The sequence below is a fragment of the Xenopus tropicalis genome, chromosome 6 (assembly GCF_000004195.4).
Source record: "Xenopus tropicalis strain Nigerian chromosome 6, UCB_Xtro_10.0, whole genome shotgun sequence".
Taxonomy (NCBI): Eukaryota; Metazoa; Chordata; class Amphibia; order Anura; family Pipidae; genus Xenopus; species Xenopus tropicalis.
Genome location: NC_030682.2, coordinates 13,785,404 through 13,929,582, shown reverse-complemented (window position 1 = coordinate 13,929,582; position 144,179 = coordinate 13,785,404). Strand labels below are relative to the sequence as shown.

Here is a 144,179-nt window from a genome sequence, read left to right as displayed (position 1 = left end):
CATATACGGACGATATAGTCCAAAGGCTTGCAAACATAGAGCAGGAAAATACTGACCTTAAAGATGAAATGGCGCAGCTTAGAGACACCTGCGAAGATCTCGAAAATAGATCGCGCAGACAGAATCTAAGATTCCGAGGAATCCCAGAGGATGTCTCCGGACCTGACATTCCTAAATACCTAACAGAACTATTCACACATTTATGTCCTGAAATCTCAAAGGAGCTATGGAGGCTAGACAGGGCACACAGATCGCTGGCCCCAAAACCTCCATCGACAAAACCGCCACGAGATGTTATAGCACGCTTTCATTTCTATGAAAGCAAAGAAGCGGTACTAGCAAAAACACGTACAATGATCCCATTGCAATACCGCAACCATAATCTGCAAATATATACGGATCTATCCCCGGTTACTTTGGCCAAACGGAGGGAGCTAAAACCGCTAACTCAAATACTGAGGGACGCCAAGATACCTTACCGCTGGGGCTTTCCCTTTAAGTTGATAATTGCACATAAAGGCCAAACTCACACGCTGACCCATCCACGGCAAGGACGTAAACTGCTAACCATACTTGGCATAAAACCCACAGAAGCAGCTCAAGCCCATAAACCCCCGCTAGCCAAACCTACTCTGAGTCCACAATGGTCCAGAACCTCAGGCTCTCCTCAACAGGGAGGTCTTGCATTGTCCCCTTCTCCACCAAGGGACAAACTGCCACCATGACCAGATGACTCACTGTACATAACGTATGTTTATTACCTCAAAGAGAAATTCAAGGAGAGTTCACTGACAACTCAGCCTGGCTTAAACCACACATTCTGGTGATTTACCAAATATACTTCAGTTAACTATGTTACAGAAAGTTCCACGGACTTGTTACCAAAACCCCCACCTTGGGAATCTGGAGATACCCGCAGGTCCTGTCCAACAGACAAACTTTGGGACCGGTCCTAACAAAAAGTTATTTTATCCTTACAACACCCACCTGGTTATCACAGGCTTGAGGGACAAATATACCCTCAAAACATTACTAAGGATTGTCATAAAGTTTATGGTTAAGATGTTTTATACTGTTTTAAGCTTTCTTTTTAGAGCTCTATTTCTCTTTCTGACTATTTCACCCTATACCCAAGGAGACTCAGTAATTTTCTTACATGCCAATAATTCACAATGTAAGGGCCCCCGCACACCTGGTCGACCCAATAAGGGCTCAATAATGTCGCGCCTGATAATTTTAGCAAACGTAGCCAAAGATCCCAATGATCCAAAATGGTAAAATTAATATCTATCAATGCTAAGGGCCTAAACTCAATCACTAAACGATATTTAGTACTGAAAGAGATTCGCCACCTACACGCGGATATTGCCTTTATACAGGAAACTCACTTTCAGCAAAACAGCTTATGCAAACTTCAATCAAAATATTACCCAACCACATATTATGCCTCAGGCCCAAAAAAAACAGCTGGAGTGGCGATTTTAATACATAAAGACTGCCCAGTAGTGGTGGACCAGGTGTGCTGCGACCCAAATGGACGATATATTATGTTGTTCTGCAAATATATGAACATTCCGTTAAATCTGATCAATATTTATGCCCCTAACAATCACCAACTTAGGTTTTTGAAAACTATACTTAACAAAGCCCGATCTCAGGACATAGCCTATCAAGTAATAGGGGGTGACTTCAACTTAACATTCTCACAACTCAAAGACAGAACTAGCCCCTCCCTAGGCAACTCAGCACATCACATGTCCAGAGAATTTAGAAAGCTGACCAGGCAGTACTCTTTCTTTGATAGTTGGAGGATCAACCATCCAAACGAAAGGCAATACACTTTCTACTCACCAGTACATAAAATACATTCCCGTCTAGACTACTTCTTAATCTCACAACCTTGCCTTCACCTGCAATACTCCACAGAGATACACCCTATAACATGGTCTGACCACTCACCTATACAGCTAACATTAGATCTAACAAAACTACCACCAAGGGAGCCGCACTGGCGCCTTAACGAATCAATATTACACGACCCAGATACATTCAACCAGATTGAAACAACTATCAAAGAATATTTTAGAATTAATGAAGGCACGGTTAACTCCACATCCACTCTATGGGAAGCACACAAGGCCACAATTAGGGGACATATCATAGCATTAACCACAAACAAGAAAAGGGAAGCACAGGCCTCACATACAGCCCTCTTAACCCACCTTCAAACCCTAGAAACCCAATATAACAGACCACATACTGACCAGCTCTTAAATCAGATACTAGAGACTAGACACCAACTTTCAGCACTAAAGCACAAAGCAACTGAGAAAGCTATCCTATGGACAAGACAAAAATTCTATGAACAGGGCGACAAACAACACACTCTCTTAGCAAGAAAGCTCAAAGACAATAAAGCCCAGTCCAGAATTAACTCAATCAAAACCCCCTCCGGACAACTGACATACAATCAAAACTCAATAGGAGACATATTCAATAAGTATTACACTCACCTATACAATCTGAAAGCCCCTACCCCTGGAAGCTCATCCCCAACCCAAAACAATATGCTCTCAGACTTCTTAGCAATAGCCAACCTTCCTAAACTAACCGAGGAAGACAAACAGGCGCTAAATGACAATGTCACACCAGAGGAATTAACCTATGTGCTAAAAAATATGCCTAACGGTAAATCCCCAGGACCGGACGGCTTTCCATATAAATACTATAAACTATATGCCCATATCTTAAACCCTTACCTAGTAAAGTTGTTTAATGAATTTCTGGAGGGCCACCTTATCCCCCCCACTACATTAAGCTCGTATCTTACACTCATTCCGAAAGAAGGGAAAGATCCAAACATATGCTCCAATTACAGACCCATAGCGCTATTAAACTCAGACCTCAAGTTATTCACAAAAATCTTAGCAAATAGATTAGCACCTATCCTGCCCAAACTTATTCACAATGATCAGGTAGGCTTCATCTATGGGAGACAAGCAGGAGATAACACAAGGCGCACCATTGACCTAATAGACATACTAAACAGAAACTCTACTCCGGCAGTCTTATTAAGTTTAGACGCTGAAAAAGCATTCGACCGCCTGAGCTGGCCCTACTTGTTCTCACTGCTAACACACCTCAACTTCTCAGGACCTTTCTTAGAAGCTCTCAAGAACCTATATAGCAACCCTACAACGCAGTTGAAACTGCCTGGTCAGGCCTCCAAATCGATAGCCATAACCAACGGCACTAGACAGGGCTGCCCTCTATCCCCTCTCTTGTACGCGCTTAGCATAGAGCCATTAGCGGCTGTAATTAGAAACTCGCCTGACATCTCAGGAATTAAAATACAATCAACGACTTACAAAATAGCCCTCTTTGCGGATGATGTGCTACTTACTTTAACAAATCCAATAATCACGCTCCCAAACTTGCATAAGGTTTTAGATACATATAGCCTACTATCAGACTACAAAGTCAACCTAACTAAAACTGTAGCTCTTCCACTACACCTTTCACCAAACTCCTTGCAGGGCCTTCAAAGTGCCTTCCACTATAATTGGCAAACAAACGCAATCCCATACCTAGGCACATACATAACCTCAACATACTCGGATTTATCCAGAAATAGGGGTTGGTAGCACTAGGTAGGTACCTAATATATAGGGGCAGAGACAGGGGAAAGTGTTGGAAGGGTTACTGCCTGCCCTGCTCTCATTTCCCTACAGAAATAGGGGTTGGTAGCACTAGGTAGGTACCTAATATATAGGGGCAGAGACAGGGGAAAGTGTTGGAAGGGTTACTGCCTGCTCTGCTCTCATTTACCTACAGAAATAGGGGTTGGTAGCACTAGGTAGGTACCTAATATATAGGGGCAGAGACAAGGGCAAATGTTGAAAGGGTTACTGCCTGCCCTGCTCTCATTTCCCTACAGAAATAGGGGCTGGTAGCACTAGGTAGGTACCTAATATATAGGGGCAGAGACAGGGGAAAGTGTTGGAAGGGTTACTGCCTGCCCTGCTCTCATTTCCCTACAGAAATAGGGGTTGGTAGCACTAGGTAGGTACCTAATATATAGGGGTAGAGACAGGGGAAAGTGTTGGAAGGGTTACTGCCTGCCCTGCTCTCATTTCCCTACAGAAATAGGGGTTGGTAGCACTAGGTAGGTACCTAATATATAGGGCAGAGACAGGGGAAAGTGTTGGAAGGGTTACTGCCTGCTCTGCTCTCATTTCCCTACAGAAATAGGGGTTGGTAGCACTAGGTAGGTACCTAATATATAGGGGCAGAGACAGGGGAAAGTGTTGGAAGGGTTACTGCCTGCCCTGCTCTCATTTCCCTACAGAAATAGGGGTTGGTAGCACTAGGTAGGTACCTAATATATAGGGGCAGAGACAGGGGAAAGTGTTGGAAGGGTTACTGCCTGCTCTGCTCTCATTTCCCTACAGAAATAGGGGTTGGTAGCACTAGGTAGGTACCTAATATATAGGGGCAGAGACAGGGGAAAGTGTTGGAAGGGTTACTGCCTGCTCTGCTCTCATTTCCCTACAGAAATAGGGGTTGGTAGCACTAGGTAGGTACCTAATATATAGGGGCAGAGACAGGGGAAAGTGTAGGAAGGGTTACTGCCTGCTCTGCTCTCATTTCCCTACAGAAATAGGGGTTGGTAGCACTAGGTAGGTACCTAATATATAGGGGCAGAGACAGGGGAAAGTGTTGGAAGGGTTACTGCCTGCTCTGCTCTCATTTCCCTACAGAAATAGGGGTTGGTAGCACTAGGTAGGTACCTAATATATAGGGACAGAGACAGGGGAAAGTGTTGGAAGGGTTACTGCCTGCCCTGCTCTCATTTCCCTACAGAAATAGGGGTTGGTAGCACTAGGTAGGTACCTAATATATAGGGGCAGAGACAGGGGAAAGTGTTGGAAGGGTTACTGCCTGCTCTGCTCTCATTTCCCTACACAAATAGGGGTTGGTAGCACTAGGTAGGTACCTAATATATAGGGACAGAGACAGGGGAAAGTGTTGGAAGGGTTACTGCCTGCTCTGCTCTCATTTCCCTACAGAAATAGGGGTTGGTAGCACTAGGTAGGTACCTAATATATAGGGACATGTCATGCCCCAGGGCCTATTTTGAATCCCAGTCCAGACCTGGGACCAGTGCTGTCCACATCCTCCCATTATTACAGTGATGCCTAAATGGAGCACAGAGACCTGGGGCATTTCTACATTAAGAAAGGCAGTGTTGCTATTGGCTCAGCCTGCGTTTCCAGCCTTGCGTAAGCTGCCATTGTCCCAGATGGAAAAGTTGCGCTGATAAATGAATGTTGTGTCTCTGACTCTCTCTGTGTGTCTCTGACTCTCCATTTCATTTTAATATTCCACATGATTTGCTATGTAATACACCCTACTCGTGTGTAAGCCCCCTCGCCTTAGTAGGGAACATCAAGCAATAATTCACGTGAGAAGAGCAAGGTGCGTTCCAAACAAGCGGCTGATAGATGCAAGGCAGCGCGGATCAGAGGATGGATATAAATAATGTTCAAAGCCAATGACTATACCCCTGAGCAGGGTGGCTCTGATCATTAGACGGAAAGGGAACATCATATGACACCCGTGTAACAGCCCCTGCCTGATGCTGGGTTATGTGTAATTATAAGGAAGGAAACCAGTTCTGAAAAAGTGTAGGGACCCCTAAGATTTAAGTCCCTTTCTAAAAAACAAAAGTATTTATGAGAAAATATGCCTTTTTAAAGTGTATAATCACTACCCATGCCCTGCGCCCCCTCTCCAGTAACTGGGATGGCTATTGTTTCCCTCAGTGCCCAGTCCATGCAGGTTACTGTAGTTTTGCTGCTTCAGGTTCAGCAAAGAGGAATAGAAAAGGGAGTTTCTGTCTATGATTGCATGCTGGGTATTGTAGTTTTCTATTAATGTTAGCTGTAGGCTAATTCTAAGATACACACTACATTACCCAGCATGCACTAGGAAAAAACTTGGTTGGCTAGTTTCCAAACTACAAACCCGCCAAGAATCCAAAAAATAGCCTAAATTTGTACCTAGTTGGGTTTGTACTTTGGAAACCCGTCTAGGCTTTAAATTAGGATCCCAATTTGGCGGATAACCCACCAACCTGCCAACCCTGGTCCTAATAATGTGCTTACTATAACTATTTTTTCCAGGTTGAAAGAGAGTTTCCCTTGCAGTTCAGGAGTGACCACTAGGTGGAGGTGTTCTAGACTATAAAAGGGGATGACTCACGTGTCCATGAGGTCTTCTTCCTGGGACTTCACCTCATTAAGAGGAGCCAGTTTAGCTCAGGTCACAGCATATACCCAAAGCGGGGAGATTATTTGGAGTAAGAGAAGCTCTGGGTTTGGATATCGGGGAGAGATGCCTGTGTTCGCATATAATACTACTGAATGCTGTTTGGAATAAATAAAGAAGTTTCGTTTGGTTTATCAGCAATCTCAAGTCTCTTGGTTATTCCTCCCCAGGCAGATCTCCAGTTACCTGGTAAGCACTCACTAAGGGTGAAGACACACTGAGCTACTAGTAGCAGCTACTTTTTCATGGCTATTAACTCCAGAAAATCCCCTGCCATAGACAATACTGAGAATTGTCTCTGCTAAAACACACGTAGAGACAGTTATCAGTAAATGATCAGCAGTGTCTGTTTTAGTAGCCATGACAAGTAGCTGCTACTAGTAGCTCTGTGTGTCTTCACCCTAAGGGGCAGCAAGGTCCTGGGAGTTGCCATTCAGGAGGCCTACATAATCATGCATAGCTCAAATAACACACACACTCAAATACTTCTAGCCAACACTCACGGGTATGCTACATAAGGAAGGGCTTTTTGTCAGATAATAATTAAAAAATTAATATTTGAGCAAAAGAGTGACCCTTAGAAGTGTGTAGGGGGTTGTAGATGCATTAGTTACATCCGTGCAGGGAAAGCCCTTTTTTAGTTTAGTAGTATCACTGATTGGGCAGATTTTGCAGGAAAGGTCACAAAGGCTCCTCTGGGGTGGGGGCCGGAGTGGTCACCTGACCAACAGCAGGGTTGGACTGGGGTGTGGGTGCCCAACCACCGTCATCCCCCCCCACCCCAGCATACATAACTCATACTTAGGCACAATCAGAGTAGGGAGGTCAGCCAGAAAGAGCTGATGCTTTGGGCGGGGGGAGCAGTTTTAGGTTTTTTTCCCAGTGTCCTACCGGCCCAGTGGTGGTGGTCTAGTGGGACGGCGGGGACGCCCGCCACCTCCTCCATTGCGGGGACGCCCGCCATCTTCTATTAGGCGCACGTGCATCCATCTTCCTTTTGACGCATGCGTTCTTTCGCTCGGCACACGTGTGACGTCATTTTGGCACCAAATTCAAATATTTAATGCGCTTACTGCCCTGTGTTCATTGCCCAACGTAGGTCTACCTGAGTTCCTGGGTGTGTTCTTTGTACTATTTTGATCTGTTCTGACCCTTGCCTGTTCTTTACCATTCTCATATTGCTGCCTGAACCGACCTTTGCCTGTTTTTGACTACTTTTCTGGATTCTGTTTTGGTACCGCGCTGTCTGATCGTTGATGACCCCGGCCTGTCCCTGACTACGCTGACTCATTCCCTTTCTTCCTGCCACCCGGTCCTGGTTCCCTTGCCTGCTCAGGACTCTCTCCCTGGGTCTCTCAATATAAGGTTGTTATATAGCGGCTAGATAGCGGCTGTTAAAGTGTGAGCCGTGACCGGACCCTTGGCGCCTGTTCTGAGTTTTGGGATACTGACCGTGACAAGCGGGCAGGCAGATGGTGGGAGGGCAGGGTAGGAGGTTCTGTGTGAGGCCCCTCTGAAGATTTGAGCCGAGGGCAGTGCTGGGTGGAAGACTCTGAAAGAGCCTTGGGTGCAGGAAGCCCCAGTAGATGGCTCAGCTGAGAAGACAACTGGTGAATAAGGTAATGTTGAGATTTAGGAAGGAATTAGGTGCAGGCATTCTAACCTTACACAAGGATCACAAGACTAGTGAGTTGGGCAACTTTGACCCTCAACAAGGAGAGGGCTAGAAGCAAAGAGTGGCTCCTAGAGGCCAGTTGATGTATCTGTTAGGTACATTATGTTAATAAAAGAGAAAATGCAAGACCCATGTCTGTGCTGAGCCTCAGGGTTTGTGTGGAATCATGGTGCCCCCCCCAGGTAACATTACAGATTAACTAGTTGGTTAGCTCCCCAGGACTTCATAGTTAACACGGATAGAAATAACTGCTGCACCAGTACAAAAGAATACTGTAATATATCTAGGGTCCCTAGTCACATTTAATGGGCAGAGTTCTGCCTTTTGCTTCCACACTACTTCCTGTTACAATTAGAGTTGCATCACTTCCTGTCAGCTGATCTCTGAGGGAGCACACAGCCCATCACTAAATGGCGGCTCAAGGGAACGGATGTAAAAGAGCAATATTTACTGATATATAAATTCCAGTTTGTTAGAAGTCTTTAATAGGCCACTATATATAATATAAAGTAACTATTGGTTGAGTATTTATTGTGGGATTATAGTTTAAAAAAAAAAGGGTTTAATCTATCAGCCACACAAGGGTTAAACCTTCAGAAATAAAACCCCTGCTATTTTGATGTACTTGCTTTGACTCCTGAGCACATTCACAACTGCTTTATTGCATTTCCCCCCAATATTGTACAGGAGTCAGTCAAACGGGCCGGAGACGGGGGCCGAAGCGAAGGTTCCTATTGGTGCCCATTCAGCGCATTATTTTTAGAATTGGATATTGCCATTGAAAACAAAAGAGTGACAGGATCCTAATCTGCCGCTGCCCGTTATCATAGATCATGCACGCAGAGCAAAGCCCCACTGATCCTTTAAAATACCCACCTCGGCTTACAAGGAAATTAAATCCCACGGCTCATATTTTCATCAAATTTCCTTGTGTTTTTGGAGCTCGGGTTATAATGATCTATGGGCGCGGCGGCTGGTGAGAAAGTGTGCGATAACCTTTCATTTCCAGGCGCCATAATATCAGGTTGTGCTGCTCATAGCGGGAGAATAATGATGGTTTAGGGAGGCTTAGCCTGCAGAAACACAGACCAACTGCTGTATATTCATTTATATATATTTATAAGTTCCCCACTGGATGTGGATCCCCATTCATGCTGTGTGGCATCCATAACACACGCCCACTGATGGGAGGAGCTAAACTGTAATTCATCAGGGTGGTAGTTTAATCCCCAACCCATAGGGGGTCCTGGGACAGTGTTACCCTATCCTTTTCTTTCAGCCAATATTTCTGCAAAAAGTCAGATTTTTTTCCATGCCATTTATTAGGCATCACAAAATGAGACAAAATTGAAAGAAACTAAAGAAAGAAGTCAGTTCTGTACCAAACGGGATCTCGTAGATTTCCAAATGTATGGGATCCCTTATCCAGAAACCCATTATCCAAAAGGCTCCCAATTATGGAAAGCCTGTCTCCCATAGACTCCATTTTAATCAAATAATTCAGAATTTTAAAACTGATTTTCTCTGTAATAATAAAACAGTACCTGTACTTGATCCCAACTAAGATATAATTACCCCTTATTGGGGGCAGAACAGCCCTATTGGGTTTATTTAATGGTTAAATGATTCCCTTTTCTCTGTAATAATAAAACAGTACCTGTACTTGATCCCAACTAAGATATAATTACCCCTTATTGGGGCAGAACAGCCCTATTGGGTTTATTTAATGGTTAAATGATTCCCTTTTCTCTGTAATAATAAAACAGTACCTGTACTTGATCCCAACTAAGATATAATTACCCCTTATTGGGGCAGAACAGCCCTATTGGGTTTATTTCATGGTTAAATGATTCCCTTTTCTCTGTAATAATAAAACAGTACCTGTACTTGATCCCAACTAAGATATAATTACCCCTTATTGGGGCAGAACAGCCCTATTGGGTTTATTTAACGGTTAAATGATTCCCTTTTCTCTGTAATAATAAAACAGTACCTGTACTTGATCCCAACTAAGATATAATTACCCCTTATTGGGGGCAGAACAGCCCTATTGGGTTTATTTAATGGTTAAATGATTCCCTTTTCTCTGTAATAATAAAACAGTACCTGTACTTGATCCCAACTAAGATATAATTACCCCTTATTGGGGGCAGAACAGTCCTATTGGGTTTATTTAATGGTTAAATGATTCCCTTTTCTCTGTAATAATAAAACAGTACCTGTACTTGATCCCAACTAAGATATAATTACCCCTTATTGGGGCAGAACAGCCCTATTGGGTTTATTTAATGGTTAAATGATTCCCTTTTCTCTGTAATAATAAAACAGTACCTGTACTTGATCCCAACTAAGATATAATTACCCCTTATTGGATGTAAAACAATCCTATTGGGTTTAATTAATGTTTAATTGATTTTTTAAGTAGACTTAAGGTATGGAGATCCAAATTACGGAAAGATCCCTTATCTGGAATACCCTTGGTCCCGAGCATTCTGGATAACGGGTCCCATACCTGTAAATGGCTATTTGAAATTTCTAAGCAAATTCTGAGACAATTTGCAATTGGGCTTATTTTTTTTAGTTTCTTTTTTGCAGTTTTTGAACGATTTAGCATTTTATTCAGAAGCTCTCCATTTTGGAAATTCAGCGGCTATTTGGTTGCTAGGGTCTAATATACCCTAGTAACTGGACAGTGGTTTGAATGAGAGACTGGAAAATGGGTAGTAGGGTGACTGAATAGAAAGATAAGCAATGTAAAGTATCAATAACAATAAAATTGTAGTTTTACAGAACAATAGGTTTTTGGCAGCCGGGGTCAGTGACCCCCCCCTTCATTTCAGCACAAAAGTGTCAGATGAAGAAGTCAAATAATTCAGAAAATATAAAAAATAAAGAGAAATTATTGCCAGCTATTTTTTCCACTATGGACCTTGTTCAATCTCCAACCATGAATATTTTTTCTTGGTTACTGTCAGGTTGGAAAGCCATTGGCCCTACCTTTCCCAGAGGGGTAACACTGTGCCCAACAACTGGCCGCAGGTAATTCTGCAATGGTGCCACCTAGAGTCTCACATGGGTCCAATAAGTTCCACTTGTGAGCAAACAAAAGGGCATTTATTGTAAAAATAACAGCAATGCAACCAGTTTATCCATAAGGAGTATTTAGCCATGGATTCAGCGAGTCCCACTATATCTGCCTCCTTGTTTCCATGGCCCATTGCCCTCCTGTTGCTCATAAACTATAATCAGTAGATTAGACCCAGTAACAGGATTTGCCCAGCGGTGGCACAGGGGAACACTAAGGCATTTTTATGGTATTTGCAGCTTTGCAGTAAGCAGCCTAGAGACGTGCTGAGCGGCTCGGCACTTATCCACCCATTCACAGCCTGAGCAGGAAAATCCCTGTTTTCCCGAGACACCGCCATCCGACAACATCCAAAGGGAAGGGAATGCCTGCCGCCTCCTGTATACACATTATGTATAGGGAATCCTGCTGATATGTGCAATGCAAAGGGGGAAGCAAATGCCCTGGGTAGTGCGTATGGTCTTAAGGGCAACAACAAGAGGAGTGATATCCCCCCCCCCCCAGCAGCCGATCAGCAGAACAATGGGAAGGGAGCAAGATAGCAGCTCCCAGTAGGTATCAGAATAGCACTCAATAGTAAGAAATCCAAGTCCGGCTTGGGACTCCTCCAGTTACATGGGAGTAGGAGAAACAATAGGTTAGCTGAAAGCAGTTCTAATGTGTAGCGCCGGCTCCTCCTGAAAGCTCAGACTCAGGCACACTTTACTGCTGCACTGCAAGTTGGAGTGATATCCCCCCCCCTCCCCAGCAGCCGATCAGCAGAACAATGGGAAGGGAGCAAGATAGCAGCTCCCAGTAGGTATCAGAATAGCACTCAATAGTAAGAAATCCAAGTCCGGCCTGGGACTCCTCCAGTTACATGGGAGTAGGAGAAACAATAGGTTAGCTGAAAGCAGTTCTAATGTGTAGCGCTGGCTCCTTCTGAAAGCTCAGACTCAGGAACACTTTACTGCTGTGCTGCAAGTTGGAGTGATATCCCCCCCCCCCCAGCAGCCGATCAGCAGAACAATGGGAAGGGAGCAAGATAGCAGCTCCCAGTAGGTATCAGAATAGCACTCAATAGTAAGAAATCCAAGTCCGGCTTGGGACTCCTCCAGTTACATGGGAGTAGGAGAAACAATAGGTTAGCTGAAAGCAGTTCTAATGTGTAGCGCTGGCTGAAAGCTCAGACTCAGGCACAATGCATGGGAGTAGATACAATGTTAAATAGTGAATTGTTTGCTATGTAACAGTGTAATTTAGAAATAAAATGTACCCCATAAAAATCATGACATTATCTCTCTCTCTGTAAACCTATTTGTCCTAATTTTGGGAGGGGCCCTCAGAAGAGGCGGGGCTTTCCAGGAGGCTGGTATCAGAGTTTTCTGTCCCAGGGTGCTATGTGGGTCCCTGGACAGATATTTGGGCGACCCCGGCCTGTCCTGTTACAGAGATGGACGACACATCCCCATGGGAAAGCAATTTTGCTTCTACTTTTGATCTGATCCCATTAAGTCGGAGACTCAACAAGAGGTGCAGACTAAACCATTCTCATAGCAGCATTAACTGTAACCAGCTGTGTATATAGACTGGGTTTTATTCGTGGAATTGTCTATCTGGTCCCTATAATAGACACACTATATACTGCATTGAATATATAAGAACAGCCTGGGTATGACTGACGCCTATATCCCTATATCATCCATATCCCTATAAGTCACCTCTGTTCTTCTGCACTGAGCATTGTATTACAGGTTTTCTAATGGGTCTTAGGAAATCCAGCCAAACACTGGGAATAACCTCCTAAGTTTGCTCATAGCCTGTACAGAGAGATACCATAAAACTATGGCACATAGGGATTCCCCTGTACTAAGCACAATTCAGCAGGAACAGCCCCCTAAGTTTGCTCATAGCCTGTACAGAGAGATACCATAAAACTATGGCACATAGGGATTCCCCTGTACTAAGCACAATTCAGCAGGAACAGCCCCCTAAGTTTGCTCATAGCCTGTACAGAGAGATACCATAAAACTATGGCACATAGGGATTCCCCTGTACTAAGCACAATTGAGCAGGAACAGCCCCCTAAGTTTGCTCATAGCCTGTACAAACGCACATCACATGATTACGGCAGATTAGAATGCCCATGCAGGCAGATTAACAAAGCATAACAATTCAAGAAAATTGTTAGGAGACACACTGTTACTGCACATGGGATTAAGAAGCACACGCAGCACATCCCTGTAAGGCAGATAGAGAATTACACAGGGCAGTGAAGGGACCAGGAATAATGCAGACACACTTGACAGCCCATATGGGCGTGTGGGAATCTGGAGCAAATTCAACTGATTTAAACCATAATAGAGAATGTAAGAGGATTGGATGTGTAGTGCAGAAAATCCGCTGCCAGGATGAGGCAGATCAAAAGTATATAGCATAAATAATATTTCCATCTGTACATACAGTTCCATGGCCATAGAGCACAGACTCATCCAGCTTAGACTCACAACTACATAAGTATATATACAGATTCATTCTTCCACTTTAACCCTATAATAGCCTCTGGGAAGGGACTGGGGCTGTGGGATAGCAGGTATAGTAGGGAGAGATGGTGCCTATAGTAGCAGTGGGGGGATAATAGCCTCTGGGAAGGGACTGGGGCTGTGGGATAGCAGGTATAGTAGGGAGAGATGGTGCCTATAGTAGCAGTGGGGGGATAATAGCCTCTGGGAAGGGACTGGGGCTGTGGGATAGCAGGTATAGTAGGGAGAGATGGTGCCTATAGTAGCAGTGGGGGGATAATAGCCTCTGGGAAGGGACTGGGGCTGTGGGATAGCAGGTATAGTAGGGAGAGATGGTGCCTATAGTAGCAGTGGGATAATAGCCTCTGGGAAGGGACTGGGGCTGTGGGATAGCAGGTATAGTAGGGAGAGATGGTGCCTATAGTAGCAGTGGGATAATAGCCTCTGGGAAGGGACTGGGGCTGTGGGATAGCAGGTATAGTAGGGAGAGATGGTGCCTATAGTAGCAGTGGGGGGATAATAGCCTCTGGGAAGGGACTGGGGCTGTGGGATAGCAGGTATAGTAGGGAGAGATGGTGCCTATAGTAGCAGTGGGATAATAGCCTCTGGGAAGGGACTGGGGCTGTGGGATAGCAGGTATAGTAGGGAGAGATGGTGCCTATAGTAGCAGTGGGGGGATAATAGCCTCTGGGAAGGGACTGGGGCTGTGGGATAGCAGGTATAGTAGGGAGAGATGGTGCCTATAGTAGCAGTGGGGGGATAATAGCCTCTGGGAAGGGACTGGGGCTGTGGGATAGCAGGTATAGTAGGGAGAGATGGTGCCTATAGTAGCAGTGGGGGGATAATAGCCTCTGGGAAGGGACTGGGGCTGTGGGATAGCAGGTATAGTAGGGAGAGATGGTGCCTATAGTAGCAGTGGGGGGATAATAGCCTGTGGGAAGGGACTGGGGCTGTGGGATAGCAGGTATAGTAGGGAGAGATGGTGCCTATAGTAGCAGTGGGGGGATAATAGCCTCTGGGAAGGGACTGGGGCTGTGGGATAGCAGGTATAGTAGGGAGAGATGGTGCCTATAGTAGCAGAAATTAAATGTGTTTGTAATGCATTGCTAACCTTTAGGTTGATACTGATTAAGGGGCAGGTACAATTTTTTTGTCATGGAATAAATAAATGAACCACAAAACATTTTGTACATTGGAGTGATACAAATAAATGAGGTCCATATTCACTGTGAATATGCCTGTGTCTATGATTAAGTGCAGGTACGCACGAAACGCGTCGGGCGTTCTGGGTTTTTAAGGATGTAAATAAAGTTCGAGTTTTATCCATTTTTTGGCTGACCATGGTGCTTTGCGAGCCGCTTTCTTCAGAGACATATTCACTGTGACGTATAATGGAAGTTAATGGCAGCATTTCTGATACAGGTACATTATATAAAGGAGCTCAGACACAGAAGGGGCGAGGGTGCTGCACCCTGTATATTCCATAATGTTAATACCAGGAGCTTTAGTGGAACTATTCCCCTGCCTCCTATCCCTGCTGTGTCCATTAATCAATGTTTAGGCAGCACTATATACAGGTAACATCAGTCTATAGCCGATCCCAGTACTCGCAGTCTCCGTGCCGCATTCGCTGCCTCATCATTTCTTCAGGATGCAGATCCCCCTCGAACAGACTCGGCTCCTGTTAAGCAACTGAAAATTTATCTTTGAACATTTAAAATGTGCCTAAATGAGATTGGAGCGGTTCCACAGACACAGCAACTGAACCCGAGCCAACAGGACTCACGTTGCGCTCTAATGAGCAGCTAATCCTCTCTGACATTGAGACCGCTTGTGGGTTGCCAGGGTTTATGTTTAGGGTCCTAGGAACATGGGTCAGGAAGGTCACATATTCAGTTCCCTCCATCGCAGAGTCCGGGAAATGACCCCTGCAAATCCCATGATGGATGAGTTCAGTGTGACAGAGGCTATCACCAACCCATATACTGTACATACCTAGCTCCATGCCACTACATACCATAATGCCCAGAGATCCATAGGAAGGAGAGCTACAAGAGGACAAGAGGAGATCTCGAGAATGTTGGGAGCATAATTATGTCTTGGACAGCCACCTCAGGCCCATGGGCCTCCTGATGGACAACCATTCTTTAGCTCATATAGAGCCTCTGAATTAGTAAAGGCAAACCTCATCATGACTTACCTTAATGTGCCACCTGGTATAACTGAATCTCTAAGGACAAATCACTGCTACTCAAGAGAGTCAAGAGACCAATGCAAAGGGAAACTAATGATAAGTCATCGATAGGCCTAAGTAATAGGAAGGGGCTCATTTCTGGTCAATGAGTGGCTCTGACTGGTAGTAAATACCACTTGAGGCACCAGTCGCCCATGGGGACCACCCTGGGCACAAACAATTATATGATAGGGAAACCTGGTTGGATAGAAAAGTTGTGTTCAAGCCCCTTTCCTGCTGGTGGTGCCCTAACACCTCCTAAGATTTGAGCTTCCTTGCCCACCCCGGTCTGAACTTTTGTAACCTTTTCAAAAACTTGTATAAGTAAAAGCCTTGCTATAAAAGTAAAAGTCGAGGATGTGAATGTTTGGTGGTGCCTGGGGGTTGGCGTAGACCCTAAGTGTGTAGCAGGGCCCATTGTACATGCATGACATATGCCACATGGTTTCCCATAGACACAGTACCCAGATATGGAAGGAACCATAATGATTGGCACATTACTTTGTTTACAGGCAATTATGACCCTCGTTATCCATTTTCCTAATATAATGGAATGGTAGAACAGAGATCCTTATGAAGAGTAAGTGAGGTCAGGCATCCCAGGAAGGGTGCCCATTGGTACTAATCTGTGATTTGGCCGCTGGATGCTTAGCAGTTGGCCACGTGCCAGTCGTGATCTCATTGGTACCTTGGCCCATTACCAACATGAACTCATCTAGTAAATCCAGCCGTACTGTATCCCTGACACAGCAGAAGCAGAGAACTTGGGATATAGAAATATTTCCAGCAAACTTCAGAGCTGAGATTAGAGAAGAAGGGGTTCATCTATCATCTATATATCTGTTATCTATCTATCTATCTATCTATCTATCTATCTATCTATCTATCATCTATCATCTATCTATCTATCTATCTATCTATCTATCTATCATCTATCTATCATCTATCTATCATCTATCTATCTATCATCTATCTATCATCTATCTATCAATCATCTATCTATCATCTATCTATCAATCATCTATCTATTATCTATCTATCTATCTATCATCTATCTATCAATCATCTATCTATCATCTATCTATCAATCATCTATCTATTATCTATCTATCTATCATCTATCTATCATCTATCTATCTATCTATCTATCTATCATCTATCTATCTATGTATCTATCTATCTATCTATCAATCTATCACTCTATCACTCTATCTATCTATCTATCTATCTATCACTCTATCTATCTATCAATCTATCTATCTTTTATCTATCTATCTATCTATCTATCTATCTTTCTAGCTATCATCATCTATCTAGAGATGCTAGCAAATGTCCCCATCAACAATCTATATATTTGTCTATCTATCTATCTATCTATCTATCTATCTATCATCTATCTATCTATCTATCTATCTATCTATCTATCTATTTATCTATCATCTATCTATCTATTTATATATCATCTATCTATTTATCTATCATCTATCTATTTATCTATCATATATCTATCTATCACTCTATCACTCTATCTATCTATCATCTATCTATCTATCTATCATCATCTATCTAGAGATGCTAGCAAATGTTCCCATTAACAATCTATATATTTGTCTATCTATCTATCTATCTATCTATCTATCTATCTATCTATCTATCTATCTATCTATCTATTTATCACTCTATCTATCTATCTATCTATCTATCTATCTATCTATCATCTATGTATTTTTTCTTATTATTTCATTTTCCCTTCTTGATTTTTGGGACTGGATTACGTTTCCCTGTGGCTATTTAGCCTTAGATGTAACACTGTTACCCACAGTAATGATTGGTGGTTGTTATTATGCAGAGTTCATTGTTATTTCTGGAGAATATAAACCCTTTTGTTGTGTTTTTGCGAGTGGGTCCCTTTAAATATCACTCCTTCCCCTGACATGTTTGATGGCACATGTGGCTGTGTGAGCGCAGGGGGAAGCTTGATGTTGTTGCTCCCCGCTGTGAGCGCTGCATCCCATCACTTGTGCCTCTCAGCTCCGCGCCGGCTGCACCGACTCTTGAGAGGTTTAGGATCCCTGCGTCAGGATTCAGCAATTACTGCTGAAGTGGAGTCATTGCTTTGTGCCGGCTGAGTGAATGAAACATCAACCAAAATAACTCCATCGAGTATCTCATCCCCAAGTGCTGTTTTGAATACTTTAAAGTGATAGTAAATTATTTATTGCCCTACGTTTTAACCCTGTCCTCTGCTTCCCAGGAAAGGTACAGTTGTGTTTTTATTTTTGCTTTAAAGCCAATGGTTTCTTTAAGAAAGACTGTGAATAACAAGACTTCAGATTATAACCCAGCATGGTGGCTGTTGGACTTTTTCAGTTCAGGCCTTCCCTTAGGGCAGTGATCCCCAACCAGTGGCTCCGGGGCAACATGTTGCTCCCCAACCCCTTGGATGTTGCTCTCAGTGCCCCCAAACCAGGGAGTTATTTTTGAATTCCTGACTTGGGGGCAAGTTTTGGTTGAATAAAAACAAGATTTCCTACCAAATAAAGCCCCTGTAAGCTGATAGTGTGCATAGAGGCCCCTAATAGCCAATCACAGCCCTTATTTGGCTCCTCCATGAACTTTTATGGTGCTTGTGTTGCTCCCCAAGTCTTTTTACATCTGACTGTGGCTCCTGAGTAAAAAAGGTCAGGGACCCCTGCCTTAGGGATTCGACTCTTTGGAGTATTAGCCATTCAGCCGTAGACCCAAGGGCAGTAATAAGTGTCCCAAATCTCACCCTACATGATTGTCAAGCTGGGCTTTCTGGCATATATTTGAGAGCCAATCTGTATCCTCCCAAAATCTTTCCTGCCACTGCTCATAGCTCCCAGCCTTAGCATATTAGTGTTGTAAAGTCTATCTAAGAAGTTGTTCAGGCTCTATTCATACAACATCCCTACAGTTGGGCAGCTAGGGGAAGAGAGAGAAGAGCATTTCTTTTAACTACCCGCCCCCACACAAGAATGTGACCAATGAATGAAGCCTCTGATGTCAAGTGATCACTTTTACTCTTAAGTTGACCTTAATCCCACAAGCAGTTGGATAGATTTATGAAAAGCTTTCTAAGGACATGTAATAGCCCCTTGCAATCTCTGCAGCAATTGCACCCATGCTGATTGGCCAAACTAGAAAATTCAGTCAATTACTTGCTGCATGTCTCAAGCCTTCAGACTACGTTGAATTGCCTTGGCCCTCTTCCCTTCATACCAGTCAGTCATAAAACCGACTGTCCCTCAGGCCAGATTGGTGGAAATTCACATCTCACTAATATTTGGCCAATCCTCTCCAATGTGTCCAACGCTGGACTCATATTAAGCTAGTCTATAAATAGTGGTTTGGGAAGGGAAAAGGACTAGTATGGAAGAGACAAGTCTCTTAAGAGCTGTTGTTGAAATCATTGGTGGGTGCATGACCAGCTCAAGAGTAGAAGTGATGCCTTTTACATCAGGAACTGCTTTCATTGGCCACTTTCTTGGCTACGGTCTAGTTGGGGCGGGCACAAATGCTCCTACTAATTTTTGCAGAGGCCAACTGCCCTTAGCAACCCCACACTAGGAAAAGAAGAGCCTGAACAGCTTGTTAGATAGACGTTCATGCCATGGATAAGTTTATGATAATATCAGAATAGTGAGTAATGAAGCTTAATGCTTTATTTTATACTATTTCTTGCAGTTTGTCTCAGCGGGATGAAAGTGCAGCTACATGCGGGTTCCAACCTCGGCTTTTATGTGTTTGTGTCTGACTGTGAGAATCATATTCTGAGCGCTTAGTATCATAATTATTATTCCAATATCAATAGTAGTTATTCTCAGGATATTCTCTAGTAAATTATCCTGGCATATAATTAACTCGCTCCAATCTTATCGGGTATTACCTGCACATTGCCTGCTAATGCTTCCTCCGGCCCCGGCCGTGATGGTAATTGCTTCCCAAATACATGATAAAGCCAGTTTGGACATCTGACTAAATAAATTAGATTATTGCAAGTTTCTTTCTTTATTATTAATAAATGACAGCCAGGGTGGGTGGGTCTCTGGGTCGGGGGAATTAAGGGCGAGAGGCAGGAGCTGACTTGCTTTTTTAAACTGAAGTATTGGGAAATATGTACAGGAACTGGCTCTGAAGCTGAAACACCCACAATTTGTCAAAATTCCAACACTTCTAAATGCTTTAGCCACATCCCCTGCTGTTCCTGTGTCTCCATATCACCCATGGACCCAGAGTCAGACTGGGGTGTCCAGGTTCCACCGGGGTTGCCACCTCAGGGTCCCCTCGGGTCCCCGACCCCTGTCGTGAAGGCACCACAAGTCCTCCAGAAAATACACAATACCGCCACAAGTGAAGGCACCACAAGTCCTCCAGAAAATACACATTACCGCCACAAGTGAAGGCACCACTAGTCCTCCAGAAAATACACAATACCGCCACAAGTGAAGGCACCACAAGTCCTCCAGAAAATACACAATACCGCCACAAGTTAAGGCACCACTAGTCCTCCAGAAAATACACAATACCGCCACAAATGAAGGCACCACAAGTCCTCCAGAAAATACACAATACTGCAATCCCCCTCCCTCCATGGTGCATACCCTGTAATCTACGAGGGGAGGTCAAAGGGGAGTCGGTCTTGGTTGGCAGGGTGGCCGGGGTCCACTGAGTTTTTTCCCAGTGTCCCACAGGCCCAGTCCGATGCTGCACGGACCTTTTCTGAATCCCATTACCATTCATTATGATGCTGAACTGACTTTTCTGAGAATAGTTATTCCATGAAACCCCCATCACTCCAAAATATTGGCAAAATATTGATAGAATTCAGGATAATCTACTGATGGGCAAGTGCCAAGTCTGAGTTAGCTTTTTAGCAGCCGCCATGGGCCAATGTGCCAATACGAAGCCTCAACATCATTTCACTTAGTTCCAGGGATTTTTTGGCTTTCTAAACAAACTGTAACCATCTGCTATTGGGAAACACGGCGAGATAGCCAGAAATGATGTCCAAATGCCCTGGATCTCAGATGTGCATGTTATTATGGGATGTGCTCATTTGATTTCTCTTTTTTTTTTACCCGAAAGGCCAAATCTCTTCAAAGTCAAGAGCATTTCCATAACTGCCGAATTGTTCAACGATAATGTCAGTCCCAATAATACCTTCGGCGCTCAGGGATACTGAATAATACAAGATTCCATGGAGAAGTTTAAAGGCTCCATTATGAATCTAAAGTAAATGGTTTGGAGCAAATGCAAATTGGGATATAAAGAAAACCCACTGGATCCTAAGTTCCAATTGGTTGGCAGTCCCTCAATCATACATGTGTATATGGAGATTAATATTGCATGGAATATAATACACAAACTGAGAGCCCCTCATTGACTTCATATCCTTATCATTTACAGTAGGGGGTACATTATCCCTTATAATACACGAGTGATACTCAGAGTTCCCTGTATAACTCAGCCTGCAGCCTTGTGCCTTTATATGGGCACAGAACCCCTCAGTGACTGCTAATATCCTTATCATTTACAGTAGGGGGTACATTATCCCTTATAATACATGAGTGATACTCAGAGTTCCCTGTATAACTCAGCCTGCAGCCTTGTGCCTTTATATGGGCACAGAACCCCTCAGTGACTGCTAATATCCTTATCATTTACAGTAGGGGGTACATTATCCCTTATAATACATGAGTGATACTCAGAGTTCCCTGTATAACTCAGCCTGCAGTCTTGTGCCTTTATATGGGCACAGAACTCCTCAGTGACTGCTAATATCCTTATCATTTACAGTAGGGGGTACATTATCCCTTATAATACATGAGTGATACTCAGAGTTCCCTGTATAACTCAGCCTGCAGCCTTGTGCCTTTATATGGGCACAGAACCCCTCAGTGACTGCTAATATCCTTATCATTTACAGTAGGGGGTACATTATCCCTTATAATACATGAGTGATACTCAGAGTTCCCTGTATAACTCAGCCTGTAGCCTTGTGCCTTTATATGGGCACAGAACCCCTCAGTGACTGCTAATATCCTTATCATTTACAGTAGGGGGTACATTATCCCTTATAATACATGAGTGATAGTCAGTTCCTCTTCTTTCTATCGATTCCAGGTTTGAGTTTAAGATTTCCTCGAACTCCAACACGTTTTGCAGGACTTGGAATTAAGGATTATTTCTCTATCCCTCCGAGGCTTCAGGCAGCGGATCCATCCAAGTTATTTTGTACTTACCCCAAGCAGGGTAGGAGGTTTGTTGCCTAATGAATTCATAAATGACATATTGGTGGAAGACCCCACTTTCAGTAGACTTTGTATCCATCATTGTTTCCTTTTGGCAACTCCCTGTACCTTGTACGTGGAAAGTGTTGGGGGGGGAGTAGCCTATTTGTTTTAAAAAGTCCAAACTGTTCCCACAATGGCCGGCGTTACTGAGAAATCAGCATTCTAGCCCAGTTACCGGCTCTGTTCCATGCACGCTAAAGGTTAGCATTCCCCCTACAAACCCTGCACGGTATGATGGGATGTATTTTCCAAGTCATTAGTTCCACTCTTAATCTCCTATCCCCTAGGGAAATCATTCCTCTCTATAGAGAGGCCTCAGGCCTCCTTGATTAATCTTCCTTCCTTTCTCTTATTTCCTAATTCTGACATGCTTTGTTTTAATAAGGTGAGCGGAACATTCTCTACATTGGAAATGTGGCCGGAGCAAATCCCCCTACCTGGCGGAGATTATATGTGCTCCTGCGCTCTCCGTCCGTCTCGTTGCTTGCATGCCAATGAATGGCCAATGCACAACTCTTATCGCAAAGAGATCACTGCCCTTTCTTATCCGCCGGAATCCTTTGCTGACTGATGTTCATCGCTACTGAAATTTTGTTTTTTTTTTACTACTGTCAATTTTAATAGTCTGGTATAGATATCTGCAGATGTCAGCTGTTGGACCAAAAGCACTTGGGGGAAGGTTGATACAGAGTCAAAGTTGGGAAAAATTCATAAATATAAATAACTTGTAATATGTTACAGAATGGCCAATTCTAAGCAACTTTCCAACTGGTCTTCATTTTTTATCTTCTATAGTTTTTGAATTATTTGCCTTCTTCTCCTTTGCTTCTCTCCAGCTTTCGGCAGCCAAAAACCTATTGCTCTGTGAGGCTACAATTTTATTGCTATTGTACTTATATTTCTATTCAGCCCCTCTACTATTCATATATCAGTCACTCTCTCAAATCCCTCCCTGGTCACTAAGGTAAACTGGACCCTAGCAACCAGATTACTGCTAATATTCCAAACTGGAGAGCTGCGGAACAACAATAATTAAAAAAAACTACCAGTAAAAAAAACGAAGACCAATTGCAAATTGTCTCAGAATAGCACACTCTACAACAAGTCCTTACTTAAAGAGAACTTTGACATCCATGTTCACAGGCTTGAATCCCATGATTTCCCATGGGAAAATGAAGAATTCCTTTTGTGCCAAATGAGAGAAGACATTCACAGGATTTGACGTCTCACCAGCAATTTGTCCTTGAAATGATATCTACATAATGGAATTACGGTCAAACTTTGACTCAATTTATATTATTGAACCCACAATGACTTCAACATGATTCCGACTTCAACACCAATTTTGTGTAGCTTCATAAACAGCCAGTTCCAACAGTTCCAGTCAATGAAATACGCATTACTAGGGAAACACACTGTATTTCATTCAGAGTGAGCAAGGCCCAACAGATACCCATTGCAGTCAAGTAGAGTTCTACTGGAGTATGAGGCTCATCCTGCACTGCATTATGGGATGAAATAATTTTAGTGCAATCAAGAGTTGTCAATATCAAAGTGCCAAGCAAGCAACTCACTCATCTGGCAGCAACAAGTTCATGACAGTGCCTTTAGCACCTATAATGCCTACACTGTTTGAGGATTCTCTACTATAAGGTCAATGTCTAGGAACATTCCATGCAGTCAACTATGTTCTCATCACAGTGATAATGTTGTCTACAAAGAATTCCATAAAGCATTTTGTGCAGGAGGTGGAGCATTTCTTGAAGGTCAGTATCAGGGCCCAACAAGTGGGGTGCTACTAACCTATATATCCATCATTTCTTCATGTCATTTCAGCAATGACGGACCAGCAAAAGGCTGTAATCCAGTGACCTTGGTACTTATGTAGAGTTCTTACTATAATACCCCTTGGGTCCCTGATGCTACTGTGATGGATTCTGGTCTTTTTTCAACCCTATGTAACTATGTAAATGAAATATAATGTACTAATGCCCTGCACTGGTAAAAGATGTGTGTTTGCTACAGTGACACTACTATAGTTCCCAGTCAAGTGGGTCTTCACCTTATGTGACCAACACTATGGTCCCAGTTGGGCTGATCCAATCATTTGGTCCAATCATATCCCAAATGTGGGCTGATTTGGGCTGATCCAATCATATCCCAAATGTGGGCTGATTTGGGCTGATCCAATCATATCCCAAATGTGGGCTGATTTGGGCTGATCCAATCATATCCCAAATATACCGAACATGAATTTTGGAAAGCAAGAGGATCTATCATGTTCCCAGTCAAGTGGAGCTTTACCTTATTTGGCCACCAACACTGTGGTCCCAGTTGGGCTGATCCAATCATTCGGTCCAATCATATCCCAAATGTGGGCTGATTTGGGCTGATCCAATCATATCCCAAATGTACTCAACATGAATTTTGAAAAAGCAAGAGGATCGATCATGTTCCCAGTCAAGTGGAGCTTTACCTTATGTGGCCACCAACACTGTGGACCCAGTTGGGCTGATCCAATCATTTGGTCCAATCATATCCCAAATGTGGGCGGATTTGGGCTGATCCAATCATATCCCAAATATACCAAACATGAATTTTGGAAAGCAAGAGGATCGATCATGTTCCCAGTCAAGTGGAGCTTTACCTTATGTGGCCACCAACACTGTGGACCCAGTTGGGCTGATCCAATCATTTGGTCCAATCATATCCCAAATGTGGGCGGATTTGGGCTGATCCAATCATATCCCAAATATACCGAACATGAATTTTGGAAAGCAAGAGGATCTATCATGTTTCCAGTCAAGTGGATCTTCACCTGATTTGGACTCCAACACTGTGGACCCAGTTGGGCTGATCCAATCATTTGGGCCCCAGGCCAACAGTAGGATGACAATAGGTGGGTGACTACAGAAGCAAGTTGTAAGAGGACTGGATCATGGGTCAATGCAATCCTCACCCAACAGGATTTTCAAATTTGCACTATATACATGTATACAGTCCATCTCCATCTGACCAAGTGTGCAACAGATTTGCAACCCAACTTACTGACCAACTGAAACAAGTCATCTCACCATAAACACCAAAGTGACTTTATATGGGGGGGCAGAGTGCATAAAGCAAGGAGAAGAAGCTGAGAGACGTAGAGCAGAATACACCCCCCTTCCCGTGGCAAATTGACACACTCTGTACCCGCCCAATACATTGACTGCCTGGGTGCCCAACGTATTCAGTGTTATTGGCTGCCGATCAATGGCTGTCACTGCTCTGAAATTAGTTTTGACTTCCCTACAACAATAACATGCGCTTTGTACAGAGCAGGCAGCATTCAGTACAGCCTATATTTAAAGTCTCCAGGGGGTGTTGTTTTTGTTTTGTTGCTCTGCTCATAGTCTGGGGGATAGTGTAATACACTTTGCTTTTTGTGTTGTGAAGTTCAAGCACTCTCTTTCTCTGGTCACCATGTCTTCAGCTGCTACAAGTGTTTTTTAATCACATTAACTGTCCATGAAATAAGCACTAATTCTATATAAATAATACAAAATGTAGAGTGGAAGGCTAAATCAGCATGCATTGGTAGCACGTGCTCTGTTAACCAGATTATCCCTTGCCTATTGCAGCAAAGCCAAGCGAGCCGCAGCCCCTCTAGGGGTTATTAACCAGCCGGTCAGCAGCCGGATCAGGGAACAATTCTGTCACCAAGTCAGAGGCTCCGAGATTCACTTCAACCCAAAGTATAAAGGTAAATTTGATTACTAAAGATAAAAGTGGTATTTATATACTGCTAACTGAGGTTTATTCAATAGTAAAATGGGTTTAGATAATACTGTAATATTTAGAGGTGGGGGAGCTACATTAGGGGTCATTTACAAAGTGCAGGGCAGGGTGCAAAGTGCAAAAATAGTGCACAATCTTTTTTTCGCTTTGGCTTTCACTTAGTAAAATTACTATAGGTCTCTGTGCTCCATGAACCAAAAAAAAAACAGCGCAAAGACTTGCTTTCACCCCTTGACTGCAGCACTCAGTCATTTGGCAGCACAGTATTCATAAAGGGGTGGGCAGGAGAGACACATGGGTGACATCCATCCAACCCCTACTGTCCCTTAAACATCCCTTACCCATTCCCTACTTGTTCCCCACCCGTCCCCTATATATCCCTTACCCATTCCCTACTTGTTCCCCACCCGTCCCCTATATGTCCCTTATCCATCCCTTACCCGTCCCCTATATGTCCCTTATCCATCCCTTACCCATTCCCTACTTGTTCCCCACCCGTCCCCTATATGTCCCTTATCCATCCCTTACCCATTCCCTACTTGTTCCCCACCCGTCCCCTATATATCCCTTACCCATTCCCTACTTGTTCCCCACCCGTCCCCTATATATCCCTTACCCATTCCCTACTTGTTCCCCACCCGTCCCCTATATATCCCTTACCCATCCCTTACCCATTCCCTACTTGTTCCCCACCCGTCCCCTATATGTCCCTTACCCATTCCCTACTTGTTCCCCACCCGTCCCCTATATGTCCCTTACCCATCCCTTACCCATTCCCTACTTGTTCCCCACCCGTCCCCTATATGTCCCTTACCCATTCCCTACTTGTTCCCCACCCGTCCCCTATATGTCCCTTATTCATCCCTTACCCATTCCCTACTTGTTCCCCACCTGTCCCCTATATGTCCCTTACCCATCCCTTACCCATTCCCTACTTGTTCCCCACCCGTCCCCTATATGTCCCTTACCCATCCCTTACCCATTCCCTACTTGTTCCCCACCCGTCCCCTATATGTCCCTTACCCATCCCTTACCCATTCCCTACTTGTTCCCCACCCGTCCCCTATATGTCCCTTACCCATCCCTTACCCATTCCCTACTTGTTCCCCACCCGTCCCCTATATGTCCCTTATTCATCCCTTACCCATTCCCTACTTGTTCCCCACCCGTCCCCTATATGTCCCTTACCCATCCCTTACCCATTCCCTACTTGTTCCCCACCCGTCCCCTATATGTCCCTTACCCATCCCTTACCCATTCCCTACTTGTTCCCCACCCGTCCCCTATATGTCCCTTATTCATCCCTTACCCATTCCCTACTTGTTCCCCACCCGTCCCCTATATGTCCCTTACCCATTCCTTACCCATTCCCTACTTGTTCCCCACCCGTCCCCTATATGTCCCTTACCCATCCCTTACCCATTCCCTACTTGTTCCCCACCCGTCCCCTATATGTCCCTTATTCATCCCTTACCCATTCCCTACTTGTTCCCCACCCGTCCCCTATATGTCCCTTACCCATCCCTTACCCATTCCCTACTTGTTCCCCATCCGTCCCCTATATGTCCCTTACCCATTCCTTACCCATTCCCTACTTGTTCCCCACCCGTCCCCTATATGTCCCTTACCCATTCCCTACTTGTTCCCCACCCGTCCCCTATATGTCCCTTACCCATCCCTTACCCATTCCCTACTTGTTCCCCACACGTCCCCTATATGTCCCTTACCCATCCCTTACCCATTCCCTACTTGTTCCCCACCCGTCCCCTATATGTCCCTTACCCATCCCTTACCCATTCCCTACTTGTTCCCCACCCGTCCCCTATATGTCCCTTATTCATCCCTTACCCATTCCCTACTTGTTCCCCACCCGTCCCCTATATGTCCCTTACCCATCCCTTACCCATTCCCTACTTGTTCCCCACCCGTCCCCTATATGTCCCTTACCCATCCCTTACCCATTCCCTACTTGTTCCCCACCCGTCCCCTATATGTCCCTTATTCATCCCTTACCCATTCCCTACTTGTTCCCCACCCGTCCCCTATATGTCCCTTACCCATTCCTTACCCATTCCCTACTTGTTCCCCACCCGTCCCCTATATGTCCCTTACCCATCCCTTACCCATTCCCTACTTGTTCCCCACCCGTCCCCTATATGTCCCTTATTCATCCCTTACCCATTCCCTACTTGTTCCCCACCCGTCCCCTATATGTCCCTTACCCATTCCTTACCCATTCCCTACTTGTTCCCCACCCGTCCCCTATATGTCCCTTACCCATCCCTTACCCATTCCCTACTTGTTCCCCACCCGTCCCCTATATGTCCCTTATTCATCCCTTACCCATTCCCTACTTGTTCCCCACCCGTCCCCTATATGTCCCTTACCCATCCCTTACCCATTCCCTACTTGTTCCCCATCCGTCCCCTATATGTCCCTTACCCATTCCTTACCCATTCCCTACTTGTTCCCCATCCGTCCCCTATATGTCCCTTACCCATTCCTTACCCATTCCCTACTTGTTCCCCACCCGTCCCCTATATGTCCCTTACCCATTCCTTACCCATTCCCTACTTGTTCCCCACCCGTCCCCTATATGTCCCTTACCCATCCCCTACTTGTTCCCCACCCGTCCCCTATATGTCCCTTACCCATTCCTTACCCATTCCCTACTTGTTCCCCACCCGTCCCCTATATGTCCCTTACCCATCCCCTACTTGTTCCCCACCCGTCCCCTATATGTCCCTTACCCATTCCTTACCCATTCCCTACTTGTTCCCCACCCATCCCCTATATGTCCCTTACCCATTCCCTACTTGTTCCCTACCTGTCTTCTACATGTCCCTTACCCATCCCTTACCCATTCCCTATTTGTTCCCCACCCGTCCCCTATATGTCCCTTACCCATCCCTTACCCATCCCTTACCCATTCCCTACTTGTTCCCTACCTGTCTTCTACATGTCCCTTACCAATCCCTTACCCATTCCCTACTTGTTCCCTACTCGTCCTCTACATGTCCCTTACCCATTCCTCTACCAGTAGTATTTTATATGTTTATTCCACCACCCCAAGAGCCTTGGAGTCGTGAGGGCCAACTCTGTAGAGTTTATGCATTGGAGCCTCCTGACTATCAATCCCCCATATATACTATATACATTTGTGAGCTTAGAGATATGTCCTTTAGCCCAATATTCCATCTATTCATTCACTGAGCTGCAACCCCTGACACCATCTTGCCTTACTGTACTCACTCCAGCCTATATTCATTGCCCTACCCATGGCACCATCTTGCCTTACTGTACTCACACCAGCCTATATTCATTGCCCTACCCATGGCACCATCTTGCCTTACTGTACTCACTCCAGCCTATATTCATTGCCCTACCCATGGCACCATCTTGCCTTACTGTACTCACTCCAGCCTATATTCATTGCCCTACCCATGGCACCATCTTGCCTTACTGTACTCACTCCAGCCTATATTCATTGCCCTACCCATGGCACCATCTTGCCTTACTGTACTCACACCAGCCTATATTCATTGCCCTACCCATGGCACCATCTTGCCTTACTGTACTCACACCAGCCTATATTCATTGCCCTACCCATGGCACCATCTTGCCTTACTGTACTCACTCCAGCCTATATTCATTGCCCTACCCATGGCACCATCTTGCCTTGCTGTACTCACACCAGCCTATATTCATTGCCCTACCCATGGCACCATCTTGCCTTACTGTACATACAATCTCACATTTACAGTCCCTTCCAGGTCCATGCCTGGCAAGATGGTGCCATGGGTGCTAGTAGGTGCAAGAAGACCAGCCCAGCAGATAAAGGGTGCCTTCCCCTTTAGCTTTAAGATAACTGTCCCTCCCATGATGCAACAGGCAGAGGAAGCCATGTCTCGCAATGTGCGTTGTTTCCATACGTTGCTCATTTAATTTCTAGCAAAATGAGCAAATCTGGAGCCAGAATGTCCCATAATCCTTTGGGACAGAGAAACCAATTACAGAGCATATGTTGTGGGGTTTGCAGCCGCCCAGCACGGGAGCCACCTAGCACATCCTTGGGGGTTCGGGGGAAAATAAAGCAATTAGACAAGCAGACAGATTGCACTGCCAGTCATTAGCGGCACTCAGGCACTGCTACTGAGCCACTCCATGGAGTACAACCCGGGGCCGGGCTTTCTGTATCGGCTCCTTTGGCTGCTGTTGGTCACACATTGGCCGCTGTAGCTGTAGAGGGGTTATACAGTATATACAGTATATATTGCACCAAAGCTTCACAAATCCTTATAAATGGTGCTTAGTGATGTCATCAGTTATAAACTGTGCTTAATGAAGTCACTTGTATCACATGACTAGGATTAGAAATACAGTACCATCTATTTAACCCTTTCAGTGCTAGGCAGACATTTCCTAGCCAGCACCCTAGATTGTATGTGAGGGGCAGGTAGGGTACCACCTTTATGTATGGTTAATACCAGCCTTCAGGTTTGGGGGCCGACAGTGATGACATTTGGAGGCGGGGAAATGGGTGGGGCAGAGGCAGGGCTCTACCTGAAAGGAGGTGATTGGCCATGGAGTGGGTCAGGGAAGGGAAGGATTTATAGGGAGGGTTACCATCTTTACAAATGTATTGGAAAATATATTACTGGTAGTGATGAGCGAATCTGTTCCGTTTTGCTTCGCCGAAAAATTCGCAAATCTTTCAAAAGATCCGCGAAACGGCGAAAATGTTGTGCCACAAAAAAAATTTGTCGCCCGCGGCTATTATTTTGTCGCCCGCGCCTATTCTTTTGTCGCCCGCGGCTATTCTTTTGTCGCCCGCGGCTATTCTTTTGTCGCCCGCGGCTATTCTTTTGTCGCCCGCGGCTATTCTTTTGTCACCTGCGGCTATTCTTTTGTCACCTGCGGCTATTGTTTCGTCGCCTGCGGCTATTATTTTTCCATCCGTTTCGCGAAACAATCCGCCAATGGTGAAACGCGGAAATTCGCCGCGAATCCATGCCTGGCGAAATATTTCCCCCATCACTAATTACTGGTAAATTTGGTATAGCGGCGCCAGCCCTAGCTGAAACTGATTCCACTTTTACTGGGCCCCCACCATAATAAAAATCTGACCTGGGGATAAAAACTGTTTTCTACCCCCCCACCAACCTTCTTACTGGGCTGGGAAACACAGCAATCCATGGAGCTGAAGCATCAAATAAATGGAAGTTCTATGCAACTTTATTGTGTAAAATGTAAAATATAGAAAATAGATCAGTCCCTTTGAGACCTACAGGACAGAACAGGTTAATTAACACTTGCCTTGCCGGGTAGTAAAAAGCATAAAACTGCGCCCGTGTAAGGCTGCCAATCCCACTGCCTTAACACATTCAGTACTGGGAGCAATCCCTGGGTGCTGCAGTTGGGCAGGGGGCATGTGTAGGGATCCTATGGTCTATAATTGGTTTTACTTCCCCTTTAACATTTAAAGTTCCGCTGATCCTTAGCCTAATCTGTGCTAATACCGCCCGCTGCATCGCTGTGTGCTCCATGTCTCCAAGCCTGTTTGCTGCTTTACTATTCCTGATTATTATACAAGTGGTTTTGCCTTCTCTTTGCAAATGAGACAGCGAGGGAAGAGCGGGGAGAAGCGGAGCTTGACTGCTCCTTGAATTAAGTAGCTGGGATGAGCGGAAGGTTCCCTTATACTCTCTTGTCGGAACACAGACTTCATAACGTCTTCTTTGCCTACAGAGCTAAAGGCGTGAAAAATAAGTCTCATATATCATATCCTCTCCCCCCCCCCCAACCTTCCCCTTTAACTCAGATATAGCCCTGTGTGTGATTATGTCATTGGCTGGGCTGCTGAACATGGAGAGTCTCTGGGTACTGCCTACTGTAGATTATTACTGGGAATGACTTCTAATATCCTTATCAGTTACAGTAGGGGGTACTTATAATACATGAATGATACTTACAGTTCCCTGTATAACTCAGCCTGCAGCCTTGTGCCTTTATATGGGCACAGAACCCCTCAGTGACTGCTAATATCCTTATCATTTACAGTAGGGGGTACATTATCCCTTATAATACATGAGTGATACTCAGAGTTCCCTGTATAACTCAGCCTGCAGCCTTGTGCCTTTATATGGGCACAGAACCCCTCAGTGACTGCTAATATCCTTATCATTTACAGTAGGGGGTACATTATCCCTTATAATACATGAGTGATACTCAGAGTTCCCTGTATAACTCAGCCTGCAGCCTTGTGCCTTTATATGGGCACAGAACCCCTCAGTGACTGCTAATATCCTTATCATTTACAGTAGGGGGTACATTATCCCTTATAATACATGAGTGATACTCAGAGTTCCCTGTATAACTCAGCCTGCAGCCTTGTGCCTTTATATGGGCACAGAACCCCTCAGTGACTGCTAATATCCTTATCATTTACAGTAGGGGGTACATTATCCCTTATAATACATGAGTGATACTCAGAGTTCCCTGTATAACTCAGCCTGCAGCCTTGTGCCTTTATATGGGCACAGAACCCCTCAGTGACTGCTAATATCCTTATCATTTACAGTAGGGGGTACATTATCCCTTATAATACATGAGTGATACTCAGTTCTTCTGCTTTCTATCGATTCCAGGTTTGAGTTTAAGATTTCCTCGAACTCCAACACTTTTTGCAGGACTTGGAAATAAGAATTATTTCTCTATCCCTCCGAGGCTTCAGGCAGCGGATCCATCCAAGTTATTTTGTACTTACCCCAAGCAGGGTAGGAGGTTTGTTGCCTAATGAATTCATAGATGACATGTAGGTGGAAGACCCCACTTTCAGTAGACTTTGAATCATTTTTTCCTTTTGGCAACTCCCTGTACCTTGTACATGGAAAGTGTTGGGGGGGGAGTAGCCTATTTGTTTTAAAAAGTCCAAACTATTCCCACAATGGCCGGCGTTACTGAGAAATCAGCATTCTAGCCCAGTTACCGGCTCTGTTCCATGCACGCTAAAGGTTAGCCTGCAGCCTTGTGCCTTTATATGGGCACAGAACCTCTCAGTGACTGCTAATATCCTTATCATTTACAGTAGGGGGTACATTATCCCTTATAATACATGAGTGACACTCAGAGTTCCCTGTATAACTCAGCCTGCAGTCTTGTGCCTTTATATGGGCACAGAACCCCTCAGTGACTGCTAATATCCTTATCATTTACAGTAGGGGGTACATTATCCCTTATAATACATGAGTGACACTCAGAGTTCCCTGTATAACTCAGCCTGCAGCCTTGTGCCTTTATATGGGCACAGAACCCCTCAGTGACTGCTAATATCCTTATCATTTACAGTAGGGGGGTACATTATCCCTTATAATACATGAGTGATACTCAGAGTTCCCTGTATAACTCAGCCTGCAGCCTTGTGCCTTTATATGGGCACAGAACCTCTCAGTGACTGCTAATATCCTTATCATTTACAGTAGGGGGTACATTATCCCTTATAATACATGAGTGACACTCAGAGTTCCCTGTATAACTCAGCCTGCAGCCTTGTGCCTTTATATGGGCACAGAACCTCTCAGTGACTGCTAATATCCTTATCATTTACAGTAGGGGGTACATTATCCCTTATAATACATGAGTGATACTCAGAGTTCCCTGTATAACTCAGCCTGCAGCCTTGTGCCTTTATATGGGGGGCACAGAACCCCTCAGTGACTGCTAATATCCTTATCATTTACAGTAGGGGGTACATTATCCCTTATAATACATGAGTGATACTCAGAGTTCCCTGTATAACTCAGCCTGCAGCCTTGTGCCTTTATATGGGGGGCACAGAACCCCTCAGTGACTGCTAATATCCTTATCATTTACAGTAGGGGGTACATTATCCCTTATAATACATGAGTGATACTCAGAGTTCCCTGTATAACTCAGCCTGCAGCCTTGTGCCTTTATATGGGGGGCACAGAACCCCTCAGTGACTGCTAATATCCTTATCATTTACAGTAGGGGGTACATTATCCCTTATAATACATGAGTGATACTCAGAGTTCCCTGTATAACTCAGCCTGCAGCCTTGTGCCTTTATATGGGCACAGAACCCCTCAGTGACTGCTAATATCCTTATCATTTACAGTAGGGGGTACATTATCCCTTATAATACATGAGTGACACTCAGAGTTCCCTGTATAACTCAGCCTGCAGCCTTGTGCCTTTATATGGGCACAGAACCCCTCAGTGACTTCTAATATCCTTATCATTTACAGCAGGGGGTACATTATTTAGTGTTATACCCCACAGTGAGACGGATACAGTGTGGATTATAAAGAGACAGTTATTGCCACATTACAGTACAATAAGGCAGGTGCTGCTGTCAGTCAATAACAGTCGCTGTTGCTACATTCCATCCTGCGCCGTCTCGTTGCTACTGAGCCTCGCCGCCACCTGCGCTAAGCACATAATAAAACGCTCCTCATTACCGGTTCCATTACGCATTCCTTTTTTTTTTTTTCTTCAATATTCCCATTAATAAATAAAATATATTCACTTAAAATAGAAATCAAAAAGCCTTACACTTGCCATCGCTATGGAAACATCAATCTAAAAAAAAAAAAAAACGCCTTTTTTTATTTATTGGCAGCTGCGCTTACGAGGAGCAACCCCGGTGCATTTGAGCCAGCGATTATTTTTCAATGGGAGGCAGATCAATGTTTCCCTATTGTGTTTTGCAGCGGAAAAAGAAATATACAAATATATGTTCCATAGGAGGTGCGACAGGCCGGAGATGTACTGATTCTGCCGTAAATCAATGATTTATATAGGGGGGTTTTGTTTAATGATGGGAAATTCTGAGATTAACCCATCTTGTAGAGTGTAAGCTCTTTTGGGCAGGGCTCTCTTCCCCTCTTGTATCGGTTATTGATTGCTTTATATGTTACTCCTTGTAGAGTGTAAGCTCTTGTGGGCAGGGCTCTCTTCACCTCTTGTATCGGTTACTGATTGCTTTATATGAAACTCTGTATGTCCAATGTATGTAACCCACTTATTGTACAGCACTGCGGGATATGTTGGCACTTTATAAATAAATGTTATTAATAATAATAATAATAATAATAATAATTAAACAGATATACAATGTGTATTCATTGGCACTGTTTATATGGGATATATTTGCCAGTTGTGCATGTGTGTGCCGTGCTTGTTGCTCAAAGAGGATCACCTCCTTCCATTAAACTCTCCCACTTGCACCCCCTGCTGACCCCTAGCAACCAAAATAAGCTTAATGTGCTACCCCAGCAGGTCCGAACTGGCAATCTGTGGGTTCTGAGGGGCTGCTGTAAGGTGCCACCATCACTATCTATTGGGCTGTTTGTTTTTGGGGGGCTGTTTGGGTCTATGAGTACTTGAATGCCAGGGCCTATTTTGAACCCCAGTCCAGACCTGTGCCCCAATTATTTGGCTCATCATGGGAATAAAGGACATGGCGATGGGAGGGCACAGACATTCAGGATTCTCAGTGGAAGATACATTGGCAGCCACTATCCAATAGCAGAACTATAGCCCCACAGGCAAGGGCCCATCGCTCTACCATCCTCCTAACCACAGAGATCATGCAGTATCCCTAGTGGGGGCCCAGGTACCGTAGTTACACCACTGACACTATCCAAGAGGGTACATGAAGTTGGGCTGCCATCAGAAATCACGGGGGCCCCTCACAACAAAATTTTCTGGGTCCCCCTTCCCCAATGGCCCCTCCCATCAGTACAAAGGACACACAGACATTGGTAGCCAGGGCCCCCCTAAAACATTGGTAGCAAGGGCCCCCCTAAAACATTGGTAGCAAGGGCCCCCTAAAACATTGGTAGCCAGGGGTTAAGGGTTGCATTGGTGCCAGGGCAGGGACCCCCTAAAACATTGGTAGCCCAGGGCCCCTACTTATAAATAAAAAAAAAATACTTATAAATAAAAAAAACATTGGTGGCCAGGGACCCCCTAAATATTGGTGGGCAGTGGAACTTACCTTTAAACTTCATCAGGGGACTTTTTTCTTTTTTGTAGTCTTCTTCCTTCTCCTCCAGCAGCTTCTTGGGCTCCTCCGGTGGCTTTGGCTCCTCCGGTGGCTTGGGCTCCTCCGGTGGCTTGGGCTCCTCCGGTGGCTTGGGCTCCTCCAGTGGCTTGGGCTCCTCCAGTGGCTTGGGCTCCTCCGGTGGCTTTGGCTCCTCCGGCGAGATCCATCCGGGACGACACCACTTCTCTTTTGTCTCCATGCATAAGGAGACAGGTCCTTTTATAAGGTTACTGATGTCACACGTACGGACTGGGTGCGACCAATCGGATTACCCGCTTACCACCAAGCTAAAAAAAACTGTAGCACGGCCGGGCCCCCCTTAAAAGCAAAAATCGTCCGGGCCTGGGACGACTGCCCCCCCTTAACGACAGCCCTGCCTGTGGGCCCCAGCCAAGGATAATTCCCATCAGCCCATCATTATTTCCAACATGGAACCTGTATAAAAACCTATATCATTTGCCACTATAGATTTCTAATTGCTGTGAGAATGGGCCCACAGAGTCAGGTTCTCTAGTGGGTCCGGCCCAGGTCCCAGGGGTTCCCTATGGCATCTCCATGCAAGTGATTGGGATAGATGGCACCACCGTATAAGAAATACATGCAATTCAGTTGCTGCTTCCAAGTTGCAGTGTGGCCAATGTAAGGGGAAATAAATAACAGAACTTTAGACTTTCAGGCAATGAAGGAGTCATTCGGTCTGTCAATCACACCTGGGTGCCTACACTGTGCCGCTCGGGCAATGCCAACATGTATTATTAATTGCCCTTTGCTTAAGTACTTGACTCCATAGATAAATAATGTACAAGTGCTTTATAGCCTTATAAATATGCAATATAAATACGCCTCTGAGGACTTCTGGGCTCTCCAGTATGAAACAGGGGCAATTGTAGGTTTGGCTTGGGAGTCCATTTGGGGCGAGCCACCAGCAACAGTGAGTTGAGGTTTCCCCTAGTGTTTGTTCCGCTTGGTTCTGCACATTGTAGCAGCCCAATGAGCTCTCAGGTTCTGGTCCATTGGCACTGCCAGCGCTCGCTCTGATTAAAGGCAGAGAAGCTGCGCGGACGGTAAATGCCACCATTCCAGCAGAATAAAAGGCACGGAGTGGAGCTGCTCCCCGGAGCCTCCTAATAAACCATTGTCCATTTTATTGGTTGTCATATAAGCCATATACATTATGGCCGCAGTAACCATGTGCTGTTTAGCCATTATGTGCTTTATGGCCCGTGCATGTGAATAGGCTATAAAATCAATCATGGCTTCATGCTATAGTGTAGTTAAGATCCATATTGAGTTCCAGTATCGGAGAGATGGAAACGCCGGAGCGAGGGGTCACGTTGCCCTGTCACTGTAGGAATCTATAGGAAGATTTGTGGCACTGGGAGAAGGCACAATGGGACTGTGGAATAAGCCTAATTGGGAGCTATTAATAAACTGCCCCACACTACTGCCCATTATAGTCCTCTATAGGGATTCCCCTGTACTAAGCACAATTCAGCAGGAACAGCCCCCTAAGTTTGCCCATAGCCTGTACAGAGAGATACCATAAAACTATGGCAGCATGGGGATTCCTCTGTACTAAGCACAATTCAGCAGGAACAGCCCCCTAAGTTTGCCCATAGCCTGTACAGAGAGATACCATAAAACTATGGCAGCATAGGGATTCCCCTGTACTAAGCACAATTCAGCAGGAACAGCCCCCTAAGTTTGCTCATAGCCTGTACAGAGAGATACCATAAAACTATGGCAGCATAGGGATTCCCCTGTACTAAGCACAATTCAGCAGGAACAGCCCCCTTAGTTTGCTCATAGCCTGTACAGAGAGATACCATAAAACTATGGCAGCATAGGGATTCCCTGTACTAAGCACAATTCAGCAGGAACAGCCCCCTAAGTTTGCCCATAGCCTGTACAGAGAGATACCATAAAACTATGGCAGCATAGGGATTCCCCTGTACTAAGCACAATTCAGCAGGAACAGCCCCCTAAGTTTGCTCATAGCCTGTACAGAGAGATACCATAAAACTATGGCAGCATAGGGATTCCCCTGTACTAAGCACAATTCAGCAGGAACAGCCCCCTAAGTTTGCTCATAGCCTGTACAGAGAGATACCATAAAACTATGGCACATAGGGATTCCCCTGTACTAAGCACAATTCAGCAGGAACAGCCCCCTAAGTTTGCTCATAGCCTGTACTAAACACAAAAATACAAGTGCATAGTGGCACAATGAAGGAACCCGGGCATAAGGGGCTTATTCCAGGGCAGGGTGCTCCTTTTTTCCTCCTACTATTACAGTAAAATGGCTCAGCAGTCCCATTTGCTTAACTCAGTAGGTAAGGTCTTTGTTAACCGTTCCTGGGCTGGCAAGAATTAACGGTTTGAGGGAGTTTCACAAAAAGGGTGTCCATCCTGCTGTCCGACAGCTGAACCGGAGGCCGTGTGTATCCTCATTTTATACCGTATCCATCCAGTCCAACCTATTTGTGATGCCAAAGACTCAATGAGAGAAAGTCCCTGGATCCCGGGAGCATCCGGCCCTTCCTTAAAGCTGCCTAATGTATCTGCCAGCACCCAGCCATGTCTGGGGAGGAATTCTGCAGCGTTACAGTTTTGCCAGAATCAGTTGATGTGGAAGTGACATCTTCCCATGACAAATCCAGCACTTGACCCCGACTGTTATCCCCGCGTCCTTTGTATAAATGCAGCTAAATGGGTCCTTTAAATCCCAAGAGAGAGAGAATTAAATGCCTCAGCAGGTCAGGAAGGGGTGGGGGGCTGAGGAATAAAGGGGGTTCCTGCTTCCTATTCCAGCAGATGGGCATGTAGGCTAAACCCCCACCCGTCACTAACGGTGAACATATAGGTGCCATATAACCCAGAGGCGGCGATGGCAGTGTGATAGGCAGCCAACCCAGGCAGGACAGGGAAAGTGCGCCCCCTACAAGCAGCTCAGTGATATTGCAGTGGCTGCTGCTCTGAGCTCCTGTCGGCTGTACTGGGAGACCCCCCCCCCCCATATTGTGCTTTGTGCCTTTCTCCTTCTTTGCTCAGCATTATAGGGGGGCTCATTCTGACCTGCAGGGGGGTTGGAAAGCTGTATGTGGTTTGTATGCTTTGTCTTGCTTACAAATGTGGCCAGCAGGGGTCAGTGTTTCATTACAGGCTTTGGATGAGGCTTCCTCTTCAGAGCAACTGTTCCCAGTGCCACTTTCATAAGTCAAAATATGATTATGAATAAGAATGTATATATATATATATATATATAATGTATAATTATATGTCAGAGCAGACAATTTCTAACAATAGTTTCACTTTAATGGGGATCTTAACCTTATGAACAATTTTTTTTTTCCATGCTGGGTACACAATAGACAATATGCGGCTATTCTTTATTTTTCGTCATTTGTCGCATTTAATAAGTCAAAATATTGTTCCGTTTAAAACTGCTTACTGGTTGCTAGGGTCCCACTTACCCTGGCAACCAGACTGTGGTTTAATGGCAAGCTAGGACAGAAAAAGGAGCGGGTTTGAATAGAAAGATGAATAAAAAAAAAAAAAAAAGAATATAAATAGATTCAAGATGAATTATTAGTTGCTCTGCCAGGCAGAATGTGGTTAATGGGATACGAACTCTTTTACTTTTTTAAACAGATTATTTTCTTGTACATTATTTACAATTATCTTTATTCACTTCCATGGGTTTAACCCAAGCCATATCTTATAAATACTCATTTTTATCCATAGCTTTGCATTCTGCCACTAGGTGGCGCCTGCATAGAAAATGAGAAGAGAAAGCTCTGCAATGAAATCTTTGCAATACAGCACTGCTGCAATGACTCCATACACCACTAAGAACAGCCTTTTTATCACTCCCATCTAGTTAAACTACAATACACTGCAGCAGACTGCAGAAAGCTGGGGCCCAGGTCAGCACTACAGATATTATCAGGGTAGGGGCCCCAAACCTTCCTGCATAGCCCCGGGCTCTACTCTTTCTCTAACTCCCTCCATCAACCTGTAGTAACAACAACTTAATTTATTGGGATAATAAGGAACAGTCTCTGGAATATATCCCCTACCCAACAGCTAGACACGACTGATGTGCTTCATTAAGGCATAAACTCCATGTAAGATCCTACAAAATCTTGCGCTGTTGCATGGAAGATCAGATTAAATCTGTCCCACAAAATCTGATTATTATTATTATTATTAACATTTATTTATAAAGCGCCAACATTTCCCACAGCACTGTACAATAAGTGGGTTTCATACATTGGACATACAGAGTAACATATAAAGCAATCAATAACCGATATAAGAGGTGAAGAGAGCCCTGCCCACAAGAGCTTACAATCTACAAGGAGAAAGGGATGAAAAACACTTGTGGAGTTTAGCCCTAAGAGTGCAAGTGGTTAGGGACTGATATAAATATATTTAACCGGAAATAAAAGCCAACATGGCATGGCTAGGTTGCAATAGAGGAAGCAGTGCATGCTGGGAGCGCCGGCTACCTGGGGGGGTTTTATGACATGGAACAATCCCAGCTTCTTTGAAGCAAAAGAATAAGCAGCGGAGACATGGGAGATGGGGAGAACATGCATGTAACTGTGCACGTGTGTAACTGTGCACGTGTATAACTGTGCACGTGTATAACTGTGCACGTGCGTAACTGTGCACGTGCGTAACTGTGCACGTGCGTAACTGTGCACGTGCGTAACTGTGCACGTGCGTAACTGTGCACGTGCGTAACTGTGCACGTGCGTAACTGTGCACGTGCGTAACTGTGCACGTGCGTAACTGTGCACGTGCGTGTGCTTGGGCTGCTGGGTAGGGAGAAATAAATAAATAAATAATGAAGTGGCCTTTGCCGGATCTCCATCTTGGCCGCCCATGAATATGCCTCGCTAAGGGAAATATAAGCATGGGAGAATATGACTCATATGAGTTGCTTCCACCTTAAAGGGATACGCGTTCTGTTATTTAGCGCCACACAAATGCACGTGATTATAATATCCCTCCTTATCCCCCCCCCCCCCAGCCTATAATACAATCATTAGAAAGTCCGGGGAAGACCCCCTGACCATGTCTATATCTTATGCTATGAGACAGATGGAATGAATGTAGGTTGAATGAAACACATTCCCCTTTGCACCTATTGTACTAACATAACCTTTCTTTTTCTAATATACTGTGCACCGGCCCTTTAAGTGCACTGACAGCGACACCTCCTCGCGGGCGCCCCATAAATGTTTCATGGCTCGGCCGAGGCTTGGAAAGGGTTTCTTCCTCCATGAGAAACACCGCACTGACTTCACTGGCAGGATATGAAATATGAATGTTCAGGAACGTATTGGCAGCTCCTTAATTGGCAAACTGCAGAGAGAAAAGCGCCAGCTGCGCCGCTCAACTGCCAGCCCCGCTAAGGCCACTGTGTACCGGGTAGGGGCTACTAATACGTGGTGTATCCCACATAGAAATTATAGGGGTTCTTCACCTTTGAGTTAACTTTTAGTATGATGTAGAGAGTAATATTCTGAGACAATTTGCAACTGGTCTTCATTTTTTATTATTTGTAGTTTTTTTCAATTATTTCACTCTTTGTTCAGCTCTCCAGTTTAGAGTTTCAGCAGCTGTTTGGTTGCTGGGGTCCAAATGATCTTAGCAACCAGGGAGTAATATGAATGAGAGACTGATATATGAATAGGAGAGGACATGAAGAGAAAAAGGAGTAATACAGTTGTAGCCATCGGGGTCAGTGACCCCCCTATGAAAGCTGGAAAGAATCAGTAGAAGGCAAATCATTAAAAAATAATGAAGAGCAACTGGCCATTCTATAACATACTAACAGTTAACTCAAAGGTGAACCATCCCTTTAAAGAGAAACAATAGTCTGAAGTCCAGAGCTCTCTCTTCAGCTGTTTAGGGTTTCTATGCTCAGTTAATCTGCACGCTTGGCCATACTGACGGGGGTAGGGGGACCTGCGGGTGGTGGGGGGGACAAGGGCCAAGACAGGGCCACCACATTGGCCAACATGAACATACAGGGCCACCACATTGGCCAACTTGAACATACAGGGCCACCACATTGACCAACATGAACATACAGGGCCACCATATTGGCCAACATGAACATACAGGGCCACCACACTGGCCAACATAAACATACAGGGCCACCACATTGGCCAACATGAACATACAGGGCCACCATATTGACCAACATGAAAAATAACTAAACAGGAAGACTGAATGGGAGGCTGGAAGTTTATTTTCTACTTCCGAGCTTCTGCATTTCTTTAAGGGCCCCTCAAAAATAACACGATCATTAAATAAAGCAGTGATAATTCTCATCATCATCAAAGTGCCTTGGTTGCTGAACCCCAAAAGGCATAAAGAGCACAGTATGGGAATCACGTCTGTTACAATGCCATGTTACACCACCAGGGGGTGTTGTGCGGATATTGCACTGGCAGATTTGGTCACCCAAACAGTAGTTCAAATCAGGGCGACCAGATCGTTCAGGAAGCCAATGGCTACATCCACAGTCTGATGGGATTTTCCACCTGGGCTAATCTGGCCAAGCTTGAGTCAGATACGCAGGTCTAGACTGGGATTCAGTATTGGTTTGAGCTGGCTGGGTTGGACCTTCCCGCCCAGGGCACACACAAACATAAGCCTACATGTGTGCTTGGCCATACTTAAGTGGGTGGGGGGACAAGGCCCAAGACTATGGGTAGGTCGAAAGACGTACATGCCTAGCGCCCCCCTTTGTTGCACCCTAGGCATGTGCCTGTTTTTTTATACCCATAATTCTGACCCTTTGGCATATTAAGTTCACAAGCAGGCAACCTGGCCGGCCACCTCGACCCCCACGTGTGCAAACAAGCGCACACTAACCAACCACTACCAATTGGAGAGGGCATAATATTGAGCCGATTTATGGGTCAGAGCGCTACTGACTGGGCTAGGAGTGGGTTAGTTGACAAACAACATATACCCCTGTCCCCCCACTAACCCAGTTAGTTAATGGTGGTTAAGACTAATGACTATAAGGAAACAGAACAGGTTAAGCTTCAAATTGCAGTTCAACAACAGTGCTGTAGGTCTTTTTCCATGTAGTGGGCCAAGTGCATGCACAAAAGGTATGTTGTGTCTATAGTATGACCTTCAGCCAAACTAAATTCCATAATAGTCATTTGCAGGGCCACGGCCAGCCCAGGGGCCACCAGTTGTGCAGGTTTGGGCTAGATGTCCCAGGTCAGAAGGTTTATGAACGGAGTCAAAATGCTACGGGGTAAAGCAAAACAAGATACCATTGAACCCGAGACCCATTCGGATAATGCATTCCCCTGAAGAACGTAGAATTATATAGGAATATACAGCACTGGGTCTTATTATTCTGCTTCTAACAATCCGTCTGATTCCAGGGAACTGCAGTTTGAAAGGGAAAGTTCTGCCACCACGAGGAGGAGAGGAGGAGAGCGTCCACGTTTGCTTGTGGGCTGCCCCCTGCCTGTCACAGCCGGAAACCTATGGGCATCGCAGCTCTGCGCTCAGGAGCATAACTTCCCCTTTAATCTGGTGCAAGCTTTTTCATTTTGGGTTTGGGGAGGGGGGTGTATTATCTAGCACTCCTCATAAATGTTGGTGCTTTTCTACATGACTGATATTCCTTCAGTAAAAAATTCAAAGGCAGCCTGCAGCGAGCTCAAGGCAGAATAAGGCTTGTTAACCCCTTATATACCATAATGCTTCTTCCACTATGTCCCAGCAGCAACCCCCCCTACAGTAGCCCCTTATTTTGGCTCTCTGCATTATCCAGTATGGGCAGGATAGGGATACTATTCATACTAATATATTATCAATAAATAAGAATTCTTTTATATAACACTTTTTATTTATACACAGCACTTACAAGTACTACAGACAGGCAATGTATAAATATGTACAGTTACGCAGATTGAGTGCTACTGTCTCCAAGAGCTTATACTCTAAGTATTATAATTAAATATTAATATAATATATATATATATTTTTTATACATAGAGAGTTCAATGTAAAATAAAGGATATTTAAGGACAAGGGTAGGACAATCACAGAGCTTTTAAAGACACCATAGACAATAGATAACTGATAGATATCGCTATGGATAGATATATATGTGTATACGGACATGTAAATACACAATATACACGGTAGAACCATGTGGAACACAATGAGCTGCTCCGGGCTCACGTTTCGCTCTCCCCAACAAACTGCCCGGGACCCTCTCCCTTTCCCTCCGTACTACTCTGCCATGGTGCTTAATGAGCGGCAGGGCAGCCGGCCAATCAGCGAGCAGGAATCGCCCTCCCCTTTCTCTTTTTCCCATGCCTGGGGGCCGTGCCCTGCTCCCCTCCCTCCTGTGCTTTTACCACCCCTCTCCCTCCCTCCCTGCCTTTGTATCAAACATCCGGGTTTCCCTCCTGCCTCTACTCCGCTTTCTCTCTCTCTCACTCCTGGGGTTTTTTTTTTAGAAGCCATTTTGGACTGAGTTCAGGATTTTGGGGGGGGAGGAAGAGCCAGTGCAGGGAATAATACCTGGTGACTTGTCCGGCCTCTCCCATTCCTGCCCCCCCGTCCCCTGCCTGCCCCCCTCCGTCCCTTGCCTGCTCCGGAGCTGTCACATTGAAGTTTGGGCTCCTGTGAGTCTGTGCCACCCCCAGCCCCCCCCCCTCGCTAATCTGCTTGCTGCAGAAGGTGGAGTCCTTGCAGGAGGGGTGGGGGGAGTCACTATAGTGCTGCTGTTTGATCTGCCTCTGCCCGGGCTCTTTCCTCATTCACACACATTTCATTCCCACGGATCCACATTACAACTCACCTTTAACCCTTGCCTGGCTGAACCCACGCGTGTTGGATCCCTGCCCCCCCCCCGCTCCCGGCGCTGAAGAAAAGCGCTTACATTGTTGCGACTCGGCGCTGCTGCTGCTGTTGGGGATTGATACATTGTTACAAATCAGCGCCGCTGAGGGAGGAATTGATACATCGTAGCGAATGCAAAGGAATTAGCTCGGCCGAATGGGACGCTGAGAGCGGCGCATCCCGGGAACATGGGGGCTGCTGCAGCGCTGACTTTTGCACTTCTTCTCGCAACTTTCCGCGCAGGTAAGTGCCATTGTGGTGGGGGCAACACCCCTCCTCCGAGAGGGCAACTTGTGGCCAACTTGCCTTGGCTTTAACCTCTGCGCTGCCAGAGGCATATTGAGCAAAGGCTATCTCCGGATAACAGAACCCTTTACCCCGAGTAACTTCTTTATAAACAGAGGGCGATTTTTGTTTTTATGCTTTTATCGAACTACAACTCCCAGCAGTCACTGGGGCCCCATTGTGTGTAGAAATACACGTGTTTTTACCCCCCCCCCCCCCCCGGCTCTCGGTGGGCCGCAGCTGCTTTATTTACAAATACAATGTAACACTGATGGGACTGGCGTTTTCTGGCTGTTAAGGGGTTAAGACCACCATGATCCCATCAATAATGTAGGGTGGGGGTGGGGGCGGCCTGCTCTCTCTCTCCCAGCGCACCCCACCCCCCCCTGTGTCAGAGCTGCCGTGCATTGTTGATAGTACTATGCCATGTGTTACTCCAGCCCGATGTGAGCGCTCAGTCGCTTGTGATTGCTCTTGATTGGACACCTTGATTTCACCTCGGGAGCGATTGGATCGCGTCTGATAACGGGAGGCTTTTGTTTCCTTCTGGTGTCCCCTTTCCCCCCATCCCTGATAATGCCCAGTGTAAGGGGGGGGCTCATCTTGTATTAATGAAGCGTTGTGATCTTCCTTCCATGGGGGGGGGGGGGGGGGGCTATTTTTGTGAGATGACTCATTTGCCTTTGATTTGTGACTGGGAGATCTGTAGTACTCGGTAGTGATATCAAACATAACATGCCCTCCCATAGTCACGTTGCTTGGGGGGGGGTTATTTTTAGATGTTTCCTAGATTTGTAAGATATTGGTATATTTTTAGCTTGCGGTTCTGTTTAATCATGGCACCCATGGCAGTTAATACCCCCATACAGTACCAGGCAGCTATTTATGTGCACAGTGCCCCCCCTTATAGTGGTCTCTCTGTATAGTGCCAACCTCCTATGGTTGCATTGCCCCCTTTCTCTTATTATAGACCGTGGACTGTTATTGTAATGTTTCAATACATTAATATGGATACAGTACCCCCTCCATATAGCGATGCCTTCCTGTAGTGTCACCCTACAGTGCCAACCCCCATACATTGATGCCCCCTATACTGCATTGTTATAGTGCCATAGTACCTCAGTACCATGCCCTACTGTAGCATGTTGGTGTAGTGCCATGTTGTCGGTATATAAAGATGCCCCCCTGTAACACCCTGATACAGTGCCACCCAATTCCCTAATACAGTGCCCCCCCCTGTAACACCCTGATACAGTGCCACCCTGATACGTGCCACCCAATTCCACAATACAGACCCCCCCGTAACACCCTGATACAGTGCCACCCTGATACGTGCCACCCAATTCCACAATACAGACCCCCCCCGTAACACCCTGATACAGTGCCACCCTGATACGTGCCACCCAATTCCACAATACAGACCCCCCTGTAACACCCTGATACAGTGCCACCCTGATACGTGCCACCCAATTCCACAATACAGTGCCCCCCATAACACCCTGATACAGTGCCACCCTGATACGTGCCACCCAATTCCACAATACAGACCCCCCCCTGTAACACCCTGATACAGTGCCACCCTGATACGTGCCACCCAATTCCACAATACAGTGCCCCCCGTAACACCCTGATACAGTGCCACCCAATTCCACAATACAGACCCCCCCCCCCTGTAACACCCTGATACGGTGCCCCCAATGCCCTGACACAGTGCCCCCCATGTATGGCCAATCTTGCTTTATTAAAAGAATACACTGTGGATATAGATAGCAGCCTGTTTAATACCTTTCCCTGAACACAATGGTGTAACTGGGGGGTCTGATAACCCTCTCTGAACTGTATATAGTGCAGTGAGGGCTGCATGATACACACGTGTAGAGACCACATGTGTGCGGGGTGGGCGCAATGTGTGCGTGCAGTCGTATGCCATGAATTAATATGGTACGTGGCTTTGTCATGCCTGGAATATATACAGTATGTAGAGCCGGGGTAGTGGGGTGGCAGCTGGAGCTCATACAGATTTATACCATGATTTGCCTTGTGTGTGTCAGTGTATGTGTGTATGTGTGCCAGTGTGTGTTTGTATGTATGTGTCAATGTGTGCCAGTGTGTGTCAGTGTATGTGTGTGTGTGTGTCAGTGTATGTGCCTGTGTGTGCCTATGTGTATGTGTGTGCCAGTGTGAGTGCAGCGCCTCTCTCTCCCCCCCCCCCCCCCCTCTCTCCATGTCCTTATCAAACCTCATTTAACCCCTCTTTCATACGACTCTATTGCAGAACACTGGGAATGATGCTTGTGACTGTCTATAAACTATATAGACGGCGGATATTGCACCCCCATACCCACAGATATCCAATATATCCCCCCCCCCATACCGACTCGGCAGCTCGTCCTTCACCCCAAAATACCTACGGCTGGCAGATCTAATTTTGGATTTCAGTCTGGTTCTATGGCTCCCCCCCCCCCATGTTATGATGACTTAAGCGGGAGGGGGGTGGAGATTTGGATTGAAACGAGTTCTTGTGCGATATGTAAACAAATCCGTTAACACCCCCCTCCCAAAAAATATATAAAAATATATAATTTTTGAACGGCTTAATAAAGAGAGGCCAGTTTCCGCTGGCGAGGTGGTCGCTCTCGCTGCCAGCTAGGCACCATTTTTATTCAGTTGTTGCCGACCACACAATGGAGCGACTACAGCAATGGATTAAAGACAATATATTCCTATTATTCTTGTAAATAAGCTTTACCCCCCCCCAAAATTTCTAAATATTGTAGTCGTGGGCAATGAAGGGGCGGCTGCTACTTTGTATTGAAATGGCAACTGTGCTTTTTGTCTGTTTTTGGGGGGTGTGTTTGCTTGTAGCTTATAGCCAGGGGTGGGAGTGCTGCTGCAGTGGGTGCTGGGAGTTTTAGTTCAGAAAGTGCCTTATTGCTTTTCCCTGCGTATAAAGGTAGAAGGGTGTGTGCTCCTTTTGTGAGCCCTGCTTTCTATCTCCGACATAGGGAGAGGGCTGGGGCTGGCACGTAAGAGCCGCTGCTTTTTGTTTAGGAATGTGGTTAGCCAGCTGAAGTTTAAAAAAAAAAAAAAAAAAAAAAAAAAGCTGTACACTGAATCCGCCATCCCCTGTTTTTCCTTTGTTTGCGGCGCTCATTAAAAATGCAGTGACACTGTTTATAACACAGACCTGGCCCTCTCATTTTCACATTAAACCCACAGGAGACGAGGCTGCTGAACAAATGCAATTGAGAAATAAAAAAGAAGGTGCCCGGGGAGTGGGGAGGGGGGGGGGGCATTAGGAAATCGTACACACGCTGCTTATTCCTGCGGAACATGGGGCTGGATTTACAGCAGGAAAGTTTTTATACCAGTGAGTGCCAAATGCCAGCCTTTGTCTGCTCAGCTTCGGGGATGGGCGTTGGGGGGGGGGGGGGTGGTGGTATGTTAAGGAGAATTATGTATAAGGGGCTTTATTTATATGTGGAATTGCAGAAGGAAATATTCCGGAAAAGAGTTTATTATCTGGAATTTGAACCCCATGTACAGGGAAGTTTTGCTACAAATGCATCGCTGTTTAATTTCTAATGGAATTGTGCGCTCACTTACTGTATAACCTTACACCTACCAGCCCACAATGCATAACAGCCCTATACCCACCCCATACCCAACGCCAGGGGTCCCCAACCTTTCTTACTCAGGAGCCACAGTCAAATGTAAAAAGACTTGGAGAGCAACACAAGCACCATAAAAGTTCATGGAGGAGCCAAATAAGGGCTAGGATTGGCTATTAGAGGCCTCTATGCACCCTATCAGCTTACAGGGGCTTTATTTGGTAGGAAATCTTGTTTTTATTCAACCAAAACTTGCCCCCAAGTCAGGAATTCAAAGATAACTCCCTGGTTTGGGGGCACTGAGAGCAACATCCAAGGGGTTGGGTAGGGGATCACTGCCCAACACCATAATACCATAGAGATGTTCCAGCCAGCACTGACGTTACCTGTTAGAAATTCAGCTCTACTGCCATCCCATCCTTGTCCTACAGGAACCCGTAGTTATTCCTTCTTCAGGATTCTAGTGTGGACAGGCATCTGTCTTTTTCCTTCCCTAATAAAATTGGCATCAAGTATTCGCTTTACTGGCAAGGTGGCCACCAACAGGATAGGATCCTTGTGCAATTGCAACTGACCAATAAAACAAAGACTGAGGCTACTGGTGGCCAAAACTGGTACATGGATGATGTGGTCATTGTTCAACCCAAATCTGCCAGTCGGTCGCGTCGGTGTCTAATGTCGGAGTATGACTTTAAGTGTGGGTAGGTCCACGGAGAAGATCCACCTGCTGTTGTCTCTGCTGATCCGTTCCACGCTGCACTCCTCTGGGAAGGCTTGTTTACACTTTACTCACCTCCCATTCATGTTTATTGGCTGCTCTCAGTTTACTTAGTGCACCATTATCTTGAGGTTGTTGGCAACTTAAAGTGGCCATACATACAGAGATATTATCAATAATCCAATGAAAGGTCACAAGACCGGACGGTCATAATGTAGAACAATGAATCATTAACGAGATTGAGATGGGCCCTGCATGTAAAGACACCAGTCAGGAACCAATCAGAAACATATGCCTCTATCGTTATTGTCGGATTGGGTATACACCATCAGATGTTATTTATTGTTTGAGCCAAACCTCAAGAGGCCTGCTTGTTACTATGGAAATACAGAGCTGTCGGCCTCCAGTTTTGGCCATAAACCTTAATTAAGGGATTGCCAGTCTAATCAGCAAGGGGCAAGGTGTTCCCAAATAAATGCCAACCTGTGTAGCCTTTCCAATATTGCTAGCATCTCTGACAATCACTTGACCCAGTCAGTGCCGGTGTACACCTGTATTGTCTTAAGGAATCAGAACCAAACAAGAGGACTGTCCACCCAAACACTGGGGCTAGCTCCCCCTTAGTGAACCCAGAGAAGTGAGAGCAGGGGCTCAGCTTGAAGGTCATTTAGGGTGAGGTTTGGGTATGATACCTATATGCTCTCCTAGAAATCCCTGGAAGCCCACCCAGAAGGTCAGTTAGGGTGAGATTTGGGTATGATGCCTATATGCTCTCCTAGAAATCCCTGGAAGCCCACCTAGAAGGTCAGTTAGGGTGAGATTTGGGTATGATGCCTATATGCTCTCCTAGATACCTCTGAAAGCCCACCTAGAAGGTCAGTTAGGGTGAGATTTGGCTACGATGCCTATATGCTCTCCTAGATACCTCTGAAAGCCCACCTAGAATGTCAGTTAGGGTGAGATTTGGCTACGATGCCTATATGCTCTTGTAGAAATCCCTGGAAGCCCACCTAGAAAGTCAGTTAGGGTGAGTTAAGGATGTATTTCCCTATATCTGTAACCTTGCTATGAGCTAAAGAGGGACTTGAACAAATGTTGGCCCTCCAAGGGTGGTCTGGAACCACAAAAGTCCAACAACCACAGCTCTAAGGAAATTACTTCACTACCTAACTGCAAAATAATGTGAAGAATGTAGGAAGAGTGCCAAGTGTTGTTCCTGGCCTAGTAACCCATAGGAGCCAACCAGCAGTTGTCATGGCCTAGTGCAATTAGTATTGATGCAAAATCTCGCCCGTTACAGGGATTGGCTTAAGGTGGCCATACACGGGCCGATTATAGCTGCTGATATCCTTCCCTTGGACTGATTCGGCAGCTTATCGGCCCGTGTAGGGGCAGCAACAATGGGCCTGCCCAACTGATTTCTGGGCTGAAATTGGGCAGATATCGATTGGGCAGGTTAAAAAATTTAGTTGGATCGGGGACCGTTTTGCCTTGTTGATGCAGTCCCCGTACCAACTGCGTCCATTACCGTTGTTATAATTCGATCGTTTGGCCCCAGGGCCACCCATGGGTGGGCATATCGGGAGAAGATCCGCTCACTTGGCCACCTTTACTGATATAGGCAACCAATCAAGATCCACTTGTTTGGCAATTTGCAGCTAGCCAGCTATTGTGGAATTAGATCTGAGACCCAACAACCCACAAATGGCCATAGATGCTGGAGGGGTGCACATTGGACATCCCCAACAGTGTATATATCATTGCTACTCCATATTCCATGGAGTATTATCTACATGTTGCCTGGCCTACGCTGAGGGGCCCTGCCTAATGCCAGTCCTGTTAATACCACAGTCAACTTTCTCTTTAACCCAGGATCCCACTACCTTCCCACTAAAGCTCCCAGCACCCCCCTAAAAAACCATGGCTGGAAGTGGGGTGCCACGGAAGGATAATAGGGTAGAGTTTCCACGTTCCTTTCTACCTGCGCTTCTAAAGCTAAGCGTGTCGCTCCGTGAAACAGGGCCATAAATTCTTTCACAATGACCGAAAATAGCAAACGCCCAAGTTCAATGGGGATTTTTATTTTTAGCTAATTAACAAGTGCAGGCAGCGGTTGGCTAAGTGGGAATGGAATGGTATGTGATTCATTATGTTTACACTTCGGAAACGCTGAGCCTGCTGATGTCACCGGCTGCCTCACGTGCTGCCTCCTAGGGTAACAATAACAAGGCGCTGCCATGTTGAACTACACTACAGAGATTAGATAGCCAATGGGGGACTTGATTTAGGTTTGTTGGTCTTTTTATGTCAGGTTTGTACCATGAAAGTGTTGGGGGGCAGACCTGGTTTAATGATTGGCTGCATGGTTTATCATGTAGATCAGGGGCTGTTCAACCGCATCTCAATTCAATGTGAAACATACTGAGGCTCATTTATCAACACTGGGCAAATTTGCCCGTGGGCAGTAACTAATAGCAACTAGTGATGGGCGAAATGTTTCGCCAGGCATGGATTTGCGGAGCAATTCCGCCTTTTGCCATTGGCGCATTGTTTTGCGAAACGGATGAAAGAATGGTCGCGTGTCATAAAAAGAGTGGTCGCGGCCGTCAATTTTTTTTGACGCACAAATTTTTTTCACCGTTTTGCTTTGCTGAAAAATTAGCAAATCTTTCGAAATATTCGCAAAACGGCGAAAAATTGTCGGGACAGATTCGCTCATCACTAATAGCAACCAATCAGTGATTGGCTTTTTTACAGCCAGCTGCAAGTTGAACAATGAATGCAACAATTTGATTGGTTGCCATGGGTAACTGCTCATGGGCAAATTTGCCCAGAGTTGATAAACGATCCCCACTAACTTAAAATAGGGGTGCACTGTTAAAGGGGATATAAACCCACGAATAAAATGTTGCCTTATAAAAGCAAATGCAATTCTAAGCAACTTTCCAGTATAAATTCATTACAAATTTTCAATGGTTTTCAAGTTAAATGTAAATGTATTTGCTATTGAAAGCAGGGGCCTGTCTGTCCATTTCTCTCCTCCCGCCTCCGACTTGAAACAAAGTTGCAAAATCAGCTTCTGTTACATTGTTTCCAAAGTCGTTGCCATCAGGGCGGAGAATAGCAATGGCCGGGCTGACACTGCTCTCAATAGCAAATACATTTATATATAACTGCAAAACCTCTGAAAATGTGCAGTGAATGTATAATGGAAAGTTGGTTAGAATTATATTTTATTTTCATTAGGCAGCATTTTATCTTTGGTTTGACTTGCCCTTTAAATTAGCTTTATCCGTATTTCAGATTGAAATAACTGGAAACTTTTTTCTGTGTTATTTTTTCTTTTTCATCCGCTTCTCTCCAAAGTGAAACTTGAAATTCCGGGCGGCTGGAAAGGCCAGTGACCCCCGGCTTAGATTTTTATTGCTTATCTTTTATATTCCGGCCATCTCCTGCTCTTCATTCATTTTGGTTTTCAAAACGGGCGATGGTGTGAAAAGTAAGAGAAGCAATACAAAGTAACACAATGCAATTGTAGCCTCACAGGGCAATTTTTTTTTTTTTTTTTTTGGAAGCTGGGGTCAGTGACCCCCATTTGAAAGCTGAAATGAAGTATAAAGAGGAAGGCAAATTGTTAAAAAAAAAAAAAAAAAGATTTTTCAACTTGTTTTTAATATATATATATAAATATATATATATATATATATATATATATATATATATATATAATATATATATATATATATATATAATATATATATATATGAATAGGAAAGCCTATAATTCACTCTGCCATTTAAACTTTTATTCTTGAACCAACAAATGTATTTGTAGCTGTAATATTGGTGTGTAGGCGCCATCTCAGTGCATTGTGCCTGAGTCTGAGCTTTCAGCCAGCGCTACACATTAGAACTGCTTTCAGCTAACCTATTGTTTCTCCTACTCCCATGTAACTGGAGGAGTCCCAAGCCGGACTTGGATTTCTTACTATTGAGTGCTATTCTGATACCTACTGGGAGCTGCTATCTTGCTCCCTTCCCATTGTTCTGCTGATCGGCTGCTGGGAGGGGGGGGGGGATATCACTCCAACTTGCAGCGCAGCAGTAAAGTGTGCCTGAGTCTGAGCTTTCAGAAGGAGCCAGCGCTACACATTAGATAAATAAACCCAATAGGGCTGTTCTGCCCCCAATAAGGGGTAATTATATCTTAGTTGGGATCAAGTACAGGTACTGTTTTATTATTACAGAGAAAAGGGAATCATTTAACCATTAAATAAACCCAATAGGGCTGTTCTGCCCCCAATAAGGGGTAATTATATCTTAGTTGGGATCAAGTACAGGTACTGTTTTATTATTACAGAGAAAAGGGAATCATTTAACCATTAAATAAACCCAATAGGGCTGTTCTGCCCCCAATAAGGGGTAATTATATCTTAGTTGGGATCAAGTACAGGTACTGTTTTATTATTACAGAGAAAAGGGAATCATTTAACCATTAAATAAACCCAATAGGGCTGTTCTGCCCCCAATAAGGGGTAATTATATCTTAGTTGGGATGAAGTACAGGTACTGTTTTATTATTACAGAGAAAAAGGAAATCATTTTTAAAAATTGAATTATTTGGTTAAAATGGAGTCCATTTGAGATGGCCTTTCCGTAATTCGGAACTTTCTGGATAATGGGTTTCCGAATAAGGGGTCCAATACCTGTACCAGCACTATAGAGCCTACATTTCCAGGGTGCATGAAATGCGCTGCCTGGCGCTGGTTGTGACCACTGCTGCCAGCGCTCAAAGGGTTACAAACAGCACATACAGTAGTAAATGGAGGAAAATATTTGTGATACAAAACATGGAAAATGGAAAATATGCACAAGCTTTGGCCAGAGCGGAAACTGTAACCGAGCTCTCCGTGTCAGTATCTGTAAATATTCCTCGGGATGACGGTTAGAAAGTCCTTCTATCAGCAGCCAAGCACGGCCATTGTTCAGCAAGCCTGCGGCCCTTGGGGCAAGCTGTCAGGGAAAGTGATGGTGTAAGCAAATAGGGCCATGGTGGCACGGGCAGGTTAGTCATGCAGAGAGGGCGATGGAGGACGTGGGGGCCCTGGGATGCTAAGGTGGGGGGGGTTGCTGCTGAATGGAACATGGGTGCGTTTGTTTCAAATAGGGAATTTGAACAGTATAAATACTGTGAGTAATTAAGAAAGAAAGGCTGTTCCATAGAGCTTGCAATCAGATTGGGTTTTTGTTCAACATGCAGTGCTGAGTGCCTTGGGATATGCCTGCGGATTGTGCTGACATCTATAATAAAACTGCTAATGCCCTTTAGAAGACACATGTATTTTGTTTGGGAGCAGCCAAGAGGTTTTTTTTTTGGGGGGGGGGGGGGCAGGCAAAGCTGCAGCCGATTGGTTGCTGCATGAAAATGAGTCCTGTGTGCGATAGGGTGTCACCAACCTTGATCTGCCTGGGTTCCTCCATGTCTATGGGTTCACATTAGGCGTAGTGATAATTTGTTATTAAACATAACCCGGTAATACATATTGGTTCCCATGGGGAAAGGCACACATGCAACTGTCTACCTTTATAGGGAGCGGCATGTCAAAACCTGTAGAAAAAGAACTAAAGGAACTAACAGATCCCTTTTGGCCTTTGGTACCCCGAGAATTTGGAGGTCACTGGTTGTGAGGAAGCAGCCGGGGCCAAAAGAAATAGATGGGGGGAAAACAACTGCCAATTAGGTTTAAGAACTAAAATGTTAAAATTTATTTAGAAAAAAGAATGTAGTTTCTCCAGACTGGAATTCCCGGCCGGCGTTTCTGTGCAACTCCTGCCCTTGCTGTAAAAAACACGTTCCAGCTGCCTGACCTCCTGGCCTCTCGCTGGGGGCCATTGTGGTGGGGGTGGGGGGGGCGAAGAATGTCGCCCCTGGGAATAAACCTGCCTTTAGGCCCCGGTGCTACAGAGCCTGCCTTCCTGCCCTAAGCTTCTCCCAGATCTCTCCTGCGCTGGGCCCATTCCCATCCCCGTGCATGTATGGATCTGCTTGGGGGTTACTCAACCTTCTGACCCAAACTGCGAGGCCGCCATTGAGACGGATACGGTGTTTATGGGGCGAGTGACCTACTGGGCTTAAGGCTTCCTCTCTCCCTCTGGGAAGGAAAACACTCTAATGGGTTTAATGCAGAAAAATGGCTTTACTGCATTTAAATATACATTAACTTATTGCCCGTAGTTACAGTGCCTCATTGGTTACCGGCAGTGGCGGCGGCGGCTCTTTCCTGATTTCACTGGGGTTTATTTTTTACGCTACATTCAGGCTGTGTATTCCCAGTAGGCCCGGGGTGCCTGCGACTAACCTGGGGAATATAGCCTGTCCTAGAGGTACCGCAGTGTAAAGGTCAAGCTCATTTTTGGGAATACATACAAGTATTCCAGGCATTTTTAATTGTAATGTAGTCTGGGATTCCACTTTGGGGCCTGGGATCGGCTATAGAATTGGCTACCTATTGCCATTTTCTCTTACAAAAGTCACTTATCATCATTGGGATCATTTGTACATGGGCAGTAACCAATAGCTACCAATGGGCGGTTGCTTTTTTTTCAGCCAGCTGCAGGTAGAACAATGAATGTAACTATTTGATTGGTTTTCATGGGTAACTGCCCACAGGCAGATTTGTCCGGTGTTGCTAAATGACCCCCAGTGTGTTAATGTGGATCATGGGAACCCTGTGATCTGTAAAATGGCTCCCCATTTTTATAGATTAAGAATCAATGATCTGTTTGGTCCCTTCGCTATTCATTTTCCAGTCAGCCATTTAAACCACAGCCTGGTTGCTAGGGAAGAGGGGATCCTAGCAACCAGGTAACCTTTCAGGCACTAATGATTTATTCTGTAAGCTTTGTTATCAGACTCTATTTGCAATAAAGTTTTGTTGGACTAGAGAACAACATTGTTGTTGTTGTCTATATGTATATTGTGGGCACAGCCTCATTGCACCCCCGCCTAATGGTTTAGAATGTTGTGCTTGAGCACAACTTGCCCTTTTTTGCTATGTTGGACCTCAAGGGCCTAGTCTATACACCACTGTATAACAAATGTATTGGGCTGTTGGGATTTGTCATACAGACCCTCCCATATAGATTGTAAGCTCTACGGGGCAGGGACCTTAAAGGAACCGTAACACCAAAAAATGAAAGAGCTTTAAAGTAATAAAAATATAATGCACTGTTGCCCTGCACTGGTAAAACTGGTGTGTTTGCTACAGTAACACTACTATAATTTATATAATAAGCTGCTGTGTAGCCACGGGGGCAGCCATTCAAGCTGGAAAAAAGGAGAAAAGGCACAGGTTACATAGCAGATAACAGATAAGTTCTGTAGAATACAATAGTGTTTTATCTGTTATCTGCTAAGTGACTGTGCCTTTTCTCCTTTTGAATGGCTGCCTCCATGGCTACATAGCAGCTTATTTATATAAATTATAGTAGATTTTCTGAATTTAACACACAACTTTTACCAGTGCAGGGCAGCAGCACATTATATTTTAGTTACTTTTATACACTTTCATTTTTTGGTGTTACTGTTCCTTTAATCCTCTTGTGTCTTTGACTTTTAACTTATTGCAACTGTATCTTGTATTTATTTGTATTTATTGTTATACTGTGTATTTATCTATTATCTTAATAACCCCCTGTTTGTATTAATGTATTCTACTGTACAGCGCTGCGTACATAAGTAGCACTTTATAAATAAAGATATACATACATACAGTAGGGCCGCCCGGGCATTCCCGGTATCCTGACAGGCCAGTCTGGACCTGACAGCACTTAACTTACTGCCGCTATAGAAATGATGATGATGGTGATGTTCCAAGCTTAGGGGCACATTTACTAATCCACGAACGTCCGAAAAGCGTCCGAATGCGTTTTTTTCGTAATGATCGGTATTTTGCGACTTTATCGCGAATTGTCACAAATTTTTCAAGCACTCAATACGAAAAGATCGCGACAATTCGCGCAAGTCATAATGGCTATGCAAAAGTCGCGACAATTCACGAAAGCCATAATGGCTATGCAAAAGTCGCGACAATTCGCGCAAGTCATAATGGCTATGCAAAAGTCGCGACAATTCGCGCAAGTCGTAACGGCTACGAAAAAGTCGCGGCGGTGACGAAAAAATCGCAAAAAATACGAAAAAGTCGCAAAATGTTCGTTTCCAATCCGATTTTTTCCCAATCGGGATTCGGAGATTAGTTAATCAGCCCCCTAGTGTTGTGGGTTCCCTTTCTACTAATGACGATATGGGAATGAAAGCAGGACAGCACCTCCCCCCCCAGGATCAGAACCTCCTTACTAAAACCTGATTCTATTATCGGTTCCCCTGGGAGATATTGAGGTGCTAATGTTACCCCAGCGCCCCCGGAGTGGTACTGAATGGCTGATTGTTTCTGGGGAACATTAATTATGCTTCAGCACTGAGAAGGCTACATATGTTTGAAGATCCAAATGAAATCAAAGGGACCTTGACCTGCCAACCTGTGCTCTTTAGCCTGAGGAGCCAACGTTATCAGCGTGTGTATTGTGATCTACGTGAGTTCATCCTTCAAGTCTGATAACGCCGTGTTACACGTGAGCAAACTCCATATGAAAAATGGGGCAATTTGTGGTGTTTAAATTGGTTAAAAAAAAAAAAAAAGAGGCCTGGTAGTTAATACCACCTAAAATGTTGTTTTTAATCAATTATATATACAGAGCCAACATATTTCACAGTACATAACAGCCTTAATACATTGTTCACATCAGCCCCTGCCCCAGTGGAGCTTACAATCTAAGGTCCCTATCACATTCCCATCAGTCCCTGCCCCAGTGAGCTTACAATCTAAGGTCCCTATCACATTCCCATCAGTCCCTGCCCCAGTGGAGCTTACAATCTAAGGTCCCTATCACATTCCCATCAGTCCCTGCCCCAGTGAGCTTACAATCTAAGGCCCCTATCACATTCCCATCAGCCCCTGCCCCAGTGGAGCTTACAATCTAAGGTCCCTATCACATTCCCATCAGTCCCTGCCCCAGTGGAGCTTACAATCTAAGGTCCCTATCACATTCCCATCAGTCCCTGCCCCAGTGGAGCTTAGAATCTAAGGTCCCTATCACATTCCCATCAGCCCCTGCCCCAGTGGAGCTTACAATCTAAGGTCCCTATCCCATTCCCATCAGCCCCTGCCCCAGTGAGCTTACAATCTAAGGCCCCTATCACATTCCCATCAGTCCCTGCCCCAGTGAGCTTACAATCTAAGGCCCCTATCACATTCCCATCAGTCCCTGCCCCAGTGGAGCTTACAATCTAAGGTCCCTATCACATTCCCATCAGTCCCTGCCCCAGTGGAGCTTACAATCTAAGGTCCCTATCTCATTCCCATCAGTCCCTGCCCCAGTGGAGCTTACAATCTAAGGTCCCTATCCCATTCCCATCAGTCCCTGCCCCAGTGGAGCTTACAATCTAAGGTCCCTATCCCATTCCCATCAGCCCCTGCCCCAGTGGAGCTTACAATCTAAGGTCCCTATCACATTCCCATCAGTCCCTGCCCCAGTGGAGCTTACAATCTAAGGTCCCTATCTCATTCCCATCAGTCCCTGCCCCAGTGGAGCTTACAATCTAAGGTCCCCATCATATTCACACAAAGTAGGGTCAGTCAGGAGCTCATTAACCTGCCTTTATGTTTTTGAGGTATAAGAGGAAACCAGAGTAACTGAAGGAAATCCAAGCAGACAGAGGGAGAAAATACAAATGTCTTGCAGATCGTGCCCTGGTTGGAATTGAACCTAGGACCCCATCACTGCAAGGTTGAAAGGTTCAATTCCAGGCAGGGGACTGTAGCCACAGTACAGTTTTGTGGCCCTTCTGATGGTAAAGGCTCTGTGTTTACATTCTGGGAACCGTTCAAAAGCTGAAAGGTCCTTGAGTATTGTGAGGGGCTCCTTTTACCCTGTGCCCCCTCTCGCTGGTACGTGCTGAAGACAAACAAGGAAAGGTCCAGCGTCACAGTTGTCCACGTGCACAAGCGCTTAGTTTCTTAGCGGCGTAATGCTATTATAGAGCGGGATTTGAAGGTCACAAACGTGCATGTTTAAATCCAGATTCTCCCTGCTGCCATTCAGGCCCAGCGTGACACTTTCACATTTAATCCTCGGAAATCCTCAGGGCCCTAAAAGCTTTGGGAACGGTCATTTCCTCCGCACCGACTAACGAGGGAGCAGCGCATCCGCCGGGCCGCCCCTTGCCCACTCTCATTTATTTTGATTTTATAATTGCGGAAATCTTTTGTGTCAGGCCACTGTGAGAAATACAGAGAAAGTGCTTTGATGTCCCCGGTGCCCGGCTAGAAATCACCAAAGAGCAGCCATTTATCTAGACTCACATTTGGCTTGCACATTCCTGCAGCCATTAAAGGCAAAGTTCACCCAAATGTTTGATTCCTTTTCTTTTTATTCTGACAAATTGCACTTGGACTTTATATTTTATATATAATATATTCCTCCAGATATCGGCACTCATATGAATAATGGCCAGGTGCTAACCCAAAAAAATGCAACTGATGACAGTCCCTTGGGGATCGAAACGCGTCGAAATGATGTCCAAATAAAAGACTTTTGATTCCTGTGCCGTGTGTGCTCTCTTTGGAGTTATTATATATATATATATATATGTAATATTTTTTTCCCCTGTAGGGATACCTGTACCATTGCACCCCTTAAGAATCAGTCCGTGCTGCTAATGACTGTGTGTGTGCGTCCGTGCAAGTTGTTCTCCTCTCATTCTCGGCACAGTAACCCAAACACCGTCATGTTTATGTTGAGTGTAATTACCTGCGTTTAAGTTATTTCCAAAATGTGTTGCTCCCACGCACCCATCTTGTGGCTGTTACTTTAGGAGAGGAGGGGGCTTTCCATTTACAAAAGAAATGCTGCTTTTTGCTCCTTTTTCACATCCCTGGGGGAGGCATTTGGATCGCCAGTATCAAAACTCACAGCCCCTAGGGCAGGGGATCCCCAGTAACGTGAATGAACTGCAAGGGTGAATCTGCCCCCAGTGACTGGTTTTATTTATTTGGAGCTACTCATTCCCAGCAGTGGAATTCTTCGCATGGTGGGAAAGCAGGTATCTATTGGTGCCACAAACTGATTCCCACACTGGTGTTGGAAGTCAGGATCCATTTCAGGAATCTTCTGAACCCCAAAAATGTTTGCAGGATCCCAAGTCAAGGCTTCCATTGGTGGTTGAGAGGGGGGTGGGGTCCTGACAGGAGCCAGTGGTAGGGCAACCCAAGAGATGCAAAGGTCCAATTCACAGGTGGCAAAGGAAGTGGGTGGGGTTTGGGCTGATTATTGGCATGTTCTGGGTGCAATGAGGTATGGTTGGAATGCCCTGGGAGCTTGGATAGGTGTCTTTATAAGGCACGGATCCCCAAACTTTTATACCTGTGAGCTACATTCAAATGTTGGGGAGCAACACAAGTATGAAAAAGGTTCCTATGGGTGCAAATAAGAGCTATAATTGGTTATTTGGTAGCCCCTATGTGGACTGGCAGCCTATAGAAGCCAGAAATTCAAAAATAAGGCCCTGCTTTGAGGCCACTTGGAACACCGAAGGGGTTGGGGAGCAACCTGTTGCCCCCCGAGCCACTGGTTGGGGATCACTGTTATAAGGACACAATATGGCTGTTTACTGGGACCCCATTGTACTTTTGTTGCTGATGGGGCTCCTAATTTGAATTCCTATTCCTGACAAGGGATTGGGATTCTGTGTGAGTTTATCCTTAAAGAAGGAAAGTTACAATCACGGGGGGGCTGTTTGTGCAATATATATTTATAGAGACCTACATTGTTTGGGGGTATAGCTTTCCCTTTATAACTATAAGACCATAGCACGTTTGTTCCTACCTTGGCTATGCCTATGGAACCCTATAGCAGGTAAGGGTCACAGTACAAAGAATGATGGAAAGAAGTTCCCTGGAAAAGTGTCGGTCCCTCCATATAATCCCTGTAAGCAGTTTGGTAGCCAAAGGCTAATGGAGGTTTCTGGGAGTTGCATTTCAGGCACAGAGCTGGGGGGCTGCCGGTTACACACATGCAGTTGCGGCAGAAAGTTTTCGCTTGTCTTTGGTTTTACAGGGTTGGTTTGGGGGGGGGGGGGGGGGGCGGTGGTGGTAAGTCAGCGGATCAAATTTCAATCAAGGCATGTGCCTGTATTCATGTGCCTGGGAGTCTCCTTACTCCCTGCCCCCTCTCCTGCCTGCCCTGTTATTGTAAGTTCTACAGACCCTCTGCCCCTCACATTCCCCTACTGGGAGAGTGCATTTTGCTAGTGATGCCCCCCTTATAGAGGGGAATCCCTATACTGATGTTGCATTATTGTATCTCTCTGTACAGGCTATGAGCAAACTTAGGGGGCTGTTCCTGCTGAATTGTGCTTAGTACAGGGGAATCCCTATGCTGCCATAGTTTTATGGTATCTCTCTGTACAGGCTATGAGCAAACTTAGGGGGCTGTTCCTGCTGAATTGTGCTTAGTACAGGGGAATCCCTATGTGCCATAGTTTTATGGTATCTCTCTGTACAGGCTATGAGCAAACTTAGGGGGCTGTTCCTGCTGAATTGTGCTTAGTACAGGGGAATCCCTATGCTGCCATAGTTTATGGCAGGGATCCCCAACCTTTCTTACTCGTGAGCCACGGTCAAATGTAAAAAGACTTGGGGAGCAACACAAGCACCATAAAAGTTCATGGAGGAGCCAAATAAGGGCTGTGATTGGCTATTAGGGGCCTCTATGCACCCTATCAGCTTACAGGGGCTTTATTTGGTAGGAAATCTTGTTTTTATTCAACCAAAACTTGCCCCCAAGTCAGGAATTCAAAAATAACTCCCTGGTTTGGGGGCACTGAGAGCAACACCCAAGGGGTTGGGGAGCAACATGTTGCCCCTGAGCCACTGGTTGGGGATCACTGGTTTATGGTATCTCTCTGTACAGGCTATGAGCAAACTTAGGGGGCTGTTCCTGCTGAATTGTGCTTAGTACAGGGGAATCCCTATGCTGCCATAGTTTTATGTATCTCTCTTGGTTTGGGAATGAGGTGTTGCACAGGCAGGTGCTTAGATACCTTTGGCCATATTGTGTCTGTCTCTGTGCAGAATAGAATACAGTTACTGGACCATTTAAAAGCAATCTAGGCCAATTCTAGTAAATGCCGCTCACTGCACTGATTGCCTGATAATTACACTGAAATGAAATGCAATCAGTGCAGCCATGTTAGCCGCAGCCTCTGGTCGTGCCGCCTTTTTCCTTATGTCCTGAGCAGGTTGATGCTATTATGTAAGTATAGTTTCATGACCTGCTGGCCACACCCCTCTATTACATCAGAACACGCCCCCCCCTCGCCCCCTAAATGATGCCATAATAAAGCTTACAACAGCGTAAGGATAAGAGTGTGCAATTAGTTTGATAAGATTCTTTTGTGATGAGATTAGATAAAATGTCTTTTAAATAGAAACTGCTCTGGATTATTATGGGGCTTGTAAACAAGCTAATATGGAGAATCAGTAACCACAACCATGTTAGTAGGCTGGTTACAGTTACAGGGGTAACAGTCACCTTGCTATAGTTCCAGGGGTACCCAGGGCACAAATAAGCACTCACCCCAAATCCCCCCCTAACTGGCCTTCAGGCTGGGCCCCCTTAGCCCATAACAAGGTTACAGATATATAGAAACATTGGGGTAACAGTCACCCCGCTATAGTTCCAGGGGTACCCAGGGCACAAATAAGCACTCACCCCAAATCCCCCCCTAACTGGCCTTCAGGCTGGGCCCCCTTAGCCCATAACAAGGTTACAGATATATAGAAACATTGGGGTAACAGTCACCCTGCTATAGTTCCAGGGGTACCCAGGGCACAAATAAGCACTCACCCCAAATCCCCCCCTAACTGGCCTTCAGGCTGGGCCCCCTTAGCCCATAACAAGGTTATAGATATATAGAAACATTGGGGTAACAGTCACCCCGCTATAGTTCCAGGGGTACCCAGGGCACAAATAAGCACTCACCCCAAATCCCCCCCTAACTGGCCTTCAGGCTGGGCCCCCTTAGCCCATAACAAGGTTACAGATATATAGAAACATTGGGGTAACGGTCACCCTGCTATAGTTCCAGGGGTACCCAGGGCACAAATAAGCACTCACCCCAAATCCCCCCCTAACTTGCCTTCAGGCTGGGCCCCCTTAGCCCATAACAAGGTTACAGATATATAGAAACATTGGGGTAACAGTCACCTTGCTATAGTTCCAGGGGTACCCAGGGCACAAATAAGCACTCACCCCAAATCCCCCCCTAACTGGCCTTCAGGCTGGGCCCCCTTAGCCCATAACAAGGTTACAGATATATAGAAACATTGGGGTAACGGTCACCCTGCTATAGTTCCAGGGGTACCCAGGGCACAAATAAGCACTCACCCCAAATCCCCCCCTAACTTGCCTTCAGGCTGGGCCCCCTTAGCCCATAACAAGGTTACAGATATATAGAAACATTGGGGTAACAGTCACCTTGCTATAGTTCCAGGGGTACCCAGGGCACAAATAAGCACTCACCCCAAATCCCCCCCTAACTGGCCTTCAGGCTGGGCCCCCTTAGCCCATAACAAGGTTACAGATATATAGAAACATTGGGGTAACAGTCACCCTGCTATAGTTCCAGGGGTACCCAGGGCACAAATAAGCACTCACCCCAAATCCCCCCCTAACTGGCCTTCAGGCTGGGCCCCCTTAGCCCATAACAAGGTTACAGATATATAGAAACGTTGGGGTAACAGTCACCCCGCTATAAGTAAGTATATTGGGAAGTTGCTTAGAATCACATTTCCTTTCATCATTTTATTGTTCCCTTTGGGTTTTGATGCCGTATTTGTGTTGTTGTTGTTTTTGAGGCGGAATCGCGGCTGTTTTTTCCTTTCCTTTGGTCGCTAATAATAGTGGCGGGCGGCCGAGAGGGGAGAGCTGGCCGAGTCTCTTTGCAGTTTATTGTGGAACTGGAATTTCAAGGTCCCTGTATGGGAGCTGCGTGTTGTTGGGAGAGAGCAGCTGCGTGCTGTCCGTCAGGGAACGCCGCGTTTGGCAGCGCTTGTATTAATTAAACAAAAGATTCATTTCACGACGGCCCCTCTGAGCGATTGGATACAGGAACGCTATCTCCCGATAGAGCCGCCGCAGCGCCACATCTGTCCCCTCCCACTGGCGCTTTGATATAGAATATACAGGCATTAACCATAGGCTGGGCCTCCTGCAGCACCGGCCAGCCACTCTTATGGGGGTCACGGGGGTTTTCCCATGAACAAGTAATTAGTTGGGGGCCCTCTGGTCCCTCCTAATTTCCTAATATTGCTATGCGCCTCCCCATGCTACAAACCAATATGGTGGCCAATGACCGTTAAGTCCCATAATGTATTGCCATGCTCCTTCCCACCCTAAAGGGGCCTATTATGTCCAGAACCTGAACCAGGACCCAGGCTCAGACAAGGTGTATAGAGGCTAATACAGGCTTATGGCTTCAGACTGCAGCCCACTAGGACTTATGCCTCCCACTAAAATCCTCTGCTACTCTGGCAGGCCAGTCCAACCCTTAAAATATGGGTGATCATTCAGGGTCTTAAATAACGTGGGATAACTAGAGAGAGCCCTGAGCTGCACAGGGAGTCCGTCTGTATTAAGCACAAGGCTATTGTTTAGTGCCCCTTGCCCAGTGTAGTAACCTATAACAACCAATCAGCCCAGCGCTTTGATCATTCCATTGGAAGTAGAACAATGCAAGCTAACATATGATTGGTTGCTATGGGTTATTGCACTGGGGCAGAGTTGCATGTGTTATAGATGCCAGGTTGGCAGCGGGCAGGGTGCTGTTATCTCCCGTTTATTTCTCAGTCTCGGCACATAGTGGGGCTTTGTTATACCCCCGTATTAAGCTGAATGTACATTTTAATCACCAAATTTTTTTCTTTTTATAATCTGTAAGCGAAATGCTGGTGAGTTGATGCAATAAATCATTGCCTCTTCATAAGGATTCATATCCCAGCCGCTATTAATACTCGTCATTCATTTAGGACAATAAGACTTTCATTGTGTTGCACAGATGTGAGTGTGCCCCCCCCCCCCCCCGGCCCCATGCGCTTTTAAAGGGACCAATAGCTCCATGTAAGGCTGCTACTGACAATGTAAAGGTATAGTGACCCATAGCTTTGTGCCACTCACCCTGTAACCACGCCCATTTCTCATCTGTCCAATTATGTTCCAACGTTACTGCTCAGTGTTATTCAGGGATCTGTTGCCCCAATACATTTGGGCCGTGCCGGGCACTGCTGGCGAGATACACAGAGCGGATCCTTTGGTGTCAGTATGTTTAGGAACTCAGTGACTGTGTGTGTGTGTTTGCTTTCTATTTACTGACCCATTACATAATGATGCAATAAATAGCCACAGGCACAGGGTACAGGCACAATACTGGGATTAAAGGGACACTAAACCTCATTCTTTAATATTGCTATTTGCTAAATGCAAAGAAAAGAATCATTAGTATAATAATTTTTCCATTAGCAAGTGTCCCTACATTCTCTAAAGGCTTAACAATTACTGTTGTGGTATTCATTATACCTGCTATCCCACAATGCCCAGAGGCTATTATCCCCCCACTGCTACTATAGGCACCATCTCTCCCTACTATACCTGCTATCCCACAGCCCCAGTCCCTTCCCAGAGGCTATTATCCCCCCACTGCTACTATAGGCACCATCTCTCCCTACTATACCTGCTATCCCACAGCCCCAGTCCCTTCCCAGAGGCTATTATCCCCCCACTGCTACTATAGGCACCATCTCTCCCTACTATACCTGCTATCCCACAGCCCCAGTCCCTTCCCAGAGGCTATTATCCCCCACTGCTACTATAGGCACCATCTCTCCCTAATATACCTGCTATCCCACAGCCCCAGTCCCTTCCCAGAGGCTATTATCCCCCACTGCTACTATAGGCACCATCTCTCCTTACTATACCTGCTATCCAACAGCCCCAGTCCCTTCCCAGAGGCTATTATCCCCCCACTGCTACTATAGGCACCACCTCTCCTTACTATACCTGCTATCCCACAGCCCCAGTCCCTTCCCAGAGGCTATTATCCCCCACTGCTACTATAGGCACCACCTCTCCTTACTATACCTGCTATCCAACAGCCCCAGTCCCTTCCCAGAGGCTATTATCCCCCCACTGCTACTATAGGCACCACCTCTCCTTACTATACCTGCTATCCCACAGCCCCAGTCCCTTCCCAGGGGCTATTATCCCCCCACTGCTACTAAAGGCACCATCTCTCCCTACTATACCTGCTATCCCACAGCCCCAGTCCCTTCCCAGAGGCTATTATCCCACTGCTACTATAGGCACCATCTCTCCCTGCTATACTTGCTATCCCACAACCCCAGTCCCTTCCCAGAGGCTATTATCCCCCCCACTGCTACTATAGGCACCATCTCTCCCTACTATACCTGCTATCCCACAGCCCCAGTCCCTTCCCAGAGGCTATTATCCCACTGCTACTATAGGCACCATCTCTCCCTACTATACCTGCTATCCCACAGCCCCAGTCCCTTCCCAGAGGCTATTATCCCACTGCTACTATAGGCACCATCTCTCCCTACTATACCTGCTATCCCACAGCCCCAGTCCCTTCCCAGAGGCTATTATCCCCCCACTGCTACTATAGGCACCATCTCTCCCTACTATACCTGCTATCCCACAGCCCCAGTCCCTTCCCAGAGGCTATTATCCCCCCCCACTGCTACTATAGGCACCATCTCTCCCTACTATACCTGCTATCCCACAGCCCCAGTCCCTTCCCAGAGGCTATTATCCCCCCACTGCTACACACACACTGTACCAGTCTGTTAAATGTACTCACTGTGTACTCCACACCGTTTTCTATACATATAATGTTATGCCAATGCCATTACAATAGCTGATAAAATGTATACATAAAGCAACGAGTGCAACATAACAGCTGCCCTGCCAGTGAATAGCGGCGCTAATTTTATTGTGTACATTATTGCCTGTACTGCAGCCACTTAAACTTTCACTATTAAGTTTTTATTGTAATGTCTGCAAATGTAACAGTTATATTAGAACACAAGGGCAATTAAATGCTTCTGACAAGCCATTTGATGCATTGATGTGACCCATGATTCCCTGTGTGACTGACCAGCACTGGGTGCCTGAATTCATTCCCAGCCAGGGTGCTATCTACAAGGGGTGTGTATGTTCTCCCAGTGTCGGGGTGTGTTTTTTCCCCCCAAAGACCCCAAATTTCTTCCATAAACATACAGGCAGGTGATTTTTAAATACTTTTTTAAACTGCTGAACACTTGACTGAATCTATATTATCAGCTTGCATAGAATATTATTACATTATTCACTAAGAGCTCATTTTGGGTGGAGTTACCCTTTAATTCTTGCCCAATGAATTTCACACACTCCGTTTAATGGTACCAGATGGGTTAAGCAGGCCCGTATCTCCAGTAAAGGAAGCTATACCATCTAGCGGAACATATCTTTCTGTTCGGAGATAAAACATAACGGGTGACGGGTACAAAACTATAGAGAGCGACTTTCTTAATTTACACTCAGACTTTAATATCGGCGCTTCCCCGGCTGCAGGCGCGACACAATATACAGAGCACTGACCCCTCTCCCGGTTCTGAGTGGATCTGATAGCCGGGAAATTATTGCTTTAAACAGAAAGTGATTGAGCCGGGAAAAGGCTGCTTTTTGGCTTATTATCCTGCAGCCTGGGAACCGGCTCTCTCTTTATCAGTCTATTTCTCTTCTGCGATTGGGAAAACTGGTTTAATTGACAAAAGCTGTTTTGGGAGTGTGATTCACCCGGGATTTACTACTGTTTCCCGAGCAGCTTTAAATACTAATCATGTTTTACAATGTGAGTTACCATAATTAATTTAGGTAATGTACCCCCTTCTGCAAGTGATAAGGATATTAGCAGTCACTGAGGGGTTCTGTGCCCATATAAAGGCACAAGGCTGCAGCCTGAGTTATACAGGGAACTCTGAGTATCACTCATGTATTATAAGGGATAATGTACCCCTACTGTAAATGATAAGGATATTAGCAGTCACTGAGGGGTTCTGTGCCCATATAAAGGCACAAGGCTGCAGGCTGAGTTATACAGGGAACTCTGAGTATCACTCATGTATTATAAGGGCTAATGTACCCCCTACTGTAAATGATAAGGATATTAGCAGTCACTGAGGGGTTCTGTGCCCATATAAAGGCACAAGGCTGCAGGCTGAGTTATACAGGGAACTCTGAGTATCACTCATGTATTATAAGGGATAATGTACCCCCTACTGTAAATGATAAGGATATTAGCAGTCACTGAGGGGTTCTGTAGGCTGAGTTATACAGGGAACTCTGAGTATCACTCATGTATTATAAGGGATAATGTACCCCCTACTGTAAATGATAAGGATATTAGAAGTCACTGAGGCAACTGATTGGCTTGTGGGACTGCTGGGACCCTAAAGGTAACGCTGAATAAAATGTGTTGCTTATTATCACATTGTGCAAGTTGCATTTACGTGAATATTCTCAGATAGGTGTAAGATTCCCCATTATGCTATAGAGCTGGTGCCGCACCGGGGGGGAGGGGGGGGGCTGGCAGGTTTCCTTCTCGCTATTCTCTCCGGGACGTGAGAAGTGCAGGGAAACGGCTTCCCCCCGTGTTACTGAAAATAGAATGTGCGTCACTGCAATGCTTTACATCTTATCAATATATGCAAAGCTCAACATATGTATTTGCCACTATTACTTCATGCTCTGTGCGGCTCCCATGTATCCTTGGCTTTTATAGCCCCTTATCCACTCTCTGCTTCCCCACAGCCTGGGTAACGATGGCTGACGTGCCCTTCTGATAAAATTCTGTCCCTTTAAAGGTCTGTTGCACCTACATATAGTAGCATGAGTTTCTGGTATCCCTCTGTACAGGCTATGAGCAAACTTAGGGGGCTGTTCCTGCTGAATTGTGCTTAGTACAGGGGAATCCCTATGTGCCATAGTTGTATGGCATCTCTCTGTACAGGCTATGAGCAAACTTAGGGGGCTGTTCCTGCTGAATTGTGCTTAGTACAGGGGAATCCCTATGTGCCATAGTTGTATGGTATCTCTCTGTACAGGCTATGAGCAAACTTAGGGGGCTGTTCCTGCTGAATTGTGCTTAGTACAGGGGAATCCCTATGCTGGCATAGTTTTATGGTATCTCTCTGTACAGGCTATGAGCAAACTTAGGGGGCTGTTCCTGCTGAATTGTGCTTAGTACAGGGAAATCCCTATGTGCCATAGTTTTATGGTATCTCTCTGTACAGGCTATGAGCAAACTTAGGGGGCTGTTCCTGCTGAATTGTGCTTATTACAGAGGAATCCCTATGCTGGCATAGTTTTATGGTATCTCTCTGTACAGGCTATGAGCAAACTTAGGGGGCTGTTCCTGCTGATACTGTGTCATTCTATTCCTCAGTTTGCCAGACTACAGAAACCAGGGAAAGACGGATAAGCAGTTACAAATAATGTTAAAACCACTGGAAATGTCTAAGGAATGTTTACTGTAAAGTTGCTCAGGATTCCATTTTTTGGGGGGGGGGGGGGGGGGCTTATATTCCCCTTTAATGTAGCATTTGTTGTTTTTTTTTTACTTCCCCTTTGATAGTTCATTCAGTGTGATGGTTACCAGAATCTGTTTGCTCTAATATAATTCGAAACAGCGCCACCTGCTGTTGATATCTGCCGGCAGAAAATGAAGTTGGTGGGAAGAGGAAAGTCGTGTGATTTTATTCTGCTCAGGAAATCAACAGGTGGCGCTGTTTCAAGTTCATTTATACTAGTTAGTCGTGCAATAACTGATAATATCTCGAAAACCAGGGGAATAAAATAGCGTTAATGGCATTACCATCAATGGAGCATTTTTACATTTATTTGGATGGTTTCTTTTCCGTTAATGTTATGTCTGCCCCTCCCCCGACACTGTGTTTAAGGGTTTTTTATATTTATTTTCCTGTGCTCTCGCTAATCAATCAATGCTTGGGAAAGCAAAGAAACCCTAATTGCTGTAGGCCATGTACCTTGCCCTTCTCATTAAAGTAAACAGCCATCTACTCCTTTCCCCTTAAGCAAAAAATGGCTCTTTATGTTTACAGGGAGAGCAATTACTGGAGCTCTTGGGTGAGCGGTGGGTAATGTGACCTTGGCTGCTCCCCCTACGAGGCTAAGGGAGGCAATTGGAGGAGCTGCCAGTCAGGAGGATGAGTTCAGAGTGAAATTCCACCTGGTTGGCGTTAAGTGCTGTTGCCTTTTCACTTCCGGCTCCGTTAAAGGGGAACTTAACCCAAAAGCCTAATGGATATAACGTTGTTCCAAAGAGCTTTCCGCGATTCCCACTCACAGTGGGTTTAACGTTATTTGTAAATGGAGTTGTTACTGGGATGGGGCCCTGCCTGGCTGGTTATATTCTCTGCACAACAATGTTGCAGACCTCAGATGATTTAACAGACCTGGAGGAGAACTGGCTCCTGTTACTGTTTGAAAAAGTCATTTATTCATGTGCGAAATGTGCAATGAATGTATATGGGAAGGTTGGAAAATACCAGTTTTGGGGGGGGAATTGCCCTTTAATATTCAGCCTGCGGAGCTGCGGGAATCTGTGAATGTAATTGTGTTGCTCCATCTCCCAGCCGCACTGATAGGTGAAGACACACTGAGCTACTTAGTAGCAGCTACTTTTTCACTAAACTCCAGAAAATACCTTTCCATAGACAACACTGAGAATTGCCTCTGCTAAAACACACATAGAGACAGTTATCAGTAAATGATCAACATTGTCTATTTTAGTAGCACAACAAGTAGCTGCTACTAAGTAGCTCTGTGTGTCTTTAACCTTAAAGGTATGATTCTCTCTGTTGTTGTTGTTGTTCCCTGTGGCTCTGATTGGCCTCTCTGCCTGGATTATAGCCACAAAGTTAAATAGGAGGGGGTCAAAAAGTACAGAACGCAGGGCACATGGGGAGGAGGCGGGAAGGCGGGCCTTTGAGTTCACAAGGGGGGGCCCTGCACCTCCAGTCCGACCCTGCTTTGAGTTCACAAGGGGGGCCCTGCACCCCCAGTCCAACCCTACTTTGAGTGTACAAGGGGGGCCCTGCACCCCCAGTTTAACCCTGCTTTGAGTTTACAAGGGGGGCCCTGCACCCCCAGTCCAACCCTGCTTTGAGTTTACAAGGGGGGCCCTGCACCCCCAGTCCAACCCTGCTTTGAGTTTACAAGGGGGGCCCTGCACCCCCAGTCTGACCCTGCTTTGAGTTTACAAGGGGGGCCCTGCACCCCCAGTCTGACCCTGCTTTGAGTTTACAAGGGGGGCCCTGCACCCCAAGTCTGACCCTGCACCCCCAGTCTGACCCTGCTTTGAGTTTACAAGGGGGGCCCTGCACCCCCAGTCTGACCCTGCTTTGAGTTTACAAGGGGGGCCCTGCACCCCAAGTCTGACCCTGCACCCCCAGTCTGACCCTGCTTTGAGTTTACAGAGGGGGCCTGCACCCCCAGTCCGACCCTGCTTTGAGTTTACAGAGGGGCCCTGCACCCCCAGTCCGACCCTGCTTTGAGTTTACAAGGGGGGCCCTGCACCCCCAGTCTGACCCTGCTTTGAGTTTACAAGGGGGGCCCTGCACCCCCAGTCTGACCCTGCTTTGAGTTTACAAGGGGGGCCCTGCACCCCCAGTCCGACCCTGCTTTGAGTTTACAGAGGGGGCCTGCACCCCCAGTCCGACCCTGCTTTGAGTTTACAGAGGGGCCCTGCACCCCCAGTCCGACCCTGCTTTGAGTTTACAAGGGGGGCCCTGCACCCCCAGTCTGACCCTGCTTTGAGTTTACAAGGGGGGCCCTGCACCCCCAGTCTGACCCTGCTTTGAGTTTACAAGGGGGGCCCTGCACCCCCAGTCTGACCCTGCTTTGAGTTTACAAGGGGGGCCCTGCACCCCCAGTCCGACCCTGCTTTGAGTTTACAAGGGGGGCCCTGCACCCCCAGTCTGACCCTGCTTTGAGTTTACAAGGGGGGCCCTGCACCCCCAGTCTGACCCTGCTTTGAGTTTACAAGGGGGGCCCTGCACCCCCAGTCCGACCCTGCTTTGAGTTTACAAGGGGGGCCCTGCACCCCCAGTCTGACCCTGCTTTGAGTTTACAAGGGGGGCCCTGCACCCCCAGTCTGACCCTGCTTTGAGTTTACAAGGGGGGCCCTGCACCCCCTGTCTGACCCTGCTTTGAGTTTACAAGGGGGGCCCTGCACCCCCAGTCCGACCCTGCTTTGAGTTTACAAGGGGGGCCCTGCACCCCCAGTCCGACCCTGCTTTGAGTTTACAAGGGGGGCCCTGCACCCCCAGTCCGACCCTGCTTTGAGTTTACAAGGGGGGCCCTGCACCCCCAGTCTGACCCTGCTTTGAGTTTACAAGGGGGGCCCTGCACCCCCAGTCTGACCCTGCTTTGAGTTTACAAGGGGGGCCCTGCACCCCCAGTCTGACCCTGCTTTGAGTTTACAAAGGGGGCCCTGCACCCCCAGTCCGACCCTGCTTTGAGTTTACAAGGGGGGCCCTGCACCCCCAGTCCGACCCTGCTTTGAGTTTACAAGGGTGGCCCTCACAACGTCACAGCATAGTTGTTCCCAGGACGCTCCAGGCCAACCCTGTGGTGTCTTATCCCAATCATCTCAACATCAAAGCCCTGTGTGTGTTTTGACAATCGACTAGTGCTGTATTTAAAGGGGAACTCCACCAAAAAAATGCTTTTTAGAAATACATTATCATTTATTGACAATTATTTTCATGTATTTTTTTAATGAAAGCAATAGTTCTCTAGTTCTGTCTCCTGAAACAATGTAGCTGTTTTCAATTTTCCTACATTGTTTCAAGAGTCACAACCGGGAATGCATTGAGCAGTGATCCCCAACCAGTGGCTCCAGGGCAACATGTTGCTCCCCAACCCCATTGGATGTTGCTCCCCAACCCCATTGGATGTTGCTCCCCAACCCCATTGGATGTTGCTCCCCAACCCCATTGGATGTTGCTCCCCAACCCCATTGGATGTTGCTCCCCAACCCCATTGGATGTTGCTCCCCAACCCCATTGGATGTTGCTCCCCAACCCCATTGGATGTTGCTCCCCAACCCCATTGGATGTTGCTCCCCAACCCCATTGGATGTTGCTCCCCAACCCCATTGGATGTTGCTCCCCAACCCCATTGGATGTTGCTCCCCAACCCCATTGGATGTTGCTCCCCAACCCCATTGGATGTTGCTCCCCAACCCCATTGGATGTTGCTCCCCAACCCCATTGGATGTTGCTCCCCAACCCCATTGGATGTTTCTCCCAGTGGCCCCAAAGCAGCTGCTTATTTTTGAATTTCTATTTTGGAGGCATAAAAACCTTGAGTACAGAATCTCCTATAGGCTGCCAGTCCATCTAGGGTTTATCAGATAGCCAATCACAGCCCATATTTGGCACCCCAGGAACGTTTTTTTTTTTATGCTTGTGTTGCTCCCCAACCCTTTTTACCTTTTTGAATGCGACTCATGGGTAAAAAAGGTTGGGGACCCCTGTGACATAGAGTATAAACAGCCAGACGGTTACTGTTTCCAATAGCAATTGCATTTCCAATTAACTTTAACACTTTAACAGTTATTTAAAGGGGAAATAACACACACGCCTGCCCCCTTTTTTAAATCCATTCAGTTCGATTTATGTAGAAAAGGTGCATAAACACTAAAATATAACAATATAACAATATAAATGTATAAATATTGATTGAAGGGAAACCATGATAGTCTGTCTATGTGGTCACTGGGACCAGTTTCCCCGCCCCCTTAGGCTCACAGTGTAATCCCTTGGTCACCATATTCCTTTGTGATTGATAGATTCTGTTCCCTCTGCTTCCCACAGTGGGCGGTGGCAACCTTAATATCTAATGGCCTGTTTGTTTCCCTGATTCCTGCATACAGCTGCTGTACAAGGGAGGGTATACAGGAGCCCCATCCTTTGCCTAGGCTTAGTTCCCCTTTAGCAAATGTTGTACTGTGAATAATGCCTGTATTGATACATATCCCAATACGTATTCCAACATATCGGGGGATTCCTAGTTGCGGAGTTTGTTTCCGTCGCAGGCCCGGCCGCTTAGGTGCAAATCTCCATTGTTTCCTAAAACAAAATACCCCTCCTGAAATAACGATGCCATTTTTCCTCCCTAAATGGAGGCCTGTACAATTTAATCCTCATTACAACCAGGGGCTATTAGAAGGCTTTGAAGTGTCATGTGTTTCTGCTGCTAAAAGGAAAGATCAAAGGCTCGCTGACCCGTAAGGCAAGCTTGATGCTGATGAGATGTGAAGGGGAAAAGCATTTGAATGGTGCTGCATTAGGAATGGCTAATGTTTATTACATGCAAGGGCGCTTGTACATTCCTCTATCCCTGGCCGGCCGTGCGTGCCCGAGCCCAGGAGGAGAGCCCGAACCGATGGATAACAGTAGGGAAAGGGTCGGGCCTAAACCCGGGGCTCTGCCAAATCCCCCTACATTAAAGGGGCAGCGTATAGCTGTATTCATAGTTTAATTAAACCAATATATTCCATTTGAGCTACAGGATTCCTGTTATAATATATAATATAAAGGCATGTCCCAGGGACCTTGCACCCCACTTCCCCCAGGGCAGGGGTACCCAGACTTTTTTCCCCCGGTGATTGACTTTTGACTCCTCCCCGCATACGTACAGATACCCAATAAACGTGCGGAACCGCCGCACTTCCCGGCTTCGACGCGGTCCAACAGAAATCCACGGGGGACTGACTGGTGGACCACGATCTATGTTTTGGCCACCCCTGCCCTAGGGGGAGCCACCTTTTCCACGTCACAGGGGCAGGACAGTGATGCCAGGGATGGGTATGGGGTGGGGTTATGAAGTGGTGATAATCAGTTGGCCAATCAAAACATTGATCAAGGAGAGTGCTATCCTTGGGTAGTTTTGACCTGGACAACCCATAAGAAAACTCGTCTGTCCGCAGTGCTGGGCCAAGCTGGCCAGTCACCCTAAGCAACCCAAGTGGCTTCCTCGCCCAAGACCCCCCCCACCCCATGCACGCTGACTCCTGGGGGGCCACATTGTGGAGCCAGCGATGGAAGGAAAAGGGACCGGCCTAGGGCTACAGAATAGGTACGTGCCTAGTGCCTCCCCGCCACTGCTCCCTAGGCCTCTTCTGCCTACCCCTAGTATCAGCCCTGACTGTCTGGGTCAAAACTGGACAGATGACAACCCCCCCCGGTGCACCATGGGTACATATCTCTTCCTACTCTTTGTTCCAGCCCAGCTGTAGTGAAATGGGTGTAGTTGGGTGGGTTGTGGTCATAGGGTTTGGTCAGGCATGCTCTGTAGGTGAACATTTTCATTATAAATTGTGGCCTTTGTATCTGTTGGCATGGCCGACCACCCAGGGAGGCAGTGGACTAACAACTATGGGCTCTAAGTACTAGGTAGAAAGAACCCTATGATTTCTGATGGCAGCTATGAGGAAGGGGCTTATTATTATTAGTTAATTGACCCATGATAAACTGATATCCGGCAAATCATTGTTTCAAAATATAAGAGGAACGATGCAAAGAAGGTTGAGTTGGCCTTGGTTCCTAGACCAGTGCCAACTGTATTGCACCTTATTACATGTAATAAATCCCATAATGTAGGGATCTAGGTCGCACCAATAGGCCGTTTCCTTCTGTGCGGTTCTTTGAAGCCCTGGCACTAACCTTAAGTTCCAATCCAGTTTTGTGTTGGCATTAGCACTACAACTTACTATGCTGGGCTTTGGGCCACCGCTAGTGATGCCATGGAATGTAGCCACGTAGAACAGTGTTTAATTAAAGTTAGATCGGAAGTTTCCTAGAAGACTCCTGGTAGAGAAGCCAGGATTGGACTTGAGTAGAATTCCGCCAAGAATGTCTAGCGTTCGAGGAAAACCATTGCGTAATATTTCTGCAATTAGCCGATGAGCACGCTCGTTTGTTGGCGATTCATCCTACATTATCCCTTCACTTGTTGCTTAGTAGTTTAACCTTGTGCATTTCATTCAATACATTGTGACATTAAAGGGCCACTACACCCTATGAATTCCCTGCACAACGGGGCTTAGTACAATGGAATACCTATTGCCAGTTTAATGGCATCCCTGCTTAGAGCAGTGGTTGTTGGCCTCCAATATGGTGTTTAGGGTTTAGGACAAAGCATGTTCATCCCAAGTCTTGCTCAGGGGCATAACCACCACATAGTTTGGGGCGTAACTACCACTTTCATCCCAAGTCTTGCTCAGGGGCATAACCACCACATAGTTTGGGGCGTAACTACCACTTTCATCCCAAGTCTTGCTCAGGGGCATAACCACCACATAGTTTGGGGCGTAACTACCACTTTCATCCCAAGTCTTGCTCAGGGGGCGTAACCACCATGTAGCTTGGGGTGTAACTACCACTTTCATCCCAAGTCTTGCTCAGGGGGCGTAACCACCATGTAGCTTGGGGTGTAACTACCACTTTCATCCCAAGTCTTGCTCAGGGGCGTAACCACCATGTAGCTTGGGGTGTAACTACCACTTTCATCCCAAGTCTTGCTCAGGGGGCGTAACCACCATGTAGCTTGGGGTGTAACTACCACTTTCATCCCAAGTCTTGCTCAGGGGCGTAACCACCATGTAGCTTGGGGTGTAACTACCACTTTCATCCCAAGTCTTGCTCAGGGGGCGTAACCACCATGTAGCTTGGGGTGTAACTACCACTTGCATCCCAAGTCTTGCTCAGGGATTTAACTACCATGTTTCTTCTTCTCCGGCAGGCCTGGGTGCAGTCGCACCCCATACACCCCCTCTGGGTCCGCTCTAGATGACCTCCAAGATGAGTTTCCTTCAGTATCTAGGAGGGCAATGACAAATATGTTGCTAAGTGGGCCATTCCACCCCATCCAGTGGAGCAAGTTGTGAACCACTGCATTAGTGTCTCTCCTGCTCTCCATTCTGGACAGAGAATGGCTACTTATATTATCCCACAGAGCTAAGAAGGGACCTGTACATTTCAGGTTTTTTCGGGATTGCTGCCCATAAAAGAAAAGAGTGTTGTTCCCAAACCCAAGGGTGCCCCACTGGGAAAGGCCCAAAGCAGTGCTAGGAGTGGGGATAGCCTGATGGAACTGAAACTATAGGGAAATATTACCCCCATGTTATCATGTATCTGTCTTTGTAATGCAATTGTGACTTGGATGCCAGGTCCCCTTTGCAGTCAAGAATTCAGAAGTTTGTCCATGCTTTTGTCCGTCATTGCATTGACACCTGCCTTTGTGCCTTACTCCATAGAGCAGGGTTTCTCCTAATGTTGTTGACTTCCTTCTATGTTTTCATGCTTTAGGGATGTTACCCCCTGTAACTCGAACCTTAGAAATATCTTCAGCAAGTAATTAACACCTGGTTGGAATCCATTACAACAACTCTACTCTATTGCAAGAACAAGAGAATAATGGATCCAATGAATGGTTGCTACAGTTACCTTGATGTTACTTAACATACATCTTCAGCAGTCTGCATATACAATAGATTGCCTCTAGCAGTCTTCTACATCATCGTGAAAGCAGCAAGAACATGAGGGGCTGCCACAGTTACCTGATCCTTAACATACACATTAAGCAGATTGGATATACAATAGGTCAGTGATCCCCCAACCCCTTGGATGTTGCTCCCAGTGGCCTCAAAGCACGTGCTTATTTTTGAATTTCTGGCTTGGAGGCAAGTTTTGGTTGCATAAAAACCCAGACATGCTACTAAACAGAGCCTTCCATAGGCTAAAAGTCTCCAGACATGCTGCCAAAAAGCCAATAACAAAACTTATTTGGAACCCCAGGAACTTTTTTTTATGCTTGTGTTGCTCCCCAAATCATTTTACAGTTGGATATGGCTCAATGGTAAAGTTTGGGGACACGTGCAGTAAGTCATCTCTAGGTCTAGCACTGTTCTACCCCTTCATGAATGCAGTAGATGTGATAATACTGGATACCATAAAGGACTTCCACAGGTTCCTTGATGATCATGAGCAGACTGGATATACAATAAATCCCCTGTAGGTCTAGTACTCTTCTACTAGAGAGGACACAAGAGTATTGGACTCATGAGGGGCTGCCACCGTCTTCTTGATGGTCCTTAACAACATCTTGAGCAGTCTGGATGTGCAATAGATCACCTCTAGGTCTAGCACTCTTATACGTCATCGAAAAGGCAGCGAGGACGGACGTGAGAATATTGGATGCCTGGAGGTGCTGCCTCAGTTACCTTGATGATCCTTAACAAACATCTGAAGCAGACTTAATATCCAATAGATCACCTTTAGGTCTAGCACTTTAATACGTCATCATAGAGGCAGAGAGGACGGGAGAATGTTGGACTCGTGAGGGGCTGCCATCGTTTTCTCGATGGTCCTTAACATACATCTTGAGCAGTCTGGATATGCACTAGATCACCTATAGGTCTTGCACTCTTCTACGTCATGGAAGAGGCAGCGAGGACGTGAGAATGTTGGATGTCATGAGGGGCTGCCGACAGAAGTGCTGCTTGTTTTCCTTTTGGGTGCTGGCCGGGGTCTGTCGTCTGCTGGTTATCGGAATCCATTGATAACAACCCCCCCCCCCCTGTGAGTGATTGGGAGATGCCTTGGTGCTTTGTAGTCCTTGAGAATCTCTGCGACTAGACAGGGATAAGTGTGCCATTGTTCTGCCATGTTTCTATTCTTCATAATGGCAAGTAAACAGCTCAACTAATATGTCTCTGCTCCGGCAATTTCCTTTTAGATCCCCTTTGTCACCTCAGAGCCTGTCTTTGGGTGTGTGGGGGGGTTATAGGCATAGTCTGTACTGTGAAAGTGACCCATGCTGGGGGGGTTTCATATTTTTCCCATAGGCGAGAACGGAGGTGATTGCATCTATGCTGATGCTGCATCTTGGTTGCGTAACGAAGCTTCCCAGATCTTGAAGAAATCCAGCAAAAATGAAAATAAATACACATTCAGCCCAATTACATCTTCATTCTGCAAAATGAAGCTGTGGCTGCAATTGATAAATAAGATAGATATATCTGCAATGTAACAATGCTGCGTTTAATTCAATTCGGTGCCATTGGATGGGTGTTACTCTGTGTATGTTGTGGGGTGTGGGGTATAAAGTGGCCTGTTGTGAACAAATGGAGGTCCAAGGTGCAGAGCAGGGAGCAAAGGACTTAGTACCATGTAAATGATTTGCTTTGATGGTAATGTATAGAAATGAATGTATTTTTTATCAGTACATGTGTGTGTGTGTGTATAAATATAAAATGCTTCTTTTTTGTATATTAGTCCTGTTAGTGTGGATTGATTTTGATTCTCTACATGTTGATTTGTATAACCTACACCCAGGTATATATTCTTTATACCTGGGTGCATATCTATCTATCATCTATCTACCTATCATAATCTATATATCTATCTATCTATCATCTATCTACCTATCATCATCTATATCCATCTATCTATCTATCTATCTATCTATCTATCTCTCATCTATCTATCTCTCATCTATCTATCTACCTATGTGTAGATGCATTCTGCTTCCCTGCATGTTTCTGCAAGACTCCTTTAAAAGAGCAAATCACTGTCTCTATTTTATATCATCATAAAATATAAAGCCTTCTAAAGAAATGCTGAAATGCCCATGGGCAGGCCGTCGAGACCCCTAATTCGGCCCCGTGTATGTGCGTGTATTCCTCCTTCCTTTATATCTTCTAACAATCAATCCGATAGGGAGAGAGCGAGGCAGTCATTTGCGCTAATCAGCTTTTCCTTGAGCATTATCTGTGTGCATATCTAATGGCAGCCCCCATTGATTGCTGTAGGACCCTTGGCCGCCATAGACATTGCCCGGTACGGCGACAGCTGTTTCCACAAACACGGATGGTGGGTTTGATGCGCCTATAAAGGCGCGTTTGGGCTAAATTAGCATGGGCCCCCATTGTCTCTGGCGCTCTCCCACCCCTTTTCCCCTTTCACTCTCACGCTCCTTTGATCTCTCTTTTCATTTTCAATGGTTATATTGTTACTTTGTGTCAAACAAATGTATCTCTCTTAACTGCACATTGTTATTTGCCTTTTTTGCTTGCGGAACAATAGAGTTCGCTGCTTTTTTTTTTTTTTTTTGTTTTGTTTTTTTCAATACCGTGGGAAAAAATATTTTCTCTACCCACCATACAATCTTGGAGTAGTAGAGCTGTTCATTTAGGGCCCCTTCCCCTAAGAAATATAGATAATAAGATTGTAAGCTCTTTTGGGCAGGGCTCTCTTTGCCTCTTGTATCGGTTATTGGTTGCTTTATATGTTACTCTGTATGTCCAGTGTATGTAACCCACTTATTGTACAGCGCTGCGGGATATGTTGGCGCTTTATAAATAAATGTTAATAATAATAATCCTTAAGGGTGAAGACACACAGAGCTACTTAGTAGCTACTTTTGAGCCAATATTTTGATGGAAAATGAAGGCTGCTCCAAGTATAAAAGTTTCTATACTTCCATGGTGGCTACATCCCTTCTAATATTCAACCCATGTGGTTTAAGACCACAAGGAACGGGGTGGGGGCAGGAGAGGCAACATGAGGGGGGTGCTGGGTACCTTTTCTACCTGCTTTGCCCTAGTTTCAGTCCATCCTATGCCTGTAGTTATGTAGATCCGGCACACAAGTCACACATATGAATGGCCCTTACTCACTGGGGGGTGGAAAGGGGACTTGCCTTGGACGCCCACAACCCAGCTCTGGTTAAAAAGCTTGACCATAGGTTCCATACTTGGGTACAGGGCCCCCCTGACAGCCTGTCTGACTGCTACCCCGCGGCGGGTCTCCATAGGCTCACAGTATGGTGCCAAATGGCTCAGAGGCCAAATGATTGTATTTTTGGGTGGTTTGTCATCCGCTGTTTGCGTTATTTCCTCTCTTCTATTGGTTGATGCTGATTCTGTGTATCCACCTCAGCCAACCAATAGGCTGTAGATAGTACACAGCCTGTTGTCTTCAGATTCCATTCATTCCCAGTATGGAGTGCCAACAAACAGTATGGCAGCTTTCACTCAAGTATAGATGGGAATATGCTCTGAAGGAATGTTTTATGCCCCATACTGTTTTATGCCCCATACTGTTTTATGCCCCATACTGTTTTATGCCCCATACTGTTTTATGCCCCATACTGTTTTATGCCCCATACTGTTTTATGCCCCATACTGTTTTATGCCCCATACTGTTTTATGCCCCATACTGTTTTATGCCCCATACTGTTTTATGCCCCATACTGTTCTATGCCCCATACTGTTCTATGCCCCATACTGTTCTATGCCCCATACTGTTCTATGCCCCATACTGTTCTATGCCCCATACTGTTCTATGCCCCATAATCTGCTGTCTGAAGGGAGGCAGTAAGGCAATAAGGCAGCTCCAACCCAGGGGTATAAATCTGCACACAGAAGCTATGCCCTCATATAGTACTGACCAAGGGAAATAATGTGGCCCCTCCTACTCCCTCTATAAAGTGAATATATTTTCTGTGCAAGTCATGGCTGTATTATCATAATTCTAGGGCTCATTTATAAGCATTTATGGGCAAATTTCCAACCTGGGCAGTAACCCATAGCAACCATAGCCAGCGTTTAGATGTTTCCAGTTAGCTGCAAAGCAAACCTCCGATTGGTTGCCATGCGTTACTGCCCAGGTGCAAATGTACCCATTGTTTATAAATGAGCCCCTCTTAAAATGGAAAATTAACTTTGCCTTCATGGCATCCCATAATTAACCCTATTTGTATATTAATCCTGTAATTCAATTAACCCAGTGGCTGAATGAATGCTAGTCGTGGGATTTGCCCCCCCCCCCCCCCCCAGCCGATCATTTTTCCCTTCCCTTTTGCCGTCGTATAATAATTTTCACTTACGCCTAATTAATCTACACTTATCTTTAAAAAAAAAAGAGAGAAATTGTTCCATTGTACAGAAACAAACCCAAAAAGAGAAATCTTTTCTCAGGGTCCGTACTGGAGGGTTTCAGCCACGGAGAGCAATAGCCGAACACCTGCTGTGCCCCCCACCCCCTGCGGAACAATGGGCATTTGCATGAAAATGGGGCACGGAGGGGCTGCGCTGCCAGCTTTCACACACACAGCGGCATTCTGTTTGGGGGAGAGAGCGCTGCCTTCTATTGGCTGCGTTTAGACATACCAGCGCCGGTACCCACCCTGGCCTCGCCATTTGTTCTGGGAAGTGATTTAAATTTTAAATTGACTCCACTTTTGAGTGCGGCCACGTCAATAGATTGCGTTCCTCTAAATTAATTTCGCCTCTATTTGCACACAGCCGGCCGGGTCCCTTTCATTCGCCGAGCCCCTTTCTTTCTCTGCGCAGGATGGCATTGCCACGGGATGAATAGGCGCAGTCTAGGAATAAACTGCAACTCGCCAGATTTGTCTGCCCGATTCAGCATGGTGATATTTCTACTTTCTTTGCCGCTCTTTGTTCCCTAATTCCGCTAATAGCCGGCCGTGCCGAGGCCCAGGGCACACTGGGTGTTGGGGGTAGGGGGGCTGCTGATGTCATGTCTCTTAGGTGGGTGAAGCCCATTCTTTGTATTGGCCGAGTATAACTGAACTGGTGAGAAATGAACTGCTAAGCCCCACGGTATTTACTGAGACGCCTTGCCTGCTACTTTCATTTAAATAGATAAAATCACCCCTCCTATATTATCCTACAGTCACCCAAGCACCTTTCAACCCTTATTACTTACCTTAACCGTCTTAAGGTCCCCCATGTAGCTGCCGATATTGGTCCCTTGGACCGATTTGGCAGCTTATAGGCCATGTAGGGGCTGAAACAACGGCCATACCCGACCGATATCTGGCTTGAAATTGGCCAAATATCGATTGGGCAGGTTAAAAGATTCAGTCGGATCAGGGGCCGCATCGACTCGTTGATGCGGTCCCCGAACCGACTGCCCCATTGCTGCCTTTATAATTCGATCGTTTGGCCCCAGGGCCAAACGATTGAATTAGATTACATGTCCCCTTATATCGCCCACCCGTAGGTGGGGATATCGGGTGAAGATCCGCTCGCTTGGCGACCTCACCAAGCGAGCAAATCTTCACATGCATGGGCACCTTTATTGACCTGGCTGCTGAGCAGGCTCACTCTCTATGACTTTCTGTGACTCTCTATGATTTTCTGTGACTCTCTATGATTTTCTGTGACTCTCTATGACTTTCTGTGACTTTCTGTGACTCTCTATGACTTTCTGTGACTCTCTATGACTTTCTGTGACTCTCTGACTTTTTGTGACTCTCTCTGACTTTCTGTGAGTGCCTGATTATCCAAGTGCTCCTTTATAGGCAGTGGCACACCAAGCTGTCCCCTGGGCTCCCCTGCAAAACTGGAGGGGCCCCCTGAGCACGGCCTACTCCCTGCCTACATGCCGGTAAGGAGGGGGTTCATTTTTCACATTTTCAGTTTAAAAATTGGCTGGGAATGGCGGATATCTGTAAAGCAGACCCTGAGATCCAGGCCCCCGAGTTCCCAGGGTTCCCCCCCATGACCTGCGGGGTTTGCTCCCACTATAGTGATGTTTGTTTAAAGGTGGGACAGAAAAGGCATTTTCCTTTGAGTTCTAGAAATGGAAAGCGGCCCCTAAGGAGAACTAAAGCTTAACAAAGAATTAGGCAAGAGATGCTGCACATTATGTTTTGTGCTTCTGTACCAGCCCAAGGCCCCCACCCCCCCAGCCCATTAGCAGGGAAGGTCTGTGCCCCTGAAGATGCCCCAGTAGCCCCCCATCTTCTATGGACTGCTGGCACTTACCTGAGCTTAGGGACCCACTCACTATATACTGTATATATACACTATAAATGTCACAGTATAACCTGAGCTTAGGGGCCCACTCACTATATACTGTATATATACACTATAAATGTCACAGTATAACCTGAGCTTAGGGGCCCACTCACTATATACTGTATATATACACTATAAATGTCACAGTATAACCTGAGCTTAGGGGCCCACTCACTATATACTGTATATATACACTATAAATGTCACAGTATAACCTGAGCTTAGGGGCCCACTCACTATATACTGTATATATACACTATAAATGTCACAGTATAACCTGAGCTTAGGGACCCACTCACTATATACTGTATATATACACTATAAATGTCACAGTATAACCTGAGCTTAGGTACCCACTCACTATATACTGTATATATACACTATAAATGTCACAGTATAACCTGAGCTTAGGGGCCCACTCACTATATACTGTATATATACAATATAAATGTCACAGTATAACCTGAGCTTAGGGGCCCACTCACAATATACTGTATATATACACTATAAATGTCACAGTATAACCTGAGCTTAGGGGCCCACTCACTATATACTGTATATATACACTATAAATGTCACAGTATAACCTGAGCTTAGGGGCCCACTCACTATATACTGTATATATACACTATAAATGTCACAGTATAACCTGAGCTTAGGGGCCCACTCACTATATACAGTATATATACACTATAAATGTCACAGTATAACCTGAGCTTAGGGGCCCACTCACTATATACTGTATATATACACTATAAATGTCACAGTATAACCTGAGCTTAGGGGCCCACTCACTATATACTGTATATATACACTATAAATGTCACAGTATAACCTGAGCTTAGGGGCCCACTCACTATATACTGTATATATACAATATAAATGTCACAGTATAACCTGAGCTTAGGGGCCCACTCACAATATACTGTATATATACACTATAAATGTCACAGTATAACCTGAGCTTAGGGGCCCACTCACTATATACAGTATATATACACTATAAATGTCACAGTATAACCTGAGCTTAGGGGCCCACTCACTATATACTGTATATATACACTATAAATGTCACAGTATAACCTGAGCTTAGGGGCCCACTCACTATATACTGTATATATACACTATAAATGTCACAGTATAACCTGAGCTTAGGGGCCCACTCACTATATACTGTATATATACAATATAAATGTCACAGTATAACCTGAGCTTAGGGGCCCACTCACAATATACTGTATATATACACTATAAATGTCACAGTATAACCTGAGCTTAGGGACCGACGCACAATATTCTGTATATATACACTATAAATGTCACAGTATAACCTGAGCTTAGGGGCCCACTCACTATATACTGTATATATACACTATAAATGTCACAGTATAACCTGAGCTTAGGGACCGACGCACAATATTCTGTATATATACACTATAAATGTCACAGTATAACCTGAGCTTAGGGGCCCACTCACTATATACTGTATATATACACTATAAATGTCACAGTATAACCTGAGCTTAGGGGCCCACTCACTATATACAGTATATATACACTATAAATGTCACAGTATAACCTGAGCTTAGGGGCCCACTCACTATATACTGTATATATACACTATAAATGTCACAGTATAACCTGAGCTTAGGGGCCCACTCACAATATACTGTATATATACACTATAAATGTCACAGTATAACCTGAGCTTAGGGACCCACTCACTATATACTGTATATATACAATATAAGAGTCACAACATTCAGATTCACATTACATGGCACCTCAGAAACCAGTGCAGCCTGCATATCAGCCCTGTAGCATCAGTTTCTTGATGCTTTCCTGACACCCCCTAAGCTTAGTTTCCCAGCAGTAGCCCAGAGCCCACAGAGCATGTGCAGTGCCACTGACACACACAAGATGGCCTAACAAGATCCAAGATAGAGAGAAACTATGGCCAACTATTAAGGCCTGGATCAATACTATTATAGTGCTACAGAACCTCTGGGCTGGTAAAATAATGTTACCCCCCCAAAAATACATATTGAATTTTATACTCGATTTGTCCTTTTAATAAACAAAAATACATAATATATTGTATCTCCCTGCTCTCCCTCTGTTGGACAGTCCTGTTTTTTCATAGTAAGTTACTAGAAGTATTTATATAATATATAATATCAGGGAAATATAAACAGCATGCATTCCAGTTCCAGTCCGGGCCTGCTCTTATTAATCCCTGTAAGGCCTTGCTGTACTACAGTGCTGTAAATGGAAACCACTAAGATTATGCCAAGTGTCAGACCCTATATAAAATGAATTAAATAACAATATCCCAGAAGACGACTGGATGGTTTTTATATTTCATTTTACTTCAGACTACGCAGGCAGCAGTGTTTGTTTCTGCTTGAGCACAAAGATTGCAAAGGTGCAGAATGCCTGGTATGCGGAATATCCTTTACTAATCCAGAAGAGACAAAGCAGTTCATTGACTCAGCATTATGGGGAGTAAGCAAAGCACGAAGAGTCTGTTACACATTCACTGCTTCACTATAGACATAACCCCCGAACATCGGCAATCATAGAGGGTATGGCTAATGGCACGCCACCCATGTTGCCTACCAGTGACTTGTACGGCTATAGCTTCCACTCAAGGCAATGGCCGGCAGCATAGGTTGGAATATAATGCATAGTGTGCCCAGGGTTGTACTGGGGGTAATTATATCTTAGTTGGGATCAAGTACAGGTACTGTTTTATTATTACAGAGAAAAGGGAATCATTTAACCATTAAATAAACCCAATAGGGCTGTTCTGCCCCAATAAGGGGTAATTATATCTTAGTTGGGATCAAGTACAGGTACTGTTTTATTATTACAGAGAAAAGGGAATCATTTAACCATTAAATAAACCCAATAGGGCTGTTCTGCCCCCAATAAGGGGTAATTATATCTTAGTTGGGATCAAGTACAGGTACTGTTTTATTATTACCGAGAAAAGGGAATCATTTAACCATTAAATAAACCCAATAGGACTGTTCTGCCCCCAATAAGGGGTAATTATATCTTAGTTGGGATCAAGTACAGGTACTGTTTTATTATTACAGAGAAAAGGGAATCATTTAACCATTAAATAAACCCAATAGGACTGTTCTGCCCCCAATAAGGGGTAATTATATCTTAGTTGGGATCAAGTACAGGTACTGTTTTATTATTACAGAGAAAAGGGAATCATTTAACCATTAAATAAACCCAATAGGGCTGTTCTGCCCCCAATAAGGGGTAATTATATCTTAGTTGGGATCAAGTACAGGTACTGTTTTATTATTACAGAGAAAAGGGAATCATTTAACCATTAAATAAACCCAATAGGGCTGTTCTGCCCCAATAAGGATTAATTATATCTTAGTTGGGATCAAGTACAGGTACTGTTTTATTATTACAGAGAAAAGGGAATCATTTAACCATTAAATAAACCCAATAGGGCTGTTCTGCCCCAATAAGGATTAATTATATCTTAGTTGGGATCAAGTACAGGTACTGTTTTATTATTACAGAGAAAAAGGAAATCATTTTTAAAACTTAGAAATATTTGCTTATAATGGAGTCTATGGAATATGGCCTTTCCATAATTCGGAACTTTCTGGATAACTGATTTCCGGATAAGGGATCCCATACCTGTACTTACTTTTGCCACAATTGGGGGAGAGCAGGTAGGGATCGGGTCTGGATCAGCGGGGCCGATTGGGTTTTTTCCCAGTGTCCCGCAGGCCCAGTCCGACTCTGGGGGTGCCATTAGCCTAGAACCTTTCTGGGGTTGCTGGGAGCTGTAGTTCTGACTAAAGACTGACAGGCACCGGTTGCGGCTCTCTGCTCTCAAGATCCGGCCTCTATTCACCCGTGACTTGTAAAAGGGTATTATCTTGCGTTTTGCAAACTGTTTTCCATTATTGCCTTTTAGAGAGTCTCCGAAGTAACTATTAATTTAACCGCAGAAAGGAAACGCTAATTGATTTTTCTCCCAGTATCGGAGAAAACCAGGCCGTTCCGTATTGAAATTAAATGGAAACATCATTTAATATGTTAGTGAGAGTTCCCATTCCGCAGAGATGTGCCGTGGGCGATGCCAGAGAATATTACGAGAGACGTGGGATGAAACGTTACCTTGTTAGTTGGCTGCTGTCTCAGGGCCAGTCGCAATTTATTTATTTTTTTTTTTTTTAAAAAAAGGTGAAAGGTTTTATGTTTATAACCTGGAGCTCTAAATAAATAGGGGGTGGTTGTGGTTAACAAATGTGATAGGTTGGACTGTCCCACTGCATACCTGGGGGCTGCCTTGTACAACCCCCGATCCCCCTTGGTATTGTGCTCATGCTAAATTGTACGGTGGCCTGCAGGGCTTTTAAAAGCATGGAACTGGCCATATATAGGTGGGTATTCAAACTGTTGAGCGGCTCCTCTGTTGGTGATTGGACCAGTGCCCGTCCGCTGAGAGACTATCTGATATATATTCATACAAAATCGGCAGCGAACTGGGTCGTACTGGGGCCTCTGCAGCTGCACTAAGCACAATTCAGCAGGAGCAGCCCCCTAAGTTTGCTCATAGCCTGTACAGAGAGATACCATAAAACTATGGCAGCATAGGGATTCCCTTGTACTAAGCACAATTCAGCAGGAACAGCCCCCTAAGTTTACTCATAGCCTGTACAGAGAGATACCATAAAACTATGGCAGCATAGGGATTCCCCTGTACTAAGCACAATTCAGCAGGAACAGCCCCCTAAGTTTGCTCATAGCTAGTACAGAGAGATACCATAAAACTATGGCACAAAGGGATTCCCTTGTACTAAGCACAATTCAGCAGGAACAGCCCCCTAAGTTTGCTCATAGCCTGTACAGAGAGATACCATAAAACTATGGCAGCATAGGGATTCCCTGTACTAAGCACAATTCAGCAGGAACAGCCCCCTAAGTTTGCTCATAGCCTGTACAGAGAGATACCATAAAACTATGGCAGCATAGGGATTCCCCTGTACTAAGCACAATTCAGCAGGAACAGCCCCCTAAGTTTGCTCATAGCCTGTACAGAGAGATACCATAAAACTATGGCAGCATAGGGATTCCTCTGTACTAAGCACAATTCAGCAGGAACAGCCCCCTAAGTTTGCTCATAGCCTGTACAGAGAGATACCATAAAACTATGGCAGCATAGGGATTCCCCTGTACTAAGCACAATTCAGCAGGAACAGCCCCCTAAGTTTGCTCATAGCTAGTACAGAGAGATACCATAAAACTATGGCACAAAGGGATTCCCTTGTACTAAGCACAATTCAGCAGGAACAGCCCCCTAAGTTTGCTCATAGCCTGTACAGAGAGATACCATAAAACTATGGCACATAGGGATTCCCCTGTACTAAGCACAATTCAGCAGGAACAGCCCCCTAAGTTTGCTCATAGCCTGTACAGAGAGATACCATAAAACTATGGCAGCATAGGGATTCCCCTGTACTAAGCACAATTCAGCAGGAACAGCCCCCTAAGTTTGCTCATAGCCTGTACAGAGAGATACCATAAAACTATGGCAGCATAGGGATTCCCCTGTACTAAGGGCAATGCTACAGGAGTACCTAAGGTCACGGTGCCCCTATAACCCCCAGGGCAGGTTGCTATAAATGCCGATCTCATTCCCCCGTTCGTTCCTCCCTTTCTGCATCCTCGGGCGCACATGGCCGCGGCTCATTGTCGGCGCATAATAAAAACAAAATCATTGTAGTGTTTTTCCCTTCCCGTGGTGGCTGAGTTGTGGTTGAATTGTGGCTGGTTTCTAGCCAGTTGCTATAAATAGAGATCCGTGCGAGAGCGAGAGTCTGAATTGAGAGTCAGCGGCAGGAAAGGAAAAGCCCCCGATGGCGTCCAGCTGGCTGCCAGCCAAGCACTGAATGGCTTCAGCCGCCGAGCGCTCCGAGGTAGCATTCGAGGATGACTGTACGCGCCGAGCTTTATTTGTTGCCGTGTATTCACATCGCGTGAATTGAGCTAAATAGCTTTTATATTATTTTCTTACATAGCTTCTGCATTCATTTAAAAAGAAGTTTTTACCTGTTATTCAGGCAAAGTAAAATGAATTAATAGAACAAGGACGTTTCTGCGCCGCTTGGCAGCGCGTTTTGGACACAGTTCCAGTAGCCAATAGGCAGTTGGCTTTTAATGGTGTGGTTCAGGCAGATTAATGAAAGCAAATACCTGATTGGCTACGGGAGCTAAGTGCACTAGGAACATTGTTGCCAACTGTGGGAAACCGCCAATCCCCATGAATTGTCTGGTTGCTAGGTTCCAGTTTACCCTAGAAATCGGGCAGATGTTTGAATAAGTGAGACTGGAAGATAAATAGAGAGTCTGAATACAGCAATAGTTTTTGGCTGCTGGGGTCAGTGACCCCTATTGAGTTTGTTGCCAAATAGATAAGGAGCCTGTGTCCATTGCCCAGTTTGAGCCATTCAGTGAGGCCTATTTGTCTTCGCTGAATATTATGTGGGGAGTCTAAAGGGCCGATTCTAGTTGCTGATATTGGTCCCTTAAGGTGGCCATACACGCACCGATAATATCGTACGAAACCTCGTTTCGTACGATATTCGGTGCGTGTATGGTATGTCGGCGAGTCGACCGATATCGCAGGAAGCTGCTGATATCGGACGACTCGCCGATCGGACCAGTTGGAAAATTTTGATCGGGCGCCATAGAAGGCGCCTGACCAAAATCTCCCTTCAGCGCTGAATCGGCAGAAGGAGGTAGAAATCCTATTGTTTCTACCTCCTTACCTGCCGATTCAGCCCTGAATGGTGTGTGGAGGATCTGACGATGCGCACGAAACATCGTCAGATCGCCACGTGTATGGCCAGCTTTAGATTCGGCAACTAATCGGCCCGTGTATGGGGACTGCCGACGGGCCTGCCCGACTGATATCTGGCCTAAAATAGGGCAGATCTCGATCAGGCAGGTTAGAAAATCTAGTTGGATCGGGGGCCGCATCGGCTTGTTGATGTGGTCCCCGGACCGACTTTTCCTGTGCCCAACGTTATCGGCCCTGGGGCCAAACGATCGAATTATCCTGGATTCTGACGATATCGCCCACCTGTAGGTGGGGGATATAGGGAGAAGATCCGCTCGCTTGGTGATCGGCCCGTGTATGGGGACCTTAAAGGTGCCTTCAGATCCACTTACTTGATGTCGCCAAGCGAGCGGATCTTCAGGATAATCCAGGATAATTCTATCGTTTGGCCCTGGGGCGGGTGTAGGCAACGAGCCGATGCGGTCCCTGATCCGACTAGATTTTTTAACCTGCCTGATCGAGATCTGCCCGATTTCAGGCCAGATATCGGTCAGGCAGTCCCGTCTGTAGCCCCCATACACGGCCCGATTAGTTGCCAAATCTGTCTAAGGGACCAATATCGGCAGCTAGAATCGGCCCATGTATGGGGGGACCTTAAGGATTAGGGGGCATCGGGCCAATTGGTATCAAACCCCACCACCCCCAGACTTTGTTACGGTCAAATCAATGACTACAAACTAATTTTAATCAACAATGATGTTGCTGCATTTATACAGTGTGTGCTCTGTGCCAGCCCCTTGCCTTGGGCATGACTTATTTTCCAAGGCCAAGTGCAGGGCTCCCTGTGGGCATGTAGCCAAATAGGTTCCGCTGGCCAAAATCTGCCCTGTTTGTACCTTACGTTTCTAGATAAAGATGAACCTATTATCCAGGAAGGAGAATCTGATTTAATACCTTCAGTCCTATCTGCCAGTGCCCATGGAAGTTGGATCAAGTCTGAACTGAAATTGCACAGAGGCACCGATAAAGCCATAGCCATGTACTCCTTCTTGTAGCCGGACTGCTCCATCAAGACCAATATCGGGCAGTTGTCTCTTAGGTGTAGGACTTGGAGTGTAATCAAGAATAAAGAGGAATTCTCATGCCATAGTTTCCCTTTGTTGGAGGAGTAACGGCCAGGGGAATCATATAAAGACTTACTTGTTTTCCTTCTTCAGAGTCTGAAATGTGAGAGAAATTTCTGGAATACTCCCCTGCTAATTCCGTGTATTCCTCTATTTTCCGCATTGCTGTGTCGAATCGGGAATTGCAGTGATGTTGCATCTGGGCCAGCCTGTATCTGTGGAACCTTGGCCGTTGCTTCAGTTGGAGAGGAACAGCCCTAAATTGCTAAAATTTCATCCTTATTCATTATTTTGTGCATCTGTCTCCCTTTTAATCCAGTCGGCCGTCAGGAGAGACGTTAGAATTTGGTTAATGTTTTTCCTTCTCGTCTTTTCCCCCTTATGCAGGGAGTAAATAAGTGCAAAGCTTGGTATTGTCCATTGGACATTCATTCCTTCTCTGCATGTTCATTTAGAGAATTGGAGCTGCCATGTTGCTTGCACTGGAAGGCTATATTGTTCAGTTTGGTAATGATCATGTCATATGAAGAAGTCTATAGTGTTTTTTAACAGGCTGGGGGCCAAATGATTGGCTTTTTGATCATTGCTAGGATGATGCTATTGTCGCACCCATTGCAATCTAGTCAAGGGGCTTACATGTGCCCAATACTGCCCTATGGTAGCCAAAAGCATATGGATTCCTTACTGGGCTTAGGTGGCCTGGCATTAAAAGTATTTTTCCCTTCTGCCACTACTGTTTCGGGCGTCAGCGATTTGGGTGTAACGGGTGGAGGTGAAAAAAGAGGCTGTATTATATATTAAAGGGGACCTATACCCCCGTTCCCCACCCCCCTGATTCTTAGTACAAGTTCAGTACTAGTGCTTGGAAAAGTTCTGTGGTTTTGATTATTTCTTGAAACTGCTTTCGCTAGTGCCTGGTTCCTGGTTCTTTCGAGCACATGTTGGAGGAGAAGAATCCTTCATCAAATTATCAATGGGATACTCAGTGTTTCTATGCAAAAAAAAAAATTCCAGCGTCACTGATAATTATTGCTCATATGAGCCCATACACATTACAGGTAATGTGTATGGGCTTATATGAGCAATTAAGCAGCATTTTGGGCCTTTATCAAGCTTGATAAAGGGCCCGAAGCTTTGCTTTACCTCTGTGTATGGGCTCATATGAGCAATAATTATCAGTGTGTTCTTCCAGTTCTAACAACTGACACATTTTGGGTGATTTTGCAGCAATTTGAGCTCCCCATTTACAGCTGATCCTGAGTGTTCCTAGTCAGACTAAAGTAGAAGTGGCCAGAATGATAAAAAAAAAAAAAAAAACACATTGAGGTTTGGCATCTTTACAGCAATGCCATTTTCCAAGGATTTCAGCAGAACATTGTCTCTGCTGATTGATTTCAATGAATGTGCCGCCTAGTGGCCGAATGCAGAATCGATTAGAAAATATACAATTATACAAATATACTAATTGGTTTGATTAAAAAGATGTAGATAGAATACATTGTACTATAAAGCATATTGCCAGAGCCACGGCTGGACTATCTATAGGGGAATGTGGGTGTCACGTGACCAGCCATCTCACCTGATCTGGGTGTTTGTGTGTGTGTGTGACCCACAATAAAGTCTTTAGCGGCTGCAGAAAAGAATAGGCAGCCATTCATCATTTCCCCCAAGATTTCCTCCCGCCGCTGCCTCGCTTTCGGCTTCACAATACAAACATTCTTTTATTTGAGGTCAGCAGTATGAACGGAAACAATGTATATATTTGCTCAATAGAACAAATACGGCTGAATGTAGCTTTTTACCCTTGGAATTTTGTGCTCGGCGCAGAGCTGACTCTCGGCGGGAGGGGTTGGGGGGCAGGGGACAGACTCACCGCTTGTGCTCAGTATAACCTTTGCATATTGTTCTCATTAAGAAAAAGAAAAATTAATGTTTTTTTGTTATTTCTTGGACTAAGCAGCACAAACAGGAAAACTTAAATGGCTTTGTGCTTCTAACTAGCTTTTGCTTATATGTTATCCAGGAAAAGGGTAAGGCAGGTGGTTGTTTATGCAGAGCTCAGCATCTTTGAAAGTGTTACTGCTTAATCATAGTAACTAGGGTTGCCTCGTGTTCTACAAACTATAGTGGCTGGGGGGGGGGGGGGGGGGGGGTTGTGAAGTAAATTTCTGTGGCCATGACGACAGGGGGAGGAGTCTAAGTGTGAAGGGCACAGGTTTTGTGAGTATGAAGGGAAGAAAGGGGCGGGGTTGGGGGTGGATTGGAGGCAGGCTTGGGGGGAATTGAGTAGCTATTAGAAATTTATTGGCAAGTACATTGCTGGGGAAATACTGGCCCGGTGGAGGGTCGGACTGGGCCGCCGGGACAAAACCTGGTGGGCCCCAGCCCTGGCCACTGATGTCCCTCCCCTCATGTGTTTTACTTAAGCAGGGGGTTGGGGGGGGCGCATCCGGCGATGGCACCTTGGGGGATGCAGGGGCCCCTGGCAGCCCCAGTGGACCCTGCACCCACCATTCCGACCCTGGCCCGGTGACAACCCTAATAGTAACGCATTTAGCTCTGCTCAGCACTATAAGATTTTAGGCTTATTGTACAGCGCTGTGGAATATATTGACGCTTTATAAATAAATGTTAATAATAGGCAAAATGAGCATTTTGATTTTATTTGAGGGGGAGGAGGTGGCTGGCTTGCCTAGGGCACGTGGCTGGCTGGCTTGCCTAGGGCACGTGGCTGGCTAGTCCCGGCACTGCTTCCAGCGCTTGCAGAGAAATCAATTTATCTGAGCAGCCATTCACGTAGTGGCCAATAATAAACCTCTTACTACAAGGTGCTTGGAAATGAACTGGCCGGGTCATTGCTCCGATAGCTTCTTATGGCGTTAAATTGACACTTGTGTGTATGGGAGTCCAGGCCGCCTCAATGGTTATTTATAATATAACCGCCAGCTGTCTGACTGCTTCTCCCAGCACCCTTAGGCGGCTGAGTTTGTAGTTCAGCAGCAGCAGTCGGTGGCTGATGGGTGTGGGCTGCGGCTGGCCTGGGACAGTGGCCGGTTGGCCAAGGCAATCTGCTACCCATGAGTGCTCTCCATTGGATTGCACTGGCAGAATACACTTCTTGTAAGAGGTTAATAAGTAATTTCCATGTGTCCGGGCCCCCCTCCCAGGGTTGGTGGGGATTTGGAAGCCTTTCCAATAATCATCTGTGTGTTTGGGAAGTGGAGGAAATTGTTGAGGATCGAGTTCACCTGCCAACAACAACACTCAAGTTTACAGGCACTTTGACAGGACAGTGTGTGGGTTGGCTGGGTGGGGGGAGAGAGCGCGGGGGGGTGCCAGTTAAATTTGGCTTTGGATGAATTGGCTCAGAGTCAGGAGAGCTAAACCTTTGGTTTGAGGCCAAAGAAGAGTTCAAATGGTTGACTAATATTTCAGACTCCTGCCGATGTGCTACAAATCTAATGATATACAACGTTCAACTCTCTGGTGGGTTGCTAAACTACAACTCTCAGCATCTCCTGCAACCAGATAGCCAAAGGTGCAATCTGAGACCTTGTAGAGCTCTTTCTAATCGACCTCACCAAGCATCTTAAAGGAACACTGTCATGGGAAAACAGGTTTTCTTCAAAACCCATCAGTTAATAGAGCTTCTCCAGCAGAATCCTGCATTGTAGTCTGTTTTTCCCATGGGGCTAGCCATATTCTTCATTTCCCAGGGTGCCACAGCCATGTGACCTGTGCTCTGATAAACTTCACTCACACTTTACTGCTGCGCTGCAAGTTGGAGTGATATCCCCCCCCAGCAGCCGATCAGCAGAACAATGGGAAGGGAGCAAGATCGCAGCTCCCAGTAGGTATCAGAATAGCACTCAATAGTAAGAAATCCAAGTCCGCTTGGGACTCCTCCAGTTACATGGGAGTAGGAGAAACAATAGGTTAGCTGAAAGCAGGTCTAATGTGTAGCGCTGGCTGAAAGCTCAGACTCAGGCACAAGGCACTGAGATGGCGCCTACACACCAATATTACAGCTACAAATACATTTGTTGGTTCAAGAATAAAAGGTTAAATGGCAGAGGGAATTATTTGCTATGTAACAGTGTCATTTAGAAATAAAAAGTGCCCCATAATAATCATGACCACAGGTATACAGACCCTACCTTATAGTTAGTAGAGCAACTAAGGCAGAACTGTTGGCCAGCACCCTGCCTGCCCCTGTCCCCCTACTATTTGTCTGCAGGCAAAGCTACTTCGCCACAGGGTCCACACGCCCTCCATGTTCCCCTGTGGCTTTCTGTTCTTTGCATCTTCCACTGATCCCCTCTAGTTGTGCCTTCCCCCAATTGTATCTATGACATGTACCGTCCTCTAGTTTTGGCCAAAAACCTCACAGCCGCACACTGAGCTGCTATTGGTGGAGAACCGTTGGGAGTCTTGCCGGGGACCCAGCAGAGAACTAGGGCACTTTTTATCCAGCAAAGCTGAAAAGTGTCATGTGTAACATTGGACTTAGATATATTTTGTGGTTCTGATTGGGTCCCGCTGTACCAAGTCTGCACAAACAAACTCCAGGCCTAAAGTGGAAGTTGACAAATCCTAATTTTTTTTTTCCAACCAGTCAGACGAGATCTGAGAAGCGCTGGGCATGAAAGGTGCGTTGGCATAATGGCACGCAAATAAAACAAATGGGCTCTTCTATGGGAAGTTAATTGTCTTTTAATTATCCAATTTCTCAGAGTCTCCTGGAATGAAGTGCTGGCTGGAACTGGTCGCTGCCGAATAGCGGAGATAAATCGGATGTTTCCTTTCATTTTCTCAAATGAGATGCCCCAAGTCAGAGTCTGACAACCTCTAATAACGAGGGGCTACTTGGGGGGGTGGGCTTAACCCTAGTGCAGTATATATATATATATAATGGGCAGCCAATCAAATCACTGCTGAGCTGCACCCAAATAACCTTTATATTTCAGGAGAGCTGCAATTAGCAACTAAAGAGAATGCCGACTAATTAATATTTTCCTATATTACTGTTAGGGCTAAAACTCAACAAAGGCCACAGTTTCCCAGGGGGCTAAGTGCCCAACAGAAAGTTTTTTTTTTAATTTGTCCTCTCTCATAGCTGTCAGGCAAAGGTCTCTATAGACAACAGTGTTGTAAATATAAATGTGCCATTTAGACAAGCTTCAACTGATCCTGCTATGTGTATAGCTAGAAAATGTGCCATAAAGCAAGCTCTTGCTGCTGTCCGTTGCCGGAATGGCAATACAATCACACGTGCAAGCATTAACACCATGTTTTTGTTTAAAAAGTAAAATACACTTTTTTTTCTACATTTTAGTTTTGAGCTGAGCCCTTTTTGACTATATCCATTTGGTGTAACTTCCCCTTTAAGTCAGGAATTTGTTTGCAATGGGCCAAAAGGGCTCCCAGACAAGCTGTTTAATTAGGTGTCTAGAGATGGAGCTTCATATTGATTTAGGCTTGTGTCCCAGAGTGCAGGGTTTAGTTCTGTCCTGGAGTTTCTATGAGTCTGTCTGGGACCCCAGCGGGTCATGGTGAAAGGCGAGGAGGGTCACCGATGTCTTGGCTGCCAGACAATATGATTTGAATATTTATTGTCCTCCTGATTGACTTGTCCTCCACCGGTGCAACATGATTCCCCGCAGCTACAAAGCCCGTGCTGGTGTGCATTTCCCATGCTTTGTTATTGCAAGAAATGGCTTCTGGTCCCTTTCAGCGCAACTTGCGTGAGCGTCTCTCTGCCATACGCTTTCCCTTTCTCTGCTTCCGACAGGCTGTGGGTCTCCTTTAGGGGGAGGGCGAAGCCGACATTGTGGAGACATGTTAATATTGTAATGTGGGACTGTCCAACCCCTTGTTACTGCTGAACTGCAGCTCCCAAAATGGTTGGTGCTCATTAACTATCCCACTGCTACTATAGGCACCATCTCTCCCTACTATACCTGCTATCCCACAGCCCCAGTCCCTTCCCAGAGGCTATTATCCCCCCACTGCTACTATAGGCACCATCTCTCCCTACTATACCTGCTATCCCACAGCCCCAGTCCCTTCCCAGGGGCTATTATCCCCCCACTGCTACTATAGGCACCATCTCTCCCTGCTATACCTGCTATCCCACAGCCCCAGTCCCTTCCCAGAGGCTATTATCCCCCCACTGCTACTATAGGCACCATCTCTCCCTACTATACCTGCTATCCCACAGCCCCAGTCCCTTCCCAGAGGCTATTATCCCCCCACTGCTACTATAGGCACCATCTCTCCCTACTATACCTGCTATCCCACAGCCCCAGTCCCTTCCCAGAGGCTATTATCCCCCCACTGCTACTATAGGCACCATCTCTCCCTACTATAACTGCTATCCCACAGCCCCAGTCCCTTCCCAGAGGCTATTATCCCCCCACTGCTACTATAGGCACCATCTCTCCCTACTATATCTGCTATACCACAGCCCCAGTCCCTTCCCAGAGTCTATTATCCCACTGCTACTATAGGCACCATCTCTCCCTACTATACCTGCTATCCCACAGCCCCAGTCCCTTCCCAGAGGCTATTATCCCACTGCTACTATAGGCACCATCTCTCCCTACTATACCTGCTATCCCACAGCCCCAGTCCCTTCCCAGAGGCTATTATCCCCCCACTGCTACTATAGGCACCATCTCTCCCTACTATACCTGCTATCCCACAGCCCCAGTCCCTTCCCAGAGGCTATTATCCCCCCATTGCTACTATAGACACCATCTCTCCCTACTATACCTGCTATCCCACAGCCCCAGTCCCTTCCCAGAGGCTATTATCCCCCCACTGCTACTATAGGCACCATCTCTCCCTACTATACCTGCTATCCCACAGCCCCAGTCCCTTCCCAGAGGCTATTATCCCCCCATTGCTACTATAGACACCATCTCTCCCTACTATACCTGCTATCCCACAGCCCCAGTCCCTTCCCAGAGGCTATTATCCCCCCATTGCTACTATAGACACCATCTCTCCCTACTATACCTGCTATCCCACAGCCCCAGTCCCTTCCCAGAGGCTATTATCCCCCCATTGCTACTATAGACACCATCTCTCCCTACTATACCTGCTATCCCACAGCCCCAGTCCCTTCCCAGAGGCTATTATCCCCCCACTGCTACTATAGGCACCATCTCTCCCTACTATACCTGCTATCCCACAGCCCCAGTCCCTTCCCAGAGGCTATTATACCCCCATTGCTACTATAGACACCATCTCTCCCTACTATACCTGCTATCCCACAGCCCCAGTCCCTTCCCAGAGACTATTATCCCCCCACTGCTACTATAGGCACCATCTCTCCCTACTATACCTGCTATCCCACAGCCCCAGTCCCTTCCCAGAGGCTATTATCCCCCCCACTGCTACTATAGGCACCATCTCTCCCTACTATACCTGCTATCCCACAGCCCCAGTCCCTTCCCAGAGGCTATTATCCCCCCACTGCTACTATAGGCACCATCTCTCCCTACTATACCTGCTATCCCACAGCCCCAGTCCCTTCCCAGAGGCTATTATCCCCCCACTGCTACTATAGGCACCATCTCTCCCTACTATACCTGCTATCCCACAGCCCCAGTCCCTTCCCAGAGGCTATTATCCCACTGCTACTATAAGCACCATCTCTCCCTACTAAACATCTATACCCTCCTACTTTACTCATCAGTGCATTAATAATGGGGAAAGCACTAGCAGCCATAAAGATCAGAAGCCCAACGTGCCTTTGTTCCCATTACACATGCTGTTTTTGCTTATGAGTTGGGCTCCTTCCTCTTCTCATTTATTCCTTTATTACTTTCAACCACAATAATAAGAAGTCAGTGGTGTTTCATGGCTCTGTGCAGTTGGTTGGAGGGCAGTATGGAGTGCGTGGGTATTTCTGTGAGAGGGTCAGAGACCCCCCGGCCCCCTCCCTGGCATTGTAAGACAAATAAAGAAGCAGATGGTTCTCACTCTTTCAAGTCTCCAATCACTTTTCTTCCTTCCTGATCATTTCGGTGAGAGTTTCCGTGCATCTGCCTATGGCTAAATGGGATTCTCTCTCTGCCGCCTCTTTTTTTAATTTATTTTATTTTTATTTCCCCTTTTTTTGCCATTTTCCGAGCCGCCTAACAAACCTGTATACAGTTTAAAGTCTCTCTCCGTCTCCGTGGCTTTATATTTGGTACAGTAGCGCCGCTTTGATGGGAAACAGGTGCATTTAACGACGCCATCAATTGCTCGAGGTTCCTTCACGATCGCTAATTATTACTTTATTATTCCAAATAAACAGATGGCTGAGCATTTACAAAGATGTTTCTGAGATTTGCTTTACAGACTGTCCTATAAAACTGTTTTTTTCTGCCCTCTTAGAATGTTTATTTTAACTCTCGACGTGATATGAGCGTTGCGTCCCGGAGTAACCGTTACGTTGGGAAACGACCGCAGCCCGAGTGCCCAACGATCTGTAATATACACATGGGGGGGCATATTTATCACAGTGTGTAAGCCAGCATCACTGGTGATGTTACCCATAGCAACCAAACGGCAATTAGAATTCAACAGTCACCTACAAGTTAGAAAACAAAAGCAAAGACCTGATTGGTTGCTATGGGCAATATCACCGATGACATTGGCTAACACACTATGATAAATATGCCCCATGATGTAATATGGATGGTGGAGGTGATATGCAACGTCATTGGTCATGTCAGCAAGAGCTCAGAGTGATTGGATAAGTGCCATGGTAGAGACAGATGCTGGTCCCTTTGGCACACCGTACTTGCTGGCAATATGCTGGATTTCAGGAGGCAACTAAAGGTAGTGATGTCAGGTGTGAAGGATTGTTCTGCCCCCAATAAGGGGTAATTATATCTTAGTTGGGATCAAGTGCAGGTACTGTTTTATTATTACAGAGAAAAGGGAATCATTTAACCATTAAATAAACCCAATAGGGCTGTTCTGCCCCAATAAGGGGTAATTATATCTTAGTTGGGATCAAGTACAGGTACTGTTTTATTATTACAGAGAAAAGGGAATCATTTAACCATTAAATAAACCCAATAGGGCTGTTCTGCCCCCAATAAGGGGTAATTATATCTTAGTTGGGATCAAGTACAGGTACTGTTTTATTATTACAGAGAAAAGGGAATCATTTAACCATTAAATAAACCCAATAGGGCTGTTCTGCCCCAATAAGGGGTAATAATATCTTAGTTGGGATCAAGTACAGGTACTGTTTTATTATTACAGAGAAAAGGGAATCATTTAACCATTAAATAAACCCAATAGGGCTGTTCTGCCCCAATAAGGGGTAATTATATCTTAGTTGGGATCAAGTACAGGTACTGTTTTATTATTATAGAGAAAAGGGAATCATTTAACCATTAAATAAACCCAATAGGGCTGTTCTGCCCCCAATAAGGGGTAATTATATCTTAGTTGGGATCAAGTACAGGTACTGTTTTATTATTACAGAGAAAAGGGAATCATTTTTAAAAATTGGAATTATTTGATTAAAATGGAGTCTATGGGAGACGGCCTTTCCATAATTCAGATCTTTTTGGATAATGGGTTTTATCAGAAGCCAGTTATGTGTCTGATCTTTTGTGTTATTAAACAATTTAGCAGAAATCTACACTCAGGAGTCAGAACAAGCAGTGCCGTGAATACAAACAGCCAGGCAGATACTGCTCTTAATAACAGTGACATTTACAAATAAATCCATGGTATATTTGTTATAAATTTGAGGAGAAAGTTGCTCAGAATGACCTTTTCTTTCATTGTACAAACCGGTTTTTGGGTTGAGTTCCCCTAGAACAGATTTTCATGGTTTTTTTTTTCATCACGGGGACTTTTTATCTTTCCATTCAATTCCATTCAGAGCAGGAACAGGTCATTTCCGAACTCTCGCTTTGTTGTAGAAGCAGAGAATGTATATGGAAGTGAAGGGCTCAGCGGACGCCACTTCTCCGGGAAAGCGCAATACGCTCTGAAAGGGGGTGACTTATTGAATTTGGTTTTGTCCAGTGGTGGGTTTTTTATTTGTGTGATCTGATTAAGTGGCGAGCCCTATAGCGCACTGATCCCGACGGTGGCGCGGCTGCTCAATCGTTCAGGCCCCGACGCGGGATGCTTTTTAATAAATGTTTTACATTCGATAGTTGTTCGCTGCCGACCCTCTCGGATACATTGCGGCCATTGTGCGGCCAGACAATGCCGGTTGGATTGCATTGAACTCTTTAGGGGTTTGAATGGCACAGTTGCTAGGCAGGACTGAGGGATTACATTAGTGGGACAGACATTCTCAGTAGGAGAGAAACCCAGAGAAACAGAGGGGGATAAAATATCATAGAAAGCACAGAGCTCTCCCTTATACTCCCAGCGCGCCTGCCGGGAGTCCGGGCTGATCAGCCACTTACACGGACTCTATTGGATATTCTATAAAAACAATTGATAAGTAAAGACAACCTGCTGCTCTACCACTGTTTCAGTTAATGTTTGAGTGTTACCCTAAGTTTGCTCATAGCCTGTACAGAGAAATACCATAAAACTATGGCAGCATAGGGATTCCCCTGTACTAAGCACAATTCAGCAGGAACAGCCCCCTAAGTTTGCTCATAGCCTGTACAGAGAGATACCATAAAACTATGGCACATAGGGATTCCCCTGTACTAAGCACAATTCAGCAGGAACAGCCCCCTAAGTTTGCTCATAGCCTGTACAGAGAGATACCATAAAACTATGGCACATAGGGATTCCCCTGTACTAAGCACAATTCAGCAGGAACAGCCCCCTAAATTTGCTCATAGCCTGTACAGAGAGATACCATAAAACTATGGCAGCATAGGGATTCCCCTGTACTAAGCACAATTCAGCAGGAACAGCCCCCTATGTTTGCTCATAGCCTGTACAGAGAGATACCATCAAACTATGGCAGCATAGGGATTCCCTGTACTAAGCACAATTCAGCAGGAACAGCCCCCTAAGTTTGCTCATAGCCTGTACAGAGAGACACCATAAAACTATGGCAGCATAGGGATTCCCCTGTACTAAGCACAATTCAGCAGGAACAGCCCCCTAAGTTTGCCCATAGCCTGTACAGAGAGACACCATAAAACTATGGCAGCATAGGGATTCCCCTGTACTAAGCACAATTCAGCAGGAACAGCCCCCTATGTTTGCTCCACCCCCCAGTGCAATTCTTATTATTTAGTAATAACCTCGCAATAAATCCAATCAATATAAATTACCTATAATTACACCACTTCATACAATATAGCATATTCTGATACCCGGTCCTATCAGTGAGTTATGAATATTGCCCATTAATAGATAATATAAGTATATAGGTTTATTAATAGGTGTGAAATTGGGGCAAAGTAGACTGTAAGCTCTTTTGGGCAGGGCCCTCTTCACCTCTTGTATCGGTTACTGATTGCTTTATATGTTACTCTGTATGTCCAATGTATGTAACCCACTTATTGTACAGCGCTGCGGGATATGTTGTGCTTTATAAATCAATGATAATAATAATAATCTCCTGGTTTATGAGCCCGTAGCAGCCCATACGTTGTTCCAGTAACACAAGGTAGAGCGTGTGCCTTCGGTGCATTGGAATGTGCAGGGGCAGGGAATGACTTTCCCCATAAACTCACCATCGCTTTTACCTAGTAAATAAATGTCACATAAAACTGCCACCCTGTAATGCTCCCCTGTCACTGCCTTTCCCCTGTTGGTGAGTGTAGGGGCAGTGGGAAGGCATGTCTGGTGTTGGGTCGGGGTGGGCACTGCGGGGGGCAGAGTGGCGCCAGATGCAGAGTCAGAATGAAACAACAAAATGCCAACCCTTCCGTTTGTTCCTGAGGGTTATCCCTGGGAATGACAGCCAGGGGTTTATTGCTGTGTAAATGCTTCGCTTTATTTGGCTCTTGGTGGCAGAAGCAAAGGGAGAAATCACTAAGCGGTGCCTAAACGTTACAAGCAAAAAGCTGTCATTTTACTGTGCCGGGCACTTGGACTGGCCCAGGGGCCGAACCGAAGATATAGGAATTTTGTGTCTTGGTGCTCCCAGCCCTGACCAGACTAGTATAGTATTTAGCAAACAGGGGCACGGCCTTGGGGTATCAGTAAAGTTACCACTTGGCCGGTAAATCACTAGTAAATTTGTAATAACCTATCAATCCCCCCCCCCCCCCCATTCACCTTTCTTTACCTTCTCGACTGCTGATCAGCTTTTATTATCGCAGCCCCATCTCTGCCCCGCCCATTTACTGGTCACATTTACCCTTGCCCCGCCCTGGTTTGCCCATTTCCCTGCCCCCCCCATCAAATTACATCACAGCTCGCCCCTGTCCTGAAGGCCATTGCCAAAAGTTGTCAACCGTAGGTATCGGGTAAGCGATTTTAATCATCAAGCGATGCCTAACATTTGCACCCCCAGGGGATATAACGTTTACCTTTTAAAGGACAACTAAAGCCTAAAGCAAGACTTTGAATAGAAATGCCATATCATAAACGGAACTTGCTGTACCAGCCTAGAGTTTCCACAGCCCTATAACAGTAACGATCCAGGCCTTCAAACCTGTTCATGGGAGCTCGCCATCATGGATCTTGTTAGGCCATCTTCTGTGGGTCAGTGGCACTGCACGTGCTCAGTGAGTTCTGGGCTGCTGTTGGGAAGCCAAGCTTAGGGGCTGTCAGGACACACATTAGCAGAAAGTGAAGTCACCTCTGTCATAGAAACTGGTGCTTTAGGGTTGGTTATTCATTTCTGAATATTAATCATTTCTGCTGCAGGCTGCACTGCTTTCTATGCTGAACTGTTGCTAGGCTGAAAGGCTACAGGAATGCCAGCTATGGCCACAAAGCCATTTTCTAGTACAGATTATATGAAAGTCACCTGTGGGAGCAGTGGGGCCGGATTTCGGTGCCAATATTGGTCATTTTGATGCTTTGCTGAATGTAGAAGGCAAAAAAGTTGACGGGGGTAAATATACAGCAGAATCAATATTCCCAGGAGCTGATTAACTTGACCTTTTGGGCCGGTCTAATCCGTATCATCTGTGGGGGGGGGGGTATTTTGCTCCCAGTGTGCCTCCCGTAATATCAATGATATCCTTTTATCCTCTCCGCAAACACTTGGCATTTACACCCTCCCCGACGCTCTAAGCTCGATGGGCGCTATTTCCCTCATGAAGGATATTCACATTTTATTTTATTTTTTTTTTCCCCCTTGAAGGGTTGTGATTTCTGCCAGAAAATCAGTAAAAAATTGGATTTCTACTTAGCGATGTTGTGTAAAAGCATTAGATTCAGAGCTCGACAAAGCCCCTCGCTCTCGCAGAGGAACGGTGACAGCTGCGAACCGTAGGAAATGAGATGTCGACATGGCTTAGAGCGTTCCCGAGCAGACATTTTGAGAGGCGTAATGTGGGGCTGCGAGTGACAGAGGCGCGGGGGGAATTATACCTGAACAAATATAGCATGAAAGCAGTTATTTCCCCCCCCCCCATCCCTCCGTTGTTCAAATTCAGATATAATGATGCTGCTTCTTGCCAATCGGCTGCTCCGACAGAGAGTGAATATATTCCGAAGTCGGAATTCTTAATGTTTCCCCGAGCGCCGCGGGAAGTTTCTGCATTTATCCAGCTTGCCCCGGGGTAATTAGGAGTGAGGTTTAGGGTAAATGTCTAATTACCCCCCCCTCGGCAGTACAGGAGGCCCCACAGCCTGAAGGTTATTTAGGGTGAGACTCGAGATATAACTGCAATGTGGCCATTCAGCCACAGTTTCTTGAGTTATTTATTATTTGCCTGCCTCTTTTAACAATTTTCCAGCTTTCAAAGGGGGGTCACTGACCCCGGCAACTAAAAAAAAAAAAACAGTTGCTCTGTGAGCTAATAATATTAGTACAGGTATGGGATCCCTTATCCGGAAACCCATTATCCAGAATTACGGAAAGCCTTTTTCTCTGTAATAATAAAACAGTACCTGTACTTGATCCCAACTAAGATATAATTACCCCTTATTGGGGGCAGAACAGCCCTATTGGGTTTATTTAATGGTTAAATGATTCCCTTTTCTCTGTAATAATAAAACAGTACCTGTACTTGATCCCAACTAAGATATAATTACCCCTTATTGGGGGCAGAACAGCCCTATTGGGTTTATTTAATGGTTAAATGATTCCCTTTTCTCTGTAATAATAAAACCGTACCTGTACTTGATCCCAACTAAGATATAATTACCCCTTATTGGGGGCAGAACAGCCCTATTGGGTTTATTTAATGGTTAAATGATTCCCTTTTCTCTGTAATAATAAAACAGTACCTGTACTTGATCCCAACTAAGATATAATTACCCCTTATTGGGGGCAGAACAGCCCTATTGGGTTTATTTAATGGTTAAATGATTCCCTTTTCTCTGTAATAATAAAACAGTACCTGTACTTGATCCCAACTAAGATATAATTACCCCTTATTGGGGCAGAACAGCCCTATTGGGTTTATTTAATGGTTAAATGATTCCCTTTTCTCTGTAATAATAAAACAATACCTGTACTTGATCCCAACTAAGATATAATTACCCCTTATTGGGGCAGAACAGCCCTATTGGGTTTAATTAATGTTTTATTGATTTTTTAGTAGACTTAAGGTATGAAGATCCAAATTACAGAAAGACCCCTTATCCGGAATGCCCTTGGTCCCGAGCATTCTGAATAATGGGTCCTAAACCTGTATTATTGTTACTTTTTATTCCTTATCTTTCTATTGAGACCTTCAACTATTCATCTTCCAGTCTCTGATTTAAACCACTGCCTGGTTGCTAAGGTAAACAAGACCTTAGCAACCAGATAGCTGCGGAAATGCCAAACTGCAGAGCTGCGCAACAGAAAGCTAAATAACTAAAGAACAACAAATAATGAAAGAATTAATATCAATATAAGGAACCCCTGCAGCAGTTCACGTATAGCTGCAACCATAGATGAACACTGAAGTCCACTTTGCCACTAGGTTCATTTTAATTGCCGCTACTTGCCCAGGGCTACTGCCTCTTGAGTTTGCACCAGCGTTTGGCTTCTACCAACCAAAATAATCTCTTTGTGCCATAACCTTCTTTATTTAGAGCCGGACACACATGGAGTAGGGTTGCCACCTTTTTTTTTTCTTTTCTTTTATTACCAGCCTTTAGGTTGGGAGACTGGGCAGTGACATCACTTGGGGGCGGGGAAATGGGTGTATGAGGGAGAGGAATGGGCGGGGCAGAAGCTGACCTCTATATAAAAGGGAGTTGCCTGCCATGGAAGGAGTCAGGGAAGGGGGCGAGAGGAAAAATCTCCCAGTATTATTTGTCTAAAATTCTTGGCAGGGTGGAACCAGCACAGTTGCAGCCCTGGACTCAAAGCTGTAAAAGAATATGTTAGAGTCCCAAGTGTCACCATTAATCCCTGGGCAAGTTCCCTGGGCGAGGATGTCGCCCTGCACACCTGCTGCAAAGGCTTTTCTTGTCACTTCCAAAACGGACTGATGGATCGGGTCCCAAACGAGTCTCACAAGGAGAAAAGGGGGGGGGGGGGCATTTGTAAGATTATTTTGCTAAACTTAGCACCTTATAACGTTCTTGCCAAAAAGTCTACAGTAGGGAAGGGAAAGGTGATAGGAGATAATAGGTTTAGGATGTAGGAAATAAATCCCTAAAAAAAAGTGCCCCAAATGAGAACCGATGAATATAGTGGAATATCCTAGGTAGGGTTTTTTGAAGGACAACTTGGGGCAACAGGTGTAATGTCAAATACAAGTGGTACAGGCAAAGTTAGGTGACTACTCAAGACTGGGGAAATGATGTACCCCCTTCAGTAAGGGGTTGGGTGTGTATCTAGAGCCTGGGGAAGACTGGGACTCCAATGACTTCAAGCCAAGGGCGGGACCCTGTGAACTAGGTCTGGGTGAGAACTATAGATTCTAGCAAGAGATTTAGTCAGATGGGATGGGTATACACCTCAACAATAAGTTGGGTTGGTACCCTGGTGTAAGTTGGGTTGGTACCCAGAAGTGTAGGGGCAATGAACGATTCCTATGGAGAGAGCCAAACCACCCATGCTGCTCTGCCATTAGAACAGGGATCCCCAACCTTTTGTACTCGTGAGCCACATTCAAATGGAAAAAGTGTTGGGGAGAAACACAAGCATGGAAAAAGTTCCTGGGGTGCAAATAAGAGCTATAGTTGGCTATTTGGTAGCCCCTATGTGGACTGGAAGCCTATAGAAGGCTCTGTTTGGCTTTACACTGGGTTTTATGCAATCTAAACTTGCCCCCAAGCCAGAAATTCAAAAATGGGCATCTACTTTGAGGCCACTGGGAGCAACATCCAAGGGGTTGGAGAGCAACATGTTGCTCACAAACCACTGGTTGGGGATCACTGCATTAGAAGAATATTTGTATGAAGGAGTAAAGTTGTAGAGGCAGCTGGTGGTATAATGGTGGGTGTTTGGGGGGGACTAATGTATCAATGATGATCAATACTAATGTATCAATTGGGGGGACTAATGTAGGTACTGGCGACAAATGAGAATTAAGACTTGATTGAGTGGGGGCAATATATCTGGCTGGGGAGATTGCTAAAGAAAACATTAAAGGTGATGACACACTGAGCTTACTAGTAGCAGCTACTTTTTCAAGGCTACTGAACTCCAGAAAATAGCCTGCCATAGACAATACTGAGAATTGCCTCTGCTAAAACACATGTAAAGACAATTATCAGTAAATGATCAGCATTGTCTATTTTAGTAGCCACGACAAGTAGCTGCTACTAGTAGCTCTGTGTGTCTTCACCCAAAGAGATTGGTGGTGCCGTGTATGAGAAGGACACATACTATAAGACTGTATGGTGGGTCTGAGCTTGGGGAGTTATGGTCAGAAATGGACATGTGGGGCTCAATGTTGCCTACAAAAGTTCTTCTAAATGCAACAGAATAAAGTTTAGATGCACCCAAGCCCATGGGAAGCGCAGACTTAGTGCAGCTTCTCTCCGGCTCTATACATGGCCGGGCTTCATTGGAAGTGGCGTGTTTCTGAATGCATTTGTGTCAGCCACTCCAACAGGAGAACTTATGCTTTTTTTTAATGTCACCTTTCCTCATCCAAGTGACAGCGGCAAATCCCCCCTCCCTCCATGCTCAGAGCCAGGTCATCCCCCCCCCCAAAGATGAATACATATTGTGCCCCAGCGCAGGTGGAGACCTGGGGGGCAGCTCTGATGTGTAATGGAAGTTGATGTGCCGCGGAGCCCGTTTGGATCACACACATTCATAGCTGGGGGGTTCTGAATTGCAATGCACTTTTGGGTTTTCTGAGGTCACCGTCCAAAGATCATTCAGGCTTGATTCCTCTCTAACTGGACTTTGTATGGAGAATAAACATTGCCGCTAATTGTTTTCTAGTCTCGGGCCAAGGCACACACAAGCCAACCGAGTCAGCAAATTCACATCTTTCAGACACAACAAAACTCCCTCAGTTCGGTGATGGCACAGAATGCTGTCGGCAAACATATTCCCCCGCTGACTGCCACCTTTCCTGCCCCTTCATTAGATGTTTAGCATCTGCCATGGGATGAGCCAATGAAAGACCAAGTTCTGTTTGGACACCTCACCGATGGCTGGTTGGGTCACTGATGGTACAAACCAACGCTAAGTTCTTGAGCTTTTCATGAAAGGTGCTTATAGCTTGTTGGCAGTTTCAGTCTTGCTTAATCTTCCATTGTTGCAAGTCTGGTGTCAACCTTCCTTATTATCAACTGTAGACATTTGTTAATGGTGCAGCTAGGAGTTCGGTCATGAGGAACAGACATCTTTGTATTTCTGTATAGAGAAGCGCCATAAAACCATGTTGGCATGCTATTGCCTTTATATAAGCATCTTTAATAGGAAATACTGAGTACGGTAGCTCTTATGGGTCAGTGGAATTCAGTTGCCTCTGTGCTTTCCCTAGGGAGTAGTAATGGCAGATATAGTCAACTGGCGAGGCACTGGGCCTTAATTAATCTTTGACCAATGCTGGGTGATACAATGTATGGGGGGGCTGTTACTTAGGTGTGTAGCCAAGTGCCAACAGTCTATTTTGTCCCAGAATGCACTGAGCCATGCAGAGTTTCAGATATGAATGTGGGTGACCCTATCCACTATCAAATTTTAAAATACAGTTGGACTGAGGCTTGGCCTCATATACCCCATATACCTTAATGGGGTAGTTCACCTTTACACTAATATTGATATTGATATTGTGAGACCATTTGCAATTGGTCTTCATTGATTATGGTTTTTCAGTTATTAGGCTTTTTGTTCAGCAGCTCTCCATGTTGTATTTTAGCAGCAATCTGGTTGCTAGGGTCTCATTATGCAGGCTATACGTTGCTCCCCCTGCCGCTGAGGAATGTACAGGGTGGGCCATTTATATGGATACACCTTAACATAATGGGAATGGATTCCCATTATGTTAAGGTGTATCCATATAAATGGCCCACCCTGTACAATAACTCCGCCATTGTGTGTCTATAACACTGTGTGTGTGTGTGTGTCTATAACACTGTGTGTGTGTCTATAACACTGTGTGTGTGTGTGTTTCTTGTCACAGTGTTTGTCGCCGGAGCTAATGGAGCTCTATATGGCTCGGTACCTTGCCCCGTAAAGAGCTAATGGGATTATGTTCCTTCGCTGCTTCTGTCCTCGCTGACCCAACAGAAGGCGCAGAATAAGATTATCTGATTGGCCACATAATGGGCTTTTGGTTCACTTTTGGGACTGATCGTGTTGTTGTGCCTATAATACAGCGTTCCTGCAACTCTAGGGCCGACCTTAAAGGAACAGTAACACCAAAAAAATGAGCTCTGTAGAATACAGCTGGAATCTACATGCCTTATCTGTGATCTGCTAAGTAACCTGTGCCTTTTTACCTTTGGCTACAGAGCAGCTTTGTTTATATCAACTATAGTAGGGTTTTTGAAGCAAATACACTTTTACCAGAGCAGGGCAGTTGTACATTATATTTGAATTACAGGTATGGGACCTATTATACAGAATGCTCGGGACCTGGGGTTTTCCAGATAAGGGATCTTTCTGTAATTTGGATCTCCATAACTTAAGTCTACTAAAAAATCATTTAAATAATAAATAAACCCAATAGGATTGCTTTGCCCCCAATAAGGGGTAATTATATCTTAGTTGGGATCAAGTACAGGTACTGTTTTATTATTACAGAGAAAAGGGAATCATTTAACCATTAAATAAACCCAATAGGACTGTTCTGCCCCAATAAGGGGTAATTATATCTTAGTTGGGATCAAGTACAGGTACTGTTTTATTATTACAGAGAAAAGGGAATCATTTAACCATGAAATAAACCCAATAGGGCTGTTCTGCCCCCAATAAGGGGTAATTATATCTTAGTTGGGATCAAGTACAGGTACTGTTTTATTATTACAGAGAAAAAGGAAATCATTTTCAAAAATTAGAATTATTTGCTTATAATGGAGTCTATGGGAGACGGCCATTCGGTAATTCAGATATTTCTGGGGTTTCCAGATAATCTATCCCATACCTGTACTTTAATTTTGGTGTTACTGTTCCTTTAACAAAGGGACCCCCCAGTGAAGGCCTGTAATAGTGAGATTTGAGGGCGATGCCTGTTTGGCACCTTATAGCTCAGGGACCTAAATCCAACGACATAGAAGTAATAGGTAAAATATAGAATGGTGGCACCCAGTGGGCTTGGGTAGAAGGGTGCACCCATCCAGGCTGCTACAATGTATTGATCTGGACAGATTCTAGGGACAGACGGCTGAGATATTCTATCCCCAAGCTGCAAAATGATGTCGGGCTTCCTTACACCCACGGGACGGTGACCTGGGTGTCCCCTGAGGGCCCCTCTGGACATGCCTATTGCTGAGTCCCTTGCCTGCCTGCGCTGCAGTGCACTGGTGCATCTCCCTTGTGGCCTTTGTAGTAAAGAAAAAAAGCCCTGTCATCTGCTGTAGTTTTTATAACCAACCTTACATTTAAAGGGGAACTTAACCAAAAAAACTATTATGGGCATAAGGGAAAAAAAATGTAATCCCAGGGTACCTTCCCATGTGCATTCACTACACATTTTCAATAGTTTTAAAGTGAGTTCCTGTGTTCTTCAAGGAAAGGCCTCCATTAGCGCCCCCCGCAGTGGTTTGTTAGCACCTGCGCCACAGGAGAGCTGGTCACATGACTTCAGAGCCAGGGGTGGTGTTGGCGGGCCAAGCAATTTACTTTGCAATTGATTTTTGGTAATTTGATCTCTGCGGTCATTTCTGTTTTTTTGTTCCCAATTCCTAAGAAATTGGGTTTCTCGGTGGGAAAAAAAATCAATAGAAAATTGCTTTACTTTTTTTTTTTTTTGTACGGTGGTTCTTAATACCATGATTCCTTCCTGAATTTGACTGTATGTGTAGTAACAGCGCATCCATTTATAGCTGAACTAGAACTCTCAGTTGGTTGAGCATCTGGCCAGAAGAACTTGTAAAGCCAGGGGAGACCGTTGGTTGCACTTTGGAACCTGATGTATTTGCCTTAGAGACGTCTACGCTGCCTGTAGGGGGTACAAGCGGTGTGCAGGATGAGAGCCCTGACTTAACTGCCATATTACCAGGGGCAAATAAATGCCGGTGGCAAGTTTAAGATGGGCCACCATCAGATTTGCCAGGGAACCCATCAGTTAATAGAGCTTCTCCAGCAGAATCCTGCATTGTAATCTGTTTTTCCCATGGGGCTAGCTTTATTCTTCATTTCCCAGGGTGCCACAGCCATGTGACCTGTGCTCTGATAAACTTCAGTCACACTTTACTGCTGCGCTGCAAGTTGGAGTGATATCCCCCCCCTCCCCTCACCCCCAGCAGCCGATCAGCAGAACAATGGGAAGGGAGCAAGATAGCAGCTCCCAGTAGGTATCAGAATAGCACTCAATAGTAAGAAATCCAAGTCCGGCTTGGGACTCCTCCAGTTACATGGGAGTAGGAGAAACAATAGGTTAGCTGAAAGCAGTTCTAATGTGTAGCGCTGGCTGAAAGCTCAGACTCAGGCACATTTTACTGCTGCGCTGCAAGTTGGAGTGATATTCCCCCCCCCCCCCCCCCCCCAGCAGCCGATCAGCAGAACAATGGGAAGGGAGCAAGATAGCAGCTCCCAGTAGGTATCAGAATAGCAATAGTAAGAAATCCAAGTCCGGCTTGGGACTCCTCCAGTTACATGGGAGTAGGAGAAACAATAGGTTAGCTGAAAGCACTGTAATAGTGGCAAGATGGTATCATAAGGGAAATGTAACTGGGTCCGTATACTAGGGCAGGTTATGAGTGAGTGCCCCATGAACCTATAGGGGTTTATGCAATGATTACCTTTCTCTCATTCCCCATGTTCTGTAGAGCTGTCAGTCACCCCAGAGTAATATATATATATATATATATATATATATATATATATATATATATATATATATATATATATATATATATATATATATATATATATATATATATATATATATATATACTCTCCTAGTAAGGTATAAGCTAAGATTTTCCAGCCCTTTTAATTGGTCGATTATCTTTTATTTCTCAAAATAATGTAATGGCATTGGCTAATAGTAGTTAAGGGTTGTTTTATTAACCATTAATATATAACACAGACAATATCAGTATGGCAGCTGCTTTATTAGGGGTTGTTTAATTAACCATATGACCTTTCCTAATGAATACCATAGTGACTTGCTGAGCATGCTGGGAAGTGTATTTAGCAACAGCTGAAAGGACAGTAACTTAGTATTTATATGCACCTTGTGTCTTGGAACATGCATTTTACATGGCTCGGCTGCCTAGTGGAACAAGTGCTCCCTCTAGAGCATGGAAGGGGAATGACTGGTATTTCTGTGCATGTCAGACTGATACCCGTGTTTCCATTTGTGCCATCTTTGCTTTTACCTATAAAGAAGCATCAGCTGTTAAGACCTAAAACAATTGTAATTATTCAGAATATTTAGATTGCAAGATTTATGTGTTTAACATCATAAACTAAAATTATTGAAAGTCCCCGATTTGTTGTATTGACAAGGTTTGCCCCCCCCCATTTCGGGACCCTCTCCTGCCTATTGTGCAGATTTTGGCACCTCTGGTCCCTTTCCTCAAATCTTTTGGGCCCAGCAATCTTGGCCTGAATGGGTTATTCTGCCAGGCAGCGGCTCAGACAATGGCTGTTATTTCCGTGCCCAGTGTTTACACGATCTTGGCAGCGGCGGCGTTTGAGAAGCTGTTTTCGAGGAAAATGCCGTCTACTTGGCTCCACTTTTTGTCTCCGATTTATTTTGTGCTTTTCTCACAATGAATGTTTCCACTCGCTTCTGCCTGGTAATGTTTGTGAGAATGCATTCTATGTTACATGAAATATATATATATATATATAATATTTCATCCACTCTAAATGATACCTTCTGCTGCTTATGTGTGAATTGGCACAACTGTGACTGACTCTGTATTTCCCTCGGCCCCAGGCTCCGGACATGACGAGGTGGAGACGAGGGAGTGCATCTATTACAATGCCAACTGGGAGCTGGAGAAAACCAACCAAAGTGGGGTAGAAAGCTGCGAAGGGGAGAAGGACAAGCGACTCCACTGTTATGCATCTTGGAGGAACAACTCGGGCTTCATAGAGCTGGTGAAGAAAGGGTGCTGGCTGGATGATTTCAACTGTTACGACAGGTAAGTGAGGTGCCTTTTATTATGTTCTATGAAAAAGGACTGACCTAAACCTACTATCCCAAAGTCCCTTCCCAGAGGCTATTATCCCCCCACTGCTACTATAGGCACTATCTCTCCCTACTATACCTGCTATCCCACAGCCCCAGTCCCTTCCCAGAGGCTATTATCCCACTGCTACTATAGGCACCATCTCTCCCTACTATACCTGCTATCCCACAGCCCCAGTCCCTTCCCAGAGGCTATTATCCCCCCACTGCTACTATAGGCACCATCTCTCCCTACTATACCTGCTATCCCACAGCCCCAGTCCCTTCCCAGAGGCTATTATCCCACTGCTACTATAGGCACCATCTCTCCCTACTATACCTGCTATCCCACAGCCCCAGTCCCTTCCCAGAGGCTATTATCCCCCCCCCACTGCTACTATAGGCACCATCTCTCCCTACTATACCTGCTATCCCACAGCCCCAGTCCCTTCCCAGAGGCTATTATCCCCCCCACTGCTACTATAGGCACCATCTCTCCCTACTATACCTGCTATCCCACAGCCCCAGTCCCTTCCCAGAGGCTATTATCCCCCCCACTGCTACTATAGGCACCATCTCTCCCTACTATACCTGCTATCCCACAGCCCCAGTCCCTTCCCAGAGGCTATTATCCCACTGCTACTATAGGCACAATCTCTCCCTACTATACCTGCTATCCCACAGCCCCAGTCCCTTCCCAGAGGCTATTATCCCCCCCCACTGCTACTATAGGCACCATCTCTCCCTACTATACCTGCTATCCCACAGCCCCAGTCCCTTCCCAGAGGCTATTATCCCCCCACTGCTACTATAGGCACCATCTCTCCCTACTATACCTGCTATCCCACAGCCCCAGTCCCTTCCCAGAGGCTATTATCCCCCCACTGCTACTATAGGCACCATCTCTCCCTACTATACCTGCTATACCACAGCAGCATAAAATTGCAATAAGTAGAAATGCTCTGTACTCCAGTAATAGACCTTTTATAGAGTAGAATATCAGTGGAAAACATATGCTAAAATATAAATATTTGGGAGGTGCATGAAGATTGAATATACAGGAAGACAATAAATTGGTCGCTTACCTCTGTTAATTAGGTTGCAGATATATTGTCGCTATGTATGGAAATGGAGCAAGGCAGGCAAAACACTGCACATCAGTTTTATTACAGAACCTGCCCGTGTTTCCAACTAATTTGAGGACAATATTTCATATTAATGGAGCCAAACTCCCAGCGGAACTCCCAGCATCCTAGAGATTTAATGTCATTGTCCTACGCTATTGCCGGACTTCAGCCAACCGGATTCCTCAGCAATGCTGTAGGCTGTAGTCTGGGGGTGGGGGGGCGGGGCTGCACAGCCTGCCCCATTGGTTATTGTTCCGTTATTGGACAGCATGTAAGATAAGGAGCCTGTTATACAGAGGTTTCCTGTTGATTTCTTTCACTACCTACAGTGACTCGGCAGAACCAGGAAGTTGGAAAGTGAAAGTAGTCTCAATTTGCCTCTTTAACCAAAACCATAGATATTTCTTATTTAGGATCAGTAAGCTTGTTCAGTATGTGCAGCCCCCGAGCCCTGTTTGTTGAACAAGGGGATATACTGCTCCCTAAATCTCAGCGGATCGGTGTTTGGGTAATATGACGGGGGGCAGCTCCTGCTGGATAATGTTTTCCAGTTGCAATCACCCTTATCCCCCCCCCCTCACCTCTCCATTAGCACAGGTGTGGGTAATGTGATTTAGACTCCCAAACCAAGATGGATTCCCGCGTCCGGAAAGTGACACGTGCATATGATTCTTCCTTTGCCTCCCAGACAGGAATGTATTGCCAAGGAAGAAAACCCCCAAGTGTTTTTCTGCTGCTGCGAAGGAAACTACTGCAACAAGAAATTTACTCATTTGCCTGAAGTCGGTAAGTGACAGTCTGATGAATGCTCGCCTGGCGCGCTCCGGCCTTCCCCAGGTGTGCGCTCGCTGTTAACTTGTTCATTGCCGGGCCCATTCTCGCTGTGCAGACTAGGGCTAGTACCAGCAGAGCTTATGGTTCTGGTGCTGCCTGCTCAGCCAGCATTTGGGTTGAAACCTCACTGATAGGGAACTGAAGCATGTGTGTGACTGCAGGGCTGTGATTGGCTCTCCCCCTCCTACTGTGCTTCTGGCAGGGACCGTTAGGACACACCCACCCCTCATTAAAGACTGACAGGGGCCTGAGAGGATCTATAGGGAGCTCCAATAAAGGGGACAGTTTTACAGATACAGATATGGGACCCATTATCCAGAATGCTCAGGACCAAGGGTGTTACGAATAAGGGGTCTTTCCATAATTTGGATCTCCATATCTAAAGTCTTCATAAAACATGAATTAAACCCAATAGGGCTGTTCTGCCCCCAATAAGGGGTAATTATATCTTAGTTGGGATCAAGTATAGGTACTGTTTTATTATTACAGAGAAAAGGGAATCATTTAACCATTAAATAACCCAATAGGGCTGTTCTGCCCCCAATAAGGGGTAATTATATCTTAGTTGGGATCAAGTACAGGTACTGTTTTATTATTACAGAGAAAAGGGAATCATTTAACCATTAAATAAACCCAATAGGGCTGTTCTGCCCCCAATAAGGGGTAATTATATCTTAGTTGGGATCAAGTACAGGTACTGTTTTATTATTACAGAGAAAAGGGAATCATTTAACCATTAAATAAACCCAATAGGGCTGTTCTGCCCCAATAAGGGGTAATTATATCTTAGTTGGGATCAAGTACAGGTACTGTTTTATTATTACAGAGAAAAGGGAATCATTTAACCATTAAATAAACCCAATAGGGCTGTTCTGCCCCAATAAGGGGTAATTATATCTTAGTTGGGATCAAGTACAGGTACTGTTTTATTATTACAGAGAAAAGGGAATCATTTAACCATTAAATAAACCCAATAGGGCTGTTCTGCCCCCAATAAGGGGTAATTATATCTTAGTTGGGATCAAATACAATACTGTTTTATTACCCTCAAACCGCCCACCCGATCAGTGACTTAGGGACTTTCTTCCCCAAAACCTAACAGATTTGTGGGTATTCAGCGGGTACCAGAGTTGATGAAGGCTGTAATTCCAGTAACTGATGCCAATGCTCGTGTACACGCACTGTTAAAGCCCTTTACTGCCCCCTGGTGAGTAGGCATGGAATTGCAGGGGTTCTGTATGATCCCATAGAGTACACTGCCTACGAAGCTCACATTTGTTTCAATAAAGTGTCTCTGTCCCCAGGCATCTATTCTGTACTGTTATTGGGTAAGGGCAAGGCCCAGAGGTGGTGGAATAATTGTTTTTGTCCTTTGCACTCCTTTATCCCATTATTTTGTGTGCCTGCAAGGTCCCTGGCTTGGGTAAATGCCAGAGGAGCAATGCAGACAAGCATAAATCAGCATTAGCGAGCGTTCACACTGCCCCGGGAAGCGTTATCCCTGCCCTGCTGATAAGGGAAACACAAAGTCCAACCTATTATTAAATACAATATTAAATACCTGCTGTGCTAATACCAATTTTTTTTATACATTTCACATAAAAGGTTTTGTAACTTTGTTTAAGAAAATAAATAAACTCTTACACATACAGTGGAGGAAATAATTATTTGACCCCTCACTGATTTTGTAAGTTTGTCCAATGACAAAGAAATGAAAAGTCTCAGAACAGTATCATTTCAATGGTAGGTTTATTTTAACAGTGGCAGATAGCACATCAAAAGGAAATTCGAAAAAATAACTTTAAATAAAAGATAGCAACTGATTTGCATTTCATTGAGTGAAATAAGTTTTTGAACCCCTACCAACCATTAAGAGTTCTGGCTCCCACAGAGTGGTTAGACACTTCTACTCAATTAGTCAACCTCATTAAGGACACCTGTCTTAACTAGTCACCTGTATAAAAGACACCTGTCCACAGAATCAATCAATCAAGCAGACTCCAAACTCTCCAACATGGGAAAGACCAAAGAGCTGTCCAAGGATGTCAGAGACAAAATTGTAGACCTGCACAAGGCTGGAATGGGCTACAAAACCATTAGCAAGAAGCTGGGAGAGAAGGTGACAACTGTTGGTGCGATTGTTCGAAAATGGAAGGAGCACAAAATGACCATCAATCGACCTCGCTCTGGGGCTCCACGCAAGATCTCACCTCGTGGGGTGTCAATGATTCTGAGAAAGGTGAAAAAGCATCCTAGAACTACACGGGAGGAGTTAATGACCTCAAATTAGCAGGGACCACAGTCACCAAGAAAACCATTGGAAACACATTACACCGCAATGGATTCAAATCCTGCAGGGCTCGCAAGGTCCCCCTGCTCAAGAAGGCACATGTGCAGGCCCGTCTGAAGTTTGCCAATGAACACCTGAATGATTCTGTGAGTGACTGGGAGAAGGTGCTGTGGTCTGATGAGACCAAAATAGAGCTCTTTGGCATTAACTCAACTCGCTGTGTTTGGAGGAAGAAAAATGCTGCCTATGACCCCCAAAACACCGTCCCCACCGTCAAGCATGGGGGTGGAAACATTTTGCTTTGGGGGTGTTTTTCTGCTAAGGGCACAGGACAACTTATTCGCATTAACGGGAAAATGGACGGAGCCATGTATCATGAAATCCTGAACGACAACCTCCTTCCCTCTGCCAGGAAACTGAAAATGGGTCGTGGATGGGTGTTCCAGCACGACAATGACCCAAAACATACAGCAAAGGCAACAAAGGAGTGGCTCAAGAAGAAGCACATTAAGGTCATGGAGTGGCCTAGTCAGTCTCCGGACCTTAATCCAATAGAAAACCTATGGAGGGAGCTCAAGCTCAGAGTTGCACAGAGACAGCCTCGAAACCTTAGGGATTTAGAGATGATCTGCAAAGAGGAGTGGGACCAACATTCCTCCTAAAATGTGCGCAAACTTGCTCATCAATTACAAGAAACGTTTGACCTCTGTGCTTGCAAACAAGGGTTTTTCCACTAAGTATTAAGTCTTTTTTTGTTAGAGGGTTCAAAAACTTATTTCACTCAATGAAATGCAAATCAGTTGCTATCTTTTATTTAAAGTTATTTTTTCGATTTTCCTTTTGATGTGCTATCTGCCACTGTTAAAATAAACCTACCATTGAAATGATACTGTTCTGAGACTTTTCATTTCTTTGTCATTGGACAAACTTACAAAATCAGTGAGGGGTCAAATAATTATTTCCTCCACTGTATATATGTGTGTGTGCAGGAGCTGCCATACTGATGCCCTTGGATGGTACAGTACGGGTGTATTTATCTCTTGCCTCTATAGACTGCCTGCATTATATATATTAAAATCACCCACAAATAACCTTTTCTCCCCCTTCTCTGCTATTTTTTTTTTTTTTTCATCCTCCCATGATCTTTATAGAAACATTTGATCCGAAGCCCCAGCCTCCGGCCTCTGTGCTGAACATTCTGATCTATTCCCTGCTTCCAATCGCTGGTCTTTCCATGGCAATTCTCCTGGCGTTCTGGATGTACCGACATCGAAAGCCTCCCTACGGGCACGTAGACATCAATGAGGTAAAGTGACATTGGATCCATTGGATCAACTGCCTGAGACTGCCCACGACTGCCGCTCCTCTTCCTCCCTGTGCTCCTGATTTTTCACGCGCTTTGCTCGAATGATCAGAACAGTTACAAGGTAGCCAATCCCGCGTGGGGCTTATTGCATGCTCCCTTTCAACTCATGCAAAGAGTATTCCAGGTTGGCCTTGACTGTCACAATAGGGGGCAGGTTTGGATAGAACTGGATTCAAACTGGGCATATTAGGGGGTGGGTTTGGGAATATCAAGGGCAGTGTTGGACTGGGCTACCAGGGACCTACCAGTAATTCAGTAGGCCAGTTCACCCAGCCATAGGGAGTTTTTATATATCTAAGGTGCCCCTGCTGAGGGCATAGAGCCTAAGGAGCCCTTGAAGAGGTATATAGGCCTGAGGTGCCCCTGTTGAGGGCATAGAGACTAACGAGCCCTTGAAGAGGTATATATATAGGCCTGAGGTGCCCCTGCTGAGGGCATAGAGCCTAAGGAGCCCTTGAAGAGGTATATAGGCCTGAGGTGCCCCTGTTGAGGGCATAGAGACTAACGAGCCCTTGAAGAGGTATATATATAGGCCTGAGGTGCCCCTGCTGGGGGCATAGAGACTAAGGTGCCCTTGAAGAGGTATATATAGGCCTGTGGTGCCCCTGTTGAGGGCATAAAGACTAAGGTGCCCTTGAAGAGGTATATATAGGCCTGAGGTGCCCCTGTTGAGGGCATAGAGACTAAGGTGCCCTTGAAGAGGTATATATAGGCCTGAGGTGCCCCTTAGGAGTTTATATTACAGCACTTAGCTGCCCCGAGGGGTAAATAGATTTGCGTTTCCCACTGTGGCATCAGAAAAAGACCATAATTCCCGCTGGCCATACGGCCTGTAGTTCCCTGTGAGCCGCCGCTAGTCGCAGTCACACTAGGGGATCAGTAGCTGCTACTTGTAGCTGCTATAAAATTGGCAGCGAGCAACTTGTGTTTTAATGTCCTTTACATTCTTTTTCTATAAACAAATTACTAAACAATTCCTGACTCCGTGCCAAGCGCCGTAATGAGCAGGGCCCTGACTGCAGGAAATAGGGAATCAATATTGGATTTGTTGGGTTTTTTTTTATGCGTTTGACATAAAACGTAATTTAAGAGAGAGCGCTGAGAAAGGGTTACATGGCTGTGCCCCCCCCAAGCATCTGTAAATGGAGTTCAATTACGGCACCTATAATGCTGAAGTGCTAATTGACAATAAAAATGAATATGGTTTATGGTGCCTCTGCAGTGTTGGCCTCTACGGGAGGAGCAGTTTATCAAGCCAACAGTTGCATAATGGCAGCGCGGTGCAGAGGCCCCCGGTGCTCTTGTACTCCGGCCAGCGTATAAACAAAGGGAGAGCGGCCCGTTACTGCCCACTCAGCATTCCCACCCCCCTCTGTGCCAATACGGCGAAGCTCTGGGAGCCGCAAATAGAAAATCATGTTCACATGTGGGGGTTATTCGCTAAACTTTTGCTGCCATAGTTTTATGGTATCTCTCTGTACAGGCTATGAGCAAACTTAGGGGGCTGTTCCTGCTGAATTGTGCTTAGTACAGGGGAATCCCTATGTGCCATAGTTTTATGGTATCTCTCTGTACAGGCTATGAGCAAACTTAGGGGGCTGTTCCTGCTGAATTGTGCTTAGTACAGGGGAATCCCTATGCTGCCATAGTTTTATGGTATCTCTCTGTACAGGTTATGAGCAAACTTAGAGGGCTGTTCCTGCTGAATTGTGCTTAGTACAGGGGAATCCCTATGCTGCCATAGTTTTATGGTATCTCTCTGTACAGGCTATGAGCAAACGTAGGGGGCTGTTCCTGCTGAATTGTGCTTAGTACAGGGGAATCCCTATGTGCCATAGTTTTATGGTATCTCTCTGTACAGGCTATGAGCAAACGTAGGGGGCTGTTCCTGCTGAATTGTGCTTAATACAGGGGAATCCCTATGTGCCATAGTTTTATGGTATCTCTCTGTACAGGCTATGAGCAAACTTAGGGGGCTGTTCCTTCTGAATTGTGCTTAGTACAGGGGAATCCCTATGCTGCCATAGTTTTATGGTATCTCTCTGTACAGGCTATGAGCAAACTTAGGGGGCTGTTCCTGCTGAATTGGGCTTAGTATATTTCGCAATCTGCGGCATGGAAAGGGTTTACCCTGCATAAGCCCCACAAGGTTTGCGGTTATTGCGGAGGTAAATCCACGTTCTTAGCTCCCTAATCCGATTACAGCTTTGTTCTCTTCTAAGAAACGCAGGGAATTGGGAGGTAGCAATGTTCCGGATAAATGTTGAGCAAATTTTCTTCTTCTCCCCCAGGACCCAGGGCCGCCCCCTCCATCTCCCATGGTCGGGCTGAAGCCGCTGCAGTTGCTGGAGATCAAGGCGCGAGGCCGGTTTGGCTGCGTGTGGAAAGCGCGCCTGCTGAATGAATACGTGGCGGTGAAAATCTTCCCCATCCAGGTAGGAATCTGAACCCTTCACTCATTCTTATCCATCAAACTTTTGGAAAGGGGCTTCTCCTGAAACCTGTAAGGGGGTCATTTACAAAGACCCCCGACGCAAAAAAAAACAAAAAAAACTTGAGCCTTAAAAGAACAGTAACACCAAAAAATTCAGAAATTCAACTACAGGTATGGGATCCATTTTCCGGAAACCTGTTATCCAGAAAGCTCCAAATTCCCATAGACTCCAATTTAATCAAATTATTCAGAATTTTAAAACTGATTTGCTTTTTCTCTGTAATAATAAAACAGTACCTGTACTTGATCCCAACTAAGATATAATTACCCCTTATTGGGGGCAGAACCGCCCTATTGGGTTTATTTAATGGTTAAATGATTCCCTTTTCTCTGTAATAATAAAACAGTACCTGTACTTGATCCCAACTAAGATATAATTACCCCTTATTGGGGGCAGAACAGCCCTATTGGGTTTATTTAATGGTTAAATGATTCCCTTTTCTCTGTAATAATAAAACAGTACCTGTACTTGATCCCAACTAAGATATAATTACCCCTTATTGGGGGCAGAACAGCCCTATTGGGTTTAATTAATGTTTTATTGATTTTTTAGTAGACTTAAGGTATGGAGATCCAAATTATCCAGAATACCCTTGGTCCCGAGTATTCTGGATAATGGGTCCTATACCTGTATATAATTCAACTAACATATAAGCTCTGTAGAATACAATGGTGTCTGTTATGTGCTATGTAACCTGTGCCTGCCCCCCTAGCTTATTTATAAATACTATAGTAGCGTTGCTGCAGAAAACACGCCAGTTTTACCAGTGCAGGGCAACAGTATTTTTGGGTGTTACTGTTCCTTTAAGAATGGATATAACACCCTTCCAAGTTTTTGGCATTAATGTCCTCCCACAAGGCATTTGGCTGCTGGTCATGGCAAGCAGTACATCAGCTCTATACCCTGATACTAATTAAAAAGCAGCCCGGTTTAATCTGGCATCTAGCTTTTACTTGCCCTTTATTCCGGCTCCCATCATTTAAGTGTATTTATTTCCTTCCTTAATTGATTTTTTTAATCAATCTGAAAACAGCAACTTATCATGTGCAAGCGCTCCCCGATGGCTACTTAATGCAAATTGTAAAGATAGTAAATATCCGGGATAAAATCCCTGCCGAGCCGTCGGAAACGCGCGTAGCTGTAAGTACTTCAGCCGCTGACGCGGTTATATAACATAGTCACCCAGCCATTGCCGTCGGGGAGCGCAGCCGATTCCCATGGAAATGAATGGGGAGAGGGGTCTCTGAGCATTTTGTTACCCCAGAGTCTGATAAACAACACCCCCCCCCCCCTTTTTTTTTTTTATAGGATAAGCAGTCGTGGCAATGTGAGAAAGAGATCTTCAACACGGTGGGCATGAAACACGAGAACCTCTTGGAGTTCATTGCCGCGGAGAAGAGGGGGAGCAACCTGGAGATGGAGCTGTGGCTCATCACTGCGTTCCATGATAAGGCAGGTTTTCTACTGGAGCCTGGCATTTTAACCTCAGAGTGAATTATCCCTCTAATGTAGCTGCTTTCTCTTCTCTTTCTGTGTAATGCAGGGTTCTCTGACAGACTACCTGAAAGGGAACTTAGTCACCTGGAATGAACTGTGTCACATAACAGAGACGATGGCTCGTGGGCTGGCCTACTTGCACGAAGATGTGCCCCGGTGTAAAGGGGAAGGGCACAAACCTGCAATCGCTCACAGGTAAGTCTGACTCTGACAGCCAGATATCCAACTCATGTATTATAAGGGATAATGTACCCCCTACTGTAAATGATAAGGATATTAGCAGTCACTGAGGGGTTCTGTGCCCATATAAAGGCACAAGGCTGCAGGCTGAGTTATACAGGGAACTCTGAGTATCACTCATGTATTATAAGGGATACTGTACCCCCTACTGTAAATGATAAGGATATTAGCAGTCACTGAGGGGTTCTGTGCCCATATAAAGGTACAAGGCTGCAGGCTGAGTTATACAGGGAACTCTGAGTATCACTCATGTATTATAAGGGATAATATACCCCCTACTGTAAATGATAAGGATATTAGCAGTCACTGAGGGGTTCTGTGCCCATATAAAGGCACAAGGCTGCAGGCTGAGTTATACAGGGAACTCTGAGTATCACTCATGTATTATAAGGGATAATGTACCCCCTACTGTAAATGATAAGGATATTAGCAGTCACTGAGGGGTTCTGTGCCCATATAAAAGCACAAGGCTGCAGGCTGAGTTATACAGGGAACTCTGAGTATCACTCATGTATTATAAGGGATAATATACCCCCTACTGTAAATGATAAGGATATTAGCAGTCACTGAGGGGTTCTGTGCCCATATAAAGGCACAAGGCTGCAGGCTGAGTTATACAGGGAACTCTGAGTATCACTCATGTATTATAAGGGATAATGTACCCCCTACTGTAAATGATAAGGATATTAGCAGTCACTGAGGGGTTCTGTGCCCATATAAAGGCACAAGGCTGCAGGCTGAGTTATACAGGGAACTCTGAGTATCACTCATGTATTATAAGGGATAATATACCCCCTACTGTAAATGATAAGGATATTAGCAGTCACTGAGGGGTTCTTTGCCCATATAAAGGAGGGCAGAAATGGTGAATGCTTATTTATGGTTATTAACAATTAGCCTGTTATGCATGACATTTATCTGTTTTAGTTACATTCCTACACATGCCATCTGTTAGGGCCCCTCTACAGGGATTGGCTGGACAGTTCACTGCAGGGATTGGCTGGTATTTAATATTCCAGGTTCCCTATTATCCTCCAGAACAAAATATAGTCGCTGCTTCCCGTAATGGCCGCCAAGTGCGACAGGAGTTAGACTCGAGCCGGGAAAGTGATTTTCTGAGGGCTCTCCAATCAGCAGTCGCGTGACATTAGGCCCTTCATCCATCGCTCAGCCGTGCATGTAGCCCTTACAATCATCAGCCCAAATATATCTGATTCCCCTGAAATCACTTTTTTCTTCTAATAATATATATGCTTTAAAGGACCACTATTAACTCAGAATTTCCCTGCAGAATGTTGATTACTGCTAAAGAATAAGTTTGCTGGCGTAAGTAGGAATAGTATCTGTCTGAACAAAGTATGAGAAAACCTACGGAATTGTACTTTCTATAGACAGCGCTATATTGCAGCCATGTTTGGCTAACCACACCCCCGTGACATTGTGTCATGCCGTGTTAGCTGCTAGACCACACCCCTTTAGCTTCTCTAATTTAACAGGGATGGGGACACCTTCATGAATGTAAGGGAGAGAGAAAGTGACAGTAACTGTCCATTGAGCTCTTATTTCCTTGAGACAGATCCATAAAATGAAGGTTTAGTGTTGCCTTTAGCTATTGCCCGTCTGTGTAAGCAGACATTGCCCTTACGCAACTTACAGCTACTGTTCCTGCCTATTTGTATATGAGTGGGGGCTGCCATGATTGCTCTGAAGAAGGAAAATTGCCCATAGACTCTATCAAAGCAGCGCCCTCTGTTGGTCAAACTTTATAGAAAAATAAAATGGTGGAATAATTATTCCACCATTTTATTTTTTGATAAAGTTTGACCAACAAAGCTTAGTACAGGGGAATCCCTATGTGCCGTAGTTTTATGGTATCTCTCTGTACAGGCTATGAGCAAACTTAGGGGGCTGTTCCTGCTGAATTGTGCTTAGTACAGGGGAATCCCTATGTGCCATAGTTTTATGGTATCTCTCTGTACAGGCTATGAGCAAACTTAGGGGGCTGTTCCTGCTGAATTGTGCTTAGTACAGGGGAATCCCTATGTGCCGTAGTTTTATGGTATCTCTCTGTACAGGCTATGAGCAAACTTAGGGGGCTGTTCCTGCTGAATTGTGCTTAGTACTGGGGAATCCCTATGTGCCATAGTTTTATGGTATCTCTCTGTACAGGCTATGAGCAAACTTAGGGGGCTGTTCCTGCTGAATTGTGCTTAGTACAGGGGAATCCCTATGCTGCCATAGTTTTATGGTATCTCTCTGTACAGGCTATGAGCAAACTTAGGGGGCTGTTCCTGCTGAATTGTGCTTAGTACAGGGGAATCCCTATGTGCCATAGTTTTATGGTATCTCTCTGTACAGGCTATGAGCAAACTTAGGGGGCTGTTCCTGCTGAATTGTGCTTAGTACAGGGGAATCCCTATGTTGGCATAGTTTTATGGTATCTCTCTGTACAGGCTATGAGCAAACTTAGGGGGCTGTTCCTGCTGAATTGTGCTTAGTACAGGGGAATCCCTATGCTGCCATAGTTTTATGGTATCTCTCTGTACAGGCTATGAGCAAACTTAGGGGGCTGTTCCTGCTGAATTGTGCTTAGTACAGGGGAATCCCTATGTGCCATAGTTTTATGGTATCTCTCTGTACAGGCTATGAGCAAACTTAGGGGGCTGTTCCTGCTGAATTGTGCTTAGTACAGGGGAATCCCTATGTTGGCATAGTTTTATGGTATCTCTCTGTACAGGCTATGAGCAAACTTAGGGGGCTGTTCCTGCTGAATTGTGCTTAGTACAGGGGAATCCCTATGCTGCCGTAGTTTTATGGTATCTCTCTGTACAGGCTATGAGCAAACTTAGGGGGCTGTTCCTGCTGAATTGTGCTTAGTATAGGGGATCTCCCTTTACAGGATATGAGCCCATTTAAAGGAATATCTGTACAGGCTTAACTGACTGTTAAGCCCAATTGCCTACTGGTTCTGTTGGTGGAATTATAAACACAACAGGATCCCTGTGAGAGATGACAATGAGTATATATCCTGACGGCATTAACTGAAGGCATTTTGGCTGATTCTTTGGAGAAACAAAGCAAATGGAACATACAGTAAATATAGGTTTAGATTTGATTATTTCTATTAGGCAAACCCATATGGGGAAAATTTCAAAGCAAAGGTTTACTGGCCCTTTAAAAAAAAAAAAAAGGAGTAGATATAAATATTTCAGGTCAGAATTACTTGTTTTTGGTGTAACTATACCTTTAAGGCGGGAGTCTGTAAATATCTTAATTATGATTCCTTTGTGCCGTCCCTGCCAGGTACAGCTGATCAGTGCCCTTTAATGCTGTGCGGTTTGTATTCTGTTTAAATGAGATTTCCTTTCCTTATCAATGAACGGTCCTGATGGGAATCTGTGCTGTTGCCTAGAAACCAGTGTACGGGGGGATGAATGGAAATGGCTTTGGTTCCTCCTATATAATCTGATCAAAAAACTTGAGAATTTGGTTAGAAAAAAATCTAAATATTATATTTTTTTTCATCAAAGACTTTCCATATTAATATTCTACTTTATTTATAAAGGAGATTCCAATCTCCTCGTGAGATCTTGCAATCTAAGGTCCCTATCACATTCCCATCAGTCCCTGCCCCAGTGGAGCTTACAATCTAAGGTCCCTATCACATTCCCATCAGTCTCTGCCCCAGTGGAGCTTACAATCTAAGGCCCCTATCACATTCCCATCAGTCCCTGCCCCAGTGGAGCTTACAATCTAAGGTCCCTATCACATTCCCATCAGTCCCTGCCCCAGTGAGCTTACAATCTAAGGCCCCTATCACATTCCCATCAGCCCCTGCCCCAGTAGAGCTTACAATCTAAGGTCCCTATCACATTCCCATCAGTCCCTGCCCCAGTGGAGCTTACAATCTAAGGTCCCTATCACATTCCCATCAGTCCCTGCCCCAGTGAGCTTACAATCTAAGGCCCCTATCACATTCCCATCAGTCCCTGCCCCAGTGAGCTTACAATCTAAGGCCCCTATCACATTCCCATCAATCCCTGCCCCAGTGAGCTTACAATCTAAGGTCCCTATCACATTCCCATCAGTCCCTGCCCCAGTGGAGCTTACAATCTAAGGTCCCTATCACATTCCCATCAGTCCCTGCCCCAGTGGAGCTTACAATCTAAGGTCCCTATCACATTCCCATCAGTCCCTGCCCCAGTGGAGCTTACAATCTAAGGTCCCTATCACATTCCCATCAGTCCCTGCCCCAGTGAGCTTACAATCTAAGGCCCCTATCACATTCCCATCAGCCCCTGCCCCAGTGAGCTTACAATCTAAGGTCCCTATCACATTCCCATCAGTCCCTGCCCCAGTGGAGCTTACAATCTAAGGCCCCTATCACATTCCCATCAGTCCCTGCCCCAGTGGAGTTTACACTCTAAGGCCCCTATCACATTCCCATCAGTCCCTGCCCCAGTGGAGCTTACACTCTATGGTCCCTATCACATTCCCATCAGTCCCTGCCCCAGTGAGCTTACAATCTAAGGTCCCTATCACATTCCCATCAATCCTATGCCCCAGTGGAGCTTACAAACGAAGGCCCCTATGATAGTCGCACACTATGGGCAGTTTTATTAGGAGCCAATTAACCTGCCTGTATGTTTTTGGAGTGTAGGGAAAAAACCCGGTGGAAACCCACTTAGACACAGGGAACATATACAAATACCCTCGAGATTGATTGATTCCTGGCTGGAATCGAACCTAAGATTCTCCCAGGTCTGTTTTGTACGATTTTATTTCAGCAGGATTACAGCACAGTGCTGCACAAGGCTCTGTAGTTGTCTTGGTTGCTTTGCCTTTATCTGGGTACAGAAACACAACATAGAGGGGGGAAATGCACCCACCCAATACAGATATAACCTTTGTCGATATTTCAGCTGTTCGTCTTCTGTATGTTTATTAAAACCCCCCTTTTTCCCCTTATTTTAGAGATTTTAAAAGTAAGAATGTATTGCTGAGAAACGACCTGACGGCGATATTAGCAGACTTCGGGCTGGCCGTACGGTTTGAGCCTGGAAAACCGCCAGGAGATACACACGGGCAGGTAATCACATGAACGGCAATAAATCTGCTATATAAATACCTTGTGTATAGGAGATAGAATGCCTTTATTTACACATTCCTTCCATTTCCATCAACTGGTTTATTTTATACAGGATTATGTGGCAGAGCCAACTGGTTTATTTCTGGGTGGTTTAGGTCTGTTACCTAAGTCCTGAGTTCATACATCTGTATGATGTGGATCCAGATGGTTTATTTCTTGCTGGATTCTGTAAAAGATTTGAACTGATTTATTCTCTGCAGGATTATGTGGCGGATCCAGCAGGTTTATTTTTGCTGGTTTATGTGACATGGTTGAACTGATTTATTTCTTGCAGGATTATGTGACAGATCCAACCAGTTTATTTCTTGCTGGATTCTGTAAAAGGTTTGAACTGATTTATTCTCTGCAGAATTGTGTGGCGAATCCAGTTGCTTTATTTCTTGCTGGATTATGTGAGGGGTTGTACTGATTTATTTCTGTCAGAATTATGCGGGGAACCAATTGATTTATTTCTTGTAGGATTACATGGCAGATCCAACTGGTTTATTTATTGCTGGATTTTGTGACAGGGCTGAACTGATTTATTTCTGTCAGAATTTTTGGGTGGATCCAACCAATTTATCTCTTGATGGATTTTGTGACAGGGTTGAACTGATTTATTTCCATCAGAATTATGCAGGGGATCCAATTGATTTATTTCTTGTAGGATTACATGGCGGATCCAACTGGTTTATTTCTTGTAGGATTAAGTGGCGGATCCAACCGGTTTATTGATTACTGGATTTTGTGACAAGGTTGAACTGATTTATTTCCATCAGAATTATGCAGGGGATCTAATTGATTTATTACTTGTAGGATTACATGGCAAATCCAACTGGTTTATTTCTTGTAGGATTAAGTGGCGGATCCAACCGGTTTATTGATTACTGGATTTTGTGACAGGGTTGAACTGATTTATTTCCATCAGAATTATGCAGGGGATCTAATTGATTTATTACTTGTAGGATTACATGGCAAATCCAACTGGTTTATTTCTTGTAGGATTAAGTGGCGGATCCAACCGGTTTATTGATTACTGGATTTTGTGACAAGGTTGAACTGATTTATTTCTGTCAGAATTATGTGGCAGGTCTAATTGATTTATTTCTTGCTGGATTATGTGGCGGATCCGACCAGTTTATTTCTTGCCAAATTATGTGACCGGGTGATCTGATTTATTGCTTGCTGGATTATGTGGTGGATTTCAACTGGTTTATTTATTGCTGGATTATATGATAGAGTTTGATTTCTCACAGCAGTTTGTGGCACAGTTAAAATAATTAACTGCTTTTTCTACACACGATATTAGATAAAAGGGTATTTAAATAAAGTCTTGACATCTGTAGCAATTTTAGGCACTTTTTCCCTGTTGAAAACAGTGGCAAAATGTGGAAATCGCCTTCAGATGGTACCGTACTGATGGCAAGGGGAGGTGCCAAGTTTGGGGTTTTTAAAACAATTTTGATTGGGTGATGCCTGAAATTATGGTTTTCTATATGTTTTTCTGTGCCCTATTCAACTTGATTGGCTGCCCCCGTGGCTACACACAGAGCTGTCGACTCCCCCTATTTAATTGGGAGTTACCCAATTTGGCTCATCTCCCTTAGGGCAAGAACCCACGGAGCGAGCTACTCGCCCATGACAAATATCAGCATATCTGCATTATACTGATACACCCAGTGCTTATACTTTAATAAATGTTCTTTCTCTAGGTTGGCACCAGGAGGTATATGGCCCCTGAGGTTCTGGAGGGAGCAATTAACTTTCAGCGAGATTCCTTTCTCAGGATAGATATGTATGCCATGGGACTGGTGCTCTGGGAAATAGTATCCCGATGTACAGCAGCAGATGGTAAGTCTTTGCTACCATCTTGTGGTGGTAATTATATTATAAGCATTCAACTGTATATAATAACTGTTACCCTGTATGAGCGGCTTTTCAGGTTGAATAGGTTGTGTTCTCTGTAAATAAAATACAACAAAAATGTGTTAGGGGTTTACTTACCCTTTTTTTTTAAGCCTGGACTAAAAGCATAGTTCCTGGAAATGATGTGTAATCTCAGCTTCACGTCTACTATCATTTATAACAATAAGAGTCTAAAGTTTGTGCCGGGTCTAGCAACCCATAGCAACCAATTAGATATTTTCTTTCAAAAAGTTGTACATGTGATTTGCTGGCCAGAGCCTTCAGTCTCAGAGGTAGGTAATTCCACAACTAGTTAGTATGTGGCCTTCCTGAACCAGATCTGAAGGTAAACTCATTTCTGACTTTATTTTCTCATTCGGAAACCTGCTGCACTTTGCAGTTTGACTCTTTTAGATTATGTTGGGAGTAGTAGTTTGAGGATATTTGGAGGGACACATCTTAACCATCGCTGAACTGACTTTAACTCATCCTTGTCTACAGGCCCAGTTGATGAGTACATGCTCCCATTCGAAGAGGAGATTGGGCAACATCCTTCCCTTGAGGACCTGCAGGAAGTTGTGGTTCACAAGAAGATGCGCCCCGTATTTAAAGACCACTGGCTGAAGCACCCAGTAAGGCCTATTGCATATGCTAGAATGCCCATTAGTTTTTATTCGTTGAGCGTATGAGTAAAAATGACCATAGCCACCCAGATTTTGCCCCCCCCATGGTCATCATAATTGGTGTTTATAGAAGTCTTATCGGAAGAGGAATTTATCCAATGGGATTTTCAAACCTGCCCAGTAGATATTTAACCAGTTCCTGGCAGAGAATATTGGTCATGTAGCCTGTCAGATCGCTCAATTCATAAGCCATTAAGCTGTTGAACATGGTCACCGAATATCGGCTTATATATGGGCAGCTTAGTAAAGAAAACTGTACTTTACATTCATGTTGTTCTTATAATTACTCCCCTACATTTGGGGGAAAAAACGACATTTTAGACCAGGGATCCCCAACTTTTTTTTTTTTTACTTGTGAGCCACACTTGGATGTAAAGAAATGTTTGTGAGCCACTCAGGCATGAAAAAAGTTCTTTGGGGATGCCAAATAAGGGCTGTGATTGGCTATTTGGTAGCCTCACGTGTACTTCTGGCCTGCAGAAGGCTTTGCTTAGAGTAAAACTGTGTCTCCGTTAGGGATGCACTGAACCCAGTTTTTTGGGTTCGAGCGAATCCATGTTAAGGGATTTTGCCGAACCCCCGAATCCATGTTAAGGGATTTGGCCGAACCCCCGAATCCATGTTAAGGGATTTGGCCGAACCCCCGAATCCATGTTAAGGGATTTGGCCGAACCCCCGAATCCATGTTAAGGGATTTGGCCGAACCCCCGAATCCATGTTAAGGGATTTGGCCGAACCCCCGAATCCATGTTAAGGGATTTGGCCGAACCCCCGAATCCATGTTAAGGGATTTGGCCGAACCCCTTAATACATGTTAAGGGATTTGGCCGAACCCCCGAATCCATGTTAAGGGATTTGGCCGAACCCCCGAATCCATGTTAAGGGATTTGGCCGAACCCCCGAATCCCTGTTAAGGGATTTGGCCGAACCCCCGAATCCCTGTTAAGGATTTGGCCGAACCCCCGAATCCCTGTTAAGGGATTTGGCCGAACCCCCGAATCCCTGTTAAGGGATTTGGCCGAACCCCCGAATCCCTGTTAAGGGATTTGGCCGAACCCCCGAATCCCTGTTAAGGGATTTGGCCGAACCCCCGAATCCCTGTTAAGGGATTTGGCCGAACCCCAAAAATCCCTGTTAAGGGATTTGGCCGAACCCCAAAAATCCCTGTTAAGGGATTTGGCCGAACCCCAAAAATCCCTGTTAAGGGATTTGGCCGAACCCCCAAATCCCTGTTAAGGGATTTGGCCGAACCCCCAAATCCCTGTTAAGGGATTTGGCCGAACCCCCGAATCCATGTTAAGGGATTTGGGCGAACTCCCGAATCCATGTTAAGGGATTCGGGCGAATACCGAACCAAATCCTAATTAGTAGGGATGGGCAAAATGATTTTGACCACGCGGCAGTAAAATTCGCCACGCGTCACGCAATTTGACGCAAATTGTCGCTTTCTATAATGTGCGCACACACATTAAAACAAAAAATACACATGCGTCATGTAAAGCGACCAAATTGCAAGACACACAGCAAATGTTTTTGCCCATTCCTACTAATTAGGATTAAATGTCGCTGTGCGCAAACCGTGTGGCGAAAAATTTAACACCTCCGCGTTTATGCTGCGTCATTAACCCTTCCAGATTCGGCCGAATCTGAACCCTGCCGAAAAAGGCCAAATCCTGGCTGAATACCAAACCGAATCCTGGATTCGGTGCATCCCTAGTCTCTGTGCTTCCAAAATAGTCTCCAAGCTAGAAATGTAAAAATGGGCACCTACTTATGTCCACTGGGAGCAACATCAAAGGAGGAGGTAAGCTCAAGACACACTGGTTGGGGTTCACTGTTTTAGATCATGATCCACCAGAAATGCCTAAACCACCTGAACCATGGCCACTTCCTATTAAGCCCAACCACTTTTTGGAGTCTGCAAATCAGGCCTGTCCCTTTAAAATCAGGGCAGTGTGGTATATAATCACTGATTTTGCAGGCTGTTCAAAAACTATAATTCATATGTATTAGTGCTTTTGTTTGACCCAGCTTCTTTGAGAAAAATCATCTGACATTTCCAACTTTCTACTTCCAACAGGGTCTGGCCCAACTGTGCGTGACCATTGAGGAATGCTGGGACCACGACGCGGAGGCGCGGCTTTCTGCGGGCTGCGTAGAGGAACGCATTTCCCAAATCCGTAAATCAGTGAACGGCACTACCTCGGACTGCCTTGTATCCATTGTTACATCTGTCACCAATGTGGACTTGCCACCCAAAGAGTCCAGTATCTGAGGTTTCTTTGGTCTTTCCAGACTCAGTGAATTTAAAAAAAACTAGGAAAAAAAAAAACTCACGAATGCAGCTGCTATTTTATCTTGACTTTTTAATATTATTATTATTTTTTTTTTTTTGAATTTTTTTTTTCTTGGATTCTACTTGGATCGGATCAATTTTACCAGCACGTCGTTGTATAGTATTAAAAAAAAAAAACAAAAAACAGAGACATCTCAGCAAGCATTCAGGTGCCGACTTATGAATGCCGATAGGTGCAGGTACTTCAGAACCTCAACAAACTCATTTCTAGAGAATGTTCTCCTGGTTTCCTTTTATCTCAGAAGAGGACCCATAGGAAAACGCCTAATTCAAGCAAATGCTGCAGAACTTTGTAGTACGCTGAAGACTGTTACACAAGATACACCTTCCGCAAACAAGGATTTTATCCCGACAACCATAATTACCCTCTTGGTTTAGACAGTGTGCTCCAAAAAAACACAAAAAAAAATCTGTCTTTTTTTATTTTTTATTATTTTTTTTTTTTACGGATCTAACGGGTGTCTTTGTAACACGCAGAGGAATTTGGAAGAGGATGTTCTCGTTTGTGAGAACTAAGATGTTCAGGAGGTTCTAGGCATGGGCAGGGTAGATTGGGGGGGTGGGGTGCACTTTGCTGAATTTGGCAAAACCATTAATTGCTGCGGAGCAACTTCTCAGGTAAATATTCTAAAGGGGAAGGATGCTTGTATTTTCCAGTGCAGAGCATTGCCGCGAGACGGCGGTACAGAGAAAGGAGTCCTTGATGCGTTTTGGCTATTGTAACACAAAAATAGGAATGACTCAGTGTGAAAAATCTTGCGCACCAAAGGCAGTTTTTATGCAAACACCAGTTTTAAATACATATATATATTTGCTGCCTATGACAGTACCAGAATCTCTGGATCTACTATATAGTACTATTTCTGCTGAGCAGAATGAACCATCATGCTCTTGTGGCACAAGGCCCAAATTAATCATGGCCTTAGGCCAGAGGTTTTCAAACTGTGGGGACACCCCAGGGAGGCCCAAAGTAGCTGAAGGCCTGTTTAGGGTGAGAACTTATTTGCTCTCCTAGATATCCCTGGAAGCCCAACCTTAAGGACAGTAAAGGTGGCCATACATGTAAAGATCCGCTTGCCTGGTGAGGTCGCCAATTGAGTGGATCTTCTCCCGATATCCCCACCTACGGGTGGGTGATATCATGCTAATTCAGACTAATTTGGCCAGGGCCATACAATCGAATTATAACGACTGTTAAGGGCGCAGTCTGTTCGGGGACCACATCAACAAGCCGATGTGGTCCCCGACCCGACTGAATTTTTTAACCTGCCCGATCAATATCTGGCCAATTTCAGGCCAGATATCGGTCGTGCAGGCCAGTCGTTGCTCCCCCTACACGGGCCGATAAGCTGCTGAATTGGTCTAAGGGACCGATATTGGCAGCTACAATCGGCCCATGTATGGCCACCTTTAGGCAGGTTTGGTTTAGTCCTAGATATAATGTTTTTTTTACCAAATGTTCAACCACTTGGCTTCAACTCAAGACGTCTGAAAAACCTCTGGCCAAGGCAACAAGATTCCATTACTTCATTGGTGTAAGGCTCTCTTTCTCTGTATTCTAAGTTTATATCTAGCTTGGTGCATTATCAGAGAACCCACAAGATCTTGCTCAAGTCCGTGAATTTTCCTGATGCTGCTGATTATCAAACACTTGGATACGTTTTCTTTTTGTTTGTTTGTTCATCCGCAAAAACAAGCAATGTTGTCAAACCACAAAAGCATTCAGATTTCCGTGGCTTCCGATGGCCTCTATTCGTGCTGGATCAACCCAAACCGACTTGGGCGGTCGATGTTGATCCAGCACAGACTGGCGGCCAATGTCCAGAGCCGGTTTTAGGGTGTGGCAGAAAGGGCATTTGCCTTCAGCCCCCATATAAAGGAGATATCATTGTTTCCTAGTAATTATATATGTATAATACAAACACTGGGTATATCCTACCTGCTGCTCGTTTGAGTTACAGGTGGTACATCCTGGAATTACGGGGTGCCAGCCTAGTTTTTTCCCACACCGCTACTCCGGTTCTGCAAATGATAAAAGAAAGTTAAAAAAAAATTTAAAAAAAAGGAAAAAAAAAAAAAATCACAATACAAATCTCATGACCATAGACCACCTCAAACCAGAAATACCTCAGAATTTTATACTTGTATAAGTTTTATTATATATTTTTAGTTGTGTTGTCTTGTAGTAAGTATATTTTAATGTAAGTTGGCTTTTTTCTGACAAGGGAGTTTTAAGAAAAACTGAAAACGCTAAAAAAAAAAGTTTTTTTTTTTTTTTTTTTTTCAAAAATCTTTTAGGAAGTTGCTACCTTTGTTTTTATAAAAGCGCCACTGTAAATAATTGTACACATTTGTAGATGAATTGTCTAAATAACATTGCTGGGTATCATTCACACGTTTGTGACGGCTGTTTCCTCTCTTGTATTATTATTATTATTATTATTATTATTATTATCTTCTATCTGTGTTTTAAAAAGACAGTAAGCCTTTTGTTAGTCCGTCAAGGTCATACATTTAAGGTGGAATTTTGGATCAGAAAGTTCTTAAGGGCCCTGGGAAGGGAGGGGCAATGAACACAGGGTGCCATGACAAATTTAATCATTTCTTTACATTTTTTACATTAATGCTATCAATTATTATTTTTCAAACACTATGGAATTTTGGAGGACTGAATGTATAAAATCAACCCGGTTACAATATGGACTAGAAATGTTATTTTGTGCCAGTCTTGCCTTTAGGGCAGATTGGATTTAGACTCTTAATTATTGGAGGGATTATATACTAGGAATGCACTTAATCGGCTTTTTATTTCCCGAATTCGGCTGAATACTGCACTGCCTTCCATGAAGGCTTTGTTCTAATCCTGAACTGACTTTGAACCTTATGAAAATTAGCAATATTCCTGGGGAAAAAAAAGATGCATATGGAAATTGTCCATTCTCAAGTGGTCTAAAGTCACGGCCAAATTCTCTGGAAAAGGCTCAGATTTGGTCGACGTCGGCAGCCCTGATACTGCCCCCCCCCCACCCGCTCCATGCTTGCCTCTTACACGTGGAAGTGGATCCTGGGGGGGGGGTGTTGCTATGCAGAGAGTGCTATTGTGCAGAAATGAAGACATTTGGCTCTTAAAGTTACCAGAGATGGCTTTTTGCCGCCAGGGTTGGACTGGGGGGGGGGTGCAGGCCCACAAAGCTTTTGCCTCAGGGGCCCCTGCACCCCCCAATGGCCCCCTTTGCAGCCTGCACACACCTTCCTGCAGGGCTCCACCCCCCACCTGCCCAACCCCCTCCGGAGGATCGATGGAGCGCCCCGAGGGGATCGGGTCTGGGCCCAATCCGACCCTGCTTGCCACCCCTGGTATCTAGATGTTCTCTGCTACCTGAGGCAAGGTTCCGGCCATTTGGAATCTGGGATTTGGTGTATCCCTAATATATAATCATCATTTTACCTATTCAGGCTTCTATGAATTTAAATGTGCATCTCCTATTGGCTATTACAGGGGCGAAAATGGCGAACATTGCTTTACTCAAGTGTTTATCATCATCTGCAGAGTTTAACCATTTAGGGAGTCTTAGCCTCCCCAGAAGGAGACCAGCTGTTATATATCCATATATACATTCTCCAATCAGACCAAATTTTTACCCCATTTATACAGTAAATAAAGTACCCCCTGTTGTAAAATCTAGAATATTATAAGTCACCTCAGAGTTCCATGACCATATAAAACCACAAAGCCAAAGGCCCGAGTGCTTTTATACCGGTCATGGAACTCTGAGGTGACTTCTAATATCCTAATATTTCACAACAGGGGGTACATTATTTATTATAATACACACGTTTCAATGAGTCACGTGACCGGAATTACATCACTAAGTACCAATTATAACTGATGACATCAAGAAGCACAGGGTATAAGGATATAATATACAGGATATTCATGGCTCTTCTGTATCATAAGGATATATTTTATAGCTTATTCAGGACACTTGTGTCTCAAATTCTTTTGGTTGGTTCTCCCTCTTTATCACATTTATTTTTATATCATCAGTGCAGCCAAATTATTAACGAGTCTCCATTATACCGTTTGTCAGACATTTCTAGATTCCATGCTACATAACTGTGGGAAACGTAAAAGGAACAGTTTGAAATCTACTGAATTTTCATGGCAAAAAGGCTTACTGTTTTTTTTAATGAAATGTATGTGGTCATTTTCTCAGTAGGGCCTAAAAATAACTTTCCAGCCGTTGGGTTTTTTCCTCCTCCCTGGTAACTAACACTTTTTCTCTGATAAGCTTTAACACATGTCTTGTAAGTGCCATATTTCATTTAAAAAGCCTTCTGTCACAGTGATTCCAAAATCAGTCCTCAGGAAAAACCCTAAGGAACCGTCGCTCCTGGGAACTGGCCCTTTAAACAGGAACCGGGCAGCAGACTCGTTAATTTGTCTGTTTGTCTATAGTTTAGCTAGAATGTCCGTGAAACTACCATTTATATAGATAAGCGGAATAAAATATATTGAAACTTTTTTACATACCTTAAGGAGACATCTGGCAATGCCCCTATGTGCCCTGGCCCCACAAATCAGCTGCACCCACAATTTGTTACCATATCCCCAATTATAGAGGGGGAAACCCTTCTTAAACTTTGTTAATGGGTCATGAAGCTCATTCCCTGATTACAATGTGATTATAATCCAATGTTGCTTGTTAGATAGGATTATCTGCAGAACTGACTAGGTAATGCCCAGGTATTGCTAAGTAGCAAGTACAGGTGTAAAAACATCTTTAATGTCTGTTGTAGCTACTCGTTTGGTTTCTCTATAAATCTTGGAAGGCTAGGAGCTCAGGAGAAGTCATTGTTACACAGTGTGTCTCTTTTGGGCACTGAGCTAATAAGAATGGAGCATATACAGGTGTATTATTACTTTTATTTGACGGGATTGAGAGATTCTGCAATAAGAGTATGTTTATTTACAAGTCACCTCATGCAATAAGATTATGACCCTAATTCATTTTACCAATGGCCTCCTAGACCCGTGCCCATCACTTTTAATGATGTGGGTAAAACCATTGGGCAGGGGGCAACTGTTGTAAGCCACATGTTGCATTTTTACTTGGCCCCAAAAGAAAGAATAGGTTGCTCATGAGGGTCCAAGGTAAGACGATCTACTGAGAATCAATACCCAGGCAAATTTATACCGATTTAATGAGTTTACTCCACAAATCTATGTCGCCATATTCATACTGGTATTTCAGTTTTGCACAAGTTTCTTTTCCTAAAGGTGGCCATACACGCGAAGATCCGCTCGCTTGGCAAGGTTGGCAAGCGAGCAGATCTTCTCCCGATATCCCCACCTACGGGTGAATGAATTAGAACGACGGGTAGAGGCGTCCGTCGGTTCAGGGACTGCATCAACGAGCCGATGCGGTCCCCGATCCAACCGATGTTAAAACCTGCTCGATTTCAGGCCAGATGTCGGTCGGGCAGGCCTGTCGTTAGTGCCCATACAGGGGCCGATAAGCTGCTGAATCAGTCTAAGGGACCGGTATCGGCAGCTAGAATTGGCCCATGTATGAAAAAGCAACCATGATGCCCTTCTACAGATCAGACTAAGATACCTTGGATGGGAAGCAGGTTGATAGACCTTGTTTCTGAAAAAAAAAAAAAAAAAAAAAAAAAATGGGTGGGAAAATATGTTGATGGATCAGAGGTCTGGAAAAACATGAGCTTTTACACTGATGTCTTTAAGGGGTTGTTCACCTTTGTACAAGATTCACAAATCGAACATTTCACATGAATAGAACAATTTGCAGCTGAAGAGATATTCAGCTCAGAATCATCCCTCCGCTGAGCCTTCATTTCTACACAGACCCTGTACTGGGGGGAGGGGGGGGTCAGTGACCCCTATAAACACCACATTTGGTTTTTTACTTCCTTATATGATGTCAGGCATAGTACTTGCAGCAGACTTAAATCCTATTGGCTGCATCTCCTGTCAGTCTAACACTGCTTCCTGTGGATCTTCTCCTGATATACCCACCTAATTCAGGCTAATTCAATTATTTGGCCCTAGGGGTCTGCATCAACGAGCCGATGTAGTCCCCAATCCAACGGAAAAATCAAACCCACTGATATGAGATGATGGTCGGAAAGGCCTGTTGGTGTTGCCCATACACAGGCAGATAAGCTGCCGAATCTGTCTAAAGGACTGAAATCAGCCCATGTATGGCCGCCTTTAGGCCAAAGACTGGACGTGATGATGTAGGCATATAGGAAGTTCTCCGTGTGTCAGGTTCAAAATAGGCCACTCCCATCCCTTCAGAAAAAATCAGAGAGACAGAAGAAGGACTGATTTAACAGGTATAAATGTAGCTTTTACAGTGGCCTTTTTACTTTTTTTTCCATGAAAAATGGATTTTCCAGCACACGTAGAGCATTGATGGTGGTTTAAAATGATTTGGACATTAAAGGTGAACAACCCCTTTAAGGCCAGCCAAAGCAAGTATTTTTATAAAAAGGCCAGTCTTTGGTGGTTGGTCTACGCTTTGTGTTGATATTTTTGGGAGTGAGAAGGCCCAAGCTACAATAACAATATTTTAAATGGGAATAAACTGAGCCCAAGGTTTAAGATCAACAACCTGGTTATTTTTGTAGCCTTGATGTGTTGATTAGAATTCTATTTCAGCTTGAGGGAGTAAAGCGCCGGATGATTTAAAATGAGGCGCTTTACTGGTCCAGTAGAAGACAGTCAATCATTTAACAGTAAACCTGTCTTCCTAGGGATTTACTGAAATACTGTCTCCTCTTCAGAACCTGGGAATAATAACATCACATCTCTAATATGAAATGTACGCACATTGCTCAGGAAATGCTATTTAGGGAACCATCTTTCCAAGGTGCATAATGAAGATTTAAATACCAGGATTATGGGGCTCATTAACTAAACATCGATTTTTCAATTCAAACGATTCAAATTTTTTCCTAAATTTACTATGCGTTTAAACGGCTACACATCCAGTTCGGCAGATTGAACTTGTCGAGTTCATGTCGATGGTAAAGGTCCCTTCCCTTTCCTTGAAGTTTCTTTTGTCTCAAATCTTTAAAGATTTCGCCGAGTTTTGTCCAAAAATCATGACTTTTTCGAATTGTCGCAGTGACAATTCAATAGTTGGGTTTTTTGCGGCGACGATTCGAAAAAGTAGTTTTTTTTACGACTTTTCTCACAATTGCCAACAACTACTGCTACCCTGCTCTTGGGGCTTTAGGATACTACCTGAATAGAATTTTTATGACTCTTCATATCTAAGAGGTTTTTATCTGGGTCCTCCAATCCTTGGTTAAATGGCTTATAATGAAATTTGCCATCTCTTGTATGTTCGTATGGTAGGAAAACTGCCCATACCGTTAAGATTTTTAAAAGATCTTTTCATTATCGTAGGACCAAGCTTATTTAAAAACTGCCCGCTTGGCCCTGCAGACAATTGGACAACAGACAAATTAAAGACAAAAATTTTCAAACCTGCCCGATCGATTTTCTGACCAGTGTCGAATGAAAATTCTCTAGTTGTGTGAATGTTCGGTGCCCACTAACCTTACGGTAATTTGACGGTTTTGTCGGATTGCACTAAAATTAGTTAAGTATAGAAAAATTGTTACGTGTATGGCTAGCTTATACCATAGCAACCAACCAATCAATCTTCTGATTATAATCTTTACAATTAGTTTATCAAATGAACCACAGAAAATCAGAATCTCTCATTCCTGCTCAAATACAAATAATGTAAAAAAAAAAACAAAAAAAACTAGAAGAAAGTTTAATATTTATAGCTGTATTTAAGGTTCTTGGCTCATTTTCCTCCAGCTTTGAAGTGATTCTCATTCATTTTCTGTTGTTAAACATTGATGGAAAGTTACACAATTCTCTTTCTTACAATTAGAGCTTGGGTTTTAGCAGTAATTGTCCTTTAAAATGTGAACATGCTCTCTAGATGTTGCCTACAACATTCCAGTGGGCCAGAGGAGGGCATCAGCTTGCCCAATCGTGTCCCAGGGTTTGGTGGTAGAGCTAGCAGTCAATGGATTTCTGGTTCTATTTCATTTACCCGCCAATCAAAGCAACCAGCAATAATAATCAATGATGTCTAACAGTCTATTTTTCCAGTATTCATATGCAATAGACAACTACTAAGGTTTTTGTTCCATAACAGCTTGTAAAAAGTTGCAGCAAAAGTGTCATGTGATTTATGTGCACTTTCAGGGGACTAATATGCTTAAAACCAAGTGAAACAGCACAGTTTGGAGATTAAAATATGTATGTTGTTTGTGTCTGTCTGTAACCAACATTGATGTAGAACATTCACGTACAGCCTGTTATTAATTAGAGCATAGAGAATGTTCAGAGAACTACACCAACCTGTATCCAACCATAGCATCAGAGTAATCACAGGTATTCGCCTATATGTATCCAATCAGAGTATTAGAATGATCACAGTGCTAGAGCATTAGAATAAGCATAGGCCTAAACCAACTGATAGTGTTGCCAAATGAGCAGACCTTTCCCCAATATGGCCATCTTGAGTTGGGCGATATCATGCAAATCTGATCATGTGGTCTCGTGCTAGGGATCAAATCATAATGAAGGTATATACAGGCAGGGGAGTATCCAATCAGCTGATGTAGTATCCAATCAGCTGATGCAGTCTGACAGGAGAATCAAACCTTCCTGATTTGTAGTCCAATTTTCAGCCAGATGATATATGCTGTTGGAGTTGGCAGCTTTTATTATCCTAGATATGGCCACCTTTGGATCACAGGTCTAGACAAGCTTGTACCCATTCAGGCTAGACCAACCTGTATCCAATCAGAGCATTAGAATGATCACAGGGCTAGACCAACCTGTATCCAATCAGAGCA

General features: G+C 45.0%; 1 protein-coding gene across 1 annotated transcript; it reads left to right on the top strand.

Moving 5' to 3' along the window:
• Window positions 1-44,813: 44,813 nt before the first annotated feature.
• acvr2b (activin A receptor type 2B) lies at window positions 44,814-135,226 on the top strand. The gene is given in 11 exon segments (NM_001006870.1): window positions 44,814-45,128; window positions 115,112-115,319; window positions 117,161-117,258; window positions 120,748-120,902; window positions 123,254-123,397; window positions 124,766-124,909; window positions 125,001-125,149; window positions 130,169-130,283; window positions 132,035-132,173; window positions 132,729-132,859; window positions 134,991-135,226. Coding segments are annotated over 11 exon segments (1,533 nt in total). The 5' UTR covers window positions 44,814-45,073; the 3' UTR covers window positions 135,186-135,226.
• The last annotated feature ends 8,953 nt before the right edge of the window (window positions 135,227-144,179 follow it).